The sequence below is a fragment of the Typopeltis vanoorti genome, chromosome 1 (assembly GCF_054136105.1).
Source record: "Typopeltis vanoorti isolate ZY-2024b chromosome 1, IOZ_Tvanoo_1.0, whole genome shotgun sequence".
In the NCBI taxonomy this organism is placed as follows: Eukaryota; Metazoa; Arthropoda; class Arachnida; order Uropygi; family Thelyphonidae; genus Typopeltis; species Typopeltis vanoorti.
Genome location: NC_143549.1, coordinates 84,456,264 through 84,600,442, shown reverse-complemented (window position 1 = coordinate 84,600,442; position 144,179 = coordinate 84,456,264). Strand labels below are relative to the sequence as shown.

General features: G+C 35.2%; 2 protein-coding genes across 4 annotated transcripts in view; both read left to right on the top strand.

The window, feature by feature from the left end:
• LOC150110167 (single-strand DNA endonuclease ASTE1-like) overlaps positions 1–45,707 on the top strand; it is a 46,267-nt gene extending 560 nt beyond the window's left edge. The window contains exons 2-4 of one of the 2 annotated variants that reach the window (XM_090391805.1): positions 15,373–15,494; positions 23,074–23,250; positions 43,396–45,707. In XM_090391805.1, the coding sequence (XP_090247931.1) occupies positions 23,090–23,250; positions 43,396–45,481 (2,247 nt within the window). In that variant the 5' untranslated portion in view covers positions 15,373–15,494; positions 23,074–23,089 and the 3' untranslated portion in view covers positions 45,482–45,707. The remainder of the gene's footprint in view (positions 1–15,372; positions 15,495–23,073; positions 23,251–43,395) is intronic. The other variant, XM_090391797.1, reaches the window with a different exon arrangement.
• Positions 45,708–59,612: 13,905 nt separating this feature from the next.
• LOC150110166 (copine-3-like) lies at positions 59,613–132,037 on the top strand. 2 transcript variants are annotated; one of them, XM_090391775.1, is made up of 15 exons: positions 59,613–59,732; positions 74,036–74,221; positions 79,289–79,459; positions 85,285–85,356; positions 87,794–87,871; positions 90,253–90,333; positions 93,875–93,958; positions 99,160–99,255; positions 102,262–102,351; positions 102,495–102,554; positions 102,794–102,927; positions 106,465–106,571; positions 113,036–113,169; positions 115,574–115,810; positions 131,708–132,037. In XM_090391775.1, exons 2-15 carry the CDS (start codon positions 74,036–74,038, stop codon positions 131,816–131,818), a joined length of 1,641 nt encoding a protein of 546 aa, XP_090247901.1. In that variant the 5' UTR covers positions 59,613–59,732; the 3' UTR covers positions 131,819–132,037. The 2 variants fall into 2 exon arrangements, with proteins under 2 accessions (XP_090247901.1, XP_090247910.1); XM_090391784.1 differs by lacking the exon at positions 115,574–115,810.
• Positions 132,038–144,179: the final 12,142 nt, after the last annotated feature.

Here is a 144,179-nt window from a genome sequence, read left to right as displayed (position 1 = left end):
AAAAGCCAGTAGCAGATAGTGTGATTTTATATTTTCTTTATTAACAAAGAGGGAGTTAGGACAGTTTTGCACATCTTAAATCATAGTAATCTTGAAATATACAATTGTGGACATCTGGGATATGATAAATTAGAATTTAACACCACCAGACAGATTACAATCGGTACAATCGGTGCTTAAGCACCGATTGTACAAAAAATAGTACACTATTTTGACTGACATTTTACCGGTCCACTAAATATCATATGCTTAATAATGCTTGGCTAAAAATAAAGTATAGATTTCACATAGCACACACACACACATACAATAATACTAATAACAGTGAAGCATTTGGTTCAGCTACATTGAACACTTGAACAAGGTTTTCAAAATTTTCCACAAGTTGACACAAATTAGATGTTACTATCATCAGTCAGATGATATTCTCCCCTCCCCATCCCCAATGAGTGTAAATTTGTAAATTGTAAAAATTTTACAAGGGGAGTTTTTCCCCTGTTAGAAACTATTTAGTTTGATGATTAACTTAAAACCAGATCCAAAGATAGAAACTGAGACATTCAGTAAATATAAAGGGATACGTGAGATTGCAAAGAATTGGATGTCTGAATATTGTAATGATAACATAAATGTTTTCATCAATTTCAAAGGTCTGTATAGCCTTGTGTGCGTCTGTATTCATAATGTTAGATGTCAGAGGAAAGACCATTATAAATTTTATTCTGTAGTTGCAAACCAGTGGAACTGTTTCAAGGCTTTTTTTTCTGTCAGTTTCAATTTAATTGATTTGTAGTGCAAGCAAGTTTTTCTTTTCTTTTAGTGTTGCATGGTGATCAGCATTCATTTTAGAAATTATGGACCTTACAACTGTGTTATGAATAACTCTTTTAATTTCCTGACGTTTCAATCTTCATATTAAGATCGTCATCTGGAGTATATGCAAATATACAAGACAAGCTGAGTTACATTACATACAGTAAGCTAGAGAAACAATGATTTGATCACAGGTTATTCTACTGGCATGACCTCTAGTGAAAAAAAAATTGCAAATTAATTAATTATTTAGAAACTACATCAAGCAAAATTCTATTTATGATAACATGAGCAAACATTCTTTCTTATAGATAGTTTTCTTTCAGTAACATTGATGTCCTATTTTTAGCATTGCAATTGTTATTTGTTATTTAGGATTATCTACAGTCCTGTTTATAGTTACTCTTAGAGAGGAAGGTTCTGTGGGTCGAATATGTGTCTTCCATATGTTTGGAATTTTTAGACATCATTATTGTTCAGATTGGGGTGGTTGATAATAATCTCGCAGGCTTCCTTAAATTTGCGTTTATACCATGTTTTGGCATGATGTAAACAACTGGTGCTTTTCCAGTCAATTCTATGTAAGGTGTTCAGGGCATGATCAGAAAGGCCAGCTTCACCGTAGTTATTATATTTATTACTATTATTATTACCTCAAGACCTCATGGATTCAAAGACTCATCTGTGAGGTCCTTTTATCACACACACATCTCATCACATCATGTCTTAAACACACTCAAACTCCTTGTAGACACCACACTCTCAGATAAGTCATTCCAATCATTCACAACTCTGCATGAAAAAAAAAAAAACCTGCCTCTCACTCCCCTACTCACACTCTACAGTTTCCAGGGATGACCTTTGGTTCTCCCCTGATCTCCCACTATTCTCTATAGAACTTCTCTACCATGATCCTATAACAACCCCTTACCAATTTGTAGGTCTCTATCATATCTCCCCTCTTCCTCCTGTCCACCAGACTGCAAATTGCATCTTCTCAATCTTTCCTCATACTCGACATTCCAGAGGTCAGAAACTACCTTAGTCAGTCGCCTTTGGATCCTTTCCAAAATTTCTTCATCCTTCTGAAAACCTGGTGACCAAATCTGGGCACAATAGTCCGTGTGTGGCCTAATCAAAGCCTTATACAACGGAACAACAATCTCCCTACTTCTACACGTCAGTGTCCTCTGCATCATTCCCAGAAGCCTTTGTGTTGTCTTCACAATTTTGCCGATGTGTCCTCTAAATTTTAGATCCTTATCCACTATCACCCCCAGATTTCTTATTTCCTCTACCTCCAACAATATATTCTCACCAAGCATAAATTCTGCATCCCATCTTTGTTTTCCAAATTTTAAAACCTTACATTTTGCAACATTGAACTCATATCCCCATTTCAGTGCCCAACCACTCCATTTATTCAAGTCTTCTTGTAAGGCCACAACATCTTCACTACTCTTTATGGTTCATCCCAACTTTGCATCATCTGCAAACAACTGAATATCTCCATCCAAATCTTTGCCATCATTAATATACAAGTTAAATAGTAATGGCCCTGAAACAGACCCCTGAGGCACTCCACTAGTGACTTTCCTTTTCCTGGATATCGCACTCCCATGCACAACTTGTTGATACCTATCAGATAGCCACTCTCCAATCCAATGCACTAGTCTAATAATCCAACCCCATCTGCTCTAGTTTGATTGTCAGCCTATCATGAGATACTCTATCAAAAGCCTTTGCAAAATCCAAGTATATTACTGTGTATCCTTCTCCTCTGTCCAAGGAAGCAGTCACTTTATTGTAATAAGTAAGTAGATTACTAAAATATGACCTCCCTTTAGCAAATCCATGCTGTCCATTAAAGATAATACCATTGCTGTCAACCCAACTCTTGATCCTAGTTCTCACAAGCTTTTCCAACAACTTAACCACAACACCTGACACACAGATAGGCCTATAGTTTGATGCTTGAGTTTTATCACCTCCTTTATGAAGTGGCACAATCTTGCCCTCCTTCCACTCCTTAGGAAACTTGACCAAGTGCAAGACTCATATTAAAAAAATATGTCAAGGCAGGTGTCAACTCCCTGGCACCTGCCTTGACATATTCCTTCAGAAAACGTGGTGATATATTATCAAGTCCCACAGCCTTATTTACATCTAGTTTACTCAACTCCCTAAACATGTCTTGCTCACTTACACTCACTCACTCCTCCCCATCATCAACTGCTCTCAATCTCTCCATGAAGTCACATTCACAAGATTGAAAGATCTTTATGAACTGCTCATTAAGTATCTCCACCACACTTTCTGCAACAGCTGTCTTTATACCATTTTCTCCAATCAATGTCATCCTTCCATAATCATTCTTTCTTTTGCTGGCTCCATATCGAAAGAACTCCCTAGGATTCTTTTTGGCTTCATTAGCTAACTGCTGTTCATACCTCTCTTTAGCTACTCTCACCAACCAAGTCACCCTCCTTGCCTGTCTTTGTAGACCTCATGAAATTTGTTATTTCCACTTCTCTTATGCTGCCTCCACAATGCCATTTTTTCTCTGTATCGCATGCTTAATCTCTTTATTCATCCATCTCACACCTACCTTATTTAATCTTCTCACCCTTGGAATATATTTAGACATTGCATCTACTAGATAGTTTTTGAAAATCCCCCATGCTGCATTGATCTCTTTTCCAGCTAACTCCTCATTCCACACTACACCCGCAAGCTGTCTCCTGAGCTCTTCATAATCACCCCCCCCTCCACCCTTTTCTCACAGGGGGTCCTTGCAGCACTTCTGGCAGTCACCCAGGTAATCACCTCATGGTCACTCTCATCAGTTGGTGGATGATTTGACACCTCATTTATAATTACATCCTCTGATGAGGTGATCAAATCCAAGACCCTTAATTTAATGTGTCGTTTATGTTCTTTTTGTCTGATAGGAATTGTGCATCCTGTTTCTCCTATATATGGTATATTACAGGTGCAATAAATACAGTATACTTCATGGTGGGCCAGCAGAGGGAGTGGGTCTTTGGATGAGTTGAGTAAGCTTTTTAATTTTGCAGGAGGTTTAAAGATGGCTTTGAGGTTGTATTTTTGTAGTATTCTATTTATTTTATCTGATGTCCCTTTAATGTAAGGAATGGTTATAGTTTTATTGTAGTTTAGTTTAACTTTGTTTTTTTATTGAGGTATTGTAGAGAATTTTCTTGATAGTGTTTTGGCTGTAATCATTTTTTAGAAAAGTATTACTGATAACTTTAAATTCATCTTTCAGTGCATGTCCATTGGAGCAGATCTTCAAAGCCGTGGTTTTTAGAGTATCAAGGAGACTAGGTGTCATTAATACTCTAAAAAACAGGGCTTTGAATATCTGCTCCAATGGACATGCAGTGAAAGATGAATTTAAAGTTATCAGCAATTCTAAAAATTGGTTACAGCCAAAACACTATCAACAAAATTGTCTACAAGACCTCAATAAAAAACAAAGATAAACCAGACTACAATAAAACTATAACCATTCCTTACATTAAAGAGAACATCAGATAAAACGAACAGAATACTTCAGAAATACAACCTCAAAGCCAACTTTAAACCTTCTTCAAAATTAAAAAGCTTACTCCAAAGACCCACTCCCTCCACTGGCCCACCCTGGAGTATACCGTATTTATTGCACCTGTAATATACCATATATAGGGGAAACAGGACGCACAATTCCTGTCAGACAAAAAGAACATAAACGACACATTAAATATAATAACTATGGCGAAGCTGGCCTTTCTGATCATGCCCTGTGAACACCTTACGTAGAATTGACTGGAAAAGCACCAGTTGTTTACATCATGCCAAAACATGGTATAAACGCAAATTTTAGGAAGCCTGCGAGATTATTATCAACCACCCCAATCTGAACAATAATGATGGTCTAAAAATCCCAGACACATGGAAGGCACATATTCGACCCACGGAACCTTCCTCTCTAAGAGTAACTATAAACAGGACTGTAGATAATCCAGGATCCTAAATCAAAAATAACAATTGTAATGCTAAAAATGGGACATCAGTGTTACTGAATCTATAAGAAAGAATGTTTGCTCATGTTATCATAAATAGAATTTTAACTTGATGTAGTTTCTAAATAATTAATTAATTTGTAATTTTTTTTTTTTTTCACTAAAGGTCATGCCAGTAGAATAACATGTGATCAAATCATTGTTTCTCTAGCTTACTGTATGTAATGTAACTCGGCTTGTCCTGTATATTTGTATATGCTCCAGATGACGATCTTAATATGAAGATCGAAACATCGGGAAATGAAAAGAGTTATTTATAACACGGTTGTAAAGTCCATAATTTCTAAAATGGAAGTAAGTTTTTCCCTTTTGAAACATGGAGTCAGCCCTGCACTCAGAAAAATTGACTGTAGATCTTTCAATAATATAACAGCTAGATGTGGCATTTATATGTCTCTCATACTGTTGTCCCAAAGCCTAGAAATTGTTGGTAGCCTAGAATTCAACTACCACTAATGGTTAAAAATGAAAACGGTTACAAACTAATTTAGTTAAAGCTAAAAGAGGTCTGCTTCTTCCTTTTGGCAAATAAACGTTGCTAGAGGATTTATTTATATCCCTATAAGTGGGAGTAGGAACAGCTGCAAAAAAACTAAGGATTATTGATAGTGATGGAAGTCACTTTTGTTTAGGGAAGGAAACACATTTTTATGAATAATAATTAACTAACTTTATTAATTATTAAATTAAATTATTATTCCAGTTCTTTGCCTTGCTCATCATGGCATTTTCATGAGCACAAAGATATACACTCTACATGTGCGCACCAGTAGGAAGGCAAAGATAGCATGAAATTAGAAAAATTCTCAAGTCCTAGCTGGCATTCTCTATGGATTGATGGATGTGGTGATGTGATCTTGCTTATTCTGCTAAGGTCTCAAATTAATTGGCTCTCGGATTTTGTGTAAAGTGTTGCAGCTATACTTATTTATTGAGAATTTTGTAGTGCTGTGGCAAGCAAATATAAATCTGAAAGGCTGTTTCTTTAATCTTCCATAGATCTGCAACATTTTCCATATGTAAATAAATGTGTCTAGCCTACCAAAATCTGGGAGATGATCATCTTTGAGACCTTCAACAGAAGAAACAAGATGGCATTACTGCATCCATAGAGGGAAATTTAGGATCTTGCCTTGTTTACATTGTTATTGTTTACTTTTCTACTGATATAGGAAGGCAAAATATTTTGCATTGCTGACAGTGGTAAAATATTGGTCTAATAATTTAATAACTAAATCAAGTTAATTATTTTCACTAGAGGTGTTTTTTACCCTCGACACCACAAGGTAAAAGAGGGTATAAGGAAGATGTGTTTTTTCCTCTAAGCAACAACTTGACAACAACCCATACTAGCATGATTAGTCAGTGACTAGTCAGTATGCAAGTCTAAAAATGTGTTTCACAATATATTTCACAATATTAAATCTTTAACAAAATCTAAATATCTGTAAAATCATAATACATAATGAAAGCTTTTTTTTAAGACTAATAACATTCACAAAACCATAATGTTGTTTTAAGGATACTTGCGACATAAGACTGAATGATATAATCACGTAATCACAAGAAAGATATTTATTTAACCAAATATTTCGGTCTGGAAATAGCAGACCATCGTCGGTGGTATTACAAGAACAGTTTAAAAAATATACAAGCTAGAATACTAACAATAGATCGTTGAAATTAGAACATGCCGCGTGATGTTATATCACTAAGTATGAAACGAAATATTTTGAAGTAGAAACATGATTGAATTTGCTATTAAAAAAAAAAAAAAAAAAAAAAAAAAAAAAAAAAAAAAAAAAATTAATGAGTAATCTTGATTAGGCTTTCCCAGATTTTTGATATAGATATGCAGTCATTACGATTCAGGTTGGGATGATGGAGCAAGGCCTCCACGCTTTCCTTGAACAAACGTTCGAACCTATAACGGGATCTATGTAAGAGGCGCGTTTTGGACCAAAGGATGCTGTGGTCAGTTTCAATCCCGTGTTGAGCCAAACCAGACTTTTCAGGTTTATTGTGAAGAATGGATGATTGATGTTCTTGGATTCTTTTTTCAAGAGAACGTCCAGTCTGTCCAAAGTAAGAGAGATCACAGTTGCAAGGAATTTGATAAACTCCAGGAAGAGATAAAGTTGAGCGTTTGTCTTTAGGAGAAGGAAAATGAGAAGACAATTTGTTAATAGGAGAATATGTAGCTGTTAAATCATATTTCTTCAAAATTCTTGCGATAGGTTCTGAAATACCGGAGATATAAGGAATAGGTACTCGACGTATTGAATCCTTGTTGTTTTGTGGAGGATTATAAGATGTAAGAAGACGTTGAATACTTTTTTCAGAAAAGCCATTGAGTTTCATGTGTTGCTGGATAGTAGAAAGTTCTTTCTGTAGATAATCAAAGGTAGAACAATTAGTTTTGGCTCTTTTGATGAGACATTTTATAATTCCTGTTTTATGACATGGATGATGGGCTGATTCTTGATGAAGTCATCAGTTTGGATAAAGACACAATTGAAAGACTTAAAACTCATTTTGCAAGACCTCCTAGATTTTATGGCCTTCCAAAAATCCATAAGATTGACTATCCTCTTCGTCCAATAGTAGATTGCATTGATTCTCCTACTTACCGTATAGCCAAATATCTAGCTAAATTACTGAAATCTTACATTGGCAACTCGAGTTCTTTTTTAAAAAACTCCTCAGATTTCTTAGAAAAATTAAAAGATGTCTCATTACAACCTACAGCTCTTATGGTTAGTTTTGATATAGAATCTTTATACACCAATGTACCTCTTAAGGAAACTTTAAAACTACTTGCTGACATCTTTCCTCAAGATATTATAAAACTATTCGATTTCGTTATACATTCTGGTTATTTCATATGTCAAAACAAATTTTATAGCCAAGTAGAAGGAACAGCCATGGGAAGTCCTCTTTCTCCAGCTTTAGCCAACTTTTATTTGGAACATTTAGAAAAAGTCCTCTTCACATCTAGTTTCCCTCTACCATCTTTTTGGGTAAGATATATAGATGACATATTTGCTATTTGGCCTCACAGTAAAAACACTTTATCTTCCTTTTTAAACAGTATTAATTCCTTACATCATCGCATAAAGTTTACTATGGAATTAGAAGAAAACAACCAGTTATCTTTTTTAGACGTTCTCCTCATCCGATCATCTTCAAATATTCTTACAACTACAGTATACAGGAAACCAACATTCACAGGTCGTTATATTCTGAAAGAATCAGCCCATCATCCATGTCATAAAACAGGAATTATAAAATGTCTCATCAAAAGAGCCAAAACTAATTGTTCTACCTTTGATTATCTACAGAAAGAACTTTCTACTATCCAGCAACACATGAAACTCAATGGCTTTTCTGAAAAAAGTATTCAACGTCTTCTTACATCTTATAATCCTCCACAAAACAACAAAGATTCAATACGTCGAGTACCTATTCCTTATATCTCCGGTATTTCAGAACCTATCGCAAGAATTTTGAAGAAATATGATTTAACAGCTACGTATTCTCCTATTAACAAATTGTCTTCTCATTTTCCTTCTCCTAAAGACAAACGCTCAACTTTATCTCTTCCTGGAGTTTATCAAATTCCTTGCAACTGTGATCTCTCTTACTTTGGACAGACTGGACGTTCTCTTGAAAAAAGAATCCAAGAACATCAATCATCCATTCTTCACAATAAACCTGAAAAGTCTGGTTTGGCTCAACACGGGATTGAAACTGACCACAGCATCCTTTGGTCCAAAACGCGCCTCTTACATAGATCCCGTTATAGGTTCGAACATTTGTTCAAGGAAAGCGTGGAGGCCTTGCTCCATCATCCCAACCTGAATCGTAATGACTGCATATCTATATCAAAAATCTGGGAAAGCCTAATCAAGATTACTCATTAATTTTTTTTTTTTTTTTTTTTTTTTTTTAATAGCAAATTCAATCATGTTTCTACTTCAAAATATTTCGTTTCATACTTAGTGATATAACATCACGCGGCATGTTCTAATTTCAACGATCTATTGTTAGTATTCTAGCTTGTATATTTTTTAAACTGTTCTTGTAATACCACCGACGATGGTCTGCTATTTCCAGACCGAAATATTTGGTTAAATAAATATCTTTCTTGTGATTACGTGATTATATCATTCAAAACCATAATGGTAGAAAGTATGAAATGAAAATGTTGGTATTAAATGAAAAATATTGTATGATTTGCTATAGATTTCTTAAAAAAAAAAAAAAAAGATTTTTATCCCTTTGTTCTTGCTTCATAGCCCTAATTACCCTAATTACAACCCACTTTTTTTTAACAATATAATGTTCCACTTGTTCTAGAGCATGCTTGGTTGGCTAAGTAGCATATTCACTCACCGCCAAACAGGCTGTGGGTTTAAATCCCATCATGATATGGATGGTTTCTGAATGTCTTTTAGATAGAAGATGAATTTCATCATCTTGGATGAGGGTCACCAATTGGAGGATTGAAATGGCTTTAAAAAAGTTCATGTTGGATCTCTAGAGCATAGTTTCCAGATTAATTATCTAATCCTTGGTCCATGCATATTACAAATAGCCTTTTGTAGATGGGATTTACATAAATAATAATATATTAAAGTGTACATACAAATAAATACAAATTAGGACATGTATCTTATCTGTTGGGTTTACCGTTTTTTTGGAGAATGAAAAAGAATTAGTTGACTTTGTTTTTTTTTCTTTAATTGTAATTATAATCTGCAAAAAGTTTTCTAAATGTATAATTAAATGTACTCCTTGGTTGAAAAGATATAGGAAACATTTATAAAGTTTTCCTTTCATTGACAGTTATCTTTTGAAATGGTTGCATTTTAGGAGAGGGAGAATAGAAAAGGCTGTTTTCAATCCCCCACCCCCATGGAAACTTGTTTTCATGAAACAGGCAAACCATCAAGATAACATTAACACACAAAAATATATTTGGTGGGTTGGTTTTGTAGTATAATATGATGTAGTGGTGATGGTGGTGGGTGGAGTTAAATAGAGTAGCCATTCATAATCAGACCTGGGATTTCATAGGTGTATCATGTAATTATACTGCAAATATGTTATAATGGATTAGTACCAACTAAATCAAATATAAAACTAAATCAGCTAATGCCTTTTATTTCCCTATAGGGAGTAGGCAAGGCTGTTTTAGCTCTCTCTGACTTCTGGAGACTAAGGGGGCAAATCAATCTCCACTGGTAGCCATCAGAGACAGCTGACTCAAGACTATCACTAATTATACATCACATTTAATGAAGAGAAGTGGCTGACAAGTGTTGCCATCTCATAGTCTCTAATCTTAACACTATATATTACTATCTGAAATATTGTGGGTTCTAGGATCAGTTTTCTTGAATTTTGGGATAAAAAACCTGAGTTTCCAGGAGAAAAAGCACTCTTGTGTCACAGATTGATTAACTTGGAAACCAGTTGAAAAATTGCTTAGAAAAAGTTCCTCTAATTCAGCGACTCTAATTGAACTTAGTTTGCCATTCTTCAAGTGGTCTAGTGATATGGATGTGCACACCACTTCCACTGAGCTACACAGGCTCCCTAGTACCAACCATGATTTGATAACTAGATATTGGAGTATAATCTTATCCTTATTCTCAAGTTTAGGTGTACTTTCTTTCTTACTCCCCCCCCTTCGTATTTTGTATTGGCCTAAATGTTAATTAATTTTTTTTTAATATTTGTTTTATATTTTCTGTTTTAATCTTGTTTCTCCATTTTTGGCAAGAACATTTCTCTTGGGATCAATTTATGAACTTAAAATTTTTATACTAATACCAGAAGTATCCGGCATAAAGGAGATGCATTGGTGGCATTGATTGCATCAGCCTGGCCAAATATTATTGGGATCCCTGGGACGTGGTTGACGGAAGATGATATAATAACAGGAATAGAGGTAGCAGGGTACAGCATTTTTTTTTTGCAGGATAAGAAGGGAAAATGCAGTGGTGGAGTGCTGCCTTTTGGAAGGGAGTGACACTAATGGTTTTTGAAAGCATATGGTGTGAGGTAGAGGTGGGCAAGACAGGATATTTAGTGGTATTTTGCTACAAGCCAAGGACGCAGAGGGTGGGGAGCAGGAGATGTTTAGGCAGTTGAGCTTGGCAAGTGCAAGAAGCATGATTATAATGGGAGATTTTAATTATAGCAGCATAAACTGGGAAGAGGAAAATGTATGTAGTAATAAGGGAATGGAATTTCTGGAATTCTTGAGGGACAGAAGTCTTAGGCAACATGTAATAGAGGGAACAAGAGATTCAAGAGTTTTGGATTTGGCCATAGCATGAATAGACATGCAGGAGTATCAAAGAAAAGGAAGCATATGTGGAATTATAAGGCAGGTGATTATAATAGTCTGGTATCAACTTGGGGAAGTTCCATGGAGGGCAGAATTGGAAGACTACGATATCATTACTGCATGAGAAATTGTGAAGGAATATTTGTTGGCAGCAATAGTAAGCCAGGGTACTCAGTATTTCACCAGCAGTTTTGAGAGAATGTGCTAAAGAACTGACAGCTCCTTTGACCTAGCTTTTCATGGGAAAGGTACCCAAGGAATGGAAGAAAGGTTAAGATAGTACCATTGCATAAGGGTGGTAGCAGATTGGATATGTCTAACTGGACAGGCCAGTTTGTGTTTCATCAGTAGTTGTAAAGTTCTTGGAGAAATTAGTGAGGGACCATATATAACGTTGGGCAGATGAGGGTAATGTTATCTGTGCGAGTCAACAAGGATTTGTTAAGGGGCACTCTTGTTTAGTAATAGAATAGCCTTTTATAATAAAATGACAATAGCAGTTGGTGAGGGAAAGGCATATACTGCCTTTTTTTTTTTTTTTTTTTTTTTGATTTTGCAAAGCCATTTGACAGGTTGCACACAATAAGCTGATATTTAAGTTGCAGCACATGGGTTTAGATGTCGGCTTAGTCAACTGGATTCAGAATTGGCTGTCTGATAGGTATCAGAGAGTTTCTATCAAGGGGCTATATCAAGGAGGCAGAAGGTTACAAGTGGGGTCCCACAGAGCTCAGTACTGGGACCTGTATTGTTTAACCTTTATATCAGTGACATTGTCAATGGATTGCAGGGGGATATTCAGTTGTTTGCAGATGATGATGTCAAGCTGGAAAGGTTTATTAGTAATAATGCAGATGCAGCAAGCAGCCCTGCAAGATGATTTGAATAAACTAGACAGATGGGCGAATGAATAGGGGAGGGGGTGTCGGTTGTATGTAGCAAATTTAAAGTTCCTGAAGTTTGGGATACATCAATGGGAGAAGCGAGATCTGTGGGTGATGATTGATAGAAAACTGAAATTCAGGGAACATATTGCAAAGATGGTGAATTGTTGCAATACTGAGAAGGATGCTGACCTGCAGAGACAAAACAGTTATCATTCCATTCTATAAGAACCTGATCAGACTACATTTAGACTATTGTTCTGAAATTTGGTCCCCAGTTGATTCAAAGGGGATAAATTAACTGTGGAGAAGGTTTAAGCAGTTCTCAGATGTAAACTGTAGACTAAAATACACAAAGATTATTGAAGAAAAAATGAAAGAGTTAGAGAACAGGAACCAAACCTTGGAGATTCAGTGGCAAGCCTTGAAGAAAACTCTGATTGATTCAGCTAGAGAGGCATATGGTGAAGTTGTCTGCAAGGATAGAAAAAATAGAACTCCATGGTGGACACAGGAAGTTAAAGAGGCAGTGAAGGAAAAGAAGAAAGCATATCAAAAGTTCCTGGCAAATAAGTCTGCTTGTGCTCTTAGAGAATACAGAGACAAATGTAAGAAAGCTAAACAAAAGTCAAGGGAGAACTTTGGCAAGAACATAGAAAATAAATATCAAGAAGGTGATAAAATATTCTGGAGACTGTTGAAGAAGCTTAGAAATGGAGGAAAGAGTGCTGTAAAAGGAGTTAGAGATGATAAAGGTGACATGAAAACAGGAGAAAAAGATATCCTTGAAGTCTGGAGTAATTACTTTGAAAAATTGCTAAATGAAACAAGCAGTAATAGTACAGTGGTAAAAATACTCAACAGGCATATAGTCAGGAATACATATCCTTACTTGAAGTAGAAAAAGCCATCAAAGATTTGAAATGTGGAAAGGCAGCAGGAGTAGATGATATTCGACCAGAAATGCTGAAGTATGGTGGTATAAAAGTCTTACAGTGGCTACACTGCAGTTCAGAATGCCTGGACAGAGGGACAAATTCCTGATGATTGGAGTAGAGCTCTCATAGTACCCATTTATAAAAAGGGAAATAAAATTGAATGTGAGAATTACAGAGGTATTTCCCTACTAAGTGTTCCTGGTAAGATTTATGCAAGTATACTTGAGAAACAGTTGAGAATAATTGTAGAAGAAAAGCTTGGTGAAGAACAAGCTAGATTCAGGTCAGATAGAGGCTGTCACGATTAGATTTTCACATTACGACAAATAGTTGAGAAAGCATGGGAATATAACAAAGATCTGTATTTAAGTTTTGTCGATCTGGAAAAGGCATATGACAAGGTGCCAAGAGAGAAGCTATTCAATATGCTACAGTTATATGAGGTCAGTGGGGCATTATATCAAGTAATACTTAGTCTTTATTTGAGTTGTAAGTCAGCACTTAGAATTGAAGGAAGTACAGGAAGATGGTTTAATGTTAAATCTGGTGTGAGAAAAGGATGTACATTATCCCCTCTGTTATTCATTATCTACATGGATCATATTATGAAGGAAAGTGGTATTAAACATGATATCAAAATTGGAGATGTTAATGTCAGTTCCTTGCTTTATGCGGACGATGTTATACTTCTAAATAAATCTGCTACAAGTCTGCAAGATTCTCTGACTACATTGAATAACTGTTGTAATAAATATGGTATGAAGGTCAGCAATAAAAAGACAAAGGCAATGAAAATAGGCAGAATCGTTGAAAATGTCAACTGTGTTGTGAATGGAGAACCTGTGGAACAAGGAAAACATTTCAGCTACTTGGGCACGATTTTTAGTGAAGATGGTAAATTAAATATGGAAATAAGAATCAACAAAGCTGGTATGATAGGAAGTTAATTGAATAAATTCATATGGAATAAGAGAGAAATTAGTCGGAACATTAAATTAGCTGTATACAAGACAGTGTTCAAACCAGTTTTAACTTATGGGTCTAAGAGCTGGGTCAGGAGTAAAACACTTGACCAAAGACTAGAGACCGCAGATATGAGAGTCCTGAGAAAGATTAGAGGCGTGAACAGATGGCATCAATGGGAATATCATATTAAAAACAAGGATATTAGGAAAGAACTTGATATTGTCAGCATCCAGGAATGCGTTAACAGAGGTTCTCTGCCAGGTTGGCAGGAAAACAACCCAGAGGAAGACCAAGATATAGGTGGATTGATACGGTACTTAGTACCTTAGACGATAGAAATATAAGAGCTAATAATGTTGGAGTCTAGTAACAGACTGATTTGGAGGAAAATTGTAGATAGGAAGTTAATAATGATGTAAATTTTTCATGTAGTACTATCATATCCTGTACACCCCTTGAGGGTGTATGGCAAGAATTTGATGATTATGATGATGAGGTGAAATGATTGAGACTTTTAAACTGTTGAGAGGTAGATACAGGTTGACACTGGGGAGTTTTCTTTCACTTGGTGGAACAGAGTGAAAGAACAGAAGGAACGATGATAAGGGGCCATCCCTGGAAGATGCAAAAGGAGCTGTGAGCAAGAGCGTGGGGAGGGGTTTCTTTACATGCAGGGTGGTTGAACCGTGGAATGCATTGCCTGATACAGTGGTGAGTTCAAGAACAGTCAATGAGTTCAAGGAGTGGTATGATACACTTTGTGTTTCCTAGGAAGGAATTCACACGATAAGTCTTTTGACTCTATGGAGGCCTGAATAATAATAAAATTAAATTTCATACTTTCATCTCCAGTGAAATGTTCGTCTTTCATGCTTGCAGTATAATGAAGCTCACATAAACATAAAAAAAAGGTCTCAGGATCCTGAATGACACATATTTTATTTTTATCTTCAGCCAGAAAGTTCTTGCTATATGTCTTTATAACTTGATGGATTTTCACAGTAAAAAAGAAGAAGAATTTATTACTAATGTAATGAATGTACAAAGATTCTGGAATAAATAACTTATTTCATCATCATCATCAGTATAGAATACTACAAACTAGATTAAATTGTACAAGAAATATAACAATCAGTTAAACTGCTTTTAATGACAAGCGCCGCATGCCATAAGTAATATATTGTTCTGAAATTTGAAAATTAACAGAGCATTGAAATTTAACAATGCTCTATTATATAAAATTACTAGCTGGTATAGTAATACAGTAAAAAAGCCAAGTTAAAAGTTGCTTATTGAAACGAACCATCAGTTGTTGTTTTTTCCTATAGAATAGCCAAAACATTTTTCATGTCTTCTTGGCATCCATATAAGCCATTCCATCTCCTTCAGAAATTCAGTTCATATCTTGACCAAAGTGAAGAACAACATATTTCAGCTATTAGATTTGATGGTAAGCTTTGATATCACATTGTTATGCACTAACATTACCATTTTAGTAGATTCCTTACATTTTTTTCCGACATTTTTTTACCATACGAGGGCTGTTCAATAAGTAATAAGACTAATTTTACTGTCGCGAAACCACTCATCACAATATTAATTTCTGTGGAATAAAGAAATGTTGCTGTCTGTATTAACAAAAGAGGTTGATGGCGTATATGGGCTGATGTGCCAGAGTGTCACGTGACTAAACGCAAGCTTGTTTTGGCGCGCCCATGTTCCGCGACCAGCCGTCGAAATGGAAGCGTCGTTGTAACAGCGTTATGCGATTAAATTTTGTGTGCGTTTGCAAAAATCGGCATTGGACACGTTTAACATGATATGCGAAGCATTCTACGATGAAGCAATGTCGAGGGCAAGTGTTTTTCACTGGCATAAAATTTTTAAGGAAGGAAGGCAAAATGTGGAAGATCTTGAATGTGAGGGAAGACCTTCAATGTCCATCACAGATACAATGATCAACACAGCAGCGATTATCATCAAGGAGGATCGCAGAATTACAGTACGCCAGCTGCATGTTGTCCTGAATATTTCTGTGGGAAGTGTTCACGCAATTATGGCTGAACATTTGGGACTGAAACGTGTTTGCGCCTGTTGGATTCCCAAACTCTTGACACCAGAGCAAATGCAGCATCGAGTGGATGTGTGCACAGAATGGAAAGAAAGACTGGAACAAGAAGGCGACAACTTCTTAAAATGCATCATTACAGCAGATGAAGCTTGTATCACTATGACCCTACAATGAAACAACAAAGCAGTGAATGGAAGCATCCGTCTTCGCCTACCCCCAAGAAAGCAAAAACTGTAAAATCGACTGGTAAAGTTATGACCATAATGTTTTTTGACACGAGGGCATTGTTTACCAACACGCTGTAGAACCTGGGAATACTGTAAATGGCTGATAATACTGTGCGGATTTTTACGGACAATGGTACAGCACGTCAAAAGGAAGCATCCATTGCTGAAGGATGGCATCTTATGGCACCACGATAATGCAAGCCCACATATTGCTGGTTGTGTAGTGGACATTTTGCAGAAGAACAACATAGATATCCTACCACACCTTCCATACAGCCCTGATCTCGCACCGTGTGATTTTTGGCTGTTTCCTCAGCTCAAGAAACCACTAAGAGGCCGCCATTTTAAAAGAAACAAAGCATGTGCAAAAGCTGCAGAGGCAGTTTTGAAAGAACTCTCAAAAAAAGGACTTTCACATGTGTTGAAGAAGTGGATGCAACGTTGGGACAGATGCATCGTGTCTCACGGTAGTTCGAAAAAGACCATGTAAACGATGACGATTAAAGGTAATCTGTTTTCTGTGTAAATATAGTCTTATAACTTATTGAACAGCCTATGTATATTGTTTTAATTTTGATTTTACTAGTCCTTAATCTGTTTGTAGAGCCTTTCTTCCAAATAGTTAATTATTATCTAGAACCCCCCCTTCCCCTCCAGAAGATTAACCATTCTACTAATTAATCTTCTAGATATACTAGAAAATTAACTAAATTGTATACATTCTTAGAATATATTGTGTTGATGACACATTTGTTGTTTGGCTATACTCTAAATCAGAACTGAATGATTTTCTTCAAACTGTTCAGTAAGTTATCTAGGTATTTTTTATCTTCACCAAAGGTAGACATGCTCTTCTGTCTCTGCCTTATGTATGTCAGGTGTCATTCTAATCTAGGTTTTCTTATTTTGGTTAGAGTGGATATTCAGTAGAAAAGAGGATTGATATGCCAGGGTTACATTTGTTGTATAAAAGGAATAGTTTGAGTTAATAACATTAGGTTAATTTCTTGCTTTTTTATGAGTGTGATAGATTGAGTTATTTAGCTTTCAAGGAAAAAAAGGTTGTATGTTTTATATTAACGAGGTTGATATTGTGTAGTACACATTGCATAAGGGGAAAGATTTGTAGAAGGAAAGCGAGACTGGTGAGTGCATATGTAGGATTTTGAAAGTGAATTAACACTTGAGTGGAGAGAGAGTAAAACGTCATAGGAAAATAGTATTCACAAAAATCAGGGAGATATGTCAACGATATCATTGATTAAATTGCAGAAGTGAAGAGTGTGGAGTCTTTCACAGGTCAAAATGTGAGATCAGATGATTGCATAAATGTCTGGAGATTCTTAGAACAGAGAAGTGGAAAAAAACAAGTGGTGCAACATAAGACACAGAATCTATGAGTAAGTGAAAGGAGGAGAGTTATAAGAAAATTTTTATGGGGATTCTATGATAAGAGGAGCACTTAATGAGAGGGTGACAAAAATTTTTTTCTCAGGTGTTAATTTTAATATTAGTAAAGCTGTCAGGATGCAAAAGGTGACCAGCAGACACATGAGCAGTACAAAGCACAGGCCGGAAAGGTTATCAATTTGGTAAGAAAGGTAAAAGCTGAGTATTAAAGAAAATTAACAGTGCTTTTTCGATATGCTACAAGTAAAAGAAAGAATGTTTATGGCAGAACAGTTTTAATGTATGCCTGTAGTAAGGAGGTAACTGAATCGATTGAAATAGTAGAATTACTAAGTGAACACTTTCTCAAGCGTATATCATCCAGGTGGAGATATTGCAGTAATGAGCAGGGCAAATACTTATTTGTGAACTGAGGTAAATGAAATGGAGGTGCATAGCATATTACAGAACTGTGACAGAACAATAATTTCAAAATTATTTTTATTTTTCAACATAATCATCCTTAAGACTAATACATTTATTCCAGCAATGCTCCAGCGCCATTATCCCATCCAGTGGTTCTCAGTAAGATCTGCAAAATACCCCCCTCTACAACTGCAATCACTTCTTAATTCGAAGAAAAACGCTGACCAGCGAGGAAGAGTTTTAGTTTTGGGAAGAGATAGAAGTCAGAGGGAGCCAAATCTGGGGAATAGGGTGGATGTTCCAACAATTCATAGTGCACATCCCTTAACATTCCCATTGCCAAAACACTTTTGTGGGCTTTGCAAACCCGATCTTTTCTCGTGAATTTTTTCATCTTGTCTGGTTAAAAAATCAGTATAATATTCCCCGGTTATTGTTTTTCTCTTTTCAAGATAATTAATAAACAAAATGCCTTTAGCATCCCAAAACATTGATGTCATGACCTTCCCTGCTAATGGAACTGACTTTTTCTTCTTTGGCACTGAACAACCGGCTTGTGTCCACTGTTTTGACTGCTATTTGGATTCTGGTGTGTAATGGTGAATCCAAGTCTCATCCATAGTAATAAATTGATGCACAAAATCAGTTTTATTCTTGTTAAAACATTCCAAGCACTCAGAGATTTGTGAGTGCATTTTTGATCTGCTGTGAGCAAGCGCGGCACCCATGTTCTGCAAAGCTTTTTCATTTGCAATTCTTCATGCAAAATATATCCTACATGTTCTTTTGAAATACTTATAGTCTCAGCAATTTCATGCACTTTGACTCGCCAGTCATCCAATACCATGTCGTGCACTTGATCAATGATTTCTGGTGTTGTTACACTTTTTGGACATCCTTCATGTGGATCATCTTCAAGGCTGGTACGGCAACGTTTAAACTCGGTAACCCATTTCTTAATTGTTGAAAACAAAGGAGAAGAGTGCCCATAAACTTTTTTGAACTTAGAATGAATTTCTTTTGGTGTTAAACCTTCTTTTACAAAGAATTTTATAACCGCACAATACTCATTTTTATCTGTTTCAAGGGATACAGACAACAGTTTTGCTTCAGACAGCTGTATAAAACAAACTGCTTGATAGAATGACTTGCAATTTCATATGGATGCTTATGACAGATGTACCAACTTAGAAAAAAAAAATCTTGCCGATAGTGTTACCATCTATGGTTGAGGCCGAGAAATTTTCAGACTACCCTCATGCATCTATGCGATTAGATGGTATATCTAATCCCATAGATGTAAGGTGCTAGGGAATTGTCAGTGCCTTTGACCACATTGTTTAATCTATATTTCAGCTCTGGATTAGTTCCAAGGGGGTGGAAAGAAGGAAAATAGTTCATTTTATAAATTATGGATTTTACTGTGTTATAAATAACTTTATTTTCTCGACGTTTCTTTTTCACTAGAGGTCATGCCAGTAGAATAACGTGATCAAATCTTTGTTTCTCTAGCTTACAGTTTGTAATGTAATGCAGCTTATAGAAAGTATTTTTAACTTGGGTATAGTTATGTTAAAGATACCAAGCAATTTTAAACCTGGTTTTACTCCATTTTTCCCAAGTAAGCAAACAGACAAAATGTCAAGTTTGCACCTGCAATTTATGCAAGACTAGCTGATCCTACAGGTAGTGCAAGACCAAGGCAACTCGTGGTAAAGGTGGAGCAAGCTCTGATCACTAATCTTAATATTTACCCTTAATGCCAAAACACATCTCCAAGAAGGGGATGTATGATGTTTTGTATTAAAGGCAAGGGGCCACTATCCAGACCGGTTTCGACCTTTATTGAGGTCTCATCAGTGGGAGCCAGGCTAGAAATACCAAGATTTAGTAATGCAGAGCTTGTAAGTATTTTACCAAAACAAGTTACCATAAGACAACCTTATTAAATAAAAATCTCAGGAGGAGATATAAATGTAGAAAGTATTTTTAACTTGGGTATAGTTATGTTAAAGATACCAAGCAATTTTAAACCTGGTTTTACTCCATTTTTCCCAAGTAAGCAAACAGACAAAATGTCAAGTTTGCGCCTGCAATTTATGCAAGATTGCAATAAATTTATGCAATAAATGCAATAAATATTAAGATTAGTGATCAGAGCTTGCTCCACCTTTACCACAAGTTGCCTTGGTCTTGCACTACCTGTAGGATCAGCTAGTCTTGCATAAATTGCAGGTGCAAACTTGACATTTTGTCTGTTTGCTTACTTGGGAAAAATGGAGTAAAACCAGGTTTAAAATTGCTTGGTATCTGTAATGCAGCTTGTATAGTATAATTGTGTATGCTCCAGATGATGATCTTGATATAAAGATCGAAACTTCGAGATAATAAAGTTATTTATAACACGGTTGTAAAATCCATAATTTATTAAATGAATACTGATCACCGTGTAACACTAAAAGAAAGGAAAATAGTTCCATTGCATAAAGGAGGCTCTGAGACTGATATAGTAAATTACTGACCGATCAGCATATCAGTTGTTGCTGTTGTTGAGGTATTGGAGAAGTTGGTCAAGAGTAAAATACACAAATGAATAGACAGAAATATTGTTAGCAAATTTTGTAAAGGGTAGGTCATGTCTTAATAACTTGTTAACGTTGTATAATACAGTGACAGCTGAGCTGAATAAAGGTAATGGGTTTACAGTGATACTGCTGGACTTTGCAAAAGCCTTTTACAGAATACATGGAATTCTAATCAATAAACTGCAGCACAAGTTTAGGGGAGACATCGCAAAAGTGGCTAAAGCAGCTCATCAGATCACTTGGTTATCGAAGAATGTTTTGATGAGCAGAGACAAGCAGGTATTGTTCCTCTTTATTAAGCCCTGATAAGACCCCATCTTGACTATTGTGCGCAGATCTAGGCACCAGGGTTTCTTGGTGATGAGGAGGGGGGGTGTGGAGAGGATCCAGAGGCAAGATGGTAGCAGGGCTGCCGAATGAACCATACAAGAACAGATTGAAGATTTGTGGGGTTACACAACTGGTTGATAGGTGGAAAACGGGTGATATGATTGAGAGATACAAATTACTGAATGGTTTTTACAAGATTAATTGAGAGTAAATTTTTCTGAACAGGTCTATTGGTGGGAGAACTAGGGGCCATCCTTGGAAACTGAGCAAGAGTGTAGTTGGCAAGTGTTAAAACTATCATTTTTGCTTGGAGAGTGCTGAATGAGTGGAATAGGTTGCCAGAGTCTGTTGTGGGTGCCATGACTGTGAATGAGATAACTGCGCAAATGTTGGATGGTGCTTGGCATGATGTTTAGGGCCTCCCCTGATGAGTCTAAGGACTCCATGAAGTTTGCTCGCAATAAAATAATAATCCATCTCCCTGAAGAGAACTAACAGTTCAAAACTAACAGTGATGTGGCAGAAGTTTCTTTGAAGCTTAACACAATCGTGTGAGGTTTCCAAATTGATGTGTTCACAGACTGCATTTTACTTCAGCACTTTTATGCTGTAGCAAAGTAGGAATTATGCAGAGTTCTTTAGATCTTAAATGAATTTAAGATCTACTTAATTTTTTAATGCATTTCTTTTTTCTGTCTTTTGTTCCTTAAATATAGACAGTATTTTCTTTGTTATCATGTGTCAGATTAAAAATTAAGTACTGAGGGAATTGAAATTTATACTTTTTAAATCAGAGTTAAAATTAAATGAATTCTGGATGTAGAGAATATGAGAATTTTAGAACATGAGAAGGGGAAGCACATTAGATGAAACAATGAAGAACCTGCATTATGGAGATTCAATAACTATTCATGAAGTTTTTATTCAGGCATAGATAGGTCATAGTAAAGTTATATTAATCTGACCCAAGTTATTCAGAAATGATCTGCAGTATGTTTTCACCACTACCTTGACAGAATAAGTCTGGGTTTCAGTCCTGCATGATATACTAATATGCAGCTCCTATGTGCATCTCCACTAATGTGTTTCCGTAAACACATTATCCTTAAAAATAATATTTACACTCTTGTGTATGAATAGTTTGGAAATATGTAGCACTATCACAGAGTATCAGACAGATAATTTATATCTAAATTGTTACATCACAAAGCCTTTGCTATATCATAAAATTTCCTTAGAAAAGTTTGAATTTTTCAAATTAGTAATACAACTGAACATATCTTAAATATATTAATAAAATCTTTAAAAAGGTTAAAGAATTACTGAATACTAGCAGTTCAGTTATCTTATTACTCCAATGCATTATTTTAAAATTCTTTGAAATGTAGTACTGTATTGTATACAGAATTGTGTACATTTTTCTTCGATTTTTTTTTTTTTTTTTTTGTTAACTGACAGATCAAGATTTCTGTCCCCCCCCACTTCCCATGCGGTCCCATATAGATTTGTTTGATTACTGTATGAAATGCTATTAGAAAAACTATAGTCAATACTCATAAACATTGTTATAGCAGGCTGCCTCACTATAATAAACTATTTAAAAAGGTCCTCAAATGCACATTGCTGTTCTAAAAGAACTTCATTACAGCAACTGTTCATTCAGACATGTTATCATTACAAGCTTACCCTAGTGAGGATTGACTATTATACTCAGACCCAAAAGACACTACTGTAAAACATTTGTGCATCTAAAAACCATAAGGAAGGAAACGTATCTAATATCATTTAGAGAGGGTAAAAAAAGAAGAAAGGATCTAGATATGTAAATCTTCAGTATACAAGTATGATAAAAGCTATAAACTTTGGTGTCTTTGAGACATGAGATTTAGATTAAGTTTTTGTTTACTCTGTTTTGTCAAGTGATATGTCAATGTTTTGGGATAAAATTCTTGTCTAAATGCTGGAGGTGTTCAGATGATTTTTTTTTTTTTCATTTTTCAGGTAAACGTTTTAAAAAATGGGAATCCGTGGATTGAGCACATTTTTTGACATGAATCCTGGACTCTCTATTCCTCATAAACTTCATGACACAAATGTGGTCATCGATGGAAATAATCTTATTCATCTGCTGTATTTTAGTTCTAGATTAGATTGTAGATATGGAGGTGATTATGACAGGTGTGTATAGTATATTAACATCTCTTATCTGGAAGATTTTAAATTATTTTGTAAAAATAATTTGAAATCTCTTTATTACAGAATTACATAAATTTTATTTAAAAAGTGATAAAGTTATTTTCAAATTATCAAATACTTTGTCATTTAGTGATAATGTACTAAACACTGGCAGTATTTTCATATTCTAATATAGATGACATAATATTCATATTATTGGTATAGTACTGATATTGCTAAAACATTCCAGTAACATAATATTGGAATACATGAGTAATACAATAAATGGTATTCCAATTCTCTAGTAACATCTCCAGATCACCAACCTAATATTTTGATAGTGCCATCTTTCTACCTTTAAATTTTAATAAGCACTATTGTTACCTCATTTATATTTCCTTCTTATTTTAAATATTGTGATATAGTTTTACTGTTAAAATGCAAAGTGTTGCTCAGAACATATTAACTGACAGGCTGCAATTTTTTTTTTTTTTTTAATGTAATACATTTCCAGCATATTTATAAGGTAATACACACAGATAACAACTATACTGAAACTTTGCATAAAATATAAGAAAGGCTATCTTCAAGATGAAACTAGAAACTGGCTTTTATAATGTAAACACATTATAAAACAACTAGCTTGCCACTAATGTATAATTCCTGGAATGCACCTGTGAAAAACCTACATTCGGAACTATACATTAGTGGCTACTGTTGCCTCCGAAGTGGTCCCCCCTTGTGCATTTATACACTAGTTTAGATGATGATCCCATTTTTGGAAACAGACTTGGAACTCTTTTTCCAGAATACTCTTGAGTTCATTTATCGCATTTTGCTGGATATCAGCGATGGCAGAAAATCTTTGTCTTTTTAGTGCAGTCTTTAATTTTGGAAGCAGTCAGAAATCACAGGGAGCTATGTCGGGTGAATAAGCAGGATGACTTAATTTGGTGATTGATTTCTGGCCAGAAAGTCTCTCACAATGAGCACACTATGGCTTGGTGCATTGTTGTGATGGATGATCCACTTGTCAGGCCACAATTCAGGTCTTTTTCTCCAAACAGAATCTCGTAATGTTTTCAGTACCTCTAAATAGCATTGTTGGTTGAGAGTGAATTCATAGTGGACTATCCCCTTGTGATCAAAGAAACACACCAGCATGGTCTTGAACTGTGAACTTGATATGTATGCTTTTTTCGGACATGCAAACTCAGGATTTTCCACTGCATGCTCTGGCGTTTTGTTTCAGGATTGTACTGGAAGCAACAGGTTTTATCACCCGTAATTACTCTTGGAAACACATGCTTATTTGCAGAAAGATCAGTTGCAACTTGAAGCCACCGCTGCTTCTGTTCGGCTGTCAAGATCTGAGGCACAAACTTTGCAGAAATCTTTCACACATCCAATTTTTCAGTTAAAATTACCCTGACTATTTCTCGATTCATTTGCAATTCATCAGCCATTAATCACACACTTAATCATTTGTCAGACTTTACCAAATCTCACACTCTGTTCACATTTGTGTCCATTTTTGTTTTTGGCTTCCCACTTCTGGGGTCATTGTTCACATCTTCTTGCCCTCCTTTGAATCTCTTATACCACTCAAAGACACTTGAGTTTTTCAGAGCATCCACACCATAAGCCACTTTTAACAGCTCTCCAGCATTTCAGTAGCAGTTTTGCAATTTTCACACAAAATTTGATGTTAACATGCTGCTCCAAATTTCGAACACACATTTTTACACCAAAGTTTAAACAGATCTCTATTGTTTTTGCAATAGCCAACTAGCAAATGGCTCTATCGGGTTGAGGTTTATGCACACATTAGTTAAAAGATGTACAAACACGATTACTCACGTGACTCCAACCAAATCACCACATGGGCAGCACTATGTGGCCATTCCAGGAATTAATTGTCACACCTCGTATACATACATTGACAGATGTGACAGAAAGTAATGTATATGTATGTATGAAGATAGAATTAACCACTTTGTCATAGTATTAATTAGATTTTTACGAAACTGAATTACCATGAAGTCTAACATATTAAGGGGGAACATAAAAAGATGTAAATATAAAATCCAAAAAAGAGTAGGTCATCAGGAATATAGAGAGATGGAAAGCTGGAAAGGAATTCATTTGAGACAATCTAGGACAAGATAGAGGACAACAGGGCAAAATATTCAATTGGTTGCTACTTTGGGCAGAGAAGGATGCAAGGGAAGATATTATTATTATTATGGGCGACTCCAAGGGGTCTTTAGACTCATCGAGGAGGCCCTTAACATGATGTCCATCGCAACTATTCAACATTCACACAGTATCTATCATACTTTGCCTTGAACTCATTTACTGTCACAGCACCCACAACAGACTCTGGGTCCTCCATGTGGGGCACCTGTTTGTGGTGGAGGGGAACCTCCCAGTGATGGTACTGGCCCTTTTAATTCTTGTGTTTTTCTTTGCTTTTCTTCCTGTAAAAGCTCTACTTTGCTCTTCTTTGTTCTACTTCTCCTGAGTCTTTTTCACTATCCTTTTTCCAGACCATCATCACTGGGATCCAACGCCCTGCCACCATGTTCGCCGTGTGGTGTGTCCTGTGGACATCCGGAAAGGGGGATCCAAAGGGGCCCCTGCTTCGGCAAGACGGGTGGTCCTGGATGGCCCAATCAGGATCAATCGGCTAGTGGGCTTGCCTGCAAGGGTCAGCGGCGTTGCAGTAAGTCTCTCACCCCAGGGTCGGGATCCTGGACCTGCTGCAGTGCTGGTATAGCTTCAAGGGTAGCCCTGGCATTCCACTCCTGAGCGCAGTCTTTGTTTGCCCGATAGTGAGTGTCCATGTGTGGCTCCGTGGTGGGTGGGGAGCTCTGGCGCCGAATTAAAAATTCCTTAAATATGAATTCTTCACCCTCAAATGTTTCAGGGACCCTAATAAAGTCCCAACCAAGTACTGATAATATAGAAACAGCATATGGAAACAGAAGTCAGAAACAAAAGATATCGGATGCTAACAAAAATGTACCAACCTTTTTAATCATTCATGCAACAGGTGAAAAACCAATAGAAAATGTCACCCTTCTTTATCCAAAAAAGGTTTAGAAGGACTGGCAGGACTTCCCAAAACTGTCAAGAAATTACATTCTGTGATATCCCCGTGGAAACAATGTGCAAACAACATTCTGAGAAACTACTGAAAGCAACTACAATGGGTGGAATACATTGCAGTAACACCCCACGCTCAATTCCAGTAGAGGAATTGATATCAGAATGGAATCTCCTTGAGGTTCCTGATGAGGAGATATGTTCAGAGCTTAACACGTTCGCTGCCAACTATGAGTATACTCGTAGTTCGTATATGAGCTTCACAAGCCAACTACGAGTATACTCGTATGTCGATTTACCGACCTCCTATGCCAAACACAAGTTATCCCTTTGTATAATTACCTTAATTTGGACCTTAGATTCTGAATAAAGCGGAGAGCACGGCTGGGGGCTTGGTAGAAGGGAAATAATTTCAACTAAAATATAGCATATGAGCTTCACAAGCCAACTACGAGTATACTCGTATGTCGATTACCAACCTCCTATGCCAAGCGCGAGTTAATCCGTAGTATAACACGTAATTTGTAAATCAATTTAAAACTAGTAAAATCAATAAAAATAAAAATGAATCAATGAAATAAAAAAGCACTCAGTAAAATAAAAATAAAAACAATTTATTCAAATTAAGAATGGTACATTTTAAAACAATTTTCCACGCACAATGGTGGTTTTTCCTGGCAAACAGGACAATAATAAGGTGTTTCGCATCTACGTTTGTTTCTTGTACAGACACGGCATGGCTTTGTCGGGTGATTCTTTTTTTCTGTTGGCGGTAAAATTTCCAAATAATGAAAATCCCAATTCCTCCTGATATTCTCTGATGCTGTAAGTTCATCCATTCCAACAAAAATTGAGATAAATTGATCTCTAAATTTTAATGCAGACATTGCATTTCCAGTAATCATGTTATAAAATTTATGCACATTTTGAATGTATACCTCAAAAATGTGTATTGCCAATTTCTTTGGCCATCTAATTGTCTTTCGTAAGGTGGAATAGTATGAAAGCATTTGATCAGAAAGATCGGTGCCTGACATACCCAAATTATAATCCCTAACAATATTCGGTTTTAACTGAAATTTACCATTCCGATTTTGCGCTTTAACCATTTCAAATTTGTGCATATTTGAAATGGAAAGGACTTCCCTCTTATCCTTTCATTTGCTGACTACAACAGGACCTCGTCTTTGCCAGACAAATTCCCCTTTCTTTAGTTTCTTCTGAATAACATCTGGTGGATTGTTTTTCCTATTATTTCTCAGCATTCCACACACATACGTTTTTCTGTTGGTAAGCGATTATGCTAGAACTACAGAATTATAAAAATTCTGTAGCTATTCTGTTGGCGTATGAAACAAAATTCTATCTGATAAGCCGGCTACGAAATTACTCGTAGTGACCTTGAAGACGCGAAAGCGCTTGGCGTGCAGAACAAACTATAACTGAGTAGCGTGGCAACGAACGTGTTAAAGATCAAGGAGTGACGGGTGTGAGGTGCATCCTGATACACAGGGATGGCTGCCTGGTCTCAACCAAGAACTTCCGACATCTGTAAAAGCAGGGTATCTGAGCTGTCCTGTTAGAATGTACATCCCTAACCCGCTGAGATGCTTTAAATGTCAAAGATATGGATTTGCCCAAACTGCCTGTCATGGTTCTACTACCTGTGCTCGATGTGGTAGTAAAAAACATGAAAATAAATATTGCTGTGAAAAAAAAGCTAAATGTGTCAACTGTCTGGGAGATCATCCAGCATACTCTCATGCATGTCAGAAATGGAAAGATGAAAAAGAGATACAAAAAATAAAAACAGAACAAAACATAACATATCAGGATGCAAAAAGAAAGCTAGCCACCATTAGACCTCTTCTACAATCCTCTTATGCTGAAAAAGTAATAATTAAAAAAGTGCCAACAGCAACTCAAACATGTATGTCTATTCCACCATTTGATAATTCACCATATCCGAACTTTACGATCGCAAGTGCTTTTCTGTTGAGCGCATTAATCACAAGACCTATGGCCTTACTCCAGAGACAACTTCAAAAATGGTCCCATTTAATGAAAACTCATCTGCCAAAAAATATATGGTGGAGACTTCACTCAAAGATAAACCACCAGACACTCGCACAGCAAAAATGGATACCTCCATACCCACTGAAAGCAAACTAAGCATACCAACTGACCCTAACAAATTTGATGTTTTGAACAATCTACCAGAGGAAGAGATGGACACTGGCTGTCCATACGTCCCTAAAACAGTGGATAAATATAAATCTGACAATGGTAAGCCCTCAACCTCTCGAAAAACCAGACAAGTCAATAAAATCAAAAAAATAGGAAAATTTTTACAATGTAACTGTCGTGGGATCCGCCAGAATATTGATGATATAAAGATGTTGTTGCAGAAACACAAACCTTTCTGTTTCTGTCTACAGGAAATTTACTTAAGACCCAATGAGGACCGTACCTTTAGGAATTTCACTGTTGTACGTAAGGATAGAACTGGAGATGGTCCTGCTCATGAAGGAGTAGCTATCCTAATGGGCAGTCATACTCCTTTCCATCAGGTCCAGCTTAGTACTTCTCTGGAAGCAGTAGCGATTCGCTTCTCTGTGGGATTCCTTATTATCGTATGTTCAATTTATTTACCACCAAATGCTGAGTTAAATGAAATTGATCTTGATAACCTTATCTTGTAACTGCCTGAACCCATACTTTTGATGGGTGACTTTAATGGTCACAATACTCTATGGGATAGTGCCAACACTAATAGACGAGTTAGAATCATTGAAAAATTCTTGATAATAATAACCTTTCCCTTCTAAATAATAAACTCAATACTTTCTTCCATATGCCTACCTGCTCATATTCCGCAATTGATCTTACAATCTGTTCCCCTTCCATTCTTCCACTGCTCATGTGGGACGTTGAAGAGAACATATATGGAAGCGATCACTTTCCTGTTCTTTGTACAATGTCTTCACAGGAACCATGTTCACCCACATGGATACCTATATGGAAAGTGGACCAGGCTGACTGGAACACTTTCTCTCATCTTGCACAATTTAATGCTGATGCCATCAGTCAAACACCTATCAATGAAGCTGTAAAATATATAACAGAATGCCTTGTCCAGGCAGCAACAACCTCCATCCCAAAAACATCATCTCGATTTCCAGTCTATCCAAAGCCTTGGTGGAACGTAGAATGTCAGGCAGCCAAAACAGATCAACACAGAACATGGAGCATATTTCGTAGATACCCCACCATATCAAATTTAATAACTTTCAAGCGTGCTCGAGCCAAAGCACGTTTTGTAAGACATCAGAATCAAAAACAATCATGGATCCAATTTACTACATCAATTAATCAAATGACCAGTCCAAAAATTGTATGGGATAAAATCCAGAAAATAAAAGGCAGATATAGTACACATTGTTTGTCCACCTTAGATTATAATGGAAGTGTTTTTGTTGATCCCAAAGCTATTGCAGATACTTTGGGAGAAACTTTTGCTATTCTCTGGAATTTTTAATACTGAAAGAGCAGCAAGAGAAACAAAGGCTTAATTTTTCTACCAACATTCTTCAGTCATATAATCAGCCATTTGTCAAGGAGCTCTCCTACAATCTCACCCTAGAGCAGTAGAACCTGATGACATCCATTATGAAATGATATAACATCTACCATCATCTTCTATGGATTTTCTTCTCTTATTATGCAATAGAATCCTTGCAGAGGAAGAGTTTTCAAATTCTTGGCATAAGTCAATTGTCATTGCTATCCCAAAACCAGGAAAATATCCAACACAAGCAAATAATCATCGACCCATTGCTCTAACCAGCTGTCTTTGTAAGATACTAGAGAAAATGGTTAATGCCAGACTTCTCTGGTATTTAGAAAGCAATAGTCTTCTTTCCAATACACAGTGTGGTTTCCGTAGACATTGATCAACTTTAGACCATTTAATTTGGTTAGAAACTTGTATAAGAGATGCATTTCTGAAGCGAGAACATCTTGTCTCTGTTTTTTTTGACATGGAAAAAGCTTATGACACAACCTGGAGATATGGCATATTCAAAGACCTCTATAACCTAGGTCTCAAAGGACACCTCCCTATATTTATTAAAAACTTTCTTTCCAGGCGAACTTTCCAAGTCAGAGTGGGAAGTACGCTATCTCGACCATATCTTCAAGAACAAGGTGTTCCCCAAGGCTCTGTCTTAAGTGTAACCCTTTTTGCTATTAAAATCAATTCAATCATTGAACAGCTTCCTCCCACTGTAGACAATGCTCTATCTGTTGATGACTTCACAATCTACTGTCACTCACGTAACATGAGGGTAATTGAAAGACAACTTCAGCAAGCAATTGATCATGACTCTCTGTGGGCTCTTAATAATGGGTTTAAGTTTTCAACAGAAAAAAGTGTCTGTGTACACTTCTGTTGAAAACGCACTCATCACCCAGATCATGAACTAAGAATGGGACCTGCCGTTATTCCAGTAACTACAGAAACCAAGTTCTTGGGACTCATTTTTGACAGAAAACTCACATTTCTAGACACATTCATCAACTAAGAGAAAAGTGCAAAAGAACTTTGAACCACCTTCACACTCTATTCTCTACTGGGTGGGGTGCTGATCGAGCTTCATTGCTCCATCTTTATCGTGCACTTATACGTTCAAAGCTGGATTATGGGTCCCAAGTCTGTGGTTCAGCAAGACAGAGTAACCTATGATGGTTGGATTCCATCCATCATCAGGGTATACGGATAGCTACTGGTGCCTTTTGCACCTCACCCACTTCAAGTCTCTATGTAGAAGCAAATGAACCAGCTTTATCACTTCGACGGAAACAGTTGTCTCTTAATTACACCCTAAAAATAAAATCTCTCCCAGATCACCCTACATGGAATAGTATCTTCTCTCTGCATTGAGAAGCTCAATATCACACATCAAACTGCTATGCATCCTTTTGGTATGTGTATTAAAGAAACTGTGCAAGCTGTTAGTATAAATGTTGACAACATTAGCTACACTAAGCCAAACAGCATTCCTCCATGGCAGGTTTGCACACCATCCTGCAACCCCTCACTTTGTCAGCTACAGAAATCTTATACCCCATCATCCATTTACCTGCAATTGTTTAATGCACACAGAGCAGCACATGCTGATTTCTTACCCATCTATACTGATGGTTCAAGAACTAACACCTCTGTTGACTGTGCTGTTGTGTTTTCTGACATTATTATCTCAAATCAGATCCCACCTGACTGCAGTAATTATACAGCAGAATTACATGCCATTCAGCTTGCACTTGTGCATATAAAAGAAAACCACTACCAAAAGTGTATAATTTATACAGACTCATTGAGCTCTTTACAGGCGGCTATCTCCTCTCCTATGTATAATCCTCATCCAGTACTTTATGAAGTACTACACCTGCTTCACAAAATGAAAATCCTTAATTTCGATGTTCAGTTCTGCTGGATTCCCAGCCACATTGGAATCAAAGGAAATGAGGCTGCAGATGCAGCTGCTAAATCAGCCCATACCTTCTCCACATACTATTTGACAGTTCCATATACAGACAACTTATAAGATCAAAGCTAATTGCTCAGTGGGAGTTAACATGGCAAGGAACATCAACAAACAAATTATATAACATTAAGCCTGAAATTAAACACTGACATTCTAGTCAACGTACAAAAGAGAAGGGAGGAGGTTGTCCTTGCTAGGTTTCCCCTAGGTCACAGTCATCCTTATGCATTCTCATTTACTGAGAGCTGATGACCCTCCCATATGTGAAAAATGCAGCACGCATCTCACTATTCATCATATTCTGGTAGATTGTCAAACATTTAATGAGAGAGGAATGAAATTTTCACCTATCTAACCAAGCCATATACACTCAGGGAAATGCTAGCAGACTCAGGCAAATTGCATGATGTTTTTAATTTTTTAGAAAGAATTAATTTGTATAAACACATTTGACCATAAATTTGTTTATATGTAAATACTTTTTTTTTGTTTTGTTTTGCTTAACTTAACTTTTATACCTATGTATTATTCATTATGTTAAATCTAACATATGTATTACCATGTGCCTTGATTTTGTATATTTGTATCACCCTGCTGTAATTTTGTTAATATGTAAATACCATAATGCTAAACTTAAATTTTATGCATCAGTGCTGTATAATAATTCCTTTCTGACTCTTTAATATTAGTATAATAATGTTTTTTGTAATCTTACTAGATGTAGACACTGCTTTCCTTGACTTGTTTTGTTTATACATATGTTAACCTATAGTTATCTATTTATGTACTGCTGAAACCTCTGCAGTAATTTTGTTTATGTGTAGATACTGCATCACTTAACATATATTTTGTATATGCATCTTATTTACTACTTTATTTTTCGAATAATCATGTAGTGCTGTAGGACATCTTACTTATTTGTGTACTTTGTAGTAATTCTGTTTATATGTATCCTAAATTCTGTTTCTACCGCATTGCTAAATTAAATTTAGCAATGCGGTAGAAACAGATTTATATATTATGTATTAACTTATATTGTTAACTATTTTTGCACTACTGTAATAACCTCTGACCCTGTGTGTTGCTGTGCCCTCTGCAACAGTTCTGTTTACCTAGAGATGCTGCTTTACAAAACTAGATTCTTGTACAGACATATTGTTAATAATTCTCTGTAAATGCTAATGTTTGTAACCTTTAGTATGGCACAGTATGACCTTTGTAGTTTTTGTGCCAAATAAACTATAAACCAACCAACCAACCAACCAACCAACCAACTGGCTGACTCTGCAGCTTATTCCACTTATTCACCACTCTAAAAGTAAAAAACCCAGCTCTAACACACTTACTAACCACACTCTTGCCCATCTTACATGGATGTCCCCTAGTCCTCCCACCACCAGTTCTCAAAAATATCCTCTGAATTAATCCTATAGAAACTCTTCAGCAATTTGAATGTTTCAATCACATCTCCCCCTTTTCCGCCTATCAACCAATTTCTGCAACCCACACATCTTCAACCTGTTTTCATAAGGTTCATTCCATAGACCTGCTATCATCTTGGTCACTCGCCTCTGGATCCTCTCAACCTCCTCCCCCATCAAGAAGAAACCTAGGTGACCAGATCTGGGCACAGTAGTTGTGATGGGTGTCTTATCAAGGCTCGATACAGAGGAACAATAACTTGCTTATCTCTGCTCGTCAAAGTATTCTTCAGCATCCAAATGATTTGATGAGCTGATTTAGCCACTTTTGCAATGTGCCCCCTAAACTTCAACTCCCTATCCACCAACACTCCCAAGTCCCTGGCCTCATCAATCTCATGGAGTACAGTTCCACCAATGTGATGTACTGTGCTAATCTTTTCACTTCAAAATGCATAAACTTACATTTTGCCACATTAAATTGACATCCATTCTCCTTAGCCCAGACCTCCAATCTATCCAAATCATCCTGCAAAATTGACATCTTTTGCATTCACTATTGCCCTACCCAACTTTGCATCATCAGCGAACAAATAAACTGTTCCGCTCAGTTATTTCCCTATATCGTTAATGAACAAATTAAACAGCAGTGGTCCAAGAAAAGAACCCTGTGGCACACCACTAGTCACAGGCCGTCTTTTGGACCCTACTCCTGAGTAAACTACTCTCTGGTATCTCTCCATCAACCACCCTCCTATCCATCTCACCAACCCTATATCCATTCCCATATGTTGCAGTTTATGGATTAGAATTCCATGTGATATCCTGTCAAAGGCCTTAGCCAGTTCCGTCAGTATCACTGAAAACCCTTTACCATTATCCAGTTCAGCTGTCACTGGGTTATAAAACCTGAGCAAGTTACTGGGGCATGATCTACTCTTCACAAAACCATGCTATCTCCCATACAGTATCTCATTTTCATCAATCCATTCCTGTATTTTTCTTTGACTACTTTCTCCAAGACCTTGACAACGGCTCCTGATATGCTGATTGGTCGGTAATTTGCAACAGTAGTCTTGGATCCTCCTTTATGCAGTTGAACTATTTTCCCCTCTTTCCACCCATTCGGGACTAAACCAGACTCGAGACTCAGATTAAACAACATGGTCAAGGGCACTGACAATTCTTTAGCTGCATCACGTAAGACCTGTGCTGGTATACCATCCAATCCCACAGATGTATTCACATTAAATGTCTGTAATAGACTATTCACCTCCACTTCATTCACTACAATTCCCATATAAATTAATGGTTCCTTCATTCCTTCAATGTCACCACCTGGATGATATACTCTTGCAAAGTGCTCACTCAGTAATTCCACTATATTGACTGATTCAGTGACCTCCCTACCATCGGCATTCCTTAAAATTATTCTGCCGTGTACAGTTTTTCTTTTACTTGCAGCATATTGAAAGAACTGTTTGGGATTTTCTTTAGCTTGCATGGCTAATTTCCTTTCATAATCTGCTTTTGCTTTTCTTACCACCCTCATTACCCTTCTGGCCTGCGCTTTATACTGGTCATGTGCCTGCAGGTCACCTTTCTCCTTAAATTCCTTCCACAGTTGTTTCTTTTTTTTGCACCTCAAGTTTAATGGTGTTTTTCATCCATTTAACCCCTACATGATTTACTATTCAGATTCTAGATATACAGTGAGCCATAACCTCCTGCAAATGCTCCTTGACCTCTTCCCATGCCCTATCAACATCGAGCCCTTGCAATTTTACATGCCATGGCACTGAACCAAGCAATCTCCTAAGCTTGTCATACTTGCCACCACGGTAATTCCACATGTACCTTCTCTTAATCGAAAATTTCACACATTTAGCCACCTCCCGTTGGAAGCACTCTCGAACTCCTAGTATTTTCCATTACATGCTGTCTCAAATAGTTATCCCTTAGTAACTGATTAAAATCCAGTTCCTTCCTCACATGTGTCCTCTCCTCCTTCCAATCAATGTTACCGTAATTGAAATCCCCCATAATAATTACCCTCCTTCCACTCATTTCATCAATTTGTCTATGCATACTATCTCCACCACCTATTCCATCACCTGGTCTATAGCAGCACCCAACTGTACAACTTGTTCCATTAGTCTCAATCTCACACCAAATAGCCTCAAATGAACTCTTCACTATCCTGCAAAGAACTTTTATTCTCCTTGGCTGCAGTTCATCAGCTATCATTCATCAATAACACTCCCCCCCCACACCCATTTTATTCTCTCTGTCCCTCCTGAACACACTATACCCTACACATTCTATCCCACTAACTATATCATCTTCTGTTGGCCATGTTTCACTAATGCCAATAACCTGTGGCCAGGAAGAGCCAACCAAGGCCAGAAATTCTTCTTTCTTGTTCCTAATACTCCTGGCATTAGTATACATGAAATGCAGTGGTCCATTTGTCCCACCCCTAGCTATCCCATTCTGATTTCCTGTCCTTCGTACTGGCTGGGGCTCATTATATACATTCTTACATATGGAAACCATACATTGGCAAATTATCACGAGTGTAATTATTATGGAGGAATTTAATTATGAGGGACATAAATTTTGATGTCAGATTTGTTGCCATTTTCCTCCATGATGTGAGCCATATAAATGATGAATAACAGTGGACATAATGTGCATCCTTGCCTCACACAGATTTAACATGAAACTATCTTCCTGTACTTCTTTCAGTTCTAAGTGTTGACTTACAACTCAAATATAGATTGCATTGCTCAATATAGTGTCCCATTTATTCCATATAATTGTGATGTTTTGAGCAACTTTTCTCTTGGCACCTTGTCATATGTCTTTCCAGATCTACAAAACTCAGATAGAGATTCTTGTTATATTCTCATGATTTCTCAATTTAAAGTGGAAATCTGATTTTGACAACCAACCTCTATTTGTCCTGAACTCAACTTGTTCTTTTCCTAGTTTCCCTTCCACAGTTTTTGTCAGCTTTTTCTTAAGTATGCTTGCATTAATCTTACCAGGAAAACTTCTCTGTAATTCTTATGTTCAGTTTTTTTTCATTGAAAAGAATATTTATGAAACAAGTGGTATTGAAAGAGTTAGCTGATTTGTTTCTTATAAAGTACAACTTTATAAAAGGGATTTTTCAGAAGTAAATTGCTGTCTTATTTATTTATTTATGTTTTACACTGCCAGTAATCGTAGCTTAGGAAGAAAAATTGTTCAGCAGATTAAAAGTCAAAAACATATCTAAGAAATAATATGATATGAGTGATTCTTTCCCTCTAAGCTATAGAATATGGAATATTTAAAGAATGACCTGAAATATATTAATGAAGATTATACCAATAAGTAAATAAGAAAAATGCTAGTTTAGTATTTAGTATGCTATTTTTCATACATAATAATTAAATTTAAGAATTTGTTTTATTTTTTTTAATGTCCTGTTAGATATTTTGTGAAGATATTAATTTTTATTATCATAATATGATATTTTAAATTAAATTTGGGAGGGTCAGGCAACTATGAAATACTTTTAAGTGTTTTTTTTTTTTAAAGAAAAAACTTATCATTTTATTAATATAGTTTTCCCTTATAACATTTCAACTATTATTATAATAAATTTGATTATTATAATATATAAAATAAAAGTATTTTCATATTTGAAATTTATATTTCTGTAATCATTTTTCACTGAAAACTGCCAGTAATTTTCTGCTGTGATTTCTTTGGATGGAGCAATTTTCTCTATATCCATACACATGATTTGAATCAAAATCAGTCAGTCAGTATGGAACATATTAATTAACTGATTAATAATATTTATCATCACACAAGATTTTCCTGAATTATCACATTTGTCAGTGTTGGTGCAATATATAACAAAACAAGTCAAATAACAATATACTTGTCTGAATGTGACCAATAGCACTAAACCTCAGAAAATTAGAGATCATGACAATGGGTTATCTTTTATAACCCAGTGATGAAAAAAAATGGGATGGTGTTGGATCTTGAAACAGGGTGTAAACTGATCAATAGCATAACCTTAAATTACTAGATAGGTATTAGTGGTGTATATTCAGGGTGTGCAAGGTGTGCGACATGCACCCACAGAATAGCGATATCACTGATGTTATATTTTTTGCATTTATTTCTATTAAGGACTCCTCTAATTATTTCCTGGCTTTGCATGATTCCTAAAATTAAACACAATATACTTCATGAAGAGGACACATTTCAATATGTAAACATTGCATCATATTTGCATTAATAGCCTGGGTGTGCGGTCACAAATACAGGCACATTTCAGCTCTTTGAACAGATGTACAGATCAGCAAGTCATATCTTAGCATTCCAGTAGTTTGAACCATCTAGAAAGCGAGGCAGGGTGCGTTTTGAGACAATAGCACCTGTGAAATCAGCGACTGTGATTGGTTATTGTGTCAACCAAACCAATTGAACATTGTCACTTATCATTAGTTTTTGTTTTCAGAGTTTCATCTGTTTTGCATGTGTGAAGTGTGAAATGACGTGTTTAGGGCACTGATATAGATAAGTTTTTAATATATAATTTTCTGTAAATAATTTATAACTTTTTTGCCTGTATTTACAATGGGGGAAACAGTGTTGGCTATCTCCTGTTTTCTGCCAGAGCTTTTGCGGATTGTATGATTGTAGTAGAAGGAGATAAGCTTCATCCCCCTTTTCCAAATTTACTATTATATATACACCTTGGAGTAATTCAAATATACCAACCAAATATAGCATTCTCCTTCATTATTGTTTTCTAATATATCTTAAAACAAACACATTGTCTCCCACTCTATACAGATTTGGTTATAATTAATTGATAAATAAAAGTATTGATATATTAAAGTTATCCTACAGTTAATTGCATTGGACCATTTAAGATGAGTGCTGATGCACTATTTACTCTTAAAACCTTCATACATTGATAAAAAGGCAATGATACAGTCAAATTGACATGAATTTTGTAGCACTTTTGCATAAGCCACACAACAGCAATGAAATGGACTTGAAAATGTACTTGTCCAATGATGAGTGAGAATTTTTAGTTGATCGGTAAAAACATCAGAATAAGAGTTTCAGTTTAATCGTCAGTTTTATTTATACAATACCAATTCTGTTTCATTGTTTGTTGTCATAAATATAGTTTTTTTTTATATGTTTATGTTACTTACTGCATCTATTGGGGAATGACTGGTCATTACAGTCAGGTTTGTCAATTACTGTTGATTTTGTTGTAATGGAACTCAACCAGTGAGAGGATAGGATATGTATGAATCATTTTATTTTTAGAGCAATGTGTCTTAAACTGTGTTCTGCAGCGCATTGGGGCTCCACGATTTATAAACTTGTATTAGATGCATTGGGGGGGGGAGAGAACCCTTCAGTAAATGAATAAAATACTAATTTTTGTTACATTTACTTATTTCTAGAACAGTCATGCTACTCTATTATTTGAAATATGTATCATATGTTTTTTTGATTAAAAATATTTTGCAGGTTCATTGTCATGATACTTTTCTGATATTTTTTTATGAAAATTTTCACAGGGGAAAATAAATATTTTTTATTTTGTCTAACATTTCCTTCTGGGTTGCTGCTGTGTCATATCACATCATTGCCCTGTTCATCGGACAATGAGTTCAGAAATGCACTAATGTAGTTATGCCAAACCATCGCAGTCTTCTTTCTTGGATTGTCCAAGAGTTTAAATTTATTGAGAGAGTTTGTTACTGAATGTTTTCAATGTTTATAATGACAAAGAAGAAATTGTTTGATTTTTTTTTTCTATAAAAGTGATTCAAGACATAAGTGTTAGGAGTGAAAACATAGCAAAAAATAATATCATTAATTAAAAAAAAAAAGATAATAAATGGTCTTATAAGATGCATGAATTTTTCTTCACAGACTGATAAACACATTAATATATAAGTAGTTAACTTATTTGCTTTAACATTGGTAGTTATACAGTATAAAAAATAGTCCTAGCATTAGCAGCAGTTCATAAATGGACCAGCTCCAGGATTAAACATGTCTTCTTCTTCTTCTCTCTTCCATCATCTATGTGGATGATGATGAGGCAGAATGAACTGTTTTCCACTTCTGTCTGTCCCTGGAGAGTGCAAACAATTCAGTCCAGTTTGGTGTCACTTGTTGTGATTTGGTTTTCAGGTCCTCTTTTTTGTCTATCCAATTCTCGGCTGCCCTTTGGATCTTTTACTTTCCATCATTGTATTCAGGGCTTTAGATGGTAATCTTTCTGTTCCCATTCTGGTCACATGGCGAAACCATCACAGTCTTCTTTCTTGGATTTTCTGTACTATTGTTATTTCTTGTTTGATCGTTTCCTTGTCTTCATTTCTTAGTCTATCCAGCAGAGATTCTCCAAGTAATCTTCTTAGCCAACCCATTTCAGTAGTTAATAATTTTTTCTCTTCAGCCTTTTTGAGATTCCAGCATTCACTTCCATAGAGGAGTATTGGGAGGATCATTGTTTCATAGAGTCTTACTTTTGTTGCTTGTTTGATGTCTCTTGACTTCCATATTTTATTAATTCGTCCAAAAGTTTGGGTTGCTTGATTGATTCGTCTGTTTATATCTTTTGTAATTTCACCATTGTACTCAATTACTCCTCCAAGGTAGGTGAGAATCTAGAGCAGGTAGACGAAGTTTTTTACCTGCTCTAGATTCTTACTATCAATTTTCAGATTGGTGTTTCTTTTTCTTATCTGCATAATTTTTGTTTTGTCTATATTTATGTTTAATCCAAATTTTATACATTCTTCCTTTATTTTATCAGAAATTTGTTGTAGATCTTCTGTGCTTGCAAGCAATGCAATGTCATCTGCAAATTTTAAATTTGTTATATTTTTCCCATATATTTTGATTCCGGAGTCTTCTTTGTTTAAGGCCTTACTTGTTGCTTCTTCCAGTGTAAGATTGAACAGGTCTAGTGACAGATTGCATCCCTATCTTACTCCGCTCTCTGTGTGGAATCAGTTGGTTAAGGTGTCCTCCGCTCATACTGCACTTTCAGATTTCTCGTACAGATTCTTTATTATTCTTATTGTTTTGTTGGGGATTCCAAATTCTTTCATAGTTTTCCATAGTTCTCTTCTATGGAGTGAATCAAATGCCTGATGAAAGTCTAAGGTTGATCGATTGGTAGAGCCTCTGCTACTAATAGCTTAAGCAAGTTTGAGCGCAGTTAGTAGTTGGATGGGATTCAATCGTTCAATGCTGTTGGTACACTCTCCCTTGATGAGTCTTTGGACTCCCTGGAGGTGTCACATAATAATAATAATAATATAGCAACTTTGGTTGTACTCTAGTGTCTTTTCTACTGTCTTAAAGTGAACAGTTGAGCAATTCTGCTTTGTCCTGGTCTGAAACCTGCTTGTTCTTCTCCTAATGCTAGTTCTATATATATGGTTTAATTTATTTTTGAAGTACTTTCATCAAAACCTTACTTGGAATACTGAGGAGGCTAATGCCCCTGTAATTATTAATTCTGTTTTATCTCCTTTTTTGTATATAGGAGTTATAACTGATTTGGTCCAATCAGTAGGTAATGCTTCATTTTTGTAGATCCTTTCGAATAATGTTTTTAATGGTTCCAAAAGTTATTCCTTTCCTGCTGTTAAGAATTCTGCATGTATCTGATCCATACCAGGTGCGTTTCTAGTTTTAAGTTTATCTATGCTGTGTGCTATTATTTCTTTGGTAAAGATATTTGTTTCCTCTTCCATTTCAGTGGCTGGAATAGTAATATCCTGAGAGCTGTTTTTATTATATGTCTCTAAAGTATTCTTCCCATCTGGCCATTCTTTTTGTTTTACTTTCAATTAGTTGTCCCTCTTTGTTTTTGATCATTTGCATTTTTGTTGCCCATGTCTTACTAATTTGGTCTATTTGTTTATATAATCTATGGAGGTTATTTCATTTTGATGGCTTCTGCCATTTTGCATTTTTCTTCTAACAAGTTATTCTTGTCTCTTTTAACTAGTTTTCTAATTTCTCTAGTTAATCTATTATATTCATTTCTGTTATATTTCTGTTTTAATTTCATGCTTAACCTTTTTATTTCATTTGAGATCCAATTCTTTTTACTTTCTCTTTCCGTGTAACCTATTGTATTTTCTGCCGATTTTAATATTATTTCCTTTAATTTGCACCAATATTCTTCGATGTTTATATTCTGTGTCGGTAGTTCCTTCAGGCTTTTATCTAGTTCTAGTTGATATTTCTTAGAACATTATTGCCTTGTAGTTTATTTATATTCAGTCTTCTTTTGATTCTAAAAGTCCTTTCAGATTTTAACTTTATTCTTAAGTTTGCTAGTACTAGCTTATGGTCTGATCCACAGTCTGCAGCAAAGGATCTGCAATTTAGGATACTTGATTTCCATCTTTGGTTTACAATAATATAGTCTATCATATTCTTGGTGTTCATCTGGTGATATCCATTTTCTTTGGTTTTTTGTTGTTTAAAGAGAGTGTTGGTTATTGATAGTCTTATATTTGAGCAGAAGTTTAGCAGTCTTTCACCACGTTCATTGCTTTCTCCATACCCAAACTGTCCGATTACTCTTGGTCAGGTATCCCAGTCTTTGCCTACTTTTGTGTTTAAGTCCCCCATTACAATTAGTGTGCTATACTGCTTTTTGCAGGTCTGTATAGAACTCCCAATGTCTTCTTCTGATGATGTTGAAGTTGGTGAGTATATTTGAATAATAGTCAGTGATCCAACTGATGTTTTAAATCTTGCTTTAATTATCCTAGGTGAGATAGAATTGTAAGATAATAGAGAGTTTTGAACCTTTGGTTTTAGTATAAGTGTCTACTCCCTCTTGGTGTTTGTTGTCCTCCCTGCCTGAAGTTAAGATTTCATACTGTCCATTGAAATTCTCCATTTCCAGTCCATCTGGTTTTGTAGAGTACAATCACTTCCCATCGGTAGTTGTCTAATTCATGCAGTAGTATTGCCAATGCTCCTTTCTGGTGAAGAGTTCTTACATTCTATGTTCCTATGCTTGTTATTCCCTGTCTACTAGGTCGTGTTTTGTTCTAATAGCATATTTTTTACCTTCACTATCTTGGTTCCCTAATAGTGGGTGTGACCCTTGTTTGACCGGGAGACGGTCGAGCTGGCATGTATCTTTAGGTTGGTTAGAGTTCATTCGGTTTCAATGGTTAGGTTTCGTCAATTGTCAACCACCACTCCTAACATGGAGTACAGATGCTGTTTGCAGTCGATTCACTGCAAACAGTTGCTGCTTGAGATTGCCATATCTGGCTACCCTCACTTAGTTTAGGCTGTGGGTTGACACAGTTTACCGGGATGTGGTTGCTACCAGTTTACAGTAACTTCTTGGAGTCATAAGTGAGAACCAATCCATCTGAACCACAATTACATGCATCTGTCCAAGTGGAGAGGTACTATCTCTCCTCGACACCCCATACACCCAGTTATATTAAACATGTAACTATGATATATATTAGGTGGATTGTGGCACACCCAGTCTAAGATCTGACTAGTGAGATATTTGCCTAATTGGTGAGCCAACACTAAATTTTTCAAGTCCTACTCATATATATATATATATATATATATATATTAAGCCCTTATGTGAGTGACCTAATTTTCAGATAGGACTATAGTATTATGTAGGATACCTTACTATACCTACCTCTGTTAGGCTGTAGAAGTAGTCTAGATTTCTGTGACCTCTGAGGGGAATCAGAAGCTTAAAATTCTGTCAGATCAGTAGAACCCAAATTGAATGAAAGCCCTAATTGAAGCTACATATGGACCATAAAGTTATACTATCTGTATTATCATTTACTTTTCTGAACTTTTTTTTTTTTAAATTGTATAATATAAACATTAGTTTGTCTATTTGGCTATAATGTATATCCTTTCTTATATATGTCAAAAACCTTCCTTACTTCAATTGCTTTTTTGTCTAATTGATTTGATATTTAGTAATTTATAATGTTTATAAACTTTTTCAGGTTTGCCTTGGTTACCAGAGAATATTTTTCAGCACTTTCACATTGCAATATTAAGCCACTCATTATTTATGATGGTGGACATGATGTATCAGAAAGAAAACTCCATACTACTCAAGAGCGATACAGGCGACGACTTTCAGTTAGTCAGCAGATATCAAAATTTGGAAGTTCTTCAGAAAAGTTACTTCCAGTTTTAGCTCATGAAGTTTTTAAAACCATTATAGAAGAGATGGAAATTTCTCATGCCCAGAGTGGTTATGAAGCAGATAATGAAATTGTAGCATTAGCTAATTATTTTCAGTGCCCTGTTATTAGTCAAGATAGTGATTTTTATGTATTTGATATTCAGCATGGATTTATCAGATCAGATTCTGTTGAAATTGCTATTCAAAATGAAGTAGAAAAAGGAAAAGAATTCAGCTACCTCAATTGTCAAATATATTCAATTGATAACTTTCTTTCTTATTTTTCTGGCATTGATAGATCTGTATTGCCACTGTTTGGAACACTCATTGGAAATGATTTTGTTCACATGTCTACATTTGAAACATTCTTCTCAAATATTCATCTTCCTAAAATAAAGTCAAAGAAATTAAAAGTTAGCAAGAGGCATACAAGAATGATTGGTCTCTTAGCATGGTTACAGAATTATTGTTTACAAGATGCTGTAGAACATGTTCTTAATCATGTAAAGAAATGTAAAAGAGATGACATACAGAAACTTATTTATGATACAGTCGAAAGCTACAATAGATGTAGTACTAATCTAGTTCATTGTTTGACTAGTAAAGAAAAAATAGATGACAATGAAGCTAAAATTTCTAATTCAAGACTGTTATCTTATGGTGGTAAAGTTTTAACACATTCATTTTCTGTAAACTTTCATCATGCATTATTACCACCATTTTTACTTAATGCTGTAGGCTTGCATCGTGTATTTTTGTCAAGTCAGGTGGAAAACTTTACAGTGCCCAGTAGTTATTTTTGTTCATTATCTATTAGAAAAGTAATATATGGCATTTTATTATTACATGATAAAGAAATGAAAACACATGAATGTATGAATGAACAACAAAAAACTAGGTTAAATTATATTGAAGAGTATGATAGAAAAAATAAAAATTTTCAGAGAGAATATATCGAGCCATTGTATGATGTTGCTCAGTATGGAAAATTGCCAGATTTAGAGTGCATTCCACATATGAAAATAAACCTAAAGAGAAAATTATTGTTAGCTGTTTTGGGTACAAATGAAGGATATGTTTCCCAGTTTCCTGACATGTTGAAATTGTTAGCTATAGTCATATATTATTGGTTGAAAAATTCCACTCCAAAAGCAACTGATGATTTTTTTTATGCCCTTGTGATATGTATAATCCTTTTAATGGTGATATATTCTCATTCAGAAATTGCTAATGGAAAGAAAGAAGGATTGAAAAGTGCCCAATTATGTAAGTGTAATGATAATTCATCAGTAATAGTTGAAAAGGACAGCAGTGGAGATAAAAAAATACATCTTGATAAATTAATAAATTTAACTACTTGTAGTGATGCCAAAAAAGCATATGAAAACCTTCAAAAATTTTTTCAGAAGCCACAGCATAATAATGCAAAACCTCTCCTATTAAATATTGTACACTCCTATAGTCAGTTGCAAACATGTCTTTTATTTGCTATATATCTAAATAAACTTCTTGGAAATCCTTTTCCAAACCCTGAGATATACAAATGTTTTAATGGGACAGTGATTTACAATCTTACTAAAGAACTACTTTTAAGGCCCTATCCAGACTTATATATATCTGAATTGTTTGTTAAAAATTCTTCCTTTGCTGTTTTGTTTTCTCAGTTATACTCCCAGCTTCTTTTTGATTTGCCAGAGGATTGCCTAGACAGGACAGATAGAAAATTTCTTCAGAAAAAAAAGAAACAGAAAAATAATTCCAACAAATTATCCAGTGAGGGTGCAACTAAAGAAAATAAACAGCAAAAGAGTTCTGTAAAATTGTCAAATTCTGATGCTGATACAGAATTATGCAATCAGTTTGAAATACTTAAAGTTGATGAAAGTGCCATTTTCCTGTAATTTTGGATATGTTTATTGGCTGTACAGTATTTGGTTTAAATTTTTATGAAATTAATTTATTTTTAGATCTTCCTTCTGTTGTTCAAATTGCCTGTATTTTGACATACATATTGCCTGACTATTTTAAAGAAAAATAATAATGTTATTAAATTCATTTAATTTAATGCTAAATATACCTATTGAAGTCCATCTGTGATGATATAAATGAAAGTGTTTTTTATTCAAATAGTTTTTAGTTCTTATTTCTTACTTGCTGATGACGACATGCCTACTACAATCGATACTTCTTTCAGGGCTATTTTTAAAAAAAACCAGGGTATTAATTGGTTAAAATTATGACAGAATCAGTTAATGCTATGAGGCCAGTATATTGTTATCATTATTATGATCATTATCTTCACACCATACGTGGAGTTAGAAGCCTCATCGTGGGAGGTTTATTCAACTGACAACATATTTATCATATCAACTCTTAAAACACTTAACACTCCCTTCAGTAACAACATGTTCTGGTAATGCATTACCAGAACACAGCTCTCCATGTAAAAAACCAGGTCTCTTCACATACCCTTCTTTACCACACTCTTATACAACTTCCAGGGATGGCTACTCTTTCTTCCCCTCTTTCCTTCTACTCTTTTGAAAATCTCTTCTGGATAATCCAACAAAACCTCCTTACTAACTTAAACATCATTAATCATATCACATCTCTTCCTCCTATCCACTTGTAATCTGCATCCCTTTAACCTCTCTCCAAAGCCAACATTCTAGAGCCCTGATATTGTCACTCATCTCTGGACCCTCTCCATTGTTTCCACATCATAATGAAAACCAGGTGACCAAATCTGGTTATGATAGTCCAAGTGTTCAGTGCTTTGTGCAGGGGCACCACCACCACCACCTCCTTATTCCTACATGTTAGTGTACTTGTGTCTCTTCACTGTCGAGTTTGTAGTTTTTATGTGATGAAAACCTCAAGTTTCTCTGAAGACAAACTCTGACATTTACTTATGAGACCAATAACCTTCTGTTGAAAAGTTCCTTATAATCTTGTTCCCCAGATGGAATTTGAATGAAGTATTACCAACCAAAGGACAAATATCACATTATCATGAATGTACTGGGCAGATGCTATTTTTGTGACTTTTTTGGGTGCAGTACTATAGTGATTGATGCAAGCCAAGATGTGTGCTTTTGGCTTGGCACCGTTCACAAATGTTTACCATTTAACAGTTTAATATCACTCATTGATTATATGGGCACTTCTACAGTCTTGCATTAAATACCCAAAACAAGAATCACACCTAACTTTGTGTTGTGTTTCAGAGGAATGTTTGTGTCATATAAAGCAGTTTGGGAATGTATGATCTAAGATTTGCTTGTAGAAACAAGTTTTTGTATGTGACACAAAAATATAGAAACTCTTTTCTACAAGCAAATTGTAGATATATAGGTGTCGAAAGTAAACAAGTTGTAAATTTGTCGACTTTTGGCACATGTGCATATATATATATATGTGTGTGTCCATTTCTTTGCCTATGCATTAATGAAAACATTGATGTTCACAAGTGAATATTTAATCACACATCACCAACACTGTCTCCATGATAAACAAGAATCTTCTGAAGAAGCATACCACAGACATAAGCGCACAGTTCAGTTTTATATTCTTGTTTTTTTAAGTGTCCATACTATCATCAAAGGAGTGCTTAATGGTCAAAACTGTATAACTGAGAGGAGACCTCCACATAGCCTTTAAAGGAATGTGGAGAATCGACCAGGGCTTCTCACCTAATGTACCTAGTCCTCACTTTCTCATGTTGCACCCTGTTAGGTATCTACCTGAATACTGAATAAACGAGGATGGGCTGGCAATTTGGGATTTAGCTGACCAAATTGTATTCTTATTGGCTTAACTCCAAGTAAAATGATGGTACAGCATGACAGAATTTCATGCTGGCTGGGGATACTGCCCGGTTAAAACAAGCCCCCCCCGTTGTTTTAGCCAGGGAATCATTGGTACTATCAACATAAGAAGCCTGAATGGCACATATGCATGCATATATATATATGTGTGTGTGTGTGTGTGTGTGTTTGTGTGTGTCGGGCAAATTCTCCATGCTTGCTGCACAAGCTCATTACTTGAGAAAGAAGTAATATTTATTTGTTAATAAATGCATGCATTAATAAGCATTCTATTTAGGCTTTTATTTTTATAGACTTAAGATATCTTAAGCTTGCATGGCAATAATTGAGCTTTGCATTGTGTATCAAAGGCCGATGCTTGCTCGTCTAGTCAAAGCTACCTTGGCTTGGAAATGATCACCATTTAGTCTTGAGCAGGATAAAGTTGAATTTCATATTGAAAAGAAGAACATGTAAGAAAGTTTTAAAGTGAATAAAATATGAGCAGCTCTCAGATGTGAATTGTAGACTAAAATACACAAACATTATTCAAGAAAAAATGAAAGAGTTTGAGAACATGAACCAAATCTTGGAATTTCAGTTGCAAGCCCTGAAGAAAACATTGATTGATTCGGCCAGAGAGGCATATGGTGAAGTTGTCTGCAAGGATAGAAAAATTAGAACTCCATGGTGGACACAGGAAGTTGAGGCAGTGAAGGAAAAGAAGAAAGCATATCAAAAGTTCCTGGCAAATAAGTGAGATTGTGCTCTTAGAGAATACAGAGACAAATGCAAGAATGCTAAACACTGTGTAAAACTAGCTAAACAAAAGTCATGGGAGGACTTTGGCAAGAATATAGAAAATAAATATCAAGAAGGTTGCAAAATATTCTGGAGGTTGTTGAAGAAGCTTAGGCATGGAGGAAAGTGTAGTAAAAGGAGTTAGAGATGATAAAAGTGACATGAAAATGGGAGAAAAAGATGGATTCAGATCAAGACTGCCTTTTCTGAATCCATTTTATGGATTCAGAAAAGGCAGGTCTTGCATAGACTCTGCATTTATGTTAAAATTATTAATTGAAAAACAGAGAGAAATGAACATAGAAACACATAACTTTTATAGATTACACCAAAGCATTTGATAAAATTATCAGAGAAAAACTATGGGAAATCCTAGAAGAATATGAAATACCAAACCAACTCTTTAGAGCCTTATATAATATATATCAAGATAATAAAATATCTGTGAAGTACAATAATTCAACATCAAGCTGGAAAAAAATAAATCAAAGAGTATATCAGAGTTGCCCTCTCTCACCAATTTTATTTAATGTATACATAGATAAAATCATAAAAGAATGGAAGATAACTAATGAAGTAGGATTCAAGATAAACCGTAACACCAGATTAGCTACTCTTCTTTTTGCTGATGACCAAATAATCCTTGGAAATAATGAATAATGAATGAATAATGAAATTTTGAAGATGAACTACAAAAATCATTATGGAGTCTAAATAATCTGATAAAAACATATGGTATGGAAATATCAACCAACAAATTTTGCTAATCCAATAAGAAGCAAAATAGTAATAAACAACAAAATAATAGAGCAAGTAAATACATTCAAATATTTAGGTTGCACAGTGTCATATGAAAATGAAGCTGATATAGAACCAAAGATATCAACCTTTTTAAAAGTAAGGCATTATAAATAAAATTTTTAAACCCAATTATGTACAAAAACACACATGAATAAGAATCTACAATACAGTAGCTAAACCAACCTTACTTTATGGCAGTGAGATATGGACAATAAAAAAAGCATATGAAAGAAGAATTGAATCATCTGAAATGAAATTTCTGCACAGAACTGGAGTCACAATAATGGACAAAATGAAAAGCAGCGAAATCAGAAAAAAACTTGGAATTACAACCTCCCTAAATGAAACAGTTATTTGCTATAGAGAAAAATGGAAAGAACACATACTAAGAATGAATAGAAGCAGAATACCTAAACAAATTCTAAATTACCACCCAAAAGGTACTCAATGCAGAGGAAGACCCTTAAAATATGGAATTGAGTCTGGATCAGACCACTTGGCCTATAAGCCTGAAAAGGAGGAAGAGAAGAAGAAAATTATTTCATAATGTTTATAAACTTTTACACGATTAAATAATTATATTATATTATGCTTAACAGGAAATTATTATACTTATTTTTATCCTTTACCCAAGTATGAGTACATAGCTTAGTGTCAGGCTACTTTTATATAGAAATAGATTCAGATAAAATTTCCTTAACATCCCATAATGCATGGAAATATCCATGTATATGATAGGTAGGATCATTAAACAGGCTGATTTCGACATTTATTTGAAGCTCACCATCCTCAAAAGACAGGAATTATAAAGAACTTGATTTCAACATGCTAATGCTATTTGTTGTACTCTGCATCAATTACAGGAAGAACTCTTAAACATCAAATGGCACATGAAATTAAATGGCTTCTCAGAAAGGACTACACAACATCTGTTTGACTCCTACAAGCCTAACTTAAATAACAGTGAAACAGTATTTTTAGTTCCAATCCCATTTCAGGCATCTCAGAACAAATTTCCAGAAGTCTGAAGAAATATAATTTAGTGGCTACTTTTATACCTATCATACCTATCAATAAATTATCAACTTGTTTTCTTCTCCATAAGATAAATGCTCCCCTCTGTCTCTCCTTGGAGCATACTAAATTCCTTGTGATTGCCATCTATCCTACTTCGGACAAACTGGATGCTCGATAGAAAGGAGAATACAAGAAAATTAATCATATATATACTATGCTACAGAAAATCTGGCTTGGCTCAACAAGCCAGATTTAATTTGAAATACAAAGAGCTACGTGATGTTATATATACAATAGCATAATGGTATCTGAGGAAACTTAGGTTAATCATCAATAGCTGTAAAACAAAAATTTATTGATGAGTAATTCTGATAAGATTTTCCCATAATTTAGATAACGACAAGTAGTCGTCGTGATTCAAGTTTGAGCGGTGAAGCAAGATCTCAGCACTCTCTTTAAAGAAACACTCAAATTTACAACGACGAAGGAAGAAAGTTTCAGATCACCATATTCTTTGATCTGAAACTTGCTTCATCAGTGAGTAGAATGGTGAGCACAGCGCACCATTCTGCTCTAAACTTTTCCACCACTCACTGTGCAGTATTTTTGTGTGTTTTCTGACTGATTTGCATGTTTTGCAAGATAAAAAAACCTACGTTTTCTTGAAGAATAAACCTTGCCGCATCTATATGAAATCAGCTAACTCATCTTCAGTAAAAACGTTGGGCATAGATCCTTAGTATATACTTGATCTCACTGTGTGAAATGCATGTTTGAAATGAAAAAGATCCACCAGCTCTGATAGACATAAACTATGAATGCAGAACAACCGTTTCACTAAAGTATAATTAGTGCAGCTTAATTTAATGCTGATGTTAGGAGATGTTACTGTATTTCTGTTGTTTTGCTGCATAACTGCATTGCTTACTCTGGTGAATTCAAAAAAAATGAAAACTTAGACAAAAAAAAACAAGTTATATTTTAAAATAATTTTGATAAGTTTAATGTGCATTTTATTTTAATATAATGTAACTTTTCTTATTAAACTTTTTATTTTAATATAATATAATGTAACTTTTCTTATTAAACTATAATTTGCATCTCTCAGATTCACTCCTATTTTATGCATCCTACATAAATGAGTTGTGTTTCAACTTGTTCAGAGTTATGTACAGCCATAATCTAGCTGTTATGGCTCATGATCCAGTAAGGTTCCTGACGTTTCTTATAGCATTCACCATGAACAGTCTAACAGCCAGGAAACATTGCCAGTCGCTGTCAGTGGCTTGAGACCCTTTGCTGAAGTGACAGGCCAGTAGAGGATTACAAGAATCATGCACCCCAAGATTAACGACAAATTCACACAAACTGTAGTATAGTATAACAGTGGTTCTGTAAAATAACATATTGGAATGTACATTGTATTGGCAACTCCCATGAATGGGCATATAGCAGCTGGCTTGGATGGATAAATCTCTTTAACTAACACTTATCAGTTCAAATGTTACTATGGCTTGTTGGATTGGGTTGTTTTGAGCTATGGCTGAAGCAGCTAAGGCTCAGAGGCAGTATATTATGTTTGCCCTATTGCATATGTTTTTCTAGCTGCATTTGCAGAATTAAAAACCAGTTTCCAAGAAGAAAGCTCTTTCATCGCAATATGAGATTAGCTGATTCAGTGTCAGTTGAAAAGATCTTATAAATCTTTGCATCCTAGAAGAAATTCAGATTCAGCTCTTTTCAAGGAAAGGACATTGTTGACACCAACTGGGATACAATATAATGCTACAGTTAAGTTGGAACTTTACTGTAACATTATAAAATGTGAGCGAGTTACTCAAATATGACCTTTCCAAACCCATGTTCATTGTAAAGTATCGATTCTCTGTCAATCCATTTCTGTATGCGAGTTCTTACCAACTTTCCAAAATGTTCATGACCACTCCTGAGATATTGATAGATCAATAGTTAATCTTTGCACCACCCTAATGCAATGGGATTATACATTTCTTGCCACTCCTGTAGAATTTTTTCCCTGTGCTAAGACTCAAATTATTCGGTCTGGTAAGAGGCACAGCCCTTTTAGCTGAATACTTTAGCATATGTGTTGATATTCCATCAGTCTCTGTTGCTGAATTCTTATTTATTGTTGGAAGTTTTTTTCCCACTTGGTTAGACTATAATAAATTTAGTTTAATCTGTTATCCAAGTATCTTCAGGACTGAGGCAACTCGTGGTAAAGGTGGACTAAGCTCTCATCACTTGTCTTAGTATCTCCCATAATGCAAAGCACATCTCTTTGTGGACATGTATAATGTTATGCATTAAGGGAAGGGTAACTACCCAGACCGGGTTCGAACTTTATTGAGGTCTCGTCAATGGCAGCCAACCCAGAGGTGATAATCCAGAGTAATTTAATAATAAGGTGAGACACCTTTTGGCAACTCGTATAGGTAAATGACTTATCCATTACTTCCTTAGTATCACCACCTCTGGGTCTGGCTCCCACTGGCGAGACCTCAATAAAGGTCGAAACTGGTCTGGGTAGTTGCCCTTCCCTTAATGCATAGCATTATACGTCTGCAAGGAGATGTGCTTTGCATTATGGGAGATACTACGACAAGTGATGAGAGCTTAGTCCACCTTTACCACGAGTTGCCTCAGTCCTGAAAATACTTCAGGCGCAAACTTTGTTTGCTTACACTGGGATAAAGGCTTAAACTAAATTTATTATAGAATTCTTATTTAGTTAATGCAATCGCCTAACATCTCCTCCTCATACACTCGTTTCTTCTTAATGACATAATTCTTTCAGGTTGTCTTCAGCTTGCATGTTTTCATATTCCAACCTAACTTTTCATACAATACTTTTAACTTTTCTCAGACCGTGCCTTATTATTTTCATAACTGATATCATCCTTGTACACACCCTGTGCCTTCTACATTGAAAATCGCTTGCTTAATAAGATGCACATTCATTTCATTCCTATCCTGCTCAGTGTCTTTGAATGCTAGAAACATTTGTTTTATCATTTATGTACATTTACGTCATAGTTAAATACAAGCTATTAGCGAAATGCGGAACTGTCCGTCGCGCAGTTCCACTGTTGTTTATATGCAGTTTGCGCCAGTAGTAGAGTGTTCGTAGTGCTTATCGTGTTTACCCCGTAAACACGATATATCCCATGATCAAGAAAGAAAAACTTGAAACTGAACTTCGAGGATTCTACAGTAGACCCGACATGCATGATTATTGTAAATTGAATGTTAAAATTTATAACAGAAAATAATTTAGATTGTGTTCTTAGTGAAATTACTGCATTGATAAAATTCTCTTGACATTTCCTATGACTACATCAGAGCGAGAACTCTGTTTTTCAACATTAAAGAGAATAAAAATATTTCTGTGGAGCACTACGAATCAAGATAGGTTAAATGCACTTGCGATGATTTCAACGGAGAAAAAATTCTTCAACAGTGACACAAACATCAAGAAAAAAGTTATTGACCTTTTCACTCGAAACTTAAGAAGAATGGATTTTATTTTTAAGTAATTTTGAATTATACCAAACTATAATTTTATCGGTAATAAACAATATTTTTTCATGTTTAATTTTTTTTTTTTAATTTTTACCATAATTTTGATATTTTATCCAAACATGTATACATTGTACTTATAGTGCATGTGTATATTTCGAAAGTTGCAGCACCCCCACGATTTCAAGCCACGAGCCCCCACTGGACAGGATGCCATGTTACAGGCCTATCTGTTTGGAAATTGGTGACAAATTGAGCCGTCCCACTTCAGCAGTCAGTAATACCATTCTGAGATGAAGTGCAGGGAGTCAACTGCAAGTGCTACCCTCAGTTAACGACCCACTCACGAAACGTGACCATAGGTAGCTACAAAGGATAATATGTAAAAGCGCCATTCTTTGGCCGTCACATTGAATATAGAGTTCCAGGCATCGACTGGAACATGAATCTACACAAAAACATTCAGAACCGAAGTTCAGAACGTGTTTCCCTGCAGAACCACACTATACAAGCTCCACATTACCCGGACCAATTCAGCTTCTTCAGTGGTGCAAAGAGCATATACAGTGGGCCATGGAATCTTGGAAAGGGGTGAATTACACTACATCCTCCACCGAGTTGATGGGCGGGTGTGTGTGAGTAGTGGGTGCCTAATGAACGTTTCTTCCGAGAGCACGTAACCCCCAACTTAATTTTGGAGGGGTGTTGGTGTGATGGTATAGTCCTGATTTTGCCTGGTTTGACCTTGGACCTCTGTTTGTGATGCCACAAACATTGAACTTCGAGAGGTATCTGAACATTCTGGACAACACATTGCTTTCCACTTTGTGGCATTTCTATGGAACTGACTATTATTGCTTTCAGCAAGACTCTCATATGGTTCTTGCTGTAACTGTGTGGTTTGTGGATCTGAATGTCACTATACTTGACTGGTCTCCACATAGCCCTGATCTGAACCCCTACTGATCATCCGGGAGTAGTCAAATGACGTCCGCTTCACAACAGTCCAGGACCTCATTACATGCCTACAGGAAGAATGGTTCTAAAATTCTCATTGATCGCTATCATATTCTTGTGGAAAGTATGCCCCCCCCCTAGGATTGCTGCAGCCACTGCCATAAAAGGAGGTCCTATATCTTATTAAGGACCTCAAGGAAGAACAAACAGCCATGGGTGCCATGGCTGTTTGTTTTTCACATAGTATCCATTGGCTTCCAAGTAGTGTATATTATCTATGAGTTAGCTGCTAATTTACATTTTTAAATTTATAAAATCTTAAATTTCAGAGTTGAGCCTCGATAGCTCAATCAGTAAAACAGTACCATTTGATTGGAAATATCTTAGGACGTATCGCATGCGTAGTTATATAAAGGCTGTTTGAAATGACGTGGAGTTAGCCAGTCTCATACTTAGGTATCAGGTATTTTTTCCTCCTGGAAACTCAGACTTCTCTCTCTCTGACATGGCTAAAAACCACATGCAGATAGACAAAAATTCTGAAGTTTGTTAGTGAAATGGCTTCCAGCAATGACTGCTGGGGCTCCATGTAAATGCAGTGCAATAATTAAAATGTAATCTTGTTTAAACATAGTGTATAGTAAGTAATTAAATATTATGTTTATTTACAATGGGCATATTGTAATGGTAACTGCTGTGTTGGAATGGCACTAATCTAACCACCTCTGGAATACTGTCATCAAAATAATAAAATAATATATTAATGAAAAATTTATTAGGATAACGTTTGTGCTATACTTTTTACAGCCCTTTTCTCTGTTCCCTGGAATCTCACAATAAGTTACTGAAGATCCTTCTACTTCCACGTACACCTTACGACCGTAAATATAGAAATTCCGTCACTCATTATTTCGTTCGACTTTCCATCTAATGAGTCGCCGATGTTATTGGCAATTATAATTTAGGATAAAGTGGTTAGTCTTATGCCTAAATATGTATTTTTTTTTTGTGTAAATTGCACGCGTCCTCCTGTTTATCTAACCCTTATCATAATTAAAATATCGATACTAAAATACTATAGAGTGAAGTCTTTCGTTGGCAGATTCACAACACGCTTGTATGCATTTGCTTTAATAGAGTTATATGAACACTGGACTTGCTCAATTATTTCCCATTTTAGAATATTTAAAACAGGATTTGTTTTAAAACAGGAATGAAGACAGCTTTCATTTTGAAAGCTGTCTTCCATTCTTCAATGCCACACTCAACATTATGGAATATTTTCATTTAAGTTTTAAATATATATTAGCATATGTTTAAAAAAGTAACAAAAGGTGTAGTGTTGTGTAGCGCATGGTGGGTCTGTGACACCATGAAGTTGTCACATCCATCCATCCACCTGTTCATTTGACATCAACAGATGCTCAGTGATCTGCAACACCATTCCTCGCCATGTGGTCCTTTTGTACAAGACGTGTTCAAAGACAGAACTTTTGTTATAAAGACTTCATTGCTCATTTTACAACATTTTAAGCACTGTTCCCTTTAAAGTGCCCCCCCCCTTAATGGCGATACACCGTTCCCAAAGTTTCTTCCATTGTTGGAATGATTCCTGGAACGCACTTTCTGTGATGGTGCGCAGTTCTCTTATCGCATTTTACTGAATCTCCTCTATGGTTTGGAAACGACGTCCTTTCAAAGTGGTTTTAAGTTTGGGAGACAGAAAAAAAGTCTGCTGGGCGAAGTCCGGAGAATAGGATGGATCGAGCACAATGGATGCCTGAAGTTTTGCCATTTAACTGCGGATGAGGAGTGATGCGTGAGCTGGCGCATTGTCGTGGTGCAACATCCAAGTCTAGTTTTCCCAAAATTCAGGCCTCTTCCTGCTCACACCTTCCCTCAAATCGGCTAAAACTTCCTGGTACAATTCTTTGTTTACCATCTGACCACCCTTACCCACACACATACATTGCGACGATTGCATCTTGGTTTCAACATCATAGTCATATACCCACGTCTCATCTCTATTATGATGTTCTTAAGAAAGTTTCATTACAATTTGCATTGGCAAGCATTTCCTGACTGATTTCAACATGGTTCTCTTTCTGATCGTCAGTCCACAAACGCGGCATAATTTTGCATTGACGCGACACATCTGAAGTTTTTCAGTAAAAAAAAAATGACAAAATTCTATGCTGATGCCCACTTCGTTAGCAACTTCTCGGACAGTTAAACAACGATTTCCACGAATCAGAGCATGAACTCTCTCGACATGGTTGTCGTTTGTTGATGTGGAAGGTCGTCCATGCTGGGATCCTCACCGAACAATGTTCGGCCTTTTTTAAAACGCTTAAACCACTCACAGCACCGCGTGTGACTAACACAGTCCTCCCTGTATGCTTGGTTAAGCAACTGAAATGTCTCTAAAATTTTTACTAAGTTTGCAGCAAAATTTCACACACACACACACACACACACACACACACACACACACACACACACACACACACACACACACACACACACACACACACTGTTCTTCAAGCTGTTTCATCCTCAGTTTGTCACTAATCCGACGAACAGCTTGTGCACGTGCTCACTTCAGTGAATGCAACTCGACGACTAAAGCTCATAGCAGAACGGGGCAAATGGCTGTTTGTTGTCAAAACCAGCCGCTAGGTGCGCTCAGTAGCAGCACTATTTAAAAAGTTCAGTCTTTTTTTGAACAGACCTCGCAGTGGCGCATCCCGGGGGGGGGGGAACAATGGAGTACTTTTCCCCAAAAAAAGAAAAAAGGGAAAAAATACTAGAAAATTTTACAAAAACTTTTCCTAATTAAAATTCATTTTTTTATTTATGTTGTGTCGTGTCTTCTATTTCTATACTATTTATTAATTAGCGGTCACAAAAGGTGGAAATACCCTATAGCTCTCGGGAATCACGGCTGCTGTGAACTCAAGGCGAACGAAGTAGTGCTCGGGTGGACCAAACGCTACTTCGTTTGCCCGAGCCAGACCAGAGGAGATGCTCAGGTCGTATGCAATGTGTAGCGTGTATTGTCAAATCGTCTACTGAACTCTCCCCCCCCCCCCCAAGATTAAATCTTGAGTGCTTGGCCCTCCCCAAGGTTAAATCATGAGTGCTTGGGCTCTCCCCAAAGATTAAATCCTGAGTGAGCCACTGATGCCTCGTGTGCTTTTCTGGAGGCTTCAACTCTGAAGACCAGTACCCCCAGACAATCTACCACTTCCTCTTTTTCAGTAACTTTACCTTCTATTACTGTTCTGAGAAGTCCTCCTTCCATCCTTTCGATGTGTCCCAAGTATTTCAATTTCGTCTGTCAATATCTTTAAGGAGCCTTAAAGTTCTACTGATCCTTTCTGGTGCCCATCCATTTTTCTCTGTCTTTCAGTGTATGATATTCAATAGCCTTCTGTAAGACCACATCTCAAAAGCAGCTATCTTTTTCCTGTCAGACTTGTTTAGGTTCCAAGTCTTACTCCTACATCCAAAATCCACAACTTTGTTCCCGTAGAGATAGATTTATCCTTCCAGATTTTAGACGTCTCTGGTTGTTGTTTTAGCCATTCCTAATCTTTTGACGTCTTCTGAACAGCAGGTCTTCACATTAATAATGGATCCCAGGTAAACGAACTTGCTGACTTCCCCAATTCTTTCTCCATTAAGATACACTATTTTCTCAGGAGCTCCCCTGTCTCTATTTCCTTTGAGAATCATGATCTTTGTTTTGCTAAGATTGAGCTGAAGTCCTCTGCTCTTACTGATCTCGTTACCTTTGTCAATAATTTGTTCTGTTTTTTCCTTGCCATTACTGTATCATCAGTATACCTCAGATTACTGATCAATCTAAAACATATCCTAATTCCTGTCTTGAGTTCATCCAATGCTACACTCATAATTTCCTCAGAATTGATGCTAAAAGGTGAGGAGAAAGTAGACATCCTTGCCTAACTCCATATCCAACCTGAAGCCAATCAGTTAATCCAATACCTGTTCTTACCGTGGCTTCTTGCTCCCTCTAAAAGTTAGCTATCAGCCTGATAGTGTGTTGAGGAAATTGAAAAGGATATCAATTTTATACCTTTCCATCTCTTTACAGACAATATCAAGAGTACTCATCTGTAGATTTCGAACATAAGCCTATGTAAAATTGCTCTCTAAGATTAATCCTATACCTTCTGTATTCCTCATTCACAATAACACTGACTTTTCTTGGAAACTCTAATATACTTTTCGAACAGGACCCTCTGCCTAAGCCCTGAACGCTGCTCTGATTATTCTGCGCAACAACCGATGCTGCATGAGATGTATTATAAGGCACTAGCATTTTGGAGTGAAGTCACTGCAAGAAGGAAAAAAAAAAAGTAGTGTTGCAAAGGTCATTTCCACACATCTGGGAAGTTTTGTTCCCAAATATGTCCCAAGTTGGCCAGGTGTGTTGGGTCTTCCGCCTACTAGGTGAAAGAGCAAAAAAAAAAAAATAAATAAATAAAATAAAATAAAATAATATATAGCAAAGATTTACACCTGGTCTTCGAATATTCTAAGAGCATTGGGGAGAAGCAGCAAGAAGAAAAGAAAGAAGGGGAGGGACCAGTCTACAGATAATATAACAGATGTAAGCCATGGTCCAGTATCAGGCACCTCGGGTTTACCACTCCCTACTCACTGAAGGTGAGCCCTTCAGGTTAGGTTGGAACGCTTATTAATAGTAGCTAATGTTCAGAACCCTCACTTTGTTTTTTTGTGCTGAGCCATGTTCAATATTTTGTAAGGAAATTTATTTATTTTTATCTACAAGCTAAGAATTTAAACCTGTCAAATTTTATTCAGATATTTGTAACATGATTAGCAATATAGCGATCAGAAAAATGATCGCTATATTGAAACGAGAGTTAATCGTTTATTTTATTTGTTTATACAGCGCTTTTACTAGGCAATACTATACCACTACATTGCCTGTTAAAAAAATAATATTATTGCTAATGCTTAATAAACTACTAGTACTGTGTGATGTTTGTTTTGAAATAAAAGAATGATCACGTTAAATTATACTAGCTGTACTTTCACACAGTTACTAAACAGAGAATGCCAACATTCGAAATTACCATAAACATTCTCAGTACAGCTTTAAAATGTACAGAATTGCACTTAATAATAAAAGTTTGTATTGGAAGATTGTAACAAACGCTTGTGCACAAGCAAAGTAAAGGTACGTAATTCAGGGAGATATAAAAATTATAACATTATTATTAATCAGATATATTTCTCTTCCGGATTTTTATTTTCGCACTTATTACGTATTCCAAGAGACCCTCGGAAATGTTAATAATTATATGAAGATCATTCAAATTTGAGAAGAATTTAACAGGATAAGAACAATAATGTTCTTATGAAATAAGAATAATGCGAGTTAATTAATTACTTTCAAGTTTTTGAATCTCATTTTATTTTATAGTGATATTTAGTTATTTTCTGTTAATTTTTCTTCATTATTTTCATTCTTTTAAAGTAAGGAATTCGCACCAACAAGGAGCAGAGTAATAGACATTAAATTGATATTTTTCGAAATGACAACATCGGTTATGATTAAATTATAATTTTATTTACTGATGTAAAATTCATTCCTTTAGTACGTTATTATAAATATCTGATTCAGCCAATAAAGTATCCTTGTAAACTAAAAACATATAATTAATTTTGCTCACTTTTAATTTTATATTAAATGTTGAAAATTGTTAACTATGTTGAAAATAGTGACAAAGTTATATAGTCACATAAAATTGAACTTAATGAACTTATTAATCACTTACATTTGACTAAGGCGGTTATATTAAAAATAACTAAAATTCTATAACTCCTTTGACTCCCCGTACGAAGTATGCGGAGTTGTTTGAGTTACTTTGAACTTTGAACTTAATTGGTTGATGGACTGAGTCCTTGACTCTCTATCCCTTCATCTGGATTTTAGTTTGTGGGTAATTTACCGCTCATTGTGAGCATTGAGGCTGTATCAGTTTTCTCTTGCGATGGAGGATTTCGGTTTTTTATGTTTGAAACGATTTGAGGGTTTGTAGTCCGCTGCTTGTCGAATTAGCTGATTTGAGTGATTATCCGTGATTGTGAAGAATTTCTCTGCAATGCCTGTCATGTAGGTCTTAATATCTGGAAGATCGGCTTCTTGATGTAACTGGATGTTTCTGATGAACCATGAGGCATTAAATGCCATTCTTAGGCATTTATTCTGTATTATCTGAAGTCTGTTGATGTTGCTTTTAGTTGTGTGACCCCAGGTTGGAGAGGCATAAGTTAGTTGCGGTATGATTACCGATTTGTAAAGGAGAATTTTGTTGCTTATGCTTAGGAAGCTGTTCCAATTCAAAAGTGGATATAGCTGTGCTATGGTCTGACTTGCCTTAGTGGCGACACTATCCATATGTGACTTGAAGTTTAGACGTCTATCAAGATGAACTCCCAGATATTTGGTAGAATTGTGCCAAGGGATGATTTCACCAAACATTTGTATGCTTGTATTCGGTTCTGCTTTACGTCTGGTGAAAAGTACTGCAGAGCTTTTGTTTGGATTGATTGCGATACGCCATTTGGTTTACCAATCCTCCATTTCATTGACTGCTCTCTGCAACGCGATTGTCGCCAGGTGTGGACGGAGGGATCTGGCTATAATGATTGTGTCATCGGCATATAGAGCGGTGATAGATGGGGACAATTTGGGGAGATCTGCCATGTATATGGAGAAGAGTATGGGAGATAGCAGAGAGCCTTGAGGGACTCCAGCCATGATTCTCCTTTTTGTGGATCTGTGAGTTTTAATTAAAAATTTTCTGTTATTTAGATATGATTTGATTAGTAGAATTAGTAGAACTACACGAAGTTGGTAATGGAATACCAACTTCGTGTAATTTAAAAATTAATCCATGATGCCACACTCTATCAAATGCCTGAGTGATGTCCAGGAAAACTGCGCCAGAGTGTTGGTGCCATTCATACCCTTGGGTTATATGTTCGACAACTCTGTAAATTTGTAGCGTTATGGAGTGATGTTTCCTAAAGCCGAATTGTTCATCTTGAATGACATGGTTGATATATGTTGCCTCTTGAACCCTTGTGAGAATAGCACGTTCGGCTATCTTACCTATGCATGAAAGAAGGCTGATTGGTCTGTAATTTTCAGGAAACTGAGTATTTTTTCCAGGTTTGGGAATTAGGAAAATGTCGGCAATTTTCCATCGCTCTGGGAAATAATTTAGCAGGAGGATGGCATTAATGATGGCTACCAGATGCATAATCCCTTCGCGGAGAAGTAATTTGAGCATCTTGTTTGTTATTCCATCTGGACTCGGAGCCTTTCTGTTATTTAGTTTTCTTAAAATCTCATATATTTCTGTTGGTGACACGGATTTGTTGTTGGATTGGAGTGAGGCGTTTTGAGTTATTTTACGCACTTGGGTGTGAATTTTACTTATGAAATTTATATCTGTATTGATATAATTGAGGCTGCATTGTTTTTCTAAGCTGTCAGCAAATGCTTCAGCTTTTTCCTCGTCGTTGTAGACAACATTAGCTTCACCTTGGATTGGAGGAAATGTAAAACGCTTTGAACGGAGTAATTTCATCATTTTCCATTTTGATTGATCCTCTGTGTTTAATTGGTGAATTTTGTTATTCCAGAGTTGGTTACGGTGGTCCTTTAGGGCATATCGAACCTGGTTTGTTGCTCAATTGACTGCTTGTTTTTCCCCTGGTTCTATTGTTCTCTGATATTGTCTTTTTAATCTGTTTTTCTCTTGGATAAGATGTTTTATATCCTCTAGGAGTTTATTTGATGGTGCACATTTGGTTATATTTGTTACCTGTGTTATAGGTGTCTGTAGTTGTTTTCAAGTTTTCATTGCTTTTTCTATATCTTCTGCAGATGTTATATGCGGTATTGGACGAAGGTTTTCCTGGAAGGCTGAGGGAAGTTGTTTCCAATTTATAAATGTGGTGGTGTTTTCCGTTAAATCTTGTATGGTGCCTAGTTGTAATATGATGGGGTTATGATCAGAACTTAAGTCGTTGATTGCTTATATCTGATAGCTGTGCGCTGTTTTTTAATATAGCTATATCTAGTACATATGGACGTCCGGTTGCTCCATAATGTGTGGGTTCAGTGGGTCCTATTACTGTTATATTTCTTGAAGTGGTGTAAGAGTTGAATTTTCTTCCGTTAATATTTGAGTTTCTGCTGTTCCAGACTGAATGTTTGGCATTAAAATCTGCGGCTATAATCACTGTTCTGCCTGTATTTAGTATCACACATAAGTCAGGTTCAATGAGTTTTTTATTGGGGGGGGGGGGGCTGCAGGCTGCATATATCGCAATGCTGTTTGTGTTTTCCATATGTATTTCTATTCCTGTAGTTTCCATGCGTTCTGTTTGGGGTTCGGCTATTGAATTATGTTTTATGTTTCTTTTCACAAAGATGACAGTGCCTCCACGTCTAGCAAAGCATCTGTCTGTACGGTAAGTGCTATAACCGTTGATTCTGATTTTGTCACTTGGACGAAGATGTGATTCATTTATGAGGATGATGTCTGCTTGGGTTTCTGCTGCAAACTCCTGCAGCTCCTGTAATTTGATATATAAACCATTTGCGTTCAATGAAACAATTTGTAACGATTTCGGTTTTCTTTTAGGCTTATCCATTAAGAATTTCCGTAAGGAGTGATTGTGTGTGTGTGCCTTAAGATGATATCCTTGGCTTCTTGAGTTGGGTTGGTTTGTCGGAGTTCAGCAAGCATTTCACCTATTTGGCTTGTTATGTTCAGTAGGATAGGTTTGTTGGTTTGCTGTGACTGATTTGGTTTTGGGTCTTTTTGGAAGGTTGATCTTGTAACTTCAGCATACGATCTTCCATCCGTTGTGAAGACTATGTTTTGATGGGAGGTCGTGTTCTTGAAGAGGTTTACTGGTTTTGAGTTGTATCTTTTGGTTTTGGGGAAATGCTATATTGCTATAGTTTGCAGGGTGTGGTCCTCCGCAGTTTGCACACTTTGCTGGAAGTGTGCGTTTTTTTTTTTTTTTTTTTTGCCATTGGTTTGATACGTGTTTGCCACCACATTTCACGCAACGAAATTCAGCCTTGCAGCATCGTTGTGCATTCCCGATCTTATGGCATCTATGACACTGGGTTGTAGTTGATTTATGTTTCAATGACTCAACTTTTATGACTAGATCACAGATGGTTTGAAGATTGTATATATGTTTTTGGTCTTTACTTATTTCCACCAGAATTAGGGGATATGGTGTTTTGTGTTTTATCAGATCTCCGCATTCGGCTGACTTTAATTGGGCTAAATCCCTCAAAGTTGAGGTCTGCAATGTCAACATTTGTAATTTGTAAACATTACAAATTACTTCTATTTGTAATGTTTCAGTTACTCCCCTTAATACCACTTTTAGATTTTTCTCACTGTTGTGTGCAAAAGTGTGGTATGGCAGGTTGTTGTTGTCTAGAAGTTTGGTTATTTTTCTATAGTCTGACGACGTTTTAGGTTGTATGCATATCACTTCTTCTGTGTTTGTGACTTTCATGAAGGTGATATCTGAAGATTTCAGTGCGGATGCAACGGACGTCCAGTGCTCCTTGGCCCTTAGGACGACTGGGGGATACCCTTTCTTTAAGTTCATTATCTGGTTCTATCTCCACTGTTTTGGGTGTATCTGCAGTAGAGGAGTTTTCCTTTTCTTTTTGACCGTTTGGAATTCTGTGTTGGTTTCCAAAAACTGCTGAGTATTATCTAGGGATGCAGCATCCTCTATATTCGTGGAGTATCCTAATTCTGGTTCAGTCAACATACTTCCATCATTTAAATAATCCATCCTATCCTCTGTGACTGCTGTAGTGGGGGGGGGGATGTATCTAACAGCTTTACTTTCCCTGGCCAGTTGTCGCTCAATAGTTTTCCTAATCTTAGAAATTCTCTGTAAACTTCTTCAAATATGCTTTCATTGAGAGATTTTGACATGTCTGATAGGAGGTAATAACTCTGTTAGAATAAAGTTTGAGAAATGGGTCCTAGAGCCCAATTTAAATATCCCGTAGATCAAATCGATCTACCAGCATAGGTAGCAAAATTTTGCACTTAAAAGTTTTCTGAACAAAACTACTTACCAAAAAACTTCATTTATACATACTTCTGCTACTTGATTCCGAATCTAAACCAAAACTCAACAGACATTATTCATCAAACTAAACGATATTACATTCACTAGGCTTTATACGACTCAGCTAATCATAATCTTAACTCCTAATCCGTGATAGCTACCTGGAATCAAAACTGAAACCGTCTTATCGTAATCACCAAAAACTCTGATTTGTTTGAGTTAACCCCGAATTCTTCGTATATATACATACCGTTACTTTTTAAAGATAGGTAGCAGCTAATCTCCATCTGTCTCATTCTTCAATGATAATGAGTTCAAACTGTAAATGAATTAAGGCTTTTCAGGAGAGAGAGAGAGAGAGAGAGATCTATTATCGAGATTTTGAGATGCAGAGTTAAGTTAAAAATCCAAATTTCAGGCAGAAAAATTCTACTTACCTGTGCGCCGGATATCAACAAACTCAAAAACTAGCCGAAGAAATACTCGGAAATAGTTCCTCTGGTAAGCGACCACAGTCGAACCTATCAAGCAGTCTTGGACTATTTCACCAGACTACACAGGACATCTGTCAGTGCTGTTATTCTTCTTATTATTCATAGTGGTAGTAATAATATTAAACAGGCATATCCATACAGCTCAAAGACATCCTGGGAGTACCACACCAATTACTATTTCTATAATGCTGTCATACATCTCATTAAACCGATCCACTGAGTCGTCATCCTTAAGAAATCCAGGTGCAAATTTGAGTACAGTTGTCCAAATTTGGATGGATCTTGTTGACGTGTTTATCTAGATCAGCGATTTTACCGGTGTGCCGCGAGAGGTCTTCAGGTGTGCCGCGAGATTTGTGAAAACAAATTAATTGAAAGAAATAATGTCGTAATTTGCGCATTTATTTATTAGTGTCTGGTCTTCTATCCACACCTGACGCTCCCTCATTTATATTTTACGAAACTTACGGTTGGTGAATCGGTTTAAAATTGTGTGTTAATTAGCTTTAATCTTTTGATAAGTGTGTTCACAAATAACTTCATTTAATTCTCTTAGTTTTAAGGTAACTGGTAAGAGTTTTTTTATTGCTTTTTTTTTCTCTTTTCATTCAGTTAATTTTATTCAATAGAATTCCTTTAACATGGATATTATATATTCATTTGAAAAAATCAATTTTGAGTATTGTTTTTCTTACTCAAAATGTCCAAAATACAGTTTAAATTTTTTTGGAGCAAAAAGGATAAGTAATTACTATTATTAATATCTTGTGTGTGTAAATCAATGAAAATTATGCCTATTTTTGCCAGATCGTAAAAAAAAAATTAAAAGAATATATTTTTAGTTTCAGCAGAATTTTAATAATTAGTCTAGGTGCCATATTATGAAAAAGATTGAAAATCACTGCTATAAGGCATTTGTGACTGAGGTTGTAGTAATTAATTGGACCTGGGATAGAAGGCAACCTAGATGGTCTCATCACAACAGAACTACTATCTTGATGTGAAGGGCTCGCAGCAAGCATGTAATACAAGACAAGACAGTCTTCAAATGAAATCAAACAAATGATTTGATATCCTGTGTCATGTCCTGAGTAATGTAACTGGATAATCGGATCGTATAGAACAAGGAAATTATGCCTGACTATCTCCACAGACCCATGATGCTGAGAGATGAAGATGATGTCATCAAATCACTAATAGGAACAGGTAGCTGATTGGACTGGTGACTAGAGTTAACATAGATCATAGAGTGGACAATTAGAAAAGCTAGCAAATTATCTGTTACCATAAAAAAATTAAAAAAAACGCGTTTTTTTATTTTTATTTTTCCTCCAAAAGTTATCAGTATCAGTTGGAGGTGACATCACTAAAAGATATCTGCAAATGATGAGCTCGCTCATCTCGCTAGGCTGAGCAGACATCTTCTGGAGGAGAGGGAAGGAAGAGGGGGGTGAGGGGAAGCATTGCAGGGAATACCCCTGTCACCATCTTGACTACCCTTTCACTTCCACCACCTAGTGCTATTTTTTTCCCCTCCAAAGTTATCAGTATCAGTTGGAGGTGACATCACTAGAAGATATCTGCAAATGATGAGCTCGCTCATCTCCACTAGGCTGAGCAGACATCTTCTGGAGGAGTGGAGGAGAATAGGGAGATGATGGGGTTAGGAGTGGGGGAGCATTGCAGGGAAGACCTCTGTCACCCTCTTGATGACCTTTTCACTTCCACCACCTAATGCTATTTTTTTCCCCATCCCAACAATTTCGGACATATGAGTGAGAGAAATAGTCACATGGTCTAACATCAAAAACACTTTTTGAGGATAAAATACTTAACATAATAATGACAAATAATATAGAATACCCTTCGAGTCACAGAGATAAGATTTGCCCTATGATGTCTCAAAGTAAGATAATCTGATCAACATCATATCCAACAGCATGTAGAAACATGTTCGTGAATCATTTGCGCGAAAATTTCATTTTGGAATGAACAGTCAGGGTTTAGGGTCAGGTAAACAGTACTATAAGGAAAAACAAATGAGTCAAATGTCTTTGCAGTTATGGCAATTCGTTCATCCAGTGCAGCTATCATATTGTGTTGTGGTGTTTTGTATCCAGGAAAGTAAAGTAAAATAATGGTTGAGCCACAAAAGTCATTGAAATTGTCTTTCTTCAGGAAAATAGCACGAGACAAAACTCTTCACATAGCTCTAAAAGGATGGAAACCGATTACTATTTTAGAAGACACACACATTGTGATGTATTTATCCAGGACCACTTGGGAAAGGTTATGAAGGAAGTGGTCTGATATCCTCGGCTACTTACAAAGAAGAGTTGACTACGACATGGACCTCAGTGATTGTTATATTCTGAAATGCCAAGATGGGGAACTAATACTTGATGATACAGGAGCTGATGGAAGTAAAGTTTATTCTATTAGTTGTGAAGAAGCTGAGAGATTTTCACCAAAAATGTGTGACATTGATAATCATTTACTATTTTTGGAAACTGAATTACCAGCTATTCGTATAATGGGGAAAATTATCGCTAATCATTTAAATTCATCAATGATAAAATTAGACTTTCAAGATTTTATCCAATTCGATAAAGATTCTTTATTTTGGGACATTTACGAACATTTTACAAAAACTGTTTGTGTATATTTGATGACAAAAGAATACACAGAATGTTTAGGGAGGCATGGTGTCATTTCCAGACTGACATGATATCAAATGTATGGAAGTGTGGTTACCATGGTATCTGATTTAAAAACTCTTTTGCGTGACCAGCTATTTTGATGTAATGTAACCAAGAAACAGTGAGTAACAAAAATTTTATTCATTGAACTCTTTGGAAAATGTTAAGAGTCTAAACTAAGTATTGTGAAATATTTTTAGATAATTACATGTTTCAAATATTTCTCAGTGAATATACTTGTAAATAGTAATTCAGTAAAATAAAATATGCATTTGTAAACTTAAATGAACAAAGATGTGTGCTTTGTTGTTGTTTTTCCACAGTGAATTTTTTATTCAGTTATTCTGATTAGAACTTGATATTTAAATCCATAACTTTATATCTTAATGCAATTCTTGATTTTAAATTTTAATTATTTAAAAAATTAAAAAATATTTAATTTTTTAAATAATTAAAATTAAATATTTTAATTATTAAAAAAATCACAACTGTGAAATTAATGCCAGGAATGGGGGGAAAGTGTTGAAAACTGATATCCATGTATTGATTATTTTAGAAATTGTCTAATGCTACCTATTGACATTGTTTGAGTTATCTGAAAACAATTCGTTCACATAATCGACTGTTAGAATTTGGTTGTTTTACAGAGATATATACCAGATAATTAACCCAAAAAACGTGACTTAAACTCTTAAAGTTTGGTATAGAAAAAATATTTGTACTCTCTAGATAGCACATATATAAATTTTCCCTTTGTCCACACAAAGTAAGATAAAAACACACCAATAGTATATCCAACAGTATGCAAAAACATATTGTTGAGTCATCTGCGCAAAAGGTTCGTTTTTGAAGGAACGGTCAGGATAGGGCATATAGTAAGGGTAAACAGTACTATAAGAAAAAACCATAGAGTCAAATGACTTTGGACTTAAGGTAATCGTTCATCCACTGCAGCTGCTGTTTTGTGTTGTGGTGTTTTGCGTTTGGTAATGTAAACATAATGGGTGAGCCACAAAATTCTTTGAAAGTTTCTTTGTGGAAAGTTGCAATTGTTTAGAATTTTGTAACAGAAAGTTAACATAAAATATAAGATTAGAGCTAATAATCAGTGAAATAATAATAATAATAATAATAATAATAATAATAATAATAATAATAATAATAATAATAATAATAATAACTATTTATTTGTGGTGCCATATGAAGTAATCTAAGAAGAAGAAGAATGCAGGAAAACGATTATGAAAAATCGACAGGGTGAAAAATAACAGTGGGTGAAAAATACGAATTTTCAGTTATCATTGGGATAATTGATTGCCAATTTCTTTTGAATAAGACTTCAAATTTATTTCCTAAAGAAATTTGTATTTCTGATGGACTTATTGTAAGATATGCATTGACAAAATCACCTTGTAGTTGGAAAAAATTACCTGAAAGAGTTAAAAAACAGAATTCTTGGTTAATAAAATATAACCATCAGCTGAAGTGAGAAATTGGTTCATTATCACTGAACAAACTAAGAAATTGGATGATAGAATCAACATGCAAATATCAAATATTACTCACCAAAGGAAGAGAAAAATCAAAAACATTAACGAGGTTAAAGGGAGGCCTGTTCTTGATTTAAATGAAATTGGATGCCCAAAACGTGAAAACATAACATGTACTTTTAAATGCTTTTGGAAACATAATGAAAGATTCTGTGCTTTTAATAATTCTCAGAAGTATATGTATTGGTTTCAAAAAAATAGATATGCAACCCTTAATTTTACAACAGTAATAAATTCCCAACGATCACCAAATGAAAATTAACAGATGAGAGTCACATTGTCAAAAACCACATGATGGAAATTCCAAAAACATGGGAAGAATCTTTGTACAACAGTGCAAATTTAACAATAAGAAGATTAAGGAACAAAAAAAATAGATTGCATTTTTCACTTTATTTATTTTCTGTATGTTAAATTCAGTAAATACAATTTGTAAATAATATTTCATTCAAATGAAATGTGTAAATTTAAATGAACAAATTGGGTGTCGTTGATGACACCCAATTTGTTCATTGATGACAACCGTTGAACAAATTTCCAAATGTTATGGTCTTACTTAAATTTGTTATACAAATTTAAGTAAGACCATAACATTTTTTTTTCCTTTCTTTCTTTATTTCTGAGCTAATTTTCATTGAAATAAGAATAAATAATTATTTATTTGTATTGGAAAGAATATCTAATATAATAATTGTGTTAAAAATATATATAAATATTCCTCCTGTAAAATAAATGTCTGACTGAGAGGACAACAGTCAATTGGGACTAACGGAAATGAGTTTTGCATAGTTGAACTATGTAAAAACCATAGTTCAACTTGTTTTGAAATGTCACATGGAGAAAAAACACATGAATTACACGTAAGCACCAGTGGCAAATCATACACTATGAACATCAGCACAAATGTTAAATCAGAAGAATAAGAAAGAAAAAAAATACTGTCTTTTTCACTTTATTTAATTTCTGTATGTTAAATCCAGTAAATAAAATTTGTTAATAATATTAGTCAGATAACATAGATATAAAAGATAACATAGAAATTAACAAAGTATATATATTACAAAGCTAATATTCGTTTGAAATAAATTCCAGTTTCCTAGCTACACAAAATGTAAACAAACAAACAAATAAACAAACAAGCCATCTACTTGAAAACAATAAGTATATAAAATCCTTAATCAGAAATGAATAATTTTAGGATATGTGTCATAAGAATTTTACACTAGAAAAACAGTCATACTTCTCCAAACTGATAAAATCGCGCAAAACATCAAAGGGAGAATATGAGTCATGAAAAAGGTGAATTTGAAGTTACCGCTTACTGCCGGATATTACTCATGAAAACACATGACTTAGGATATGTGTGTCACAATGAACGAATCATGTGAATGCTAAAAACATATAGTCACATCAGAAACGTATGACCCAGTGCTAAGGAATTAACAGTGTACTAAATGGACAGAAAATCTAAGGAACAAAAGTTAAATAGCTTTTCAGGTTATTACAGAAATTTCGTTCTTTCAAGATTGTGTTTTTGTGTGTTTTGGTGTGGATAAAAATTCAACTATTTTGGAATATCTATTTGCATTAAGAAGAATCACTCTGGAAAAGTGTAAGTAAATTTAAATTATCATTAGAATTTCTAGACAACAAACAAAAAAGTTACATTAAGTGAACCAAACACACCACGTGATGTCCCTGACAGATGAGGGCCACAGCAAAATTCCAAACATTCCAAACTCTATAACAACAAACATTCACATCACGATTCCTTATCTTATCTTGATCTTGATCTTGTCAGAAGTGTCCCACCAATCACGACACGATTCCTTATCCACTAATATATCATCCTTTCCATTCAAAACAATAATGTCACTTATTTACAGCTAACAAATTACATCACTTATCTACATCTCATAACAGCACACATGCACATCACGATTCTTTATCTTATCTTGATCTTGATCTTGTCAGAAGTGCACCACCAATCACAACATGAATCCTTATCTTTAATCATCACCCATAATTCCATACGCGAACAAAACAAATATTGTGACGTCACACACACATATGCCCCCAGTGAAATTGCAAACATTACAAACTCATGACCACACACAATGACGTCATCATTTGAACAACCAATCACGTCACGATTCCTTATCTTATCTTGATCTTGATCTTGTTCAAAATGCCTCCCATACTACTCACATCAATTCCTATCGCGAGTTGTCATTATTGTAAGACACTTCAACACAGAAGCGATCATTTATCCCCAGGTAACGAGAATCGATAAATCTCCTTAATTTGAGATTACCAAAAGCCTATTTAATCTATTTCTTGTAATTTTTGTTCAGTAGCTACCCACACAACCTTATTCATTCTACTGAAGCATGCACAAAGCATCCACAGCCTACGATAATAAGTAAACTATGAAACTGTACAATTTCCATGTTGTTATAAAAGTACGTTAGTTAGCGAATTTATATTATTTTATACTAAAAAAATCTGAATAATATCTACTACTTTCACTTTTAAATTTTGTAGCTATTTTTTCTTTCTTTATTCCCTTTTTTCTCCCCTGTGGTTTACCATGCTTAAGTTCCACAATGGTGGAATTCTCCAAATTTTTTAGCTGTTTCTAAGTTGGCAAATGGAATGAAAAATGAGGACCAAAGTTGATTCAGTGTGTTTGAATCCGAACAGCGAGTCGCTGCCTGGCAGGTTTTTTGCAGGCGCTTCAAAATAAATAAATAAAATAAAATAAAAAGGAATGATTGTAGCAACTTTATCCGAACAACCTCCATTACAATACCCAGAGGGCGAGGCATAAGACAGAAACAGAACATCAGTAAGGGAAAGTGCCTAGAATGAGTCTGTGAGTAAAAGAGAGGAATCGTCTATTAACCAAATTATTCCCTTCTGAGAATTCTGCATTTTCAAAGAGTTTTGCGCACTGTCTAACATGCAAGAACAGTGTACCAAGGTTGCCGGATTTGAGATGAACTTAATGTTCGTAGGACATAGATAAGGAGTAGTTTCTTAAACTGAAAAGGCATTAAGTGTTTTGGTGGCTGATGAGGCTTTCGATGTTATGTGTTTCTGTGGAAATAAAAGATAAGAAATAGGTATAAGTCAGTCCACGAGAAATCTAATCTTGCCTGGATATCTCTAGGTATTATCAACAGTAAGGAAGGATGACGTACGATCTCTTGAGAAAGAAAGAAGACAGTCTTGTAGTAGCATTGAAATCGCAAGGTTATCCTTACCCAATGAACCCATCTCATCGCAGTCGCAAGGACAGTTCAGCATTGTCCTTGAGGAAAATCCCGAGTTCAGTTCTTGTCTAGAATGTGAGGAATTCTTATAAGGATTTCCAGCTGAAGGTGAATTATCCCCTTACACACGAAGTTGACAGGGCCTTTTGTCCCAAAAATTATACAGATCAGTTGGAGAATACACAATTAACCGACATAATATGCTCTAGACTTCTTGCTTTAGATGCTAGTTAATTCTAATCAAACGAAACCAAATCTCCGGAGAGTGACAGGGAGAAAAGTGTTTAAGGCATTGTTATGGAAGACCGTAAAGCTTAATGGAATGTTTCACATTGCAAAATTTATCATCTGAACAGAAAGAGAAGTAGGATGCACTGTCATTCAGCAAACTATGGGCAGGAGGACAGTGAGAGACAGTCATTTATATACGGGGAGAAATGCACGAGCTCTTGGCTATTTCAGCATTGGTGAATGGGAAATGGCAATCCAGTGGTAGAAAGGCAAACAACGAAGTGGTAGTTCGTAGTTCTAGACCAATCCAATGCGCTGAAAGTATCAGGTAGACTACACAAATTTCTCCAAATCCCTAAGTAGCTTGTGTCCAAATAAATTAATAGACCGGGTTGGTCAGAATTACTGTGGAGACAACTGAAATCATCTGGTTAACATATAATGCGAAATAAAAACTTAAATTTATTGGCAGAAAGACTCTACCATCTCCTTACAGGACTGACTGAATCGCTTCCATTTGAAAGTCCGTTTACAAATTCTGTGCATCGTAAGGGATGTGAATCATTCTTTGTAACTGAAGATCAAATCTTGCGCCACCCTTTCGACTTCGCTATCGATGAGTAAGTGTTAGAAGGCGAATTTTTTTTTTGCATTGTAAAACATCGGGATTCTTGAAGTTTTGTCAATCAGGTAGTCCGAGACGACCAAGTAAAATATGGAAACAGACCTGAATGGGCCACTAAGTCTAAATCCCAGAAAGAATGATGATGATGATGAGAAGGAGAAGGAGGAGGAGGAGGTTGTCATTTAAATTAAAGTGAACCGATCAGATGTAAAACACCATTTTTTTTCTAGTGGCGTTCACTTCAGTCTTCCAAAGTGATCAAAAAAAGACAAGAAAAGAAAATAAAAGAAAAAAGAAAGAACATATTTTTTTTTCTTCGAAAGAACATATTTTTTAAACTGGCATTTAAATTTAATCCATATTATAGACTTGTCATATGAAAACTAACGAAAGAAGACCAGTGAAAATGGCACCAACTGTATACAGTATATGTATAACGTTAAAATATAACAACATATGTTTATCTTGTTCCAGATGGCTGATCTTCAGGGTGCTACTTCGTTTAATTTCGCTTCTGGAAACAACCCACTTCCTCCACTTCTTTGTTTCGCTCGAGTTCAATTAAGAATCTGGTGTCGCGATCTTCTTAACATGGATATGATGACAAAATCCGATCCTATGGTGGTGTTATTCCAGAAAGAAAATGAGATGTGGAAAGAGGTAAGCATTTCATTAATTTATTGTTTAATATATTATTGTAGTTCTAAGTTCTAATGTTCTACGTTCTAGTTCTAATGTTCTACGTTCTAGTTCTAATGTTCTACGTTCTAGTTCTAATGTGTTTCGGATTTTTATTTCGAATATTTAAGCGGATGTTTTTAAATTTTATGCAATTTTCTAAACTGTCGTTTTAGCTATAAGCTAAACGATGGTTTAGAAATTGAACAAGATTTTTTATTTTATTATTATTATTTTTTTCTTTAGTAAGAGTTGAAATAAGATATGCATAAGCGAGATATGTGCGTGCCGAATTAAGTCTGTAAATATCAGTAGACTGTTTTGTTCATTAGCTACTGTAGAGTGAAATTACATCCATTCGATCTCTTAGAACTCTCTTTAGTTGTAATTATTCAGTAATTTTCATTAGAACATTTTTGTTTTAATTTTTATAACCTTCTGCTCTAAGCAAAATGAAGACCTCCGGTAAGGTCTAGATATATTCTCACATTTCGAAAATAAAAATGGAGAAATTAATATTTTTCTTTCTAACCAAAGGGCATTCCTTGACCCACTGAGAAACGGCTGCTGCTGTATTATACAAAATATAAAAGTATAGGTCACTGTGATGTGACCTATACTTTAACGACCTATACTAAACCTGTAACGATAATTCCTAAAATGGACTATACATCAGTATATTCGATGGTAGTTGAAGAAGAATTGACTTCGAAAGATGCATTAGTATAGGATGACAGATGAGTAACTTATCCGCTGGTTATATTGGTATGAGAATGTCCCACCTGAAATTAACTGTAGGCAACGTTATTAGCCAGTGGGTGCTACCTTAGCGATGAAAGGCACAATAAGTTCCACTGAGAGATGAAACGGGTGCTAGGAAGGATGTTAAGGTCTCAGCAGTCCGATATAGCAACAGTCAACCAGTACAATAAGTCTACAAGTAATAATTACAACTGAAGAAAGTTCTAAGAGATCGAATGGAAGTAGGCCATGTTCGTGTAAAGCACATTGTGACTGATACGTGGTGTTTTGGAAGTTCATGATGATACTGACCTGCGATTCACGTTATATAGTGTGTGTGTATGTGTGTGTGTGTGTGTGTGTGTGTGTGTGTGTGTGTGTGTGTGTGTGCATTTTCCTCCCAATAGTAACCTTACCAGGAGGTAATTTATTCCTACATACTCCATTGCATACAATGCATATATTACATGTAGCTTCCAAGTAATGATTTAACTTTTACATTTCTAATTTTGTATCAATATTCATATTTACATTTCCAATTTTGTATTAATATTCATATTTACATTTATATTTTTACAACGACTGGTAGTTAATGTTATTGGCAAATTTAACTAGTTCTGAGTAATATTTTTCGATTAGTCTCTGTTTTGACACTGGCCATTTGTCTCCAGAAGTAACGACGTGCTGCATTAGGGGCATCCGTATGGAGTCCAGTAACTGACAGTCGTAAAGTATGTGGTCAACAGTCTGTTGGAGTTGTGAATTACAAATACATAATGGTGATTCCAGGATATGGAATCTGTGTAAGTAGTGTCTTACTTTTCCATGTCCCGTTAGTAGTGTTGTTAAACTTGAAGAAATGGCGTGTTTTTTCAGCCGGAGTCTGCTTCTGACGCTAGAAAAGAATTATTTTATTGATGATCCGTTTTTTGATGTTTTCCATTCTTCTTCCCACAAGTCTAGGATTTCTTTCTTCTGGAAGTGTTTTTATAGCAGATTTCGAGTACTTTTGGCAACTTGTTTCTAGCCGTTTCTTTAGCCAACTAATCCGTCTCTCGTTTCCTGCAACCACCAGTATGTGTGTTCACCCAGCAGAACTTGATTTCCCATCCCGATAGAGTGAGATTCCAAACCAGCTTTCTTGTTTGTTCTATTAATGCTATATGATTGTTCTAGTTTTTTATGTCGTCTATAGTGCTTCTACTGTCACTGTAAATTGTTGCTGTCTTTTGATGAGAAGTGTTGACTTCTAATTCCTGGAGATATATAAGTGAATGAACTATAGCAAGTTGTTCTTCTTGATTGTTGGAACAGAGAGAGAGGATGCAGTCTACAGCAGCGTTCTTGTATAATGAACTGCCTGTTATATGCAACGAAAGAACAGCCGACATTCCTCCAGTTTTGCTTCCGTCAGTGTATATATGGAATTCGTCACTTTCAGAGCTTTCCTTCTCATTAATATTTGTTTTCTTTGCTGGGTGAGGCCACTTACTGTAGTGAAGCGGACGTTCGTAGCAATTTGAATCAATGTTAGAATTTTCGTTATATCTTCCGGAAGTGACTTCGTGTATTAGAGATAATTCTCGTATTTTCAGACAGATCGGTGTAAAAGCTGCAATAACGCAAGCTGCCCTCGAAAGATATTGTCCTGTATCCTTTAATTGTACGTATGGCTATAAGGCGTTGAACTCTATTTAGCTTTTGTCTCTTTTTCTTTGATTTTAGTGAATGTTTCCAGGCAAGTGCAGCATAAGATATTAATGGTAGTATAGTTCCGGTATATATTGTTTTCAGCGCTCGTTGGACTAATCCTTGGCGACTTTGCTAGAAGGTTTAAAATTTGTAAGCTTTTTTCAGCAACATATGAGATGTGCTTGTTGAAAGTAAATCTTTCATCTATTATTACCCCTAGGTATTTTAGCTCACTGGCTACCTCGAGACCTTCTCCGTTTAGGAAGACTTTTACAGGTTTTTTGATTTTTTACATGAGATATGAAGCACTTTAGATTTGCTGCTATTGAATATCACTTTCTTCTCGCGTGCCCACTCTGCAATTTTAAAGAGTTCTTCGTTGGCCGTTACTTCTAGTTATAAGCCGTCGCGTCTCCGAATCATTATCATCGCATCATCGGAGAAAGCTATGACTTTTGTTTCAGTAGTGAAAGGAAGTCTTAATAGCGAATCGTACTGGATGTTCCAGAAGCCTGGTCCACAGCAGGATTGAGGCAGCCTCGTTTGACTTCTTTCGTTACAGCTCTGGTTTTTAATAGTATGGTCACTCTTCTGTCTGTAAAATAATTTTTTGTAAGATCGAGTAAGTTTTTTTTGGACATTTAAAATCTCTTAATTGATTGATTATGGCTGCCCATCACGCAGCATCGAAAGCTCCTTGGAAGTCGAGTGAGACCAGTAGTACTAGTACGTTTTTTTTTTTTTTTTGCTGTAAACTGCCTTCTGTGAACTCTTTTACCTTCATAATTGCGTCTACTGTGCTGGATTGAGGTCTAAATGCGTATTGATTGCTGCTTAATAGGTTTCTTGAGTAGACACGGTGCATTATTCGGTTTATCAGAAGTTGTTCTAGCACCTTACCAGCAACGTTTATGAAACTGATTGGCCTGTATTTGCTAATTTCGTTGGATGTTTCTTTTCCTGGTTTTATTATGGGTATAATTTTAGAACGTTTCCATTTTAAAGGAAATCGCCCTCTTTTTAGGGCGATTCGTTGGAAAATGTTGTTATGAATTCGGGGGAATTCGACAAACGTTCTTAGTAGTATATCGCTGGTTATTCCGTCCTCTCCAGGAGTTTTACTTGGATCCATTGATCTTAATATTGACTCGATTTCTTTAGTTGTAAATAAGTCGTCGTTAGGTGTATCTATGTCTGTTTTCATTCTTTGTCTGTAGATTTTGTGGATTTCTTCGTCTATTGATTCATCGTCATCGGGAATAAATTTGTTGATCGTAATAGCTGCAGTTTCTGCTAAGTTTTTAGTGTAGGTACCGTCTGTTTTCTTAATGGTCGATAATATAGGTGCTGACTTATTCTTCCTTGCTGCGAATATATCTTCTACAAAAATTTTCCAACGTTGTGATTTGGCATTGCACTCATCGTTAACACTTAGCATTAGACGATTCGATAAAAACATTAAAGAAATAAATCATTTTGAAATACTTATTAATAAATTTTATATGCTTTTTATCATCAATCGCCAAAAAATCAACGAGAATTAAATACGATTGCAAAAGACCTTGGTATCGAAATTTTAAAGATTGGCCGTGTGTTTGGACCACGATGGGCAGCTTGCAGTTTACGAACGGCTCTGCTTTGTGGAGAAATTACCCAGCTTTATGCAAGCATTTTGCATCGAACGATAAATATAAGGGTTTTTAAAACCGACTTCTCAATTTGGAATTTTTAAAAGATCTAGCATTAATGATTGATTTCCTACAGGAATTATCATATCTGTCAGGAGCTCTACAAAGTCGTAATATAACGGGTAAGTTAGGCTTTTTTTTTTTTTTTTTCTCAACGATGCGAGCCCTTTGTTAAATTTTTCATAGCTCACCACTGGTTAGAGCCAAAAGATTATTTCATACTATCAAGGTGGGTGCAATTTAGGTTTCTCTCATATATTGCATTACGCTAATTACTTATTTCAACTAATGGGTTTTTGACATGAAAGCGCTTCTGTTATAGCTTTGGGAGCGCAATCACATCATAAATTCCGGCGCCTAATTTGACAGAAGAATTTAAAGGACTTTAACAGAAGGTGAGTTAGTCGGGTCTCACGTGGAAGGTAGGGGGGGGGATTTTGTTGTAAAACCAACAGCCATTGCTAGAGTACAGCAACTGAAAATATATCAGGCTAGTCTCAGTGGAGACGTCTTGCAAACCGACGTCAAATGATTGGAAATAGCTCTGAATTCAAGAATATATTTTTTTGAGAATACGTTTAGATATTCAAACACGTCTGTAATGATATTAAGTATGTCCTTCGACGATATTTTATTAAATTTAATAATCAAACTATATCAACAGGTGCTGAGAAAAATGACACATTTCTGCTATAATATCAAATCAAAAACATACCAGTCATATATTATGGATTGAAAATGTACTGTTTGACCAATGTAATGTTTAATATGTCTTACAAAAGTCATATTAAAGATTTATTCTTGTATTTTTACCAAGAAATATAAACGAAACCTATATGATTCGAATATATGCTATTGACAATTTTTATGCTCTTCCTCAGTTAAACTATTTATAAATATGTGATATTAATTGATTTTTTTTTCTCAGAAAGGAAGAACAGAAAAAGTGAAAAATACCTTAAATCCAGACTTTTCCACTATTGTTGAAATCGAATACCACTTTGAAGAAGTACAGAAATTAAAATTTCTGGTATATGATATCGACAACAATTTCGAAGAAGGGGACTTCCTTGGCGTTACGGAATGCACACTTGGTCAGGTACTTGTATTTCTTTAATTCGTCATAAATTCTCGAGTTGCCTTAATTTTCGGAAGCTGTGTGAGTTCATCCATCATGTTTCATTTTAAAGGACTTTAAAGTAATCAGTGGGTATACATATATATATATATATATATATATATATATATATATATATATATATATATATATATATATATATATATATATATATATATATATATATATATATATATATATATATATCGAGGGCTAGGGGGTGATTCTTTCCTATTTTTCATCTCATGCACCTGCCCACCCCCCAGTTAAAAATGGTGAAGGCAAATCAGAACTCTATACCGCATCGGTCCTTGGTAACCGCGCGGGTTACCAAGGGCCGCACTGGATGTCAGGCTTCCTGGACAGCCAATGACAAGTGGGCTACAGGAACACGATCCACAGAACTCGAAAGTAATTACTAGGAAAAAGTGGAGCATGGCTGAAAAGCGACAAGTCATGCAGTGCTTCTACAGCACTGCATGACTTCAAACCCCTCTGTTAGGGGATTTCAGAAACGAATGCTCCAACTTTGGCACACCCAAATTCGGAAATTTCATTCGAAAGGCTGATGCAGCAACGCAGCTTCATTATCAAACGCAAGATATTTAGTGAACTTGAGCTTGAAACACTGCAGCCTCAAGCTGTAAAAGGAGACTGTACTGTCCCTGAAGTGACCAAGAATATAAATGGGGCAGAACTAGATTCCAATATGCAGCAAAATCTTAAATATATACAAATAGTTGAAAGAAAGCTATCAGAGAAGGAACAAGAACTGGCAAGAAAAATTATCGAGCAAATGAACAGCAACCAGGAACGAGTTAGGCTTCCAGTATTGAGACAAGTACCTCAACAAAAACTGAAGGAACTCCTACAAGAGGCCAATAAAGCTGCAAGAGCTATTCCCACTGGAACTATTGGACAAACGAATCAACTTATGTACTCAATAACCTACATCGTAATATATGAAGTAGGATATAAGATTAGTGAACCCAAAAGCAGTAAGGCTCAGGAACCAAAATGGAAGCATCGACTGGAGAATAAAATTCTTAAGCTCAGAGCAGACGTGAGCAATCTGAAAAACCTTAAGGAAAAGAAGCTGAAAAAAACACACGACCTATTGATGAAGTATTAGAGGAACTGAAACAAAAAATAGTTGCGGTTGCGGCTAAAATAAGAGGATACAGTGAACGCATTGAACAGTACAAGCAAATTCGATGTTATTGGTGCTGATTTCGCACAAATCAGCGCCAATTTTATAAGAAAATTGATTGCTGCAGGAATGATAATCCTAAAGAAAATATAAATATAAATACCAGAGACAAAGAAAATACACTTGCATACAGGCATACTTGAATTTTGGAAAAACTTATGAGACAACCCTAAGAGGCACAATAACAAGGCAAAGTGGATTGAACAAATTGCGAATGAATCTCAAGAACGAAAAATGGACCAATGGAAAATAACAACTGAAATGGTTTAAAAGAGCAAAAAAAAAAAGATAAAAAATTGGTCAACACCCGGGAAGCATGAATTTCATGGCTACTGGTTGAAACATCTAACAGGAAAGACTTGCTAACCAATTTTTATGATGTTTTAGAAGGACAAAGCAAAGAAGAGTGGCTCACAGCAGGGAAAACATTTTTAATCATAAAGGATAAAGAAAAAGGTCCAAACCCAGAAAACTTCCGACCAATAACCTGCTGCCAACAACCTTTAAGCTACTCACAGGCATACTAGCTGATAAAATATACAGCTATCTTAAAGCAAATTCTCTTTTCCCAATTGAACAAAAAGGTAACAGCAAAAATTCAAGAGGCACAAAAGACCAATTGCTGATTGATAAAATGATTCTGAAAAATTGCAAACGTAGAAAAACCAACATTCATATGACTTGGATAGATTATAAAAAAGCATGTGATTCGGTGCCTCATAGTTGGATTTTAAAATGCACAGAACTATTCGGTATTAGCGAAAACTTACAAAAATGTTTGAAATTCAGCATGAAAAACAGGAAAGTCACGTTGGTTCTGAATAGAGAAGAAATTGGAGAGGTAAACATAAAAAGGGGTATCTTTCAAGGAGACTCATTATCTCCTCTATTTTTTGTATCCTGTCATTGATCCCCTTAACTAGAATTTAAAAAAAAACTACTCATGGTTATCAAACTGCGCAAAAAACGTCCAAAGGTATCTCACGTTTTATACATGGACGATCTGAAGTTGTGTGCAAAATCAGAGAATGAACTCGGATCATTGCTTAATACTGTGCACATATTCATTCAAGATATATCAATGGATTTTGGCTTAGACAAATGTGCAATTGCTGGAATAACAAGAGGAAAGTTTGAAGATCTGAACAAAATCGATCTGCTCAATGGTGAAATAATCAAGGCAATAAAATTCGAAGATAGCTATAAATATTTGGGAATTTTAGAAGCATCAGAAATTTTGCACAACAAGATCAAAGAAAGAAATTCCTTAAGTCAATGCTTAATGCTGGAAATTTGATAAAAGCAATTAATACCTAGGCCATACCTATTCTGAGATATTCAGCAAGTATTGTTGAATGGACCCAGCTAGAGATGGGAGATTTAGACCGAAAAACTCGAAAATTAATGACAATGCACCATGCCCTCAATCCTCGCAGTGACATTGATAGGCTCTATCTATCACGCAAAAAAGGAGGTAGAGGATTATTACAAGTGAAGCAAGTTATTGAAGAAGAAAAACGAAATTTGAATGATTATCTGAAGCAAATAACGGAAAATTTTCCAATTGAGGTAAGGAAAGAGGGTTTATTTAAACCCATGGAGACAAATTGGAATACAAAACCAACCAAGTAAAAGTGAGAACTGAAAGATGGAAAAGTAAGGCATTGCATGGAAAATACCTTCACAGCATAGAGGACTGCGCTGACAGCAACTTGACCTGGCAATGGTTGAGAAATGAAGCACTAAAGAAAGAAACAGAATCGGTAATTTTTGCTGCGCAAGAACAGGCCATTAAAACCAACGTTATGAAGGCAAAAATTCAAGAAGACAGTAAATACAGATTGTGCAAAGAAAAGGAAGAAACGGTAGACCACATTATAAGTGGGTGCAGCAAAATCGCGCAAATTGAGTACCGTAAAAGGCATGATAACGTAGCTAAGATAATCCACTGGCAGTTATGTAAAACTTATGGGTTTAATGTATCTAAAGACTATTGGGAGCATAAAGTTCACCAGAAAGTGGTTGAGAATGAAAAAGTTAAAATACTCTGGGATTTTGAAATCCAGACTGACAAAAGCTTGGAATGTAATACTCCCGATATAACAGTAGTTGAAAAAAAGTGAAAACAAGGGTCTTAAGTTTATCGAAATATCAGTAACAGGAGATAGCCGGATTGATGACAAAGAAAATGAAAAAATTACGAAAAAGTATCGCGATTTGCAAGTCGAAGTTGAACGAATCTGGCAAAAGAAAACGAAAGTTGTTCCCATAATAATAAGTGCTTTAGGCGCCATCCCTAAAGCATTGAAAAAACATCTATAAGCACTCAAGTTTGATGGATTAAAAATTTGGCAGCTGCAAAAAGACGCTTTGTTCGGCACAGCATTCATTTTCAGAAAGTATTTCCACAACTTATAGGCCCTTGGGTGGGATTCGAATTAGTGGAATATAACCAGCCTTTTACTTAGGACTGAGGAAGCAAATCTTTGATGAATATATGTCGACCAACTGTATACGTGTCGCTATATATAATGTTGATGATTAACCTGTATAATCCCCTCTTCTGGGGAAACCCTCTTCCATTGCAGAAAGAAGGGTTGGGTCTACTTCTCTCCCATGGCAACAAGCCTATATTGCGAGAGTGTATTTCTTTTCTTTCTTTTTTCCTTTTCCTTTTTTGTTTTTTTAACGTGACTTCGAAAGATTGTAAACCGACAGTACACTGGTATCGTGGATAAACTAAGAACTTTTTTTTATTATTTTTAATTTTACATAATTAGAAATCCTGCTGTAGAGATCAAACATGGAACTTTCTTCAAGTCACTGAAGGCTTCCAATAAGTCGAGGAGATGATGTCACAACGGGTGATGAAGTTAATCTTCTACCTAAAGACAATGACGAACAACCATTCCCACTGCGGGATTCGAACCACCCCTGCCTCTTGGATGAAGAGCGAGGATACACTAAGATATAGTATTAGACTTCCAGAAGAAAGATAGTTATGGAATCGAATCTAGTGCGCCAGATTGAAGAATATTTTTAAGGCCTTTCTTCGATAGTGTTTTTTGCGCCTTGTAAGTAGGTTTTTCTCCATAAAAACTCATGTTTTGAACCACATATGTAAAAAAAATAAATAAATAACCGTAGAACTCACACAGGTAGCACAGTAATACAAATGCTAGGACTTAGGCCGACGAAATAACGGCAGTTGTCTGCCGTACTCTTTCTCTCCTAAAAATCCTTGTTTCATTGATACCGGAGCTCACTGTCTGTGAAGGCTTGAAGAATGGAAACTAGTTAACGACTCTCTTCATATGTTAATTAGGACTTAATGAACAGGGCTTACGCCTTTTGGAAAATAAAGTGCACTAGAGGATTTATGTCACTTAAAAATAGCGATGCCTTTGTATTTAATATTAGTGTGTAGTTGCTAGGAGTCTTAGTAACTGCATAAGGAGAACCGTGGGAAAAGATCCGGATTAGCTTTATACTTTCCTAGAATAACCTGACTTTTCCCCCCATTTTATCTATTTTATTAATCTTCACACAGTCTCGTTCTCTAGCTTTAATGGAGCTTACTAGCAATGAATTTTCAGTTATAAGAGCGACATGTTCCGCATCACTCGTCAGTAAGCCTTTTTGCTTCATAACTCGATTGTCCATGTGTATCAATGGACATACATTGACAATCGATGAGTTAACAACAGTATGTGGACTTTCTAAAACAAGGTGTTAGGTGTTACGAGCCTTTTACAGAGCGTGAAACTTATTGTTGTACCTCCGCAAAGACTTTCGTCAACCAACCTAAGGCCTCTTTAAATTTTCATCCCCCAATCTGCAGTGTTTGAAAATATACAGACACCTCTATTGATTTTGGCCTGCGCATAATGTGAACTGAGAAAACGAGTGAGGTTTGTATATGAGATCAGTGCCATTAGTGGGATTAGAGAAGTATTATCGATATTGCTGTTTCCGTAATCCAAATATAACTGCCCTACATTAGAGTTATATTTGCATCTTATAATTGAAAGGAATTTCAAGGATAAAGGATCGTATGGATAATGATCGTGAGCTCGTATAATTATACAAACCATTTTAAATTTTCTTATAGAAGTAGATTAGAGCTCTTCATATTCTTCCTCCACATCTCCAGAAAGCTTTGTACAAGATGGACTAGTCTTTGTTCGATTGCAGAAGCAATAATTCAAATTAATCTTGAAATAGACTGAAGGTGTACAATCTGAGGAATGATTTGTGTCTTATGTCTGATAAATTTACCTATTGACAGTGGTCATCAGCGTAAGGCTGCTGAGCACAGATCCGCTATCTTTGACTGTTATAATAGATGACTCTACCTTGGGGATTATTATAATTATTATTTATTTATTTATTTATTTGCTGATTTGGAAAGTATAAATTTCTGTTGAAATCTGCTTCTGAAAGTTCCATATATTGATATTAATATTAACAATTAACTTCCTGATACTATTATTTTGGAAATAATACATAGTTCATGGAGTAGATTATTGTCCAGATCTATTTGTTTATAACACTGGGGGAAAAATTATTAACATATTACGTCTTTCTAATATTGCAGATAGTGTCTGGCTCACCGTTTACGTCCCATCTTTTTTCGAAAATGAACGTTCAATTAGAAAGCACTATTTCGGTAAGTGTCATTATTATTATTTTTATTTCTACTTCCTGCTTTTCAGGCAATGCTCTGTAACATATCTGTATTGCCGTACACGAAGAATTTCATTGTCTTCTACCTCATTCTAAATACGAATTCTTATTATCTTCACCAAAGTATCAAATGAAGAAATGAGACTACTCTATAGTTTAATGATGCTTTCATTTTATTGCCACCTTTATTCAATGACACCATTCTATCTTCTCTCCATTCTTCGAGGACTCTTCCAAAGGACCACATTTACACTTGCGTGTACTTAACCCGTAACTTTTAAGATCGCTTCCCCTCCTTCTATTATATTTATTTATATTTATTTTTATACTTTCGGATGCGATAAGCTGTAGTTTGTCTAGTATATACACTGCATGTAAAGAAGTGAATGTACATTCTCATGGGCAAGGTACATCGTGCCATATAATGAGTCACGTGTTTGTAGCCATAAATTGGAGGAATATGATGGTCTCAAGTCAGTTCAACTGCGTCAGAGTGAAATGACTGCTAGAAGGGGAACCGACCGAGTTTGAAAGAGGCATTGTGATAGGATGTCATGTTACAAGCCTATCTGTTCTGCAAATTGTTGAAAAATTAGGCTATTCGAGGTCAACAATCAGTGACACCATACTGAGATGAAAGCGCAGGGAGTCAACTGCATGTGCTACCCTCAGCAGACTCTCTACCACACTCACCGAACTTGGATAAAGATCGCCTTCGACGGCCGACACGTTGAAGGCGGAGTTCCACGCATCGACTGGAACACGAATCTGGACAAAAACATTCAGAGCTGAGGCTCGCAATATATGGGTTTCCATGGTAGGAAGCGCAATATGCAAGCCGTACATTACCTGAACCAACATTCCGAGTCGTTTTCATTGGTGCAAAGAGCGTGTAGAGTGGAACATGGAATATAGAAGTGGGACATTTGGAGCGACGATCACGCTATACCCTCTACTGAACAGATGGACTAGTGTGAGTGTGGCGGATGTCCAGTGAACATCTCTTACCAGAGTGTAACGACAATTATGAAATTCGGAGGGGATGGTGTGATGGTATGGTCCTGTTTTTCTTGGTTTGGCCTCGGACCTCTGTGTCAGCAAGACAATGCACCATGTCATTAAGGCTGCTGCTTTAATATATACAGTATATATAATCATGAACCGACAAAGTCTATAGAAGATTGCCAAAAGTGTCAACAGTTCCACTTCTGCGTTGTTTCCACTTCTGCTTTCGAGAGTACCTGAATCGTCAACACCCTAAAGCTCTCTTCACCCTAACATAAAATTCACCTATGAATTCGAATCTAATGGTTCACTCCCATTTCTTGACCTTTGGCTGACTATGGAATCGGGAAAATTTTAAATTTCGGTATTCGAAAGTACACATAATTGACAGATATCTACATGCCTCTTCCCATTATTATAGGCCTAAAAATGTGGGTATTATTTCCACACTAGGAGCAAGAACCCTCCGACTTATCACTGATAAGGATGAATGAACAAAGAATTTCAAAACCATTTTGAAGAAAAAACTCTTTTCTTCAAAATGGTTATAAGGACCACATCATCTCTAGACTACTCAACTGACAGTAGGCCAAAGAAATTTCTAATGAAGAAGAAAACAGAGGATTCATCATGCTTCCATATATTAGCTCTACTTCTACAAAACTAGCAAAAATATTTCAGGAATATAAAACTCAAAGTAGCATTTATCCCCTTTATCAAGATGAGATCAATACTCCGATTTACAAGACCTTGATAGCCCACTTCAATATTCGGGGTGTTTATATTCGGCTGTAGTGCTATTGCCGGTCCTTACTATGGACAGACAGAAAAATCAATTGAACAGCGTATTGAAGAACACGTTCGAGATATCGAATGGCACAGGAGCGAAGCCTCACTTTTGCCATTACATGCTCTCTTCAGCTAACTCGCAAGACGCTTCGCAAGTGAGACATCAAGTGTTATGGGAGATATCGGAACTATTACACTGTTGCCATGATACGACGAAATTAAAATTTGAGAATCTTTGGAAATGGCGTTAGATCGTAAACATCTAAATATCAACCCAAGTTTCAGTTTGTCTGAATACATCCTAACCTTTACTAGCCAAACACGTGAATGAATAAACACATACAACATACTGAACAATGCAACGTACAATTCGAAATATTTTAAAATATTTCTATTTGTACGTTGCATTGTTCGAAATATTTTAAAATAACATCAGCCTTTTCTGTAGCTACATAATTGTTGTCGCCTTTGCTAGTTTTTACTGTTTTATCTATTAGTTTGTATGTTTACACTTCAAGAAATCCTGTGCAATTTTATAAATACACAATAAATAGTAATTTAAACCACAGTTTAGTCAAATATTTTAAAATATCTTATTTTCATATTTGAATATATTTTTATTGCAGATCGTATCCGAAGAAGTGGTTAATGAAAGCAGCGTCATAATAAATTTGAGCTTCATGGCCACAGGTCTCGATAAGAAAGTAAGAAAATGCTATGTTTTGCATTTTTAGATTTATACGATATCTTAAACAAATCTGAAAAAAAAAACTGCTGATGACAAATATTTAACCACTTGGTACTTGGCTGTAGTCGTGGAAATTTTTTCATATGCAAATAAAAATGTAGTTCGTCCTTAGCTTTTGGACACAATGTATAATGTTGGAAGAAAAAGTGGAACTTATGAACAAAAACGTTTTTTATAGAGAACACTTCACTTTTCCACCGAAAAGCAGAAAAATAAAAAGAACAACAAGCTTATTATTTTTGTTTTCTTTTAATTTTCATTCATTATCTGTGGCGAGTTCGGTGATGGATTTAGTCTTTTTTGTATATATTTATCGGTTTGGGAATGTGGGATTACGATACAAAATTAACATCATCATCATTCTCAAAAAATAGGCATAATCAAAAAATCAAAAATCCATCTTAATAGAGCAAACTTCGTCTTCGTCAACCCATATGATTTGAAGTTAAAGTTTGACATTATCCAAAGAATCATACATCAGAATAGCTTCATCTCAAGGAAGATCCAGGGTATCATGAAATATATACTCGTACCTCAAGCCTGTTACTATGATATCTGAGTCTGTACGCACACTCCCATTCCCATATGTTGATGGAATATCCGGTGTCTGCTTCCTTACCAATCAGTAAACTCTTTTCATGTTACTTTTCACCAAAGATAAATAGCCTTCTCTTTCCCTTCCAGGTGTTTATCAGGTGTCCTTACGAGTGTCTTCTCTTATCATTTGGAGAAACAAGACGTTCAGATGAGAAGCGACTGCAAGAACATCAATCGTACATACTCATTAATAATAAATAAATACATAAAAATAAATATAAAGTTATAGCATAGCACGAAGTCTATACGAGTCACAGAATCTTTGGCTAATACCACACGCACAAACACTACCTGTGTTTGTGTGTGTGTGTGGGGGGGGGATGGTATTAGACAATTAAAAGAAGGTCTTTTAAATTTAGGTCTTTATTCAAAGAGATGCTAAGGGTACTACATCGCCTTAATTTGAAGCACAATGACTGGATTTCCTTACCTAAAATTAAAGAAAGTCTGATCCTTATTAATGGTAACAATAACGGTTTTTAATCATATATATATATCAACCTTATAATCTACTGTACTATACATCAGTACACGTTGTGTATATTTTGAAATTCATTGTTCGAATTACATTTCGAATTGTGGTATTTCTGAAGATGATTTGTATATTTCAGATCGAAATATATGGTTTTGTAATTTATTAATAAACTCTCTTGTACCTACCTGTTTAGGTATTATCGTTTTAACTATGTTGCAATTTACAAGTGCTCCTTAAAACTCATTAGCAGTTTAGACTTCCAAGTTTTGTTTAAAACGCATTTTAGTGAAGTCAAAGTCAGAGGGAACCACCTCCAAATAAGGGAAGACATTCCATTATTTCGGATATAAGCACTGGAAAATGCACGATGGAAACATTACAGGAAGGATGATGCAGTTTTTGTCAGCTCACAAGACACTCGACATGTTCCGCTGAGGCTCTGTACATGGTTATGCAGCGCGTTGGGTGGAGTGTCTAATACAATCTCTGTTATGATGTTGGAGGATATAGGAACTGTAGTGTGTTGATCTTTAGTTATACTCTGTAGATAGGGTTTGGAATTACAGTAAAAATAAATATGGCTAGGAAGCCAATATTATGTCTGTTAATTGTGCAAGCATTCTGGTCTGACTGTTTCGTGGGATGATACTCTGCGGAAGAGTATAAAAACAAACAAACAACAAAAAAAGCTACTACTCATAACACATAATTAATTTTCATCGTTTCAATTTCTTTTTTTTTTTTTTTTTGGCCACGGAGACCTTTGGTTCCATTTTTATTATCACTTGCAATTTTCCAAATGACATGATTGCGCTCTTGTTATATCAATGAAATGATCGATCTAAGTGCAATGTTGAAATTTCGTAGTTGTGTTACTTTGGTTCACTTCATTGATAAAGTACTTAGGAGAGTAGCATGCTGTAATCTTGTACTTGAATAGGATATCCTTCAATACATGATAGCTTTCTCATTTGAGATTGTAGACGGCGGGAGGCTGTTGACAACGCTTTCATTGTGTTTCACTTTCTTAAAGAAAGACAAGAAGTTACACTTTCCATTCTAGATTACTATTAACGTGGGACAAGGCTGTAATGCTCATAAATGTGCGGATTGTGTAGTATAAGTGTACGAAGTGTCACCGATATCGAAAAACTATTGAAGAGAATTGTGATTAATCCAAATAACAAGCTTCCCTAATCATTTAAAAGATATTTGTAAGTTAAGCATGAATAAAACCAAAAATAACTTGCTGTTTCATTTTGCAGGATCCCTTTGGACTGTGTGATCCATTCTTGGAGATTAAGAAACATGTAGATGGTTTATGGCAGCCGGTATACCGAACTGAGGTATAGGAATGCATTTAATAATTTTCAGTGCGTATTTTATTGTGCAATTTGTTGTTTATTGGTCATTACAGATCAGATGTACATACGCATCTATCCCAATATGCCCACTTTTCGCTAAGGTATGCGTACGTGTATCCTTCATCATCACAAATTTTAACGGCTACTGATGGAGCGTTTATTATTATTATTATTATTATTATTATTATTATTATTATTATTATTTTAACGCAACTCATAGATTTTTCCCGTTCCTTCATTAGGAATCGTCTCCTATTAAACGTTTAATTACCTACCAGGGAAGTTTATTCAATTTTGCCGTTTCCATTATATCATTTTCCCTAAATCTTTATTAAAAAAATAACTCCGAGTACTATTTCATCACCAAATGATTTAGAGTACTCAATTCGATGCAATCCATTTTCCACAATGTGATTGTTACTGTTGACGAATACTCAGTATTAACCCTAATTAGTACTCCAACACTTAGGAAACTAACCGAATATTTTAGTCAGATACTGATACTGAGAGGATGTCTAATTCATAAATAAAGTAATAATCAATTAAACCGAGTAACTTCCATTTCACTATAAAAACTTCCGAATTTCAAAGTGCGCACTTTGAAATTCCTGACATTCATAAAAGCCCGAGTGGTCTAGATGCCTTTCGCTACTGTTTCCAGAAAAAAATGCACAAATATAAATTTCCACTAACAAGATTTTTCAGTCCACCACTAATTGTTAAAATGGCATGAATTCATCCAGTAGTTCAGCACGTATTTAGAAATTTTCTGGCATTAAAGTTTATATATTGATTTGTTACTCATTTGTTACTCACTTGTTTCTGGAATTGTCAAAATAGAAACTTTAATAGCTAAATATTTAATTATTGATTGCGATATTTCACCAAAGTTAAATTGCTATCATCAGGGGCGACCATAAAATGGTATGGATATGTGCATGCGAAGAATTACATAAATAATTGAGACTGAGAAAAGAGAAAAATACAAGGAGACCTACAGTCTCCTGAATAGAAAGAAATGTTAAGTATGTATTATATATGTATGACAGACATGGAAACTCACAAAATGAAATATATATTCTTCCTGTGGGCATGTAATAAGGTTCTGGCCTTGATAGTGGCCCTTGCCTTAATGCTATGCATTAAGGCAAGGGCCACTATCCATACCGGTTCCGGGGATGACGAGACCTCAATAAAGGTCGAAACCGGTATGTAGTGGCCCTTGCCTTAATGCATAGCATTACACATATCCGCAAGGAGATGTGCTTTGCATTATGGGAGATACTGAGATAGGAGTGATGGGAACTTTCTCCACCTTTGCAACGAGTTTCCTGGTGTTGCACTACCTTACCCCGTCCTGAAGATACTTTCAGGCGCAAACGTTGTTTGCTCACACTTAGATAAAGGATTAAACTAAACTTATTAAGGTTCTGGCCTATTGTGGAGCTGATCCCTTGACTTCACCCGATGTTCCAGTTCATCCCACAGATGTTCAATAAGATTCAGATCAGGTGTCTTGGAGGCCAGTCAAATCTTGTGACGTTCATGTCCACAAACCAAGCAGTTATAGTAGCAGCCTTATGAATGGTGCATTGTTTTGCTGAAAGAGACAATAGTCAGTTCCGTAAAAAATCCACAATGTAGGAACATTGTATTGTCTATAATGTTCAGATACCCCTTGGAGTTCAGTGTTCATGGCGCCACAAACAGAAGTACCAGGCCAAATCAGGAAAAACTAGACCACACCAACACAGTCACCTCCGAATTTCATAATTGGGGGATTACGCACTCTTGTAAAGATGTTCACCGGACATCCGCCACACCCACACATGTCCATCTGCTTGATAGAGGATGTAGTGTGATTCATCGCTCCATTACAGCTTTCCATCCTTCTATTTCCCACTGTATATGTTCTTTGCACCACTGAAGATGATGCTGCATGTTGGTTCAGGTAATGTGAAGCTTGCATATTGCAGTCCTACCATAGAAACAAATGATTTTAGACTCTGTTCCGAATGTTTTTGTGCAGATTCGTGTTCGAGTTGATGCCTACAACTTCGCATTCAACGAAGGAATGCGAAGGAACGTGTCAGCCAACGAACAGTGGAGTTTTACATATTATCTTTAGTAGCAACCTGCTGTCACATTCGGTGATTATGGTGGGTTAACCGCTGTGGGTAACACTTGCAGTTGACTCCCTGCACTTTTCTGTCAGTATTGTATCACTGATTGTTGACCGGGGATGGCCCAATTTGTCAACACTTTGCTAACAGATAGGACTTCAACATGACATCCTATTACAACACCTCATTCGAACTCGGGTTGCACCTTTCGGCCAAAGTAAGAAAGGTTGCAGCTACACCGTATGTGGTAGACCTCAGGTTCTCTTCTCGCCGACATTTCACACGAATAGAGTTGCACTGACCTGGGAATGGATTGGATATGTATTGAGAATGGACAGTAGAGAGATTCGAAGAGAGCCTTGGATATGGATCACGAAGGAAAAAGGGAGAGGTTTAAACTCACATGGCGGAGAATAGCAGAAACGGAAAGCAGAATAACTCTGGTTTGGGAGCTGGGAAAGTAGTGACACAAGGCAGCGCTAAATGGAGGTGTGGTTCTTGGCCTTATGTGCAACAGGACACAAAGAAGATAAGTAAGTAGTAGTCGCAGTAGAAGTAATATTGGGATTTGACTGTGTGCTTTGGCTATTGACTATGAATGCGAGTTTCCCAGGTCAGAGGCAGCTTGCTAACCATGTTTGTTGATTTTGGAGTAGTTTTGTAAGAGCTGAAGCAGATTCCAGAAAAAATCTCAACTTTATACTTACTTCGGTGAATAATCTTAAGTTAGCCTTTTTTTTTTCTGGAGGTTCCTGTTGTAGATAATGAAGGCATGGTCTGCTGAACCTGAGCCGCCGTAATGGTGGAATCGGATGTAGTATTGGTGCTCCAAGATCCAGTTGTTGGCTGTTTGCACCTTTCGACCAAAGTAAGAAAGGTTGCAGCTACATGGTATGTAGTAGACCTCAGGTAAATCCATAGGTTGTAACTGGTCTTTAGGCGAGAAGATAAGGAATACTAGTTTCTTGTGTGGTTTTTAGATGGTCACAAGATTGTATTTTTTAAAGATCTTAGCTACCTTTTCTCAGTCTCATTTACCGAATATAGTGGTGGCGTGCACATACATGTACTACTGTATGGTTCCACTGATGATGTCAGTTTAATATTATCGAAATATCGGAATTAATGATTAAATATTTACTTATTAAATCTTCTACGTACTCATTTCCTGAAACAAAAAAATGATAGCTAGAAAGTGGAAGTTGTCTACCCATTGTTTCCTATTTTAATATAATATAAATGATGATATAATAACACGATAATCCTAAACTTGAAGGAGTTACGAAAATGAGTATTTCGAGCAAAAATCATTTTAAAAACTTATTTTTCTTAATTGAGTTCATGCTGGCGATTAATCTGTTGTTCGATGTTTCACCAATTAATATTTTTGAAACTTCTAGGTTATAAAGTATAACAGAAATCCTTTGTGGATGCCCTTTGAAATAAGAGCAAGGATAAAACCAAGTGACAATGTTCCGTTACTTGTAAGTAAATAAAAAATTCTCTCATTTTCAAAATTATCAAAAGGTACTAGACTTTTTATGTGTTTTGTTATCAGATTCCCAAATATCATCCAGCACACTGCACAGATGTACCTTAGATTCTTCTACCTCTCATCTATAGGACGATATTCAAAAATAATAATTTTTTACCTTGCTAAGATATAAACCTTGATAAACCTTGCTAAGGTTCAGCGATTATAATCGCTGAGCCCTAGCAAGATTTATACTGTGATAATGTGTGTGTGTGTGTGTGTGGGTGGGTGGGTGGGTGGGGCGACCATTTTGTTAATTTGATTTTAATGATATTTTGTACATACATTCATAAGACTGCTAAAAACAACTTTTTGTTATTTTTCTTAAAATTTGTTCGGGATACACTTATAGAAAATCAACATCGATTTTAATGTTTTATGCTCGTTTTTCAAAATGCTTATGCACGTATTTAGAATCGGTTTGTATGTCAGTTCTAACTAAAGTTATTCTTGGACTCTGAATGTGGAAATTGTATTTAAATTCGGTAATTGTAATCCTTAAGAAGCGTTATCAGGCAATCTTAAATATTGTTTCAATCGGGCCATTTGCAGAACCAAATATTTTGAAATTACACATAGTAATAATTTTGTTCTAGAGTGATAGAGTTTAACAGCATCTGATATTTAGATTAAACTGGGATATGTCCATTTGTTTGAAGTCATAACATAGAAAGTGAATATCAGGAAGTTGGCAAAATATTTTGGAGACTGTTGAAGAAGTTTAGAATCAGAGATGATAAATGTGATATGAAAACTGAAGATAAAGATATTCTTGTTGTCTGGAGTAATTATTTGGAAATATTGCTAAATAGAACAACCAGTGGCAGCGTTGGTAGAAAGCACTCAACAGGAATGCAATTAGAAATAGTAGAAAAAGTCATCAAAAACTGAAATGTGGAAAGGCAGCTAGAGTAGAAGAAATTCGACCAGAAATGCTCAAATATGGAGGTATAAAAGTTTAGCAGTGGCTGCACTGGATAATTCAGAAGGCCTGGACAGATGGTGGAATTCCGGGTAATTGAAGTAGAGAGAAATAAAACATTGTGAGTAATTTCACAACTGAGTGTTCATGGTAAGAATTATGCGAGTATTCTTGAGAAACGGCTACGGAAAATTGTGGAAGTGAAACTTGAAGAACAATCTGGATTCAGGCCAAACAGATTTTCACTTTAAGAAAAATAGTTGAAAAATCGCATATATAGTACACCAAGGAAATATAACAAGGTCTGCATTTAAGTTTCGTAGATCCAGAAAAGCATATGACCAAGCGTCAAGAAGGAAGCTATTCAAATCGCTACAGTTACATGGTATAAATGGGAAATTATATCAGGCAATACATAGACTCTCTATAAGCTGTAAGTCAGCAATTAGAATTGAAGGAGGTACAGGAAGCTAGTTTGATATTAAATGAGGAGTGAGAAAAGGACACACATTAACTTCACTGTTATCTATCATCTGTATGGATCACATTATGAAGGAAAGTGTATTAAACCTGATATCAAAATTGGAGATGTTAATGTCAGCTCTTTACTTTATACGGATGATGTTATCCTTCTAAATAAGTCTAACTAAACTGAATAATTTCTGTAATAAATTTGGTAGGAAAATCAGCAATAAAAAGACAAAGACGATGAAAATAGGCAGAAGCATTCAAAACCTCAACTGTATCCTGAATGGAGAACTCTAGAGAACAAGTAAAACATTTCAACTATTTAGGCACAATATTTAGTAAAGACGGCAAATTAAATATGGAAATAGACGGACAACAGAATTAGTAAAGCTTGTATGGTAGTAAGCCACCTGAATAAATTTATATGGAATAAGAAAGAAATTAGTCAAAACATTACATCAGCTATATACAAGACATGTCATGTTCAAACCAATTTTAAATTATGGATCTGAGAGCTCGGTTAGAAATAAAACACTTGATCAAAGTCTCGAGATCACTAATATGAGAGTTCTGAGAAAGATTTGGGATAGATAGCATCAATGGCAGTATCATATTAAAAATGAGGATATGAGGAAATAACTTGCCATTATTAGCATTCAGGAATGTGTTAGAAGAGCTAATCTCAGGTAGTTTGGTCACTTAAATAGAATGGAAGAGGAAAGGTAAGCCAGACAAGTGTTCTTTGCCATGATCAGAGGAAAAAGACCCAGAGGATGACCAAAGTGGCTTAGAAGACATAAATATCAGATATAATAGTATTGGAGTCTTGACTTATAACAGGATAATTCGGAGCAAATTTTTCGATAGGAACACTCAGGAATTTGATGATGATTATATATATTTGCATTTTAATTCATTTCTAGCTAGTGCAGAAACCATGTTGCAGAGAGCAAAGATGGATATTTTTTCAAGCTACTCCAGTCTTTAAATAAACTACTCTAATTACTCCGCCAATTAGCCCGGCAGTTACAAAAGCATGCCAAAGCTTACTAAATTTAATGAATTTAAAATGAAATTTAACACTTTATAATTGGCACTAAGAATCCACACGTGTACTTTTCTTTTTCCATTTATTTTATTATTATTGTTATTTTCTTTTGAGGAGTGGGGAGAATGCCTGAAACTGAATGAAATAGTTGAATGTTTGCATGAGAAACTGATATGTGTATATTGCCTAGAGAAAACTGTAAGTGGTGGACGGAAAAGAAGTATGATTGAGGAGATCTGCTAAATAAATAAACACTCATAAAGCAGGTGATGTTGCATAAAATAGAAGCAGTGATTTATAGACATACTAAATGAAACTTTCCTATTCGTAATTGATTAGTGTTGTTTTTTGCGGATTGCTCACGACAGTTAGTACATTTCTAGGAAAGCCTTCATGAGTGCCGAAACAGCTGACAGAGGAAGGCAAAAACTTTCTCTACTCCTTCACTAGAGCTTCTGTTACCATTGAAAACTCTTAAAGGATAACATTTTAACGTGCTGACTTCCTTAAAGTTCAGACACCATGCGATTTCGCTTTTTTTGTACCACAAGAGCTCTAAGATATCTGCAGTAATGCCGATCTCTTAGAGCATGATGAGAATCGAAGTGATAAATTTATGTCCGAATCTACCAATGGAAACTTTCTCAGGTGGAATTAAATATTATATTAAATGTGAACACTTAATATTTTATATAAAGTGGATTAATATATAATTCATTTCTAATCCTTTTTAAGCGTATCTTACCCAGGGAAGATGGTGTAAACATGGCACATGAGTATTAGTACCGTGGCGAGATAAAGGAAACATTTTGTAGCTCTTCTCATAGATAATTCTGAAACTCTGCTTTACAGATCGCATAAGGAACTTTGTAAAGCCACTTCGGGACTCCAGTTTACTAATAATTGAATTATTACATACTTTTTTAGAGAATTGTATAGGAGTGAAAAATGCAATGAAATTCAAAATCGGTTTTATGTTTGTGGAGATAATGAGATAATTCAAATGACAATATCTTTTAGACAGTAGAATAGAGAATATATTTCTGTATTGCATCATCCAATCATCTTAGAGAAACTATGAAATCAAAAACTCATGACACTATCATTTAATCAGTATCACGTCTACTGATGAACAACTGAATAAATAATCTATCTATCTGTTCCCTTCTGCCATACGGCCAGGGGAGGGTAGCTATATATGCTACTATACTAGGGAGATGATTATGAGCAAGGTGGTTTCCCGTTGCCTTCCTTGCCGTAAGTATTTTTTTGACTGTAACCTGTGTGTGTTCACGGGGCCGGTTTGCCTGCTTGCGGGATGAAAAACCCCAGATAAACTGGCGGAAAAAACCCTACTGTCCACGCCTAAGACCGGCTAACTTGGCTAAGACTGAGGAAGATCCTTTAGCTCCTCACGTCTCCGATGGGAATCGAACCTAGGACACTCCTTCCCCAGGCATATGGTTGCGAAGCGCTAAGCCACTAGGCTAACCGCGCGGACGAATAAATATAATAGGAATTCAAAATATCTTCAGGATACCGAAGGCATTAGTGAAAACACTGCAGTGTTTTCAATGTTTGCACTTTTCTCACGAATTCCAATTTTTTTAAAGACAACTTAACTGTTATTATTTACATTGAGGATTTAGAAAAGCATTGGAAATTGATTTAAAATATTTCAATTAGCCGTCTTCTAATAGATAATAAAATGCGAGCTGTTAAGATTCTAAGAAACAATACAGTTGGTTTTGGCGTGGAGCAAATCACCACCACTACATTTGAACTATAAATAAATGGAACAAGATAATCTGTGCATAGTGAAAGGCCTTCTCTCTCTTTCGCTCTATCTGTCTCTCTCTAAGAAACAATACAGTTGTTTTTGGCGTGGAGCAAATCACCACTACATTTGAACTATAGATAAATGGAACAAGATAATCTGTGGATAGTGAAAGGCATTCTCTCTCTCTCTCTCACACACACACATACACACCCCCCCACACACACCCACCAGTAGTCTTTTCGTTATGATCTTACATAGTGTCAATCCTGACGTACCCCGCGAAGGTAGTTTTGGGGATGGTATGTTACCTCGAGATGCACGACTTCGCATTGTTCATGGGAGATAATAGTCCAATATCTTGATATGCTTTGAAGAAGTCTGTTGTTATCTACTGCTGCACTTCATCCACTGAACGACTTCAGACGATCAAGTTCTTTTTATCATTCTAAAACCAGATTGATAAATTCAGCACTGTTTTGATGCTACGAGATCAACTGTCAGATGTAAACTCTGGTTGAGATTACAGAACACTTTTCAGTATACTTTGTTAACATTCTAAATCGTGAAGGATTTGTCCACTTGTGAGCAAAACGAATCCCCCTTGTAAAGCTTCCAACTAGCTATGTAATTAGAGAGCAGAAATGATATGTTTCCCCTCTCCGTACGAAACACAGTGAACACCACTGGCAACTGGCGAACAGGTTTAGACTCGCGAGATCACATTCTCCGAAATCATGTATTATTCTCATTGATTTTTTTATTATTATAAATAAAATTCATCTGAAACGACTTGAAAATGTTTGCAGGGTTCCCGATAACCTCACTGTTAGCCTACCCACGGTGCAAATACTCATGTACTATATGTTTCACATTAAAAAAAAATCATGCCATTCTGTATGCGTATTATTTACATAATGTCTAATTCTGTTCCAGATATCTTGCTACGATCATGATTCTTTTTCCAGCCACGACTTAATTGGTGAATGTACTACTAGTTTAAAAGAAATCATGGAAGCGCAAGATAAGCAAGTAAGTATAATATAAATTAATAGGAATTGCCCTACAATGGTTTTCTTAATTAAGTGTGGAGATTCTATGAATTCATGATTCGTTTTATTTTATTTTATTTATTTACTTCCATCCCTAATCTTTTTTTCATCTTATTCTATCATTCTCTCCCCCCCCCCCAAATTTCTATCTTTCACCTTCTTCCAAACGAATTCACCGCCCACCCTTAAAACCTGAGTTTTAAATTTCACATACCTTGTGTCTAACTCGCAATTCTCCCACATCTCTCTATCCCAACATTTCCACCCCTCCCCTTTCATTGCAGTCATACTTCAGTAATATCGCCGTACGCCGCTCAGTAAGATGACAAGCAGGAACATCCTACAAAGGTATGTCCAAAATTATTTTAGAATATTAATTAAAAATATTAATTAATATTAAAGAATAAAAAGCCAATGACATTATAAAAAGGGTACTCCTAAACAAAAATAAGCATAATAGCCATAAAAAAGTAATATTTATTTAGTGGAGTAACATGGAAAATTTCCAGAAATAATACCTATAATTACGCGTTATGCTTTCAGGTAAATTACTCTCCCCCCCCCCCATCCGTGGTAATTTGCTGTATTCTTTGAGACAGTCTGACATGATAAGTTCAGGTAAACTTCCTTGTTGCAGTCGTTATACCTCTCCATTATTTGACCGTTTGAAGCGCATATTGAGCATAACGATTTTATCCTTCTTGTGTAGCTCGCACTGAGCGGCTATTTTCCATCACATTGTTGACTGAATGTCTTCTGTCTAGCATCCTTTTCGGTATACCAGATCATTATGGGAATGGTTCCCAGAATATATGTATACTGATGCGTTTGTTTCCCTCTATCATTCACTAATGACTTTGGCCCATTATTTATTTAAAGAAAACAATTAAAATAAATGAATTAAAATACAAAAAACTAATTATTTTATTTTTTGAAAATTTATTTTCATTTCCGAAATGGAGTAGCCATAACTTGTTTAAGCGTTAAATTTAGAAATGCTGACTATCACAGCCTCTCTCTCTCTCCACCCTTAGTCAATGTCAGGTAATTGATTTCACTTCTACTGATGATATGTAGAGTTACAGATAACGAAAGTACGACATACGCCTCGTTCTTTCAATACTAACTGGTCTAATTATTTGAAGAAATCTCAGTTCTACTTAGGCTTTTTTTTTTCTAATTTTTTAGAAATGCTATATTTTTCTGAGTAGCAGGATGAAAAACGAAGTTTTCAAAAGAAGATAAAAGTCTACTTGCTTTCCTCAAAGATTCACTAATTTCGGAAACGAGTTTAAAAATGCCCACTACTTGGTGACCAGAATGGAATCTATAATTAAAATTTTAATTTAACGTTGGAAAAGTCACCACAAGACTATAATAAACCATTAAAAGATCTTATACATCCTTAATCTGTCACAGGAGATGTGCTGATCATAAAAAGTGGCTTAAGGATTATGTCAGTTTTCTATTATTTGATAAAGTGATTTTTTTTTCTTTAGTTACTTAAGTAAAAGTGAGTAATGCTTTAATAGTTTATTATTTTGGATGATGGTGATGAAGAAGAGGAAGAAGAAGAAAGGGGAAAATTTCAGGTGGTCCGTTTTGTTAGTTTTTGGAGTTGCATGTGTGATGCCTTGTTGTACCATAATAGTAATAGTAAGACATAAAATTCAAAGTTTTGTGTTATCACTAAATAAAATTTTAGTGATAATTTAGATTTCAGTGTTCAAATGGGTGTGACTTTTAATGCTAGTATTTCTTCAAAATAATCCATACACAGTTTTGAATATGCGTAAATGGAAAACTCGCTACTTCTCTTTCTCCAGCTATTTCTAAATAAAATATCTCGTTTTCAGAAATGATTTTGTGATAACTTAATATCACTAAGTAGATATTAAGTAGATAAGTAGATATAATATCACTAAGTAGATATTGTGATATCTACTTAGTCATATATTGAGAGAAAATCTTTGATATTTAGAGATGTGATCTGAGAGATCAGACTGCAATGGTAAGACAACATCAAAGACTGACGGGCAAGAGTCTTACTCCTACAGAAGCAAGAGATAGAAAGGAATGGAAGCGAACAGTCCACTTCAAACCCTCTCAAAAAAGCAGCCCACAGGATATTATATTAAATCTAAGATAAACGATTTGACAACGAAGTTGATTAACTGGTTATCGTCGCTTAATCCACTCCGGATAGAAGATTTGAGGATATAGCTGCTTACAAAAAATGCTACTAATAGAATTATTTCATACTGCCCTTAGGTGTTTTTATAATTTGAAGTTCTGTGAGATATACAATGCATCTTACTCTTGGCCTATATATTACTTCGAGTTGTGTTTCTCTTATACTTACGAGTTATAAAGATTATATCCAGATTATAGGATTATGAGGACAGATTGCAGGCTCTGATTAACAGGAGAAAGATGGGTGATATGATTGAGGTCCATAAACTTAATCCAATCCGGATAGAAGATTTGAGGGTAGAGTTGCTTACAAAAAATGCTACTAATAGAATTGTTTCATATTACTCTTAGATGTTTTTATAATTTGAAGTTCAGTGTGATATACAATGCATCAGTCAAGAAAGGGGTAAGAGCTAGTTTTTTCTCCCAGAGTGGAATAGTTTGTGGAATAGGGAGTGAGTGGAATAGTTTGTCTTTAGGGGTAGGGAGAGCATCTAGTGTGAATGAATTTAAGGAAAGGTATGGCAGTTGGTTTAGGTGATTTATAGCCTCCCTCGATGACTCCTTGACTCCCTGGAGGCCTCAAATAATAATAATAATAATAATAATAATAATAATAATAATAATAATAATAATACTCGAAAACAAAATACCTTGGAATATATTTCCATTTCCTGTGCATGATTTACAGGATATCTATAAATAGCATTCCTAATATGTAAAATTATATATGAATTGTTTACATGTCTGGATTAAATTAGTTAAAGAATACAATTTTTTTTTCAACTTTCAGATAGAATTTCCGTGTATCCATCCTGTGAAAAAAGAGAAAAAAGGCAAAGATTATGAAAATTCTGGAATTATAACGCTTATTTCTTGCAAAGTAAATTTATTTAGTTTTTTCCTTGACACTTAAAAATATCTGAAAATTTGAGCAAAAAAAAAAAAGGATTGCAATTTATATTTTCTATTCCGCTGAAAGCCAAGGAATTTATATTACATTCTTTCTTTCTTCTTTTATCTCAGGTAACAAACCTTACTAGCTTTCTGGATTACATCTTAGGAGGGACGCAAATAAACTTAGCGGTAAGTGCATGCTTGTTTACCTTTTCTTTCTTTCTTTTTTTTTTTTTTTTAAAGATTTGACAGAGTGAAATAATTTTGCTAAAAGATGGATATCTAAAACTGACTATGACAAAGCAAGCTGCAGAAAAAGTACACATTATGATAATACTTGCTAGAATTCAGATATTTCAGTTCTTTTCAGGTATTTACAGACTAAAAATAACTACTTCATACGCTATTCTTTTTTTTTTTTTATTCAGGTTGCTATCGATTTCACAGCCTCTAATGGCCACCCTTCTCTACCTACTTCATTACATTACATTCATGGTTCAGAGCCAAATGACTATATGAAAGTCATACAAAACCTTGGAGAAATTCTTCAGGACTATGACAGGTAAAAATATTTACAAAATGCAGGTATTAGCATGTCACCCTTATTTCTTTTTTTAACACTATTAAAAATCAGTTGACAATACATGTCTTACAAGATATGAAATTCCCAAGTGCTATTCAGAGCGAACTTCTCACAGGCTCCCTTATATACATATATATGACTTTTACTCACAAAGGTTGAAAACCTACATTACATTACATTAGTACTCTGAACGGAGTAAGGATTTTTATCATTATTTTTTATGTTTCTTTATTTTTACATAATAATGAATATCATCGTCCAGTGTTAGACTACCGGGGCGGTGGTCTCACTCTAGAACTCGCAGCCTGTTGGTGGTCACACTAATCACTCGTCGGCCAACCAAGTCAGCTGACTTGGTTGACCGTGTTGTTGTTGTTGTTGTTATATCTATTGCATGTGCATGCAATGGATATATAACAACAACAACCACAACTCTTGGCGATAAAAACTGCTAAACGAAGGTGAGCTAGCTTGTTTTCGAGCTTTTGAACTAAATATTAAATGTCTGCTGGATGATGAGTTTCATCTCCAAAAAAAGAACTTTGTTTATGAATTGCCGAAAACTTCTTTCTTGCTCTTCTTTTTCCTTTTTTTTTCATTTGTTAGTCGTTTTGAGATTAATGTTCTATCCCTTTTCCATTCTCCAAAGGAAGTAAGCGGTATCTTTTCGTCTTAACCTGAAGTCAACTATATTCTTGGTCTTCATCTTTCGCCATTATTGCAGGCTGAGTGTACTTTATTTAGCGATGCTAGATTATAGGACAACCATCAGATCGCGTTCCTAATCCTAACTAGGAAACTAGGATTATATCTGTCTGTGTGCGTGTGAGCCAGCGAGCGCGCAAGGGTCGACTTTTATGTTACTTGGAAGTTTTTCCCCGCTTGGTTAGACTATAAATGTCGAAACCGGTCTGGGTAGTGGTCCTTTCCTTAATGCATAGCATTATACATGTCCGCAAGGAGATGTGCTTTGCATTATGGGAGATACTAAGACAAGGAGTGATGAGAACTTGGTCCACTTTTACCATGAGTTGCCTCAGTCCTGAAGATACTTCAAGCGCAAACTTTGTTTGCTTGCACTTGGATAAAGGATTAAACTAAATGTATTATGTTACTTATCTTCTCCAAAGATCGATTTGTTAATCGATCTTTGGAGAACCTAGCAAGTATTCCTGCATAGGAGACTGAAATCTAACCAAGAAATCTTTTTTCCTCTGATGTAGCCTCACGGGTGCATCTTCGATTAAACTGATCTTGAAAGATCAGAATATTTTTTGTTTGGGAACGCAATCTCTTTTATCCCATGTTATCAGTCTCCCGTTTTACGCGTTTTCGATATACGCGGCGATTCTCGAGAGCGCAACTCCCAGCGTATAACGAGAGTTACCTGTATATCCTCAGGATTAACGGGGACGCTGAATAAGGGCATTGCCAAAACAGCCCTCTTCATTTAGGCTTACTAATGCTTTATAGTAGGTATGAAGAACTCTATCACCAGCTTTCTCTTAGAAATTAGCAGAAAGTCTTCACACAATTGGACGTTATTATTATTGTATAATTGAATATATCAGATAATAATACTTGAATTCATCTACTAATGTTTTTAGCTTTGAGGTCAGTAAGGGACGATGCTTTCGGTTAGTTTTTAAAGGTTGGAAAATTTAAAATGAAAAAAAAAATAAAGTAACTGAAAGAAACGCAGTGCTTGAAGTGCCAATGAATTGAGGTTATATTTGTCTAAAGCAAATACGCTGACCACGATACTAGTGGTCAGTGTATTTGCTTTCCAACTAACTAGCCGTGAGTTTCAATATTCTTCGACATGGATGGTTTGTGAATCTCAAGTGATAGTTGAGTTTTATCACTTAGTGAGATGATGACAACTATTCCACTTATTGGAAGTAAGAAGCGATTTTTAAAGTTTAATGTTCGGTATAGATAGCAGAGTTCCTGGGTTATCCAATCCTTAAGCCTACTTAAGCCTACCACGATACTAAAGCTAATGTACTACAGGCTAACTTTCGTAGGTGGAATTCACATAAAAAATACAAATGTTGTGAAGGTGGAAAATACATGTGTACAATAATTTCACACGCTGTCTAAATTTTTGAACCGTCTTTCCGCATTGCGATTACTACTCACTACTCATAACCAGTACTTTAGAAATATTATTTATGTATTATATACGAAGCTTATCAGAAAATTCATTTTTTTTACGATATCTTTTAAAGTGAGGTACAGTGAGACCACAGATACGAGACCCCTAGCTTCTGCATGGCAGAAGGGAATCCATTCCATTAACAGGGTAATCAATGCGTTTCGTGGGATGAGTATTTATTATTATTCGTCGGAAAATTAGCTTTTCTTTAATAAAAATTCTACTTTTTAAAGTGGTAGCTATTTTACTTGCATAACATTTGGGAAAATTTTACATATAAAGCACGTGATTTCCTTGGTAACGAATTCGTACATCACCTTATTCCTTTCTACCCATCAACACGAATTGACTTTTCTTGGCAAATTGCTAGTCGCGGGTGTCGCATCTGTGATCGGACAGTACATCAGGGTAAGCATATTGGGATTCTATAATTAAATCAATACAGTATTATTTAAATTAAGGGGATATTAAATCCCACATTGTTTTAAAACCGAATAGGAAACTCAAAGATTGGAATCAGAGAGTTTCATGCCGAATAGAATACAGTAAACTATAAAAGTATCGGCGACTACTATCGTGAGCTAATGCAAGTAGTCCTAGTACGTAGCACAATCTCGGGCAACTCGCAGCAAAGGTGGTAAAGTTCTGATCGCTATTCTTGGTATTTTCCATAATGTAAAAACACATTTCATAGGAAATGTATGCTGTTATTACATTATGGTGGGAGGTCACTACCCAGACCGGTTGCAGCCTTATGAATAAGTAAAGCCGTCTTTACAAATTCGGATGATCCCTAGGCCACTCAATTGTGGGCGAAAGACCGTCCATCTCAGCGTTGGTTCCACTCAGTGATGGCCTTCCACCCACCACCACCACCACCACCTTTTAAATAAGCTTTACTTATTCAAAAGGCTGCAACCGGTCTGGGTAGTGACCTCCCACCATAATGTAATAACAGCATACATTTCCTATGAAATGTGTTTTTACATTATGGAAAATACCAAGAATAGCGATCAGACCTTTGCTACGAGTTTCCCGAGATTGTGCTACGTACTAGGACTACTTGCATTAGCTCACGATAGTAGTCGCCGATACTTTTATAGTTTACTGTATTCTATTCGGCATGAAACTCTCTGATTCCAATCTTTGAGTTTCTTATTCGGTTTTAAAACAATGTGGGATTTAATATCCCCTTAATTTAAATAATGTTTATATCGCCGAAATGAAGCCTATTGGCTCTTTATATTTAAGTCAGTACAGTATATTATGTACTGTATTGAAACTTCCTCATAATACAGTTTATGAGGACGTTTCCACTTAAATTTATATATTTTATTTTTGTTTTTTCATTGCTTTAGCAACAAAATGTTTCCAGCCTTCGGATTCGGTGCTAGAATTCCACCTTCGTTTCGCATCTCTCACAATTTTCCTTTAAATCTGGACACAAGTAGCCAGTATTGTTCAGGTGTGTATTTGAATATTAAAATGTTCTATAATATCTGCATAGTAAACGAATTAACATAGTAAAATGATTTAACCGGGACGTTCTCCTTTTAAATGTCACCTTCAAAATATGTCCCTGCAGATAGCATACATGTTATGCTTATCATGTCACATTTCGGCAATTCATAAGTTTCTTCTTCACAAGTTTCGGCATTAATTCTCAATTACTTTAAAAGAGGTGTTCTAGATTGGATTCTGTTTCTGAGGGGGGGGGGAAGCCGAAATACCCGGAGTGAGAAACCAATCTTAAATGTCAATAGCTGAGCCATATGCTGGCGAACACTACTAAAACAAAAACTTAAACATGTAATCATCTTCTTTATTAATCATGAATAGAATAGCTTGCGTTTTTTAAAATTCATAATGTCTCCTTTACATTCCTTGCCTCTCCCCCCATTTTTATACGAGTATACAACAAAAATAATATTATCATGTTCAGCAATACTAATTACATACAGTAATCCCTCGATTAATGCGCCCTCGATTAGTGCGTTTTCGATTAGTGCATCATTTTTTTTCGATACCCAAATTCGATTAGTGCGCCTATACACATCTTAAAAATAAATCTTACAGATTTTAAAAATTTTCTATCCATACCTTTTTATGGCTAACTATTTTAAAAAATCACTCACCAGAATGAAATAATTTAGTAACCGATTTAAAACATTTTACAAAGTTATTTTTAATGGCATACTACACTACTTCCATGTACACTATGTATACTATGTTCCCAATTTTTACCACCAAAATTTATGTCGTCTGCTATAATACGCCCACAGATTCGAGACCCTTCGAAACACAAAAAGGAGAATCCATTCCGATAATAGGGTAATCAATCTGTCTTCTGGGATGAGTTGTTTATTATTACACGTCGGAAAATTAACTTCTCTTTTATGATCATTGTAGTTTTTAAAGTGGTAACTATTTTGTTTGTATAACAGTTGGGAAATTTTATCTATAAAGCACGTGATTTCGCGTGTTGGCGACCAATTCGTACGTCCTTCATTTCTTTCTCCCATTCAATGATAACGTCCAAGAGTTAATTAAATCTCATTTTGAAGAATTGAGTGATTCCGATCTGCTAAATTTAGATGCCCAGCGGGAAGATCCCAAAGAATATGAAGAAAATTTAACTACTGATAGTCAGCCAAAAGAGATTTCACAGAAACAATTTGAAAATATTTTCCGTACAATCGAAGTTTTTAAGCAACAATGCTTAGAGGCTGACCCTGATGAAGAGAGAAGCAGTAAAATTTGCAGAAGAGTAGAAGAGGCAATAGGGCCATACCGTCGGTTGTATGAAAAAAAAAAAAAGAAACAAAATGCCCGCAAAACTACGTTAGCTCAATTCTTTGTTAAGAAGAAGAAATAATAAAATTTATATTTTGAATATGTTTTATTGTCTTTCAGCTTCATGGTTTTCCTTTAACTAGGCCCTGAGACATACCTTAATTCTTTTATAAAAAAAATTAAGGTTCAAAAAAGAAATATGAGGAACGAATTATACTTTTTCCCATAGGTTATTATATTCGATTAGTGCGTTTTCGATTAATGCGCCTGTTTTAAAGAACGCATTAGGCGCACTAATCGAGGGATTGCTGTATTATCATCTGTTTTATGAAATCATTTCTCCTGGTATATCCATATAAACTACACATATTCTAATAACTGCCATTCAGAAATTAATAATAATAATAATTACAATTAAAAATTAGTTTAATTACTGATTCCCTAACCGACATCCAAAACACTGTGTGCCACCATAATAATAATTAGCTATTCAACAACACACCAGGAGTCAACGTTATTAGTTAAGTATGTACAACTGGATGAATTTCTTATTGAAGTTTTTTTATTATTATTATTTTAAGCGACTTGCACAGAATGAATGCATGCAAAAAAAGTAAAAGGCCTTAATACTGAAAATTATGATTATTTATTATTATAATATTAAAATAATTACGATACTTTTATTATTTGATATCAAATTGGAAAAGCAAACTGATTTTAGTAATGGTACAGTTTCTCTATTATAACTAGATTCAAAAAGAGATATTAACTGAATGAGATTTATTTTATTAATGAAGAATTATTAATTTGAAATAGCAGTGGGCATTTTTGAAGGTAAAGATGGCACAGTACTTGGAAATGGACGTGATCAGAGCTGATATGGAATATAATTAGAAGTTGAAACTAATAACTGAGTGTACAATATTTATCAAATAGCAGAAAAACGTGAACAAAACCAATAACGAAAAAAACGAATTAGCAAACTATGAATTTGTCCTTTATTTTCAGTTCTTTTAAAAGAACTGAAAATAAACGACAAACGGAACAAGAATCCTGTTGTGTATATGACAGGAAAGCAACATCACGGTATGCTGCCCATTTCGTTTAAAAGCGCCGTAAGATGTAGGACAGCGAGTACTAAACTACCATCTTTACATCAAAATATGCTCACTATGTTACATAAATATCCTGATTTCATAGCTCATTATGAGGAAACCCCCCACCCCCCGCATACAGGAGGTCTGAAATCTTTCGTTCTTACACAAATCTTGCTTTCTCAGTTAAGTAGAATAAGCATAGCAGTGCTCGAAAAAGAAAGAAGAAGCTGCACAGATGCCATGTTCTTGAACACTTGGGGTATATTTTATCAATGTATTGGTATTATTAGTTGTTACTGAGAGGGAAAGCGTGTGATGCGAAGGTAGGACTACTTTTTTTTATTTTTTTTATTCCTCTCACTGATGTTGTGTTGTTATAGCCCGCCTTAGCTGCCAAATGGAACGCCCGTTCATCATCCAAGAGCCTATGAGTTAGAATCTCACTTCTTCTTCTTCTTTGGCACTACAGTCCCCATGTAGGGCCTTGGCCTCCCATTTTTGAGTTTCATAATTCACTACGAGATGGGGTCGTTACCCCACCCCCCACGCTCAACCATGTCTAATTGTCTGTGAAGCGTTGTGTTCTTAAGACTGGTTTGCCCGTTTTGCGGGAGGAAAACCCCCAGATAAACTGGGGAGAAAAATCCTGCAGTCCACGCCCAAGACCGGCTAACTCGGCTATAGCTGAGGAAAATCCTTAAGCTCCTCACGTCAGCGACGAGAATCTAACGCAGGACGCTCCTTCACCAGGCATATGGTTGCGGAGCGCGTAACCACTCGGCTAACTGCGTGGACAGAATCTCACTACAGTATGGCTATTTCTGAGAGTCTTTAGGCGTAGATAGATTTTATTCATCCGATGTGAAATTACTATCCTTCTTATTGGAGGCCCGAAGTGGCTTGAATAAAGTACCAGTTTTTCACCACTAGGACAGGATTGCCAGATTATTTGCTTTTAGTATCTCGCTAATCCGAACCTCCTTAGTCCGAACCCTCCAGTAATCCGAACTGCGGCTTGAAAAAAAAAAAAAGTATTCATTACGTATTATTATTTTGTGTACTATTATTTTTATTTAATAATTATTTTAACTATTGTTATTTATTATTATTATTATTATTATTATTATTATTATTATTATTATTATTATTATTATTATTATTATTATTATTATTATTAACGTAATTTCCCGCAATTATGAAGTTACCACATCAATAAAAAAAATATAAATTTGAAGGATGTAGCATTCTCAATTGCTGCTGCTGCTGCTTGGGAAGCCGTCAAACCCGAAGCATTTCGAGCGTCATGGAAAGAACTGTGGCCTTCCAGAATTTACCAAGATAACGACGGTGATACACAAAAAGAAGAAATTCAAAACGTGCATAATTTGGTTAAAAATATAAATCCAGATGTCGAAATTTCACAAACAGATGTTACGGAATGGATTACAGGTAGAACCGAAAGTGAATTCGAAATCAAATCAGATGCTGAAATTATAAATATGACGCTACAGAATGAAGACGATGATGACGATAAAGAACTCGAATGATGAAACATGAAGAGGCAGTTGACAGTTTTAATATGTGTATAGAATGGGCTAAGCAGAATGATAGGCCAGTCCACAAAGTTTTTATTGCTAATGCAGCTCCGAGAAGCATTCGAAAAACGTTTCGCTTCCAAGAAGCAAAAGAAAACCAGCAGTGACTTTTTTACAAAGAAATACCAACCACCAACAGCCCGCGCGGGCGGGAGGTTGGTGGATTGAGTGGTGGAGACAGAGAAATGTACAGTAGGTGTCCTCCCTCGATGAGTCTCTGGAGGTGTCACGTAATAACACACACACACACACACACACACACACACACACACACACACACACACACACACACACACACACACACACACACACACACACACACACACACACACAAAAAAAAAACTTTTTTTCAATCAGTCACTGCTTTACCATTAGAATCTATTGTTGTCTCTTAGAGGAAAATTCGCTAATACGAACTTTTCGCTAATCCAAACGAGCATGTTTTTTATTTGTTCGGATTAGCGAGATACCACTGTATATATAGTGAATGTTGTTATGGCAGTTTCACATAAGGAATTCGGTTGAAGAGAGTTAGCATTTCAACTCAATTGTCCGCTATGCTTTTATCTTTCAGCCGCACCAATCATATGTACGTCTTAATAACCTGCCATTGCTGTCTGTTTCGCGTTAGGCTTATTTACCGCAAAGGAAGAAAAGTCACAAAACAGAAAAATGTTCCGGGGCCCGTCCCCCGGAGAGCCCTGGCTGAATTTAACCACTGCTGTTCCCTGAATACAAAAATAACGTGTTTCTTCGTCGTCCACAAGTTTCATACGAAAACATTGTGTTTAGTAGAAGCCAGCATAATCGATTTGCATTAATCAGTATAAGGTCGATATTCACTAGGGGCATGCAGGTGAATAAAGAATTACGTAACCTCTTCATGTAAAACGCATATATGCTGTCCTTTTTTTGCGTCAACATAAAAAAAAAAAAAAAGAAGCTTTGCTTATATGCCGTGATCGCTGTACGATAAACAGATATACCGCTATACCTCTGAGCGCCAGGTCTGGTTGTTACTCTCATGTGATTTAGCACTTTATTCTTAAATCATGCGTATGATTGCTACTCATTTATTGTTAATTGAATAATGTAGGCTCTTACGTCTGCAGTGAATAAAATCTGCAAAATTAGGATTTACCTCTGGTTAAGAAAGGGTTTATGCTGTACTTCATAAAATAAAATAAAATATTTAAGTTAAGGGATATAAATAAGTTCATGTCGCTGAATTGAAGCCTTCGGCTCTTCATATAATTAGTAAAATAAAATATTTTATTTTATTTCTTCATTCTTTATTAGTGATGACCCTATAATTCGTGAAGATGTTAAAGGATTAACAAATAAACACTGAGAAGACAACGTGATCCTGACGAATAGCGTTTGTTTATAAATGCATCAAAGCTTGGATTGAAGCCCATGCTTCTGTACACTGGAAATAAATATCCCGTATGAAGAAATCCTATGACTTTGGTATTTAAATACACTAACTAATGAATTTAAATGGAATATACAAGTGGAACATCTGCCGTGATTCGAAATAGATAGCGCAAAATTTAATAGGCATGCAGCTAGGTTTCACAGAATATTGTTGCTTTTGTTGTTGTTGTTGTTGCTTATTCTGCATTGGGACAGTCGAGCTAAAGATAAAGATAGCTATTATGAGGTTAAAAATATCCACTTCGACAGAGTTTAGTGCAAGGATAGAAAACGTTTCACCTCCTCCTTTTGTGGTTCCTAAAAAAATTTTCTTGCCATCCCTCTACGTTTAACTTAAAAGTGCATGTTAAAAATAAGCTAAAATGCAATAAAATTAGATTTTGAAAATGACAAAATATAGGCGAAGCGATTTGTACGTCGAAAACAAATAAACAAACCAACTGATCACTTAATTGTTTTGCTTCGTGAACTGAGGAAAAAAAAATTAAAATTGATTTTATAACAATGATATGAAATTAAAGGTGAATGAAGTTTTAAAAAAGGATTCTTATTTTGCACAATGCATGACTTCGAACACACACACACACACACACACACATAGAGAGAGAGACTTGATATTGATATAACAAGTTACTAGAATAAATTTCTGTTTGTAACTGAAACAGTTACAAACAGAAATTTAATCTCATCCTTCCTTTTCAATAAAACAGAATTAATACTCGATCACTCGAAAAGCGAGCACTCTATCCTCTAAGTACTCATACAGGAACGCTCTACTTATCTCCTCCTTTTTTCCCATCTGGAGCATCGACTGATAATTTGCAAAGTTCTTAAGTGTAGCAGATGTCACAGCTGTTCTACGCTACTCAGAAATATACACTAACTGATCTTTTTTTTCTTTTCTTTTTTATTTAAATCCCCTATATTTCTTAAATCTAGCATTTAATTTCATAAATTCGATTTGCTGAGTTTCTTTTAAATACCATATTTATAATCATATTTTGTAGGTGTCCAGGGCATATTAGCTGCATATAAAAGCTGCTTGAAACAAGTGCAACTGTATGGTCCAACCAATCTTGCTCCTGTCATAAACCATGTTGCAATATACGCTAGAAATGCCAGGAAAGAAAGCACTGCAAATGTAAGATAATCTATTTCACACTTTTAAATAAATAAAAATATAAAAATTAACGTTATTTCTAAGAAACTCATTTCATAGTAATTCATTAGCCATAAAATATTCAGTAAATTATTTAAATGAATAGTTAATATAGTATAACCTGTTAAACATTTCTGTTCTAGAAGTTATCCTTTCATAGCATAAAATCTTGGTCTATTGAGAACTAACAGTTGCTATCGAAAAATACTTAAAAAAACGATCAGACAATCCAGAACGCCATACTTATGTCCAAAAAGCTGCTTAAATAAATAAATATGTATATATTAAGGATTTCGTTTGTTTTGATGTTGTTTACATGTAATAATATATTATAAATAAATATAAAACAAAGTTCTTGTGTGCCTTCATAATAGCTTCCATGAAGAGATCAAGTTTCTCATCTTCAGAAGGAAGCCCTCATAGGCCAAGCGCTTCTTTCTATAAGTTATAGATCTGATTGTAGTATTGACGATAAGAAGTTGTTCTGCCATTTTTCAAGCAATTTTTATACGACTACCACCCAAGACAGGTTGTAAGGGCTACAGTATATCGGTACCGTGGATAGGATAAGAATTTTCTTCTATTTTTATTAATTTTATTTTCGTATTGTTTATTTATTATTTTAAATAATCCGCAAATCCTGCCTCAGAGACCAAACGTGAAACTTTATCAATTCGCTTTAGGCCTCCAATGGTGTGTGTGGGGGGAGTCTCATACCAGTGGGTGATGAAATTCAACTTCTACTTAAAGACAGTTGCAAGCATCCACTCTCATGCGGGATTCGAATCAGAAGCCTGTTGGTTGGAGAGCTAGTATGCGAACCACTCGGCCAACCATCCCAGCAATGTCCGTACTTCGCACAATGGTTGCTAACGGACTGCAATATTTGCTATATTGTCTTTAGCTCTGGTAACTTGGTTTTTTAAATTCCGAAATTTAGAAAAATCATCCGTAGAATGCTGAATACATACAACCAAACATTAGTTAGGATTATAAATGGCTCTTATTTAGCATACCATGGGAATGCACTAAACATAGGCGATGGTGAGAAGTGGAGCTGGCTACGATTTCCGCAAAAGTTAAGAGTGAGTGCCGCTTTCTCTTTTTCGGTGAAAATGTATTATGATATTTATTTTTATTATAGAATATTAAATAAAAAAATGCTTTTCTCACCTAGTAGTCCTTAAAACAGTTTCCGTTAAGGTATAGAAGATTTTTTTAAGAGAGATAGCAATGAAACTTGCTTCACTTTTCCAATAACAATAATATCTGTAAACTTTTGACTTATTGTTTATTATTTTGGCTAAATACAGACACAGTTTGAAAACAAGTTTTATAATATATATATAGAATATATTGTCCAAAACAGTTTTTAAATTACAATAATCATATTTAAAAAAAAATCTTATCTATAACGCTTTCATGGATAGCATACTGACACGTTTCAACCTTCATGTTTAATATTCTTTAAGGAGAAAAAAAAGAAAGAAAAGAAAAAAGTTATATAAACATATGAATAAAGAAAATGTAAGAAAAAAAAAAGAAAAAAAAAGAAACTTACATGGGAATACACTAAGGATGTCCTCGTTTATGTAATTAACGGATTACAGATGGTGACAGGGCTATGAAGAAACGCCTCCGTTTTTGCGAGCTTGATTGATTAATTTAATTCCCGAGAGTCCGACCACATATGCGAAAATTGTTTCATGAGCTAAGTATGCATTATTGTAATTGTGGCATCATCGGGGAAATAATGCAGTTTGAAATCAGTAGGTATATCAGAAAGCATATATCTAAAAGGCAAACGATATATAGGTAAAATATTTGACAAAAAACTATGTTCTTGTTTTTGTTCTTTACCGAAGCATAAGCAAATAGAAGTGTGCATGTGAAGTAACTTCCCATATATATATATATATATATATATATATATATAGCAGTTATTAATGATTTGGATATCTAAACAAAAAAAAATCGGTTTTAGTTTAGATATTATTTCCATTGCATTTCAATCTTATGTCAAGTTAGTGGTGTCATTCAGCTAGTTCCCACTTGAGCAACCGAATTATTTATTAAAAAAAATAAATAAATAAAATTACGTACATAAAACTGTTTATACAATAAGTGATTGCAAATTGGAGTGGAATTATACATTTTAATAGCGAAAAAAAATTATGCTACTTGTGTGGAACATTCAGTACGCTTTTTAGTTAAGTTCTTCATTTTAAAAATACAAGGTAAGCACATAATCGAATAAATTCTGATTGTCAAATTGATGTTTGGTTTTGCGAACCTGTTCAGCAAGCAGAATGGCGCCACTGTGTCTGACTTCATTTAAGAAAATGGTTTCGAAATATTATTATTAATTCATGTTTTTAATTTACAGAATTATTATATCCTGTTAATTATAACTGATGGTGTGGTGACAGACTTAAACGATACTAGAACTGCTATCGTTAATGCATCGCATTTGCCCATGTCAATCATTATTGTTGGAATCGGTTACGCTAATTTTATCGCCATGAAATTCCTTGATGGAGACGAAAGAATGCTGTCTTCTCCTGAGGGTAACCGTGCGATTAGAGATGTTGTCCAGTTTATACCTTTTCACAAATATGAAAACGTAAGCCATTATTCTATATTTAGAAACTATAATCCGAAATTTAAAACAAAACAAATTAAGTTGATACAGTTTAATGTCGGTATCTCCACCATGGAACAGATCGACGCCCACATAATTAGTGCTGTTGTCAAAATCCAAATCATTCGCCATACTTTGAAATCGTTGTTGTTCTTTACCTAATTTTTGTTCTTCTTGAGTGATCTAATTATCGGAGTTTTCTGTAATTGGGTTCTATGCAATGTTTTTGAAACTGTGTGGCGACACTTTCTAAGGATGGTGGGGGGGGGGGATCATAAAGTGGTGTTTCAGTTAAGGTCCTTAATCACACTATGTATAGTTAAGTAGAATGCGAGCACTTATAACAAATTCTATACTTAATTCTTAAAATATGGAGCTAAAGTTTTGTTACTGTTTCTGTTTGTTTGCTTCTAACAAAAGCAGCAATTATTGTCTTTAAGATAATTAATTCTATTTTTGAAGAAGAGATCCAAGCATTTCAGATTGTTGTTTGGAAATTTTGAAATCTCCACAGGATTATTACTTCATACTATTCAATCAATGAGGTTTTTTGAAAATAATTCCATAAATGCATTCATCTGATGATCACTTCCTTCCCTACCAGAAGCAAAAGGCTCGTCATCTGTCTGCGGTAAATATCATGCGGCGGTATCAGAGCAGATTGTGGGAGAGGTGAAAAACGAGGCACCGGCCTAATGATAACTTTACAGTATATGGATAGCTGGATTCACAGTTATTCTGTTTAATTAATGTATTTACATATTTCAGAGGAAATCAAGATATATTAGCTAAACAGAAGCGTCATGGTACCACTATTCCACCCCCCCCCCCTAAATTCATTATTTATTTATTAGAATTACTGCTGAAGCAACCGAGGCTATGAGACCATTATTTAGGTCTTTTAATTATGTGTTTTCCAACTGATTTGCCGTTTTTTTTTTTTCCGGAATGAAAAACCTAGTCTCCTGGATCAGCAATTAACTTCAGTTGTGTTGTGACCAGTGCCGTGCTTAATCCTTTTCATAGCCGACCGTAAAATACAAAACAGGAAATTTAAAAAAAAGTTACCAACAACCTTGGCTAGTAAGGCTCCTCCTTAGCGTGGAGCCAAGGAACTTTCCCTTCAAACTCTATTCAGGATGAGAGGAACTTTTATAAGGTTATTTAAATTAAGGGGATATTAAATCCCACATTGTCTTAAAACCGAATAAGAAACTCAAAGATTGGAATCAGAGAGTTTCATGCCGAATATAGTAAACTATAAAAGTATCGGCGACTACTATCGTGAGCTAATGCACGTAGTCGAAGTACGTAGTACAAACTCGGGCACCTCGTAGCAAAGGTGGCAAAGTTCTGATCGCTATTCTTGGTATTTTCCATAATGTAAAACACATTTCCTAGGAAATGTATGCTGTTATTACATTATGGTGGGAGGTCTCTATCCAGACCGGTTTCAACCTTTATTGAGGCTTCATCAGCGAGTAGCTAGACAAAATTAATACCAAAGGGTATATTCGACATGAAACTCTCTGATTCCAATCTTTGAGTTTCTTATTCGGTTTTAAAACAATGTGAGATTTAATATCCCCTTAATTTAAATAATGTTTATATCGCCGGAACGAAGCCTATTGGCTCTTTATATTTAAGTAAATTAACGGGTGCACCTTTTTGACAACTCGTATAGCAGAGTACATAAGTTCTTTTCGCTATACCCTTTGGTATTAATTTGGTCTAGCTACTCGCTGATGAAGCCTCAAAAAAGGCTGAAACCGGTCTGGGTAGTGACCTCCCACCATAACGTAATAACAGCATACATTTCCTAGGAAATGTGTTTTACATTATGGAAAATACCAAGAATAGCGATCAGACCTTTGCTACGAGTTGCCCGAGTTTGTACTACGTACTTGGACTACTTGCATTAGCTCACGCTAGTATTCGCCGATACTTTTATAGTTTATTATACTATATTCAGCATGAAATTCTCCGATTCCAATCTTTGAGTTTCTTATTCGGTTTTAAAACAATGTGGGATTTAATATCCCCTTAATTTAAATAATGTTTATATCGCCGAAACGAAGCCTATTGGCTCTTTATATTTAAGTAACTTTTATAAGGTATTTTCAACTGAATGTTTCTCATACGGAGGTGGAATTTTTTCCCTTCCGGAAGCGCGGATTTTCATCGTAAAATAGGCAAATAAAACAGAGGAATACATGCAATTTACGGAGACATAACACACTGGCTTAATAGCCTTAGTTGCTTCGGCTGTAGATCCAAAAACAGCCAACTAATTTTCTCCATTAAATCCATTAAAACAATTCCTATATTTCAAATACTAAAAATTATAAAAATATATAATTAGCCTTATTCTTATTAATTATTCTAAATATGCGATGTATTAATTTTAATTCATTAATAAAATCGGTCTTCCAATTATATAATATTTATTAAAATCTTAGCCAAAATATCTGGTAAACATTTTGGCTAAGATTTTTCATTTATTATTTATTAAATATGAATAAAATAAACCACTTATTGCAGTAGTTATCTGTAAAAAAATTACTTACACTGTAAAAAAAAATGTAAGAAACATGGTAAAAATATTTCTGTTGAAGAGTCAATAAGATGTCACATAAGCTATCCCTACGCTGACTAACCTGACCGGATAGTAAATAGATTATAAAATTCCTCTTTCTTTAATTAATCAAAAACTTAATTCTACAATTTCTCTTTTATATATTATTATTTTTTTTTTTTATTTCTAAGGCAATTTTTCTTGCTTTGATACTAATACTTAATGTGATTACTCTTTTACTATTCCTAAGTAGTCGAGAAGATATTGCTCCCCAATTTTAAAAGGAAAATAGTTTGCAGGTTATACTTTTGATCATGCTTATATTAATTTGGAACTCCTTCTGCTGATTAATATGCAAATTTTACCTTGTAATTCACCAGCCCTTCTCGCATGCATCGTTAGATAAAGGACTTCCTTTATCGTTAATTAAGACCAAGACTCTTCGTAATAATCTGCCTTAGAATGTGATGATATAATTCTGAGTAAATAAGCAGAAGAGGAAGTAAGAAACCACAGCCGCCTGGGCGGCTTTAGTTGGAAACTTCGAAAAAAAAAATCAGCTTTTGCTCTGAAAAATTAATAATGCTTTTACGGGCGTATTGCAGTCTATTCCCCGTTAATGTCTGTTCCCACGATTATGTCACATTACTGCCCAAAGTCTAATCAGCGAAAGCCTTCAGAAGAACATTTTGAAAAAACTGGAAACTTTTCTGTTGTTTTAGAAATATAAAATTCGAAATATTCACTTAATTAATCTTACAGAATAAATACGAAATATTTTCATTTTCAGATAGAGAAAATACGCTGACTTAGTAATCAAGCCTTTAACAAGTGTAAAACGTATATTTCAAACGTGTTATTTAAAGCCAGTATTTTAAGACAAGAATGAAAATTAATTTTTGATGTGTGGATTATTCAAGCGAATCTATTTAAATCTCTTCAGCATGAATTTATCCTACTGCATCTTAATAAAATACATTAAATGAATAAAATTAATTAAAACACAAAACATTCTTAGTCCACCCACAGTACAAATGTACTATAAGGTTACAAAAACCTCTCTCTCTCTCTCTCTGATATAGGACAGGGGGCTGCCCATTGCCAATCCCTTATTTTGTTTGTACACTTTTTTCTCATATTGAAAGTAGCCGGAGTAAACGCAATGTGATAGCAAGGAAAACATCTTTTTTGAAATCTTGTTCTTTAAAATGTGTGTGTTTTCATGTTCAATAATTAAGCTTTATTAACAAAAAAATAAATAAAAATGAGCAGAAGAAATTTAAAACTGTATATAGTTTTTTTTATTTTTTATTTATTTTTATTTTTCCCCCCTTTGACGTCTCTTCTTCTTCTTCCTCCTCTCTTTCTGCCGGAGGTCTGAAACCTATTACGATAATATTTCATTGCAACTCATGTTTTTCCACCGTTTCATTGGTCTTCACAATTGGTCTTTTAGTACTTAAACTCCCTTTTTTTAATTCTTCTAATTTGGGATTTAGCCGATCAAATTGTATTCTTATTGGTTAAACCAAAATAAAAAATGATGGTACAACATGACAAAATTTCATGCCGGCTGGGGCGTCGCCTGGTTAAACAAGGCCCCCGTTGTTTTCGCAAGGGAACCAGAGCGAACAGCGAAACGTCAGCTACAGGAACAAATCTGAAAACACACCCCAACGCAACATTACCAGAGTTAAAGATCGGAACTATCAACATAAGAAGCCTGAATGGCAAAGAAATGGAGCTAGCTGAGGAATTAGATAAGTACCAGATCGACATAATAGGGGTGAGGTGACTGAAACGAAAAAGATAAAAACTGGTGAGATCTTTCTGAGCAATAAATACGAAATGTTATATTCAGGCAATGACAATCAAGGAAAAGAAGGAGTAGCCATAGCATTCAACACAAAATACGAGGCTAATCTTCTTGAATGGCAGTCAGTCTCAAGTAGAGTAATGTGGGCAAATATGAGAATGGGGAACTAGACAATGAGACTTATTTGTACCTATGGTCCCACAGAAGGTTCTAGGTAGAAGGGGAGGTTTTTTTGAGGCTTTAGAAAAAGCAACTGACACAATGCAAAAGGAAAAGTTGGTCCTGGTTGGGGGTCTAAATAGTAGAGTAGGAAATGAGTGTCAGACATACAAAAATATTTTGGGAAAATTTGGAGAAAAGAGGAAAGCTAATAATAATGGCAAATATCTGTTGGATTTCTGCTCATGAAGTGGACTGGTTATTACTAACACCATGTTCCAACATAAAAATGTGCACAAATTCAAATGGAGAGAAGAGGCAAGGAATAAGAAGTCTCATTGACCATGTCATTGTTGATAGTGATGTTTTCTCCCTGGTGCAGGACACCAGAGTGTACAGAGGATTTGAAATTGGAAGTGATCACTATTTAGTCTTGAGAAGGATAAAATTGAATTTCATATTGAAAAGAATAACATGTAAGAAAGTTTTAAAGCGAATAAAAGTTGAGAAGCTCTCAGATGTAAACTGTAGACTAAAATACACAAAGATTATTGAAGTAAAAATGAAAGAGTTTGAGAACAGGAATCAAACCTTGGAGATTCAGTGGCAAGCCTTGAAGAAAGCCCTGATTGATTCAGATAGAGAGGCATGTGGTGAAGTTGTCTGCAAGGATAGAAATATTAGAACTCCATGGTGGACACAGGAAGTTAAAGAGGCAGTGAAGGAAAAGAAGAAAGAATATCAAAAGTTCCTAGCAAATAAGTCAGCTTGTGCTCTTAGAGAATACAGAGACAAATGCAAGAATGCTAAACACTGTGTAAAACTAGCTAAACAAAAGTCATGGGAGGACTTTGGCAAGAATATAGAAAATAAATATCAAGAAGGTGGCAAAATATTCTGGAGGTTATTGAAGAAGCTTAGGAATGGAAGAGTGCTGTAAAAGGAGTTAGAGATGATAAAGGTGACATGAAAACGGGAGAAAAAAGAAATCCTTGAAGTATGGAGTAATTACTTTGAAAATTTGCTAAATGAAACAAGCAGTGATGACAGCACAGTGGTAAAAAACACTGATCAGGCATGCAGTCAGGAATACATATCCATATTGAAGTAGAAAAAGCCATCAAAGGCTTGAAATGTGGAAAGGCAGCAGGAGTAGATGATATTCGACCAGAAATTCTGAAGTATGGTGGTATAGGAGTCTTACAGTGGCTGCACTGCATAGTTCAGAAAGCCTGGACAGAGAGACGAATTCCCGATGATTGGAGTAGAGCTCTCATAGTACCCATATATAAAAAGGGAAATACAACTGAATGTGAGAATTAAAGGGCAATTTCCCTACTAAGTGTTCCTGGCAAGATCTATGGAAGTATACTTGAGAAACGGTTGAGAAGAATTGTGGAAGAAAAGCTTGGTGAAGAACAAGCTGGATTCAGGCCAAATAGAGGCTGTCAGGATCAGATCTTCACTTTACGACAAATAGTCGAGAAAGCATGGGAATATTACAAAGATCTGTATTTAAGTTTTGTCGATTTGGAAAAGGCATATGACAACATGACAAGAGAGACGCTATTAAATACGCTACAGTATATGGTGTCAATGGGGCATTATATCAAGCAATACTTAGTCTTTATTTGAGTTGTAAGTCAGCAGTTAGAATTGAAGAAAGTACAGGAAGATGGTTTAATATTAAATCTGGTGTGCGACAGGGATGTACATTATCCCCTCTGTTATTCATTATCTATATGGATCACATTATGAAGGAAAGTGGTATTAAACATGATATCAAAATTGGAGATGTTAATGTCAGCTCTTTGCTTTATGCAGATGATGTTATACTTCTAAATAAATCTGCTACAAGTCTGCAAAATTCTCTGACTAAATTGAATAACTGTTGTAATAGATATGGTATGAAGGTCAGCAATAAAAAGACAAAGACAATGAAAATAGGCAGAATCATTGAAAATGTGAACTGTGTTATGAATGGGGAACCTGTGGAACAAGTGAAACATTTCAGCTACTTAGGCACGATTTTCAGTGAAGATAGTAAATTAAATATAGAAATAGACAACAGAATCAGCAAAGCTGGTATGGTGGGAAGTCAATTGAATAAATCCATATGGAATAAGAGAGAAATTAGTCGGAACACTAAATTAGCTGTATACAAGACATTGTTCAAACCAGTTTTAACTTATGGATCTGAGAGCTGGGTCAGAGGTAAAACACTTGACCAAAGACTAGAGACCGCAGATATGAGAGTCCTGAGAAAGATTAGAGGCGTGAACAGATGGTGTTAAATTGTGAATGAAACTATGTTGTGTAATTTATTTTTTTCATTCACATTTAACATTGCTTATTATATATTAATCATGATTTGTATAAAAATTATTTATTGTTCCTTAATTAAGGATTACTATTTAAATATTTATTCTAAACTTAACCTACTATTAATTTATTAAATAATAATATGTGTAGAAATTTATGATAACTAAAATATATATATAAAGTAACGAAAAGTGTTATTATAAATAATTGTATATAATATGATGAAAAAGCTGATTAAGTAGCTCAAATATTCTATTTATTCTTATTTGTAAAAATTTAACGTTGTGTAATCACTTATGTAGTAGTAGAGCGTTGTATTACATTAGCCAAATGTTTGCGTTCATTGGTTGTCATGGAAACGCATGAAATAAACAAGCACGAGTCGAAGAGTGCGTGACCTTGGAACCAAAAGGAGAAAGAAAGGCAATAAGAATTATGAATTAAAGAAAAAGAGAGAGTTTTGCGGAGCCTGAAGGAAGGTAGGATACAAGCAAAGAAGTGAAGGAAAATTATAAATTCTTTAGGGCAGAAATTCATGAGAATAGTGTTTAAAAGTGAGCAAAAACGTAGTGAATCGTATACTCAGCTGCAAGTGAAATCAGCTGTTGTTGTAGAGGAAAATTGATGTCGTAAACGGATAAATAAAGAACTGGACATTCAATGGGAAATTCTGATTAGTTCCAGTTAGTCTAGGATTACGTCTTAATTCTATGTTGCCCTGAGAAGAATTATAATGAAATTAACTAGTTGGAGAAAAGTAAAGAAGGAAAGATATCAGTACCTTATTGCTGTTATAAGTTTTAAAAGAGGTAAGCCGTGAGTAGACATAACTATACATAATAAATAACGGAAAAACTCACGTAGAAATATTATTTAATGGTATAATTTTCGCCTGTGTGTCACAGGCATCTTCAGTACAATTAGGCACAAAAATTAAACACTAACTGACAATTCCAAAAAGCGCCACCTAAGTAGCTGGTGTAAGATAACTAAAAAGGTCAATAACTTTAAATTTTTTTTTTTTTAGGAAAGTTATTGACCTTTTTAGTTATCTTACACCAGCTACTTAGGTGGCGCTTTTTGGAATTGTCAGTTAGTGTTTAATTTTTGTGCTTAATTGTACTGAAGATGCCTGTGACACACAGGCGAAAATTATACCATTAAATAATATTTCTACGTGAGTTTTTCCGTTATTTATTATGTATACTTATTGCTGTTGTTTAGAGTAGTGAAGCGCGATTAACAGTAGTTCAGTTAAAGCGTTGGAGAATTTTATTTAATGTGTTCCGCTAGCTTAAATTAGTTAATTCATAAGTGTGCTCACAATAAATTGATGTATTGAAGATTGTATCTGGTAAGAGTAGTCATACATGTTTGTTTATTCTAACATTAACTATAACGTATCTTCGAAGTTCAAGGTCCGAAATAAGATTGCTTGGAATATTGTCTACCTTGATTAGTGCCTGCTGTGAATTTAAATATTAAGTACAGCTGATAGATATGTGCAGACTGATCAAATGAGAAGTTTTGTTTTATTAACTTGAGTTAAGAAAGCTTGTAATTTTGAACCTGTGAATTGTATGTTAAAGTTTAGAACATTGAATTGGAATGAGTGACTTAGCAAGATGTATTAAGTTATTTGTATTGTTTCATTTAAAAGTAGAATTCTTGTATTTGTTATATATCATATATTAAATGTTTTATTTTATTAATCTAAAAATTGTGTTTGCCTGAATTCCCTTTTATTGCACCGTTCATAAAAGATTCGAATCTTGCGGGTGCCCCAACTAGAATAGTAAATAATTCGGCCTAAATGAGAAGACTGCTAACTTAATTAAGAATTGATCCTACTGTTTTATATAGACTAATTTAAAAATAGGGTGGCGCAGTATAATTATAAATTTCCCTACTTTTGGATCAGTGATCAATTTGCAATTAGTTGTTTTATTAATAAGAGTGACTTGAAACAAGATCGCAGATTAGAACACAACATGAAAATAGAACGTCACGACAATGGCATCAGTGGCAATATCATATTAAAAACGAGGATATTAGGAAAGAACTTGAAATTGTCAGCATCCAGGAATGCCTTAGCAGAGCTAATCTCAGATGGTATGGTCACTTGAACAGAATGGGCGAGGAAAGATTAGCAAAACAAGTGTTCTCTGCCTGGTTGGCAGGAAATCGACCCAGAGGAAGACCAAGATATAGGTGGATTAATACGGTACAAAGTGCCTTAGACGATAGAAATATCAGATCTGATAATGTTGGAGTCTTTACAAGTAACAGACTGATTTGGAGGAAAATTGTAGATAGGAAGTTAGTAATGATGTAATTTTTTTCATGTAGTACTATCATATCCTGTACACCCCTTGATGGTACATGGCAGGAATTTGATGATGATGATGATTCTGGTTACCCCCCCGCCCCCGGCTTTCATTTCTATCGTTGTGTTCAACTGCTAATTTTTTTTAACCATTTCAGCTCTTGTTTTAGGTATATAAGTCAGAACGTGTCTCATTATTCGTTTACATATACTTGTCTTAGTTACAATATTTAAATTCTTATTGTTCCTTGTTGTTATACTTAAATATCCAGAAATCTTGTTTGCTTTAAGCGACTTTTGAATTTCATTTTCTGTTATTACTTCTAAGTTCTTAAATATATAAAAATAATCACTCTTGTTCTAGTTATTTTTCTAGTTACTTCTAACTAAAAATAATTGAACAAGAATTTATACCTGACTCAATGTCTACTAATAATACATTGGGAAAGGCAGGATTATTCCTTCCTCAAAACAGCGGCTACAGAAGAACACACACGACGTGCAGACATAATACATCGGCCTCATAGTCTTAGTTGTTTCGGCCGTAATTTCAACCAAGCCTATCACAAGTGTTTGGAATTTTGCTTTTTTTTTTTTTTTAATATTTTTAGCAGACCTGTTAAAAATAAAATATTTCTTTTTGTAAATTATTCCTTGGTCTAGTAGTATGACTACGTCACCTTCATAGCAAATTCAATATTGTAACGAATCATCTTGTCTAATTAAACTTTTTTTTATGTCATTCCCACTCATGGAAAGGTTGTATGCCTATAGCATATTAGCATCATGAGTGGGTTAGGAATATTTCTTTTTCTATTTTTATTCATCTTAAACATTGTTTGTATTTTTTAACATTATTTTTGCATAGTCCGAAAACCCTGTTCTAGAGACCGAACATGGAACATTTTCAATCATTTCGAATTCTCATTACATAACGATGTCACCTTTCATAAATTATTTCGCACATCACACGATACGATTAAATAACATGTGACAACTTTCCTGATAATTTTAATACCAAATTATCTCCTTTAATCCTTTTAGAGATTATTTTGTAAATACCCTTGACGCTGTGAATATAAATAAATTTATTTTAAAAATATTATTATGCGAGGAATTTAATAACAACCAAACTAGTGAAGTAAGAAAGTCCAAAAGATTTAATCCAACAGCTGTTTCTAAGCAGTGAAGACTCTTCACTGAAGAGTGATATTAAGAAAGCAGGTCGCAGAATAAAGAGCAATAAATAATAGAAGAAAAGAGAACGGCCAAAAATTATTTAAAATATTTGATCCATAAGATTCAAACCTACAGATCGCCAATAACTTAAAGAAAACCTTTATTAATAAACTGCAAAACAGAAACAAAACCAAGCCCGATATCTCTCATGTGATCAAGCTATCTACCCCCTCCCCCCCACACACACACGAGAAAATTGCACGACTTTTCCTTCAATCACAACGGACGAAATAGCGCCGGCAATTCAAAGACTTGGATTCGATTCCCATCCATGACGTGAGGAACCTTTATCTGGTCTCTTTCGACTAAAGGTGAGTTAGCTGGCCTCATACGGAGGTAGGGTTTTTTTTTCACTCGTAAACTCGGTTTTTTTGTCCCCCAGAAAAGACAAACTGTCCCCGTGAACACGTGCATCTACAGACATGGGACACACCGGGAGGCATAGGGCTAACGACCTTACGATACGGTAGCGATTAAGTGAATAGAAAATTCGTTCTAAAATACAGAAATATTATTGAAAAGAAAATGAAAGAGTTTGAGAACAGGAATCAAACCTTGGAGATTCGGTGGCAAACTCTGAAGGAAACATTGATTGATTCTGCCAGAGAGGCATGTGATGAGGTTGTGTGCAAAGATAAAAAAATCAGAACTCCCTGGTGGACACAGGAAGTTAAAGAGGCAGTGAAGGAAAAGAAGAAAGCATATCAAAAGTTCCTGGCAAATAAGTCAGCTTTTACTCTTACAGAATACAGAGACAAATGTAAGAAAGCTAAACAGTGTGTAAAACTAGCTAAACAAAAGTCATGGGAGGACTTTGGCAAGAATATAGAAAATAAATATCAAGAAGGTGGCAAAATATTCTGGAGGTTGTTGAAGAAGCTTAGGAATGGAGGAAAGAGTGCTGTAAAAGGAATTAGAGATGATAAAGGCGAAATGAAAAGAGGAGAAAAAGATATCCTTGAAGTATGGAGTAATTACTTTGAAAAACTGCTAAATGAAACAAGCAGTGATGACAGCACAGTGATAAAAAACACTGACCAGGCATGCAGTCAGGAATACATATCCATACTTGAAGTAGAAAAAGCCATCAAAGGCTTGAAATGTGGAAAGGCAGCAGGAGTAGATGATATTCGACCAGAAATGCTGAAGTATGGTGGTATAAGAGTCTTACAGTGGCTGCACTGCATAGTTCAGAAAGCCTGGACAGAGGGACGAATTCCTGATGATTGGAGTAGAGCTCTCATAGTACCCATATATAAAAAGGGAAATAAAACTGAATGTGAGAATTACAGAGGTATTTCCCTACTGAGTGTTCCTGGCAAGATCTATGCAAGTATACTTGAGAAACGGTTGAGCAGAATTGTGGAAGAAAAGCTTGGTGAAGAACAAGCTGGATTCAGGCCAAATAGAGGCTGTCAGGATCAGATCTTCACTTTACGACAAATAGTCGAGAAAGCATGGGAATATAACAAAGATCTGTATTTAAGTTTTGTCGATTTGGAAAAGGCATATGACAAGGTGCCAAGAGAGAAGCTATTCAATACGCTGCAGTTATATGGTGTCAATGGGGCATTATATCAAGCAATACTTAGTCTTTATTTGAGTTGTGAGTCAGCAGTTAGAATTGAAGGAAGTACAGGAAGATGGTTTAATGTTAAATCTGGTGTGAGACAAGGATGTACATTATCCCCTCTGTTATTCGTTATCTATATGGATCACATTACGAAGGAATGTGGTATTAAACCTGATATCAAAATTGGAGATGTTAATGTCAGCTCTTTGCTTTATGTGGATGATGTTATACTTCTAAATAAATCCGCTACAAGTCTGCAAGATTCTCTGACTAAATTGAATAGCTGTTGTAATAGATATGGTATGAAGGTCAGCAATAAAAAGACAAAGACAATGAAAATAGGCAGAATCATTGAAAATGTCAACTGTGTTGTGAATGGAGAACCTGTGGAACAAGTAAAACATTTCAGCTACTTAGGCACAATTTTTACTGAAGATGGTAAACTAAATATAGAAATAGACAACAGAATCAGCAAAGCTGGTATCGTGGGAAGTCAATTGAATAAATTCATATGGAATAAGAAAGAAATTAGTCGGAACACTAAATTAGCTGTATACAAGACTGTGTTCAAACCAATTTTAACTTATGGATCTGAGAGCTGGGTCAGAAGTAAAACACTTGACCAAAGACTAGAGACCGCAGATATGAGAGTCCTGAGAAAGATTAGAGGCGTGAACAGATGGCATCAATGGCAATATCATATTAAAAATGTGGATATTAGGAAAGAACTTGACATTGTCAGCATCCAGGAATGCGTTAGCAGGGCTAATCTCAGATGGTATGGTCACTTAAATAGAATGGGAGAGGAAAGATTAGCAAAACAAGTGTTCTCTGCCAGGTTGGCAGGAAAACGACCCAGAGGAAGACCAAGATATAGGTGGATTGATACGGTACAAAGTGCCTTAGACGATAGAAATATAAGATCTGATAATGTTGGAGTCTTGACAAGTAACAGACTGATTTGGAGGAAAATTGTAGATAGGAAGTTAGTAATGATGTAATTTTTTCATGTAGTACTGTCATATCCTGTACACCCCTTGAGGGTACATGGCACGAATTTGATGATGATGATGAAAATCCTCGACACCGCAAGGTAAAAGAAGAGTGAAGGAATAATAATAATAATAATAATAATAATAATAATAATAATAATAATAATAATAATAATAATAATATATATATGTTAAAGATACCAAGTAATTTTATAACCTTGGTTTTAATCCTTTTTCCCAAGTAAGCAAACAGACAAACAAGTCACGTTTGCGCCTGAACGTAGTTCAAGACTTATGGTGGTGGTGCAACACCAAGGCAACTCGTGGTAAAGATGGATTAAGTTCTGATCACTTTCCTTAGTATTTCCCATAAATGTAAAACACATCTCCTAAGAGATGTATGATGTTATACATTATGGGTGGGGGTCACTACCCTGACCGGATTCCACCTTTATTGAGGTCTCATCAGTGAGTAGGCAGACACTGAAATGCCAAGTAATACAGAGCTTATCAATTTTACCTATGCAAGTTGCCACAAGGTGCTTTGACCTTATTAATTAAGAATCTCCGAATGAGAGAAAGATGTGAAAAGTATTTTACCTTGGGTATAATATTATGTTAAATTTATGGGAAATTCTAAGGAATGTGATCAGAACTTAATCCATCTTTACCACGAGTTGCCTTAGTGTTGCACCACCACCATAAGTCTTGAACCACGTTCAGGTGTAAACTTGGACTTACTTGTCTGATTTGCTTACTTGGGAACAAGAATTAAAACCAAGGTTATAAAATTACTTGGTATCTTTAACATCTATTATACCCAAGGTAAAATACTTTTTACATATATATATATAAAGAACAATTTGAGTCTTTTAAAAACATCCTCCACAAATATTATTTATTAAATTATTAAAATTAATTATTAAAATTATTAAAATAAAATTATTTAAAAAAAGTAGAAACGAAAAGGACACGAAAACTACCGTTTCATTATTGTAAAAAATAATGAAACGAATCGTTAATAATAGGCTTTAAGACTAACAACAAAAGAATCAAATAAGCCCAAAGCAATTTCCAGAAAAGCATAACTGATTTATGGAGGATTTTGCACGCAAAATAAATAGATTTCTTGACAAAACAAGTATGTAATATTCATCCTCACGGACTTAACTAAGACTTTTGATACGGTAAATCACGTTCTTTAATCACAAAAACAAACAGAATGAGAATCGGCGAAAAATTAATAAAGGTTTAATATCTACCTCTAAGGACGAAGTCAATGCACTAGAGTAGGGAGGGAAATGGAAACATGCCGTGGCTTGTCGCAAGGCGCCATTTTGTATCCTGTGCTATTTAATATTTACACGAATAGCATTCTTCCACCCATAAATAGCCACCTACTTCAGCATGCAGACAATACAAGACTGATCGTAGCCTATACCAACTTCAGAAAGCAGTAGAATAAGAACAGAAGATATAAATCAACCTTCAAAGTGGCTGCACAATAATTCCATGAAATGTAAGATAGGGAAGACGGATATGATACTGAATAAAAATCCAGTAGTTCAATTACCATCTTAAACAACAATGGGAGAGACTGTCTCTAATTTGTAATAGTTTTGTTGCGATGGTTCTTAATGTCTTTTGAAAGTTGTTAATTATGACTAGCCTACTTCATATCGCGATCGACCATAAAGCTCGTGATATTTTACAAATTAGAGACAGTCTCTCCCAATATCAAAATTCTGATATACAAATCTTTGGTAATGCAATAATCCATTATGACCTAAATGTTTAAGCAGCAGAACTGCAATAACTTGAGAGAAAGACCTGAGCGAATGGTAAAGCAACGACTTTATATCGGAGGATCTGATTCGGCCAAAAACTGGAGTGATTTATATATTATATATACAACACTGGAGAAAGCAGTCCGTGACAGGAGATTCTAAATATTCCATCTTTACTTTCGATACTTTCGATACATCTTTACTTACTTCCATAAATTATACCACATATCATGTGATACAATTAAGTACCGATTATGTAACAATAATTTTCGTGATAACTCTAATTAATACGAACAGAGGCGTAGAAAGCCAATGGGGAAATTGCCAAAAATGCCGGCGTGAGAAAGCGCCATTAGCAGAATATTTTATCAAAATATTTTCGAAATTGTCACACTATAAAAGGCACTTAGTTACGAATTTGCAAGGCCTAAAAGCTTAACTACTCTACTGGATACAAACCATCTACTTAATCATTTTATGAAGGATTTTGTATATAACTATGAAGCTGTATACATATTTATTGTTATTATTAAAAATTAATATCACTAGGCACCTCCATGGAGTCTAAGGACTCATCGCTAAAGACTCATCACTCCAGTGATGACCTCTTAGACTTCCACGTTACAACCAATGCTCTTTGTACTGTCATTCCCATGATCTCAAAATATTTTGTCTGTTAAATCTGGCTAGTTTGTCCTTTTCCGAGAGGAAAAACCCGAGATTTCCGGAAGAAGAAACCTGTAATCTTTGTATAAGATCGACTAACTCATGGTTGACTGAACGTAGGATTCTTCACATCCTAAACGAGATTCGAACTCAGGTTTCAAACCGAAGGTCATCACCCTTTCTCTTTTATTTGTTTTGTTTTATTTATTTCAGTTTCCTTTTATTTCGTTATTGCAATACCTTATAACACTTGTGTATTAAACACTATAAAACATACCATTTTGATAAGAACCTGTATTAAGATTTCGAGTTTAAACTCGAACTCTGCATACTGGCAAACAAGTTTCTGATCCAGAAACAGAAATTTTATTATACTAGAATCCAATTTCTCGGGTGAAGTTAAAGAGTAAGTATTATTTTATAGCGTTCGACTAAAGCATTGGCCAGAGACGTTTTATCTGAAGTTCCTCAACAGATGATCAAGTACTATTGCATGCGTGGAATTCTACCGAAGAAATTGCCAAGAAATCCTTAAGTCAAAATCAATATTGCATTTAGCTATTCTCATCTTTAACCGCTGTTTTCAGCATAAACAGTAGGAAATAATTTGTTTGGCTGTATACGACGTGCATTTTATCTAAATATATCCAATGTTTATTTAGAATTTGAAGTTTACTTCCGGTGTAGAATAATTGATAATAAAAATTGTGTTGTATAATTCTTATATGCATATTAAACAGAATCTTGCATTCCATTCAGGAAATATTTTTACCAAATTCATCACACTTACATTTAGGATACTTCATCTTAATTCTGGCAATTTTAAGTTTATAATTTTCTATTATATTATTATTATGACTTTATTCACACAACTTAACACAGCCAAAACAAGATATCAATCAGACATCAATCTGACTGGTAAAACAGAACATTTCAGATTCTACCCAAGAATCAAAGAATAGTCTGTCGAGTAGTGTCCTAAAATATGAACTTCCAAGTAATGCCGCTTTTGTAGATCATATATGAATAATTTGTTGATGTTTAATTCTTGTAAATAGTTGGACAGCTTCTTTGAAATTGCACCGATAATAATCGGGATGACTTTTATGTCTTTAAGCCCCAGCCGGCCACCTTGGATTGCCGTGTGCGTGTGTGTGTGTGTGTGGGGGGGGGGGTGGATGAGGGAGTGTTTCCAGCAAGCTATTGACACACATATATGAGTGAATAGCTGCCTGGACAACTTAACTTGAAACATAATACGTTACTGAGGTCAGTGAGGTTGTCCACAACAGTTTCCGAGTGACTTTTATGTGAAAACTCAAGTTTTTATAACAATAAATCAATCCGTTAAAGTAATGACAATAATCATGTACTAACCATTATAATCACATACCCCACAGTACACTGCTTGGAACGTGTCAACGAACACCATGACTGCAGCAGGCCTATGGGGCGTACTTTCCACAAACGTACGATAGCGATCAATGGGAATTTTGGATCATTCTTCTTGTTGGCATGTAATGAGGTACTGCACTGTTGCGGGGAGGATTTCCCTTGACCTCACCCGATGCTCTAGTCCCAAAAATTCAGAACTCTGATCTCAACACAAATGAACATCCCACAGATGTTCATTTGGGTTGATATCAGAGCTCTGTGGATCCCAGCCAAGTGCGATGACGTTCATATCTACAAACCATGCAGTTATAGCCATGGCTGTGCTTACACTTTTTCGAAGGAGGGCGGGGCCCAAAGTTCTAGAGTGATCCGGGATCTCTCTTATTGTTTAGGGCCCTTAAATTGGCCCTAATTTTTCGGTGCCCCAGCTAGAGCCTCGTGCGTCTGTGCATAAGTACGGCCCTAGTTATAGCAGTAGCAACCTTATGACACAGTACATTGTCTTGCTGAAAGAGACAATGGTCAGTTCCGTAGAAACGTTACAAGGTAGGAAGCATTGCATTGTCCAGAATGTTCAGATACCTCTCGGAGTTCAATATTCGTGGTACCACTAACAGAGGTCCGAGAAAAAAGATAAAAGATAAGGAAAAAGAGGACCATACTATCACACCACCACCACCTCTGAATTTCATAGTTGTGGTTACGCACCTCTCGTAAGAGACGATCACCGGGCATCTACCATACCTGCACCTGTCCATCTGCTCGGTAGATGGTGTAGCAAGATTCTTCGCTCCATAACACAGCTTTCCAAGCTTAACGTCCCACTTCACGCTCTTTGCAATACTGAAGGCGACGCTGAATGTTGGTTCGAGTAATGTGGGACTTGCATATTGCAGTCCTACAATGGAAACCCATGTTGTCAGCCTCGGTTCTGAATTTTTTGTGCAGATTTGTGTTCCAGTCGATTCCCGGAACTTCGTATTCAACGTGTCTGCCAATGAATGGCGGTCTTTATATATTATCCTTTGTAACAAACAAAGGGTAATATGTAAAGGATACGGTCACGTTCCGTGAGTATGGCGAGTCGTTCACTGCGAGTAGCACTTGTAATTGACTCCCTGCATTTCCATCTTTGTATGATATCACTGATTGTTGACCTGGGATGGCCCAATTTGTCAACAGTTTGCCGAACAGATAGGCCTGCAACATGGTTGCAGGCCTATCACAACATCTCTTTCAAACTGGATCGGTTTCATTCTCGAAGCCATTTCACCCTGAAATAGTTGCACTGAATTGGAAGCATTACATTCCTCCAATTTATACCGGCTACAATCAGGTGACTCGTTACATGACACGATGCGCCTTGCTCATGGAAGTGTCCATTGACTTCTTTCCAAACAGGGGATTAACTTTACGTATTATCGACTAAGCTTCGTGGATTAGTCTTTAATACGTGTGTTATTCATATAAAATAGAAATAAAAAAAACGAAGATTGTTAATTTATCGATAAAATCTTATCTGGCCCAATGTATCTTTAGCCTTTTAAGAATTATATAGAAAATTCCTTCTAATAATTGTAAATAAAGCTTTTTGGAGTTTTTTTAGATCACGTTTTAAGCTCAAAATACTTAATGATAATTCCACCCAGGAAAGGTTAGTAAATGACAGCAATAATAGTGTACGCGTATGTTAAGAGTTAGATAATTCGGATAACGTGTTCTAGAGACTAACAAATAAAATATACTGGACTCACATCCTTAGTAGTTTCAGCCGAAACTGAAACCAAACCATACCAAAAAGACTTCAGTAAGCAAGGTGCGATCCATTCTAAGGACTTGCACAAACATTCATGTCACAGTATGATTCAAACCTATAATCTGCAAGTTGGAAACAAAGATGCTATCAGTCATCCAATTGAGCTGGTTCTGCCCAACGAGGATCATTTCGCACGAAAGTGGTAAATGTAAATATAAATGTATAAATACTATAAATATAAATAATTTACAGTACATTATTACGGTGATTTATTCTTATTACCTGACACCCCGAGCAGTCTAAGGACTCATTGAGGGAAGGCAGTTCATACCAAACAACCCACTGTCTACACTACGTAACCTCTTTCTATATAGCACTTCGATATCCATCATCTGCTTGCTAATATGCTTGTTCGTTGACTGCATGCTTCTCTGGCCTAGTTTCCTATGCATACTTGTAAAACCCGACTTTTAGAGGAAAAAACAAACAAACAAACAAACAAACAAACAAAACTACCACCCCAACATGTGACTAACTCACCTTAAATAATAATAATTAAAAAAAAAAAAAAGAGCTTTCTCTCGTCGTGGCGAGACTTGGATTCAGGTGTTTAACAATTGAAAGGTGAAATGTTCCGTCATTCATTCAACTGTCGTATTGAGAACTCTTCAATGAGCGTTGAAAGCTGACAATGAATTTATTACAACTGGATTTTAATATTGGTTACCTTAAATTTTTAGAAAATGCATTTGAAGAATAGTTGTTAAAAAGAGCAGAAAAAACGAATAACGGATCAGAAAACTGAGGTGAGTAAATTCGTAATTTGTACATTGAATACATAAGAAGACAAATAATATTTTTATATGAAATAAATTAATAAATTTCATGGTTATAAATAATTTTAATATATATCACATTAAAAAGTTTATTATAAACCAAATACTTACTTCATTATTATAATTATAAATCCTAATAAGGGGAAAAAGAACTCCGTCTACACCCTTTTGGGGAATAGAAGTGTTACAGGATTTATTATTATTATTAGTAGTAGTAGTAGTAGTATGTGACATCTCCATGGTGTCCAATAAGTCATCGCTGGAGAGTAATAAAAATATTAAAAAGTTTATTATTATCAAAATTAGAAAATAAAAAAATACTCATTGGAGTATTATTATTTTAATAATTTTAAATGATTTAATTCATTTTAATTTATTGAATTATAAATTTAATAAAAATAACAATATAATAAAACTATAAAGTTATTTATACTTTATATGAATTTATTTATTGTTACCTAAATTCCACCTTTTCAATTTTATATTATATATGCATACGTTAAACTGTTACATTTTTTAGAAAGTCAGCGGATTGTTTTATATTAAAAATAAACAATAAAAATTCTCCCCCTTCAAGTTTTAGATTATGAGAAGCATTATCTATACAGCTAGCAAGTTAACAATTACAGATTACGGAAAATGTGCGGTTATTTTTTAAATAAAATATCAAATACGTATATGATTCATACGTACACGTATTCGAACGCAGAGAATTCTAAACAACAGTACAACGCGAAGTTATTTTAGGCACTACGGGAAATGACATAAAACTAGAAGCAGACCTAATTTGAACTTATTAACTGTGACGATTAGTTTGAAATTATGTCTTGAAGATATATGTAATTGAAGGGCGTGAGCAACAGTGCAGCGATGGCTGTGATGTAATTGTTCACGCAGTAAACGTAAAATTGCGAGATTTCCAAATGTCTGTTTTGTTACAGCATAGTACGTAGTAGTTTAGCTATCATTGCATGTGTAAACTTAAGTAATCCTGGGAAAATATTCTAAACTTTTAAACTTTCTTTTCTGAACTGCTAACTAAATCCTTTATTTCTTAACTAATTTAATGAATTATATATTATTCCTGAATTTTAATTACCACCAATAGTTATTTTTATTACACTTCTAATAATACGAACACTGTCATAACGATCAGCATAATACTATATGAATATAAATAATCCGTTTTAATCACCGCTGATAAATTATTAAAAAAAAAACGAAATTTAAAGCTCCTGAGAGGATTGTAACATGTTTTTTTTATTTTTATTTTTATTTTTTTAAACTTCACTTCCTTCTTTCTTCCATCCCTTGCGGTATTACCCTTTAGCTCGCTCATTTTGGGCCTGACGCCACGGCGGCTAAGCATACAAGGAGCAACGGAGATATTTTGAGATGCCTCTCACCTACTAACGGGATGCGGCCGAGTTAGGAAACTATTAAAAGCGAACAGCTTTCGTTCATCCCTGCTGCAAGGGGGACGGCTGTTGCTTGCTCGCAGGCATAGAATTGTGGAAATCAGTTGCGAATACTTTTCGTGTAATCAGGAAATTGTTATCTCTTTAGTAATGGGAGATTAATAAAGTTCTTCCACCGAATATCGACTGACGAAAATTGGAGATTAGTGCGTTGGGAGAACTTTATTAAGAATTACGTGGAAGCTCGACGTTTAGGAAAATTTAATTATATCGACAGGGGGGAAAGAAGCTGGCGAAATATCGGTTCACTTCGACGAGATGTATAAAAGAATCCAGCTGTGTCACAACCAGACCAAACGTTAGCAAGTCATTCACGAGAATTTTTAAGATTATTAATAAAAAATAACAGACAGTTTGAAGAGCCTGAGAATTGTAATAGGATAAACGCATAAATCTGAGAATATTTCATCTAGAAGTTGCTGATAAGGAAGCATAGAAGAATTTAGTGATCTAAGAAAGAATTGGTATCGGTGAGTTTTATTCCTTCCGCCTATTTTTCGCCAAATATTTCTAGCTTGAGTGTCTGGAATATCATTTTCTCTCTCCTAAAAGTGCTAATTTATGTGTTAACTAGTTCGCATTTAAAAGTTTCATTGTGGATAAGTTCATTTGGCTGCAGGCAGACGACTAATTGGGGGTAAGTGTTGTTGATTTATTAAGCTTAAAGTAATTTATTTTATCGTAATTTGAAATAATAAGTTACGGAAGTTGAATTAAATTCAGTTTTTTATGTGTGCGTGTCATAATTGTTTTGAATGTTTGGATTTAATAAATGATTATTAATTATTTTAATGACTGCAAATTAAGCTTAATATGATCACAGTAGCTGCACGCTACAACGTTGCTACAAGTTTCGATTATTAGTATAATTGAATAATCCGGGGAGGGCGAAATTAAAAAAAAAATATATTTAATTTCTCTATGAACTATATAAATACAACTGTATTTTAATTCGTACGTAAATCAAAATTTTAAAATCGAATGAAAAGTAACCTGGATTAATGTAATAATCAAAAATCAATGATTTTCAGTAGTTCTCTTGAAAATCAATTTTCAAGTGAACTACTTTGTAGTCTCATTTCTCGCTTACTCATTCATAGATTTGATTGCAGCAATTGTTGCATCCCACCGAGCAGTGAAATTCATTGCGCTGATTAAGCAATATCTTTAACTGCAATGTATTGATGCTCACTTAGTCACATAGAATCCAACAATATTAAAACAGTATTAAATATGCATTTATATTATCAGACACTAGCGTTGAATGTAAGTTTCGTGAGATTTTTTTTATTTTTTTTTTTCGTTTAGCATTATTGTTAAATCCATTTCTTCACGACGTATAACCCTCATAGTCTATATTTAATCTAATTAGGAAAATTAAAAACGGAAGGTATATTATCTCCCGAAACTGTACCATTTTAATAACATTTCATACAGGATATTATTTCACTATCGGTGTCTGTATGGAGAAACTGTCTCCCATGATTTGGTCTTTGATTCCAGAAAGTACTTATTTTAATAATAATCTGCTCAATAAATAACAGATCGATGATTTGTCACCCAGCTATTCACTACTTTCCAGCATGAAATGTGTTCGATGCAAGCCATCATAATTATTTATTCTACTATACCGCACTCTTTGAAAATTCTTAATGTTTGATAATATGAGACTTCCTTGTGATAATGAACTGGATTTGTAAGTTTTATTTCGTTCACAGGAACCCTTTTTTTTATAAAAAATAAAGTAATGTCATTTAAAATTTCCAAGAATAATATAAGAAAAGATATTTTATGTCTAAGGACATCTTACTTGTTAATCAATGCAAAAAACATAACGAAATATCAATTTTGCTAATTGAAGGTTGTTTCTTTTTTAATATATATATTAATTTCAAGAAATATATAATTGGAGAAACAACTAAAATAATAAACCTAACAACTATATAATATGCTGAATTCCAGCATTTGAGGCGTGAAATGACGTAAGCAGCTTGACGTACGCATATTTACACTTCAATATTTTTGGTTCAAAATATCTCTCCTTCTATCAGTTATTTGTTGTCTCTACTACTTCTTAATCTTACAGATACTACTGGCTGTTGTCTTTCATAAAAACAACTTTCTCTAATATCATTTAAAACGATGATATATCCACTTCTTGGCTTGCATATTTTCAGTTGTATTAACAACATGCCCAGACATCTAATATCACTAAATTTATATCCAGCAACCTTTAAATGCCGTCTGGGAATGCAGACGGTTTGAATTAAGGTCAAAAATGATTTAATGCAAATTGTTTGCATATCCAGAAAAATATCGGAGACAATTCTCGAATATTCTTCTGGATCATCGATTGACTGCAATTAGAAGCAGCTACATGTATTTTTTATTTTTAATACACGTACCTGAAAACGGAATAAAAATTTTCATCAAGGTATTAAACTTTCTCCTACAGTGAACTTAAACACTCTCCTTTTTGCCGACGACCAAATAATAATTGCAAATTCTGAAGATAACTTACAGAAAGCTATTTTAGATCTAAATAAGATAACCAAAGATTAGTATGATAATATCAACACAAAACTCAAAAACTGTGGCCTTTAAAGGACAAGATCCAGCAAGAACTAAGATAGTAATAGATAACAAGATCTTAGAACAGGTGGATTCATTTAACTACCTAGGATGTATGATCACATATGAAAAAGATATAAACTTAAAAATTGCGAATATTTAAAAATAACAGGTGTAATTAACTTTATATTTAAACCAAACCTAGTTCAAAAGCAAACTAGACTAAAAGTATACAATACATTAGCCCTACCCGTCTTAATGTATGGAAGCGACATCTGGACAATAAAACAAAAAGACAAACAAAGATTAACAACAGCAGAAATGAGGTTTATGAGAAAAAGTATACCCTATTTGACCACAAAAGAAATGAAGAAATTATGAAAGAATTAAACCAGGAATCAGTAATAGAAAAAAAAAAGCATAAATGGATGGAACACGTTGAAAGAATGAAAACAGAAAGATTACCAAAACAAGCCTTAAAGTACAAGCCATTAGGAAAAAGAAAACCAGGACGGCCTCTTAAACGATTCAACGATGACTTCTAAAGCCAGAACAGGCCTAAATCCTTGATATGCATGATGATGATGAACAGTGTTTTTTTTTAATTTAAATATCAAACGGGAATTTACATTCTCAAGAATCAAAATAATGTCAGTAAAGTGCCTCTTAAATTGCCCCTATCTCCCTGCTTCCATAGTACTTGGATCACTTTTATTTTATTTTACATATGAAAAGTCTGAGATCCATTTCTTTTGTTTTTTAATGAAGTATTTAAAATAAGCTGCTTCCGTGGCATTTTTCTTTCTCTTCCCATCTTTACAATCCCGTCCTCCAGTTGAGGTGTGCAATCCTGTCCATTTGTTCAGAATTGTCAAGGGACTTTAAGGGGGAAAAAAAAAACAAACCTAAAAATATTTTAAATTTGGTCAAAAGCAGCTGAACGGTGTGCGTGTAGAAGTGTCTGAGGATGAAATGACCCCCCGCCTCCATTCCCAGCATGGACAACGTAAGAAACGGCTACATTTCAAATTTGGTCGAAGTAGGTTGAATAGTGCTATGTAGGCGCTGGTATGAGGAAATTAAGAAAAACGAAGATTCATTGGAGACATTTTTCACTACAGTGTTCATTAATATAAAGTTCTGCCCTGTTGCCTCATAAATGGAACACACCAATAATATCACCCTAGAATCGGAGTCGCAGCAGGTCAAATTTTAGCCCTAATTACTCTTTTTAATAGCAGTAAGTCGATGTATGCTTAATTCGCTTATAAAGACCAACTAACTACCTTCAGTCTTAAGTTATAAGTCTTTCTCATCATCTAGAGGTAAAAATAGTTGTGAGAAAGTTTTTTGTGAATCTCGCCGATTCAAGAGTAGGACGTAGATTAGTTCTGTTTGCTGGAAGGAGTAAATAATCCAGAAACCCTTTCGTGTTTGGTAATTTTAATGAAATTGCTAACACGAAATTTTCAGAAATCCTCATTCTTTGAAATTTGATTAACTATTTTAATACAAGATAGCCAATTCATTTGCTTTTTTGTTCGGAAAGATCTGACCGAACTTAAATCTTTGTTCCCCCCTAGTGGTCTCACCAGGAAATGAAATTCCTCTACTACTTGGACATTCACGAATATCTACACTTATTTGGAATTGGAACTTAGTTTGTTACTAGCAGAGCGGATGTGTTATCCACTTGGGGAAAACAAGCCGGAAGTTGTCTGGCAGTATAAGCAAATACATTATGATATATATGAGCTCTCCTATTCTTTCTTTTGATTATCTAACCTAATTAATTTAGACAGAGACAAATTATTTTGCCTGTGACACTCGCTTTACACGCATCGGTGAAATCATTATTGCAGAATAAAAAGTTGGTTTCTAGGAGTTGCCACACTTTAAACCCTCCTCCTCTCAGCCAAACTTTGTTTTTCTAATAAAGATACTAAGGCTAAACCAGCAATGTCAGATTTACTCGATGAACAAAGAGATGAACTTTATTTTTCAGATTAACACAAGAAAAACAGTAATATCAAGTAATATCAATTATCAGTGTTTTTGCTCTACCAAGATAAATAATTGTCACGTATAAGTGGCACGTAATGCTTTTTCTTTTTGAGCGCAGTTTGCATTGGTTTGTAGTTTTATGTTTTCTAATCAGGCGTTTCTGTTTTCAGTGTTACTGAATACAAATCGACTTCGTAATTAACCATGGCAAATATTACGTGACACCTCCATGTAAACAATCCCTGTCTCTATACAACACCTTTTTGGCACTACGCTATCTCCAGCCTACTTATGGTATTTCTGTGTGTTAATTATGTGTGTTCTCTGATCGATTTGTCTGTTGCCAGATGAAAAACCCCAGTTTCTGGGACAGGAGGAGAGAGAGAAAAACGGCACGGAAGCACTGAGTGCATCTCTTCGGAAAATTTTCAATTACCTTATGTGTCGACGTATAAGACGATGTTTTGAAGTCAAATTGCTGAAATTCGAAGTCGTCTTATACTCCACGTATAAAATCTGAATTATAATCTTCGAGTTCGGAAATAGAAAACATCTGGCAATGATACAAAGAATGAGAAGGAACCATTACGCCAGATTCGAAGTAAATATTTTTAATGCATGGTATCTTTAGTGAGAAACATTTTATTAAAATATACTGTACTAATAAAACACATTGTGAACTGTTATTACAATAGTCTTTGTTTGCTTTTATATTATGTTAATACCCAATATATGTTGCATAAATATTTGTATTTAATAATTGTATTCCGTAAAGTAAGTATGTGGTATTGATTTAATTTAAATACTAATGTCGCCTTTCTGGTATGATCATATGAATTATATACGAATTGTTTTGATATAAACATCAATTTTATCGATCATCTTGTAGGGAAGATATCGTTCATAAATTACTGAACAGAAACACCTACTTTAATTAGTTTTATATTTACACATTACATGTAAAATTAATGTGGAAGAAGCTGTTAGCGGCGAGTGTAAAATTTATTGTCTTTATGCAGTGAGTATAGCATATAATAAACACAATTTGAAAAGAAATTTTTGGGGTCATGTTATCAACGGTTAGAAAAAGCTGTGCTACATATTTAAATCCAGTTACAGGCTTTGAATCTACTAGCTTCTTTCTACTTTTAAATCATTCTGTTAACGTTGCATATCCTTAGTTCATCCACAATATGAATAATATCACTGATAATTCAATAGTTAAAATATTTCATTGCTGCTTAGCTATAAGCGGTATTCCAGCAGGTTCATCAGTTGCGAAAATTTTAGAAATTTTCATAAAATCCTCATTCGTTGAAATTTGATTTCGAACTCAGATCTTTCCAACCAATTGCTTTTTTGGTTGGAAAGATCCGAGTTCGAATCCAGTCATGGATGGCACGACGGCACACCTTCAGGAGAACATAGGCAGTTATAACATAAAAATACTGAAGTTCAACAGCTTCTTACTGCAATTCCGACTATACCCCCCCAAAAAAAAACTCTTAATATCTGCATTTATTATAATACACTATATAATGTGCTGGAAAGTGTGTAATGAGTATTCCCTTCCCTGTTTAGAGTCGAATTATATAGTTTCTTAATGCATTGTTTGCTCTATTAATACGCCTCCGTAAACAAAGCCCAGCTACCCAACTAAATTGTTTATAGATTCCACTTCCATGGATGAAGCAACTATAAAACTTTGCTTATTCCACAGTTACTTTTCTGTAATTTGAGTGTTTAGTTTCATATTATAGTATTCTCTTCTTCGTAGTTACAGACCTTTTTCATATATTAGTCTAAATACATCGCCTTTTTAAACTCTAGGTCTAACCTGCCATCATTTGATTATGTTTTCAAATGAAGTTAAATAATTCATTGTGAGAAATGTCGATTTTTTGTGAATATTTGTTTATATTTAAACTCTTGATTTACTGATTAAAAAAAAATTTAAGAATGTTTCTTCATCTTGGAATCGTAAGAAGTTGTCATTCAAGTCCTCAATGGCAAAGAATTTTCTCGAATATATAGTGTACAGTTAGCACTATTTACTAGCGATTTACTGTACTTCATTACACTTTTTTTTTTTTTACTTTAGTTCTGGAAGCACAACATGCTATAATGCCGACACTGTAAATAAAGCAATGAACTAACAAAGCAGATAGACTATCCTAAATAACTAGTAATTGGCGTGTTCAACTAATTTACGGCTTGTGTACTTCCCATATTAGGTATTGTATTCTCCCAACTAATCTGTTCTTCACAATCCTCTTTATACAAATTATAATGAATGGCTTTTATTCTGTTCCGTGCTTCATACGTTCATTGAAGCATCTCTTCTGTTTTAATCCGATATAAATCCCTCGCGTCATCTGAAGATGGCATTCCTTCATTCTGTTCTCATACACAACATTCCAGAGACCTGATACTATATACCTTAGTCACTTTTTTTGGATCTTTTCCAAAATATCCTCATCTTCTTAGAAAGCAGATTTTTGGTATACGAGCTCTAAAATTTCAGGATATACAATATGAACTATATCAGCTCTTATATCAGTGAAAAATAACTTACGATAAACGAAAGTAGATTAAAATCATAATACATAACTTAACTTAAAAAAACGAAAAATTTAATGCTACACTTTCCCTATGTATCATGTGACTGTGAAGCGTGCAGATATTATGATTTAGCAACTGTTGCAAGTGAGCTGTAATTTATCACACTTCTTTTAATATGGTGCGTGAGTGACACAAGCGACATAGACGGCAGAACATTTTGAAATAACGAATTTCAGTTTTATGGTGCCGAACTCTATGCTTTAGCAGTTTTAGAGATAAAGACTGATTATAGAC

Coding starts and splice junctions, on each gene's coding strand:
- LOC150110166 (XM_090391775.1), top strand. CDS start 74,036: ATGGCTGATCTTCAGGGTGCTACTTCGTTTAATTTCGCTTCTGGAAAC. Junction 99,256..102,261: donor TGGAAGCGCAAGATAAGCAA/GTAAGTATAATA, acceptor TTCAACTTTCAG/ATAGAATTTCCGTGTATCCA. Junction 102,928..106,464: donor ATTCTTCAGGACTATGACAG/GTAAAAATATTT, acceptor TCATTGCTTTAG/CAACAAAATGTTTCCAGCCT.